The 143,731-nt window shown below is 37.9% G+C and overlaps 9 protein-coding genes and 1 long non-coding RNA gene across 11 annotated transcripts in view; 5 read left to right on the top strand and 5 right to left on the bottom strand.

The window, feature by feature from the left end:
- Positions 1 to 16,864, bottom strand: part of LOC115433086 (uncharacterized) — a 20,340-nt gene extending 3,476 nt beyond the window's left edge. Inside the window, exons 1-2 of the long non-coding RNA XR_003937304.1 lie at positions 16,772 to 16,864; positions 5,342 to 5,347 (exon numbers count right to left, since the gene is read on the bottom strand). This is a non-coding gene — a long non-coding RNA (uncharacterized LOC115433086). The remainder of the gene's footprint in view (positions 1 to 5,341; positions 5,348 to 16,771) is intronic.
- LOC115433070 (deoxycytidine kinase) lies at positions 1,569 to 6,607 on the top strand. Its single transcript, XM_030154277.1, has 8 exons — positions 1,569 to 1,762; positions 2,904 to 3,022; positions 3,592 to 3,675; positions 3,763 to 3,872; positions 4,554 to 4,701; positions 4,842 to 4,957; positions 5,036 to 5,135; positions 6,329 to 6,607. Exons 1-8 carry the CDS (start codon positions 1,678 to 1,680, stop codon positions 6,353 to 6,355), a joined length of 789 nt encoding a protein of 262 aa, XP_030010137.1. The 5' UTR covers positions 1,569 to 1,677; the 3' UTR covers positions 6,356 to 6,607.
- On the top strand, positions 11,519 to 35,232 carry oatx (organic anion transporter X). Its single transcript, XM_030154245.1, has 16 exons — positions 11,519 to 11,638; positions 11,963 to 12,154; positions 12,732 to 12,896; positions 17,055 to 17,128; positions 17,213 to 17,342; positions 20,407 to 20,510; positions 22,869 to 23,023; positions 23,187 to 23,355; positions 23,430 to 23,553; positions 23,628 to 23,743; positions 23,986 to 24,040; positions 30,155 to 30,314; positions 30,392 to 30,500; positions 31,783 to 31,861; positions 34,194 to 34,321; positions 34,818 to 35,232. Exons 2-16 carry the CDS (start codon positions 12,128 to 12,130, stop codon positions 34,981 to 34,983), a joined length of 1,761 nt encoding a protein of 586 aa, XP_030010105.1. The 5' UTR covers positions 11,519 to 11,638; positions 11,963 to 12,127; the 3' UTR covers positions 34,984 to 35,232.
- Positions 35,233 to 41,102: 5,870 nt separating this feature from the next.
- pwwp2a (PWWP domain containing 2A) lies at positions 41,103 to 47,706 on the bottom strand. The gene is made up of 2 exons (XM_030154239.1): positions 46,835 to 47,706; positions 41,103 to 45,600 (listed from the first exon to the last, which is right to left on the bottom strand). Exons 1-2 carry the CDS (start codon positions 47,683 to 47,685, stop codon positions 43,914 to 43,916), a joined length of 2,538 nt encoding a protein of 845 aa, XP_030010099.1. The 5' UTR covers positions 47,686 to 47,706; the 3' UTR covers positions 41,103 to 43,913.
- Positions 47,707 to 53,955: 6,249 nt separating this feature from the next.
- On the top strand, positions 53,956 to 67,670 carry slc23a1 (solute carrier family 23 member 1). The gene is made up of 14 exons (XM_030154612.1): positions 53,956 to 53,973; positions 55,598 to 55,771; positions 57,487 to 57,644; positions 57,727 to 57,815; positions 58,483 to 58,550; positions 59,157 to 59,338; positions 59,561 to 59,681; positions 62,690 to 62,846; positions 63,436 to 63,583; positions 63,660 to 63,765; positions 63,967 to 64,096; positions 64,383 to 64,526; positions 64,859 to 64,954; positions 66,849 to 67,670. The coding sequence occupies exons 1-14, from the start codon at positions 53,956 to 53,958 to the stop codon at positions 67,109 to 67,111; spliced, it is 1,854 nt and encodes a 617-aa protein (XP_030010472.1). The 3' UTR covers positions 67,112 to 67,670.
- A 252-nt stretch (positions 67,671 to 67,922) lies between these two features.
- Positions 67,923 to 77,985, bottom strand: LOC115433048 (mucin-5AC-like). The gene is made up of 6 exons (XM_030154240.1): positions 77,947 to 77,985; positions 76,821 to 76,952; positions 75,893 to 76,108; positions 73,157 to 73,584; positions 71,939 to 72,236; positions 67,923 to 71,649 (listed from the first exon to the last, which is right to left on the bottom strand). Exons 4-6 carry the CDS (start codon positions 73,535 to 73,537, stop codon positions 69,878 to 69,880), a joined length of 2,451 nt encoding a protein of 816 aa, XP_030010100.1. The 5' UTR covers positions 73,538 to 73,584; positions 75,893 to 76,108; positions 76,821 to 76,952; positions 77,947 to 77,985; the 3' UTR covers positions 67,923 to 69,877.
- Positions 77,986 to 78,015: 30 nt separating this feature from the next.
- Positions 78,016 to 84,616, top strand: mat2b (methionine adenosyltransferase 2 non-catalytic beta subunit methionine). Of its 2 annotated transcripts, none has more exons than XM_030154271.1 (7): positions 78,016 to 78,163; positions 80,948 to 81,142; positions 81,526 to 81,640; positions 82,249 to 82,401; positions 82,494 to 82,690; positions 83,215 to 83,328; positions 83,453 to 84,616. In XM_030154271.1, exons 1-7 carry the CDS (start codon positions 78,134 to 78,136, stop codon positions 83,624 to 83,626), a joined length of 978 nt encoding a protein of 325 aa, XP_030010131.1. In that variant the 5' UTR covers positions 78,016 to 78,133; the 3' UTR covers positions 83,627 to 84,616. The 2 variants fall into 2 exon arrangements, with proteins under 2 accessions (XP_030010131.1, XP_030010130.1); XM_030154270.1 differs by lacking the exon at positions 78,016 to 78,163 and adding an exon at positions 78,393 to 78,571.
- Positions 84,617 to 88,076: 3,460 nt separating this feature from the next.
- On the bottom strand, positions 88,077 to 97,734 carry LOC115433042 (protein NLRC3-like). The gene is made up of 12 exons (XM_030154233.1): positions 97,710 to 97,734; positions 97,501 to 97,592; positions 95,580 to 95,732; positions 94,168 to 94,290; positions 93,959 to 94,084; positions 92,489 to 92,558; positions 92,126 to 92,330; positions 90,249 to 92,037; positions 90,004 to 90,177; positions 89,586 to 89,756; positions 89,300 to 89,352; positions 88,077 to 88,772 (listed from the first exon to the last, which is right to left on the bottom strand). The coding sequence occupies exons 3-12, from the start codon at positions 95,726 to 95,728 to the stop codon at positions 88,222 to 88,224; spliced, it is 3,411 nt and encodes a 1,136-aa protein (XP_030010093.1). The 5' UTR covers positions 95,729 to 95,732; positions 97,501 to 97,592; positions 97,710 to 97,734; the 3' UTR covers positions 88,077 to 88,221.
- A 2,658-nt stretch (positions 97,735 to 100,392) lies between these two features.
- On the top strand, positions 100,393 to 125,143 carry rcc1l (RCC1 like). The gene is made up of 12 exons (XM_030154259.1): positions 100,393 to 100,566; positions 102,390 to 102,675; positions 102,828 to 102,957; positions 104,416 to 104,544; positions 106,900 to 106,966; positions 108,224 to 108,275; positions 108,469 to 108,553; positions 109,751 to 109,932; positions 114,623 to 114,710; positions 116,601 to 116,774; positions 122,277 to 122,362; positions 122,842 to 125,143. The coding sequence occupies exons 2-12, from the start codon at positions 102,391 to 102,393 to the stop codon at positions 122,917 to 122,919; spliced, it is 1,356 nt and encodes a 451-aa protein (XP_030010119.1). The 5' UTR covers positions 100,393 to 100,566; position 102,390; the 3' UTR covers positions 122,920 to 125,143.
- A 10,198-nt stretch (positions 125,144 to 135,341) lies between these two features.
- Positions 135,342 to 143,731, bottom strand: part of castor2 (cytosolic arginine sensor for mTORC1 subunit 2) — a 45,844-nt gene continuing 37,454 nt past the window's right edge. Inside the window, exons 7-10 of the mRNA XM_030154272.1 lie at positions 143,290 to 143,372; positions 142,463 to 142,557; positions 136,463 to 140,185; positions 135,342 to 136,096 (exon numbers count right to left, since the gene is read on the bottom strand). Coding sequence (XP_030010132.1) covers positions 140,123 to 140,185; positions 142,463 to 142,557; positions 143,290 to 143,372 — 241 coding nt within the window. The 3' untranslated portion in view covers positions 135,342 to 136,096; positions 136,463 to 140,122. The remainder of the gene's footprint in view (positions 136,097 to 136,462; positions 140,186 to 142,462; positions 142,558 to 143,289; positions 143,373 to 143,731) is intronic.

Below are 143,731 nucleotides of genomic sequence, written 5' to 3'. Positions count from 1 at the left end.
GTTCTAAATGTTGCATAGGTCTGTTTTTGTTATCAGCAGCTTCAGAATTAATACACTCATCTGAAGCACAGATATGTGTGATATGTTTAAATGTAGAAAATTCAAAGAAATAAGAAATATGCAACAAATCCCTAATTACATTGTGTTTTATCCAGTGCTTGTTGTGCCCATTTTGATGATACATTTTTGAATTTGTAATGATGTCCTGGACAAACATAGCTAATAATATATTTGTTGATTTGGTCATCTCTTTAGAATAGTCAGTGTAGTCAATCTAAAGTAAACAGAAGTAGTAAATAGAAATCAATACGTTTATTGTGTTGTGTATATTTTCTGTTGTTGTCATGCTTCCTTTGTGTTTTGTTGATTTGGAATATATGTTGTTCATTTTGTATATTTTTATTATTTTGGCTTTAATGTCTTTAAAAATACTCTAAAGATTAAAGGGGTATATTTTTAAGGATTATTTTCCCAGTGTAGTGTATGTGAATGTTTTCTTGTTTTTCATTGTCTTTTTTTGTCCATTTTCTCTTATGTCAGTGCTTCTTATTTTCTTGACACACTGTTGTTCATTTTATGCACTTTTGTTTTGGATTAAAGGGTTATTTTGTTTAACCTATAACCTATAAAGATCCAGGGCTATTTTTGTTGCAGTTCCCAAATTAATTTCCCTCTCTCTTAAACCTTTCTTACTTGATTTATCACCACTTATTATAATATTATCCTCTGTATTTTGCATTATTTTCAATGTAAATCATGCATTTTCCTGTATTTAATTTATTGATCATGTAGATGTTCATAAAAGCTTACATTAAAGTTGAGGGTTGTCATATCCAAAACAGACAAATGTGAAGAATAAGTGACTTTTTCAGTAAAATCTATCAGTAACTGAAGACAAAACAAGTGTGTCCTTCCACTGTCATTGATCCAACTCCACTCCTTACTGGTGAATCAATGTTATAGAAGATGACAGTGTTTCCACGTTCACTAAGGAGCCTCTGAACGTCCAAATGGGTCATATGTGATAACCATGAAAAGATGACAAACTGCATTTTACCTCAATTATTTACATGTAGTCATAGGATTAGTGGATCAACAGGTATTAAACATTTTACATTAGTAGATAGTTTTGGTCGCCAGTGGCTGATTGGGTCTTTATGGGTTAAAAAACGTTTTATTCTATTTATTTATTTTTTTGTTCACTTTCTATTATGTATTTTTGTTGTTTGCATTTCCCTCCCTTATTATATATGTTGTTCATTTTGGTTTTGTTTTTTGTAAAATATTTTATAATTCATAGGGATAAAGAACTATATACATTTAAAACAACAGAGGTGGTTGCAGCTGCAGAAATAACACAAAATCGTGAACACAATACAACACACTGGAAAGTGAAGGCTTTAAGATAATAAAATCAGAGTCAGAGTGAGACATCTTTGTTCTAGTAAACACAGCCAGAGTGAGACCTCTTCCCTGTGAACATCGTACGTTCCATTTAGCCCCGCCTACATGACCCTACGTATCTGTCCGCGCGCGCTGTTTGATTTCAGAAGCTGCCTGCGCTCCGCCGGGTTTGGTCGCGTGAAAGAAACAACTAAAAAAAATAGATTTAAAAATAATAATAATAATAATAAATTAAATCACCACTCCAAATTCTAAACGCACCAAGGACTAAACATGGCGACTCCACCGAAGAGGTTATGCCGCGTCCCCGTCTCCTGTTCCCGAAAACACAAGAAGATCTCCATAGAGGGAAACATCGGTGAGTTCCGAAATGAGCCGAACCGAGCCGCTTTGTTTTCCCTGTTAAACTTATCTAATCATGTTAAATTGGTGACCCATTTAAAGTGTCTGATATTCGTTTAAAGTGTCAGATAAGTGGACAAATAGGCTCCATCCCGCTTGGTCCCGCCTTCACTGAGACCACTGGCGCCAAAACTAAACCAGTTATCTAGTTAAGTTTGTTTAAATGTAGTGTATCAGTGATCAATAACATGGTTGATTATGATGTACATTATTGATTTAAGTGATTTGGGTTTTCTTACATTATTAAACAGGTGGACCGAATACTGACAGTTTTACTACGTTAAAAGAACACGGTGTACAAATACTGTTAGAATACTAGTACTGTGTTCAGACTACTGCAGTAAAGGTATCACTACTGCAGTATGATCGATCAGATTGATTAGGATTTTCAGAGAAAGGCCTAGTTGTAGTCAGATGTTTCTTACAATTTAAGTACACAGTGTACAAATTTTGTAAATAGTCTAAACTGATGTCCAGGACCATGGTTATTCTTCAAGTAGGTCGAGTATTAATGACAAACTTTTTTAAATTATAGCTCTTGTCTCAGATTTATTATAAATTATATTCTTTGCTGCCCTGTTAAAGAAGACCTCACTGACAGAGAGATTCTTCATTATGGATTTGTGTCGACACTTTTTGTTGTAGGTCATAGTAAATTCTTTTGATTGGAAAGTTATTTTCATTGTGGACTAATGTTTAGTTTCTTTTTGTTCTGCAGCAGTGTGTTGGGTAGATTCTTCTCATTCTGGATTCATATCTAGAATCTTTCATTCCAGATTAATGTGCAGATTATTTTGCTTCCAGATTTATGTTTAGATGCTTTTAGTTCCAGATTATTTTAAGATTCTTGTTCTGGGTCAACAAACAAATCAGGTCAAGACCCTGATGAAGGCTCCTTGCCAAAATGCATTTGTCTATATTTAGAGTGTAATATACTTCTTCTATAAGACAAGTGCTGCTGGAATTATTGACCTGTAGTAATTTCTTCTGGTTCACCATGTACCTTGGAAGTAGGTGAAGTTGTCCCAGAACTTTTTATTTAGATTTACTTCAGTGTATAGATCAAACACATGATTTGTATGTGTTCTGTCTTTCAGCTGCTGGAAAGTCAACGTTTGTGCGTCTGCTTCAGAAGGCATCAGAGGAATGGGAGGTGATTCCAGAGCCGATCGGGAAATGGTGCAATGTTCAGAACGAGAGTGATGACATTTACCAGGTGAGCTTTACAAATTTAAATTAGAATATATTGGTTGTAAAAATAAAAGTGAGGATATTTAAATTACCTGTATTTCATGGCAGACATTATGAACACAACATATTTCATGTTGTCTTTGGTCAGCTTCTTTTCATTTGTAAATATAGATCCATTTGTCACATTTATGTTGCAACGCTTTTGAGATACAGTAGGGAAGTTCATGGCTAGAATGAGATAAAGAATAATTAAGTAACAATGTGATTTAAAACAGATCATTATAATTAGATTTGGTACAAATTGCCATCCAGGAAAGGACTACTTTTTTGAGGGTAAAAGGTTTCAAGTGTGTCACAAACGCATGAGGAAATAATGTGTTTGTTAAATGTTGATAAATCTAGCACTGAGAAGGATGTTTTCAGTAATGAGATACAGGAAATGAAATATTACTTTTTGTTGTTTAGTTTCTGTGGAAGCTAAACATTCACACAGCTTTTAGGGCTGAACTATTTTCAAAGTATGTTAAAGTTTATTGTGGATTTTACACATGAACTGAAAATTGGCTAATGCTGTAATATCATGTGTTTATACAGGATCTGAGTTCATCTCAGAAGAGCGGAGGAAACCTGTTGCAGATGTTGTATGACAAACCGAGTCGTTGGTCCTACACTTTCCAGGTAAAACTTCTGACTGCATCCGCCTGGACACCGCACACCTGACAAGTCTCCCCAGCACTAATGCCTGTTCACCTGTCTGTTTGTCAGAGTTACGCGTGTCTCAGCAGAGTTCGTTCTCAGCTTCAATCTCCGTCAGGTAAACTACAGGAGGCAGAACATCCAGTTCAATTCTACGAACGTTCTGTCTACTCAGACAGGTAAATTCACCTTTTACTTGGTTACTGTTACACTAAGTGGAATCATGAAGATGGTGTTCAACGTTGATTATGAACATGTTTACTTAAAAAACACAGAGCTGCCACCAGGTGACAGCAGTCACAAACAGGATAAGATCAGCTACATGTCTATGACACAAGGGACAAGTTTTACACAAATAGGAGGAAATTTAAACATAATGCATACTAAAAACAACAAAGCTGCTCCAGCCAAAGCCAGAAAGGAAAAGTGACAACAAACTGAATGTACGAGTTAATATACCATTAAGATATGTGTGCATCTGACTGATTCTTTTCATTCATAACTGTTCAGTTCTAACGCTGTGTAAAGCCATTTGAGTCTTTATCCCCCCCCCCCAATGTTTACTTTATTTTTTGCACACTGAGGTCCTTGGGATCTTCTAGTTTTTTTTAATCTTATATCCTCAATGCTGCAGGTCAGGTCTGAAGGGTAGGTTATCATGGAGATTTATTTCCATTCAAAGTAAAACGCCATCATATCAGAAACTTGGTCTTAATGTGGGTGATCTCACTAACCTCTCAGTCCTGCTTTATAAAACTGGACCCAGGTGCAGTGTTTGATCTAGTAGGTGTTCATGTCTGACTGTTGAACACACCCGACCCAGGTGAGTTGCAGTAACCGTATGTACTATGTGTGTACAGGTATGTGTTTGCATCCAACCTGTTTGAGTGTGGGAACCTGACGGAGACGGAGTGGAGCGTCTATCAGGACTGGCACACCTGGTTACTGAACCAGTTTGAATCTGACATTGCCCTTGACGCCATCATCTACCTGAGAGCACAGCCACAGGTATTACACACCTGTGCTCACATACACACTGTGTTCAAGGTTGGAGAACATTTGGGCAGTGTTTATACAACATTTCCAGTGATTATCCAAACGTTCTCTGAACTCACTCTCCTAAAATGTTCTGTGTTTGTGTTTTCTAGCGTTGTATGCAGCGACTACTCCATCGCGGTCGGGAGGAGGAGCAGGGCATTCCTCTGGAGTATCTCGAACAGCTTCACTTCAAACATGAGTCCTGGCTTTTCAACAGGAATCTCAGGTGAGAACACCACTGAGCATACTCAGAACAGCTTCAGGGTACAGGGTACAAGTATTCACATACAAGGTGTGTGTGCAGGTTGGACTTTGATTACTTGAATGACCTTCCTATCCTCATCCTGGATGTTGACGACGACTTCAAGAACGACAGAATAAAACAGGAAGAGATCATTGACAAGGTGAGTTTTATCAATGTTCTATTTACTTGAAATAAGTTTTACTGTTTACAGAGGTTTAGATGTATCAAAAGACAAATTCTACATTAGCGGAGTGTTCTTACTGTATTTGTATTTGTATATGTATTCATATTGGAGTTTACTTAAACGGGTTGTATGTAAGATTGATATTCCAAAGTTTCAGGGGGAAGTCATGAACCAGAACACACTGAGGCCTAAAACCACCAATGAACCAACACCATGTATCCATAGACCGTATTAGTCACCGAATGAAGTATAGAGCTCATTGTTTACACACATCTGTATTATGATGTCATTTTTTTCTTCAAAACAAAAACTCATAGCTGGTTATTTTCATAGTTGGTAAAAATAACGCTATCTAGTAATCTTCACATGCTACATCTGCTGATAGTTTACATTATAGCTCTGTTAGCTTAGCTCTGATTTTAGCCTGAAAACAGCCACAGTAAAACCTCAGCCGAGCAGATACTAAAAAAAAAAGTAGTACCAGATTCCAGGCTCTTTTATGTAATCAAAACACAAAAAGGTTGCGTCAAGCCGGTACCATGTAGTGGAAATGTGGCATAAAAGTTGTTTCTTATTGGTTCTCTTCTCATCCCATGTTGGTGTGAATAAATTCAGTTCATATCTGTACAATCCAATACTTTGTCATCTTTGGAAGTACTTAGGAACTTTATCTTAATCATTAATGATCATTTTAATCATTTTTAAACATTATAGAATAGAAATACTACACATAACCCCTTTAAATCTTTTTTCCTCCCTGTATTTTAACACAAATAGCTGTACTTTCTACTCCTTAGGTATTGAAAACACTGTTATTACTTGTTGGAGTTGAAATATCCATTATTTTTATTTTACATCATTGTCGCCATAATATCGTGACTAATTTCAGTTTAAATAGATAAAACACAAAGAAAAGTCAACCACTTGGTGAATTCATCAGTGAAGATGCAACTGACACAAACATTGTAATAGACAAAACAAGACAAATAATGGAATATATGATTAAATGCCATAAAAGACAGAATGAGACGTTCACTGTAAAAGACTCAGAGGCCTTAAAGATGATACGGCTTCATCTTCTAATGTTTGACATATAAGAGTAAAGGAGTTAAAGGTTTACTTCAAGTTCATCGGACCTCAGATCTGTTTTTTTTTCTTGTGTGTTTCAGGTCAAAGAGTTTCTCACCACGCTTTAAAACTGAACAATCACAGCATGTGACGCAGCCAGTGGAGCCTCTGATTGGCCGGCACTTTGTAAATGTTTTTAAAGTATTTGAATTTTTTTCTGTTTTTAAAACAGAATATTACTTAAACACAGTTTTTTCTTTTGTCATTTGTATATTTTTTGTATGCTGTTACAATTTACCCAAGCAGCTCATTGAGTTAGTGAAGGTGTTGTGTGTATATTTTCTGTCACTGATTAAATGAACTGGTTTATTTTAATCTGATCTGAGTCACTTATTTCAAGGAAGGTTTGGGGTATTTGACACATTAATGTTGTGCATTTTTTCTGCTTCTTTTTCCCATAGCTCATCTTACTGCTTTAATGTAAAATCTGAAAATCTAAGTTCTTCAGCCTCATAGTGACTCAGCGGTGGCCGGATGTGCTGACCACTGACCTCTCAGACTCAGTCCGTGAATAAATGTCTTACCTGAACATTTTCAGGTAAATGATCATCGGACGGTTCAGAGTTCACCAGAAACACGGACAACATGCTTTACATAGTGTGTGTGTGTGTTTCCTTACTAGTAATGTGTCTCAGATCCATGTTTTACGCGTTTTAAAGCCATGCTTGTGTTATGTGAACCTTAAACCTGCTGAGTCATTTATTGGTTTAATCACAGTCGGACAATTTCAAGCTGAGAATGAACTCGGCAAGCAGAGACCAATCAAAACAAACAGTCGCCTTGTCAGAAACTAAATGGAGCAAAAAGACACATTACACTATATGTAATGAGCCATAAATATATGAATTACAATTACATGAAGTCACATCACATTACAGCAGCTTTTTTAATTGTGCTCCTTCTGGTATTTACGGTATCCAGTTTTTGTTTATCACATGATTGTGGTATTTTTGTTTTAGTTTTTTAACTTGGGCATTACCTACAGACATTAGATGCAGAGAATGCATATCTTTTAGTCATCCAGTCGACTTTACCCAACAACACAAGTTTAAAGACTAAAAGTTACAATGAACAAACAAATCTAGAAGTTAGGTTGACAAATTAATAATGCGTTGGATGTTTTTTAACAAAAATGTAATATTCAGCAGTTTGCGTTTTTGTTTGATGCCTATCTTTTCTACAACCATGACTTATGTCTTAGGACATGGTTGTTTATGAAATGATAAGCTACTCACAGCATCAGGGTTGAAGTTATTGCAGGTGAAACATTAATAAGTGCAGTAAATATTCAGTGGAAGGATTGAAACCAGTGGTGTCAAACATATAGCCATCAGGGCCAAAAAAGACCCCCCAAAGTGTTCAATCTGGCCCAGTGGATGAATTTGCAAGGTGAAAAAACTACACAGGACACCGACACTAAGTACTGTCACAGAGTCTTGACAAGTTATTTTGATCATAAAGATAAATGCTGTATTTTTCAGTTCCAGATGCCTGTTACTAAATGTTTTGTGTCATTCGTTATGTCACACAATGGTTACGTGATGTCCGGAGTTACTATAATTTTTCACGATGATCTTGTGTTGATTAAGAAGAGTCCGACCGCTGTGTAAAGTCAACATCCACAACAAACATTCAACTGGTATATGAAAGAAAAAATAGGAGAAGGAAACTGCAGACATTCTAGAAGATGACGTCCCCGAGTTCATGCATATGGAGGGAGTTTTCCTGCAAAAAGTTGGTGCATTTTCTCTTTTCATTTCAAAACCAAAGATGATAAGTAAAGAGTTAATCTGACATCAGAGGGGAAATCATCATACAATGGAGATCATTCAGATCTTTTGGAAATGTGTAAAAATATTTACGCAGAATTTTAACTGTGTCTCAAAGTGACAGTTCTATCTATACGTCCCATTTAACCTAATAAATCAGCAGATATATCTCTTCAAATCCAGAGAAAATGTTATTTTTTTACATTGCTGTCCCCACAATTTCCACTAACCCTACATAAAACATATTTCAACATGCTCAGAAGAGTCTCCTCTCCCTGATGATTAAAAGATTTCAGGTACGTTCTGCAACACAGGAGCCTCTGATTGACAGCTATCATAAACCAGATCTCTGTCAGAATTATCCTCGTTGATATAATGAAGAACCACCTGCTAAACCAAAGCAAACCATGAATCTATGACAAAGATGCTGTTGCAGGGAGAAATATGCAACCAATACATTCAGGATATCACTGAAAATGTCTGATTTCTTCTTGAGGAACAGTCACATCCAGGAGTCAGTTTGAGTCTCAGAATATGCAAAAATACAAGCTTTAATTTAAACTGAATTACCTTTAACTGATGAATTGTGTGGATTAATCAAATAAATATTAATTATCAACATGAATCACATAAAGTCACAATAGCAGATCTGAAGTTCATGGTGTGAAACTGGAATTGGTCACAATTTAGATCATGACTAAAGATTTACTGACAAAATGAGGTGAATTTTGATTCTAACAAGTTATCTATTGTTTTTTTTTTATATGACTTTAACCCTTTGTGGTTCACTTGTACAAATACTCTAAAATTGAACATTTCAACCTCAGTGTGTTATTGGGGGACATAACAAGACTATTACTTTTGAGAAAGTTTTCAAAAAATTATATTGTTATGTAAAAAATCAAGGTTAATGAAGTTACCAAATGTGGTTCCTTATCTGTAAGTGGCAAAAAAAAAAAAATCCAAAAAGTAAATACAAAAAATACAAGAAAACACATGTAAGGTTTTATTTTTTTTTATCTAACCTTTATTTATCCAGGCAAGAGATTAAGAACAGATTCTTATTACCTCCACCAGGAGGTATTGTGATCGCTTTGCTTTGTGTGTTTGCATGCGTGTGTGCATGTTTGTTTATTAGCAAGATAACTCAAAATGTTATGGAGGGATTTTCATAAAATTTTCGGGGAATGTTGATACTGGCACAAGGAAGAAATGATTACATTTTGGAGGTGATGGGGGTGGGGGGGCCATGGGGGCCCACTGATCTGCCTTGCCGGAGGTCCGCACTCTCTGAGTGCTTTCCTTGTTTACAAATGCAGCCTGCTAGGAACATGTATTTTAGAACATTAGTACATTGTTTTCAGAACATTAGACCAACATAAGTGCTGGTCCAGACCCCTGTCCACATCCACATTCTCCCTTTGAACATCATTCCTTACATTAGTACCATTACTTCATGGTACCTAACAAAGCAGGTACACTCACTGTTCATGCAGAGGTGGACCTTACAGACCCTGTAGACCACATTGGATCTGAGACTGTTGCCTCACTGTCCTCACTGGAACTGTTAATGTTACTGTTTTGTAATGTATCTGGAAATTACCAAAAATAGTCACTTTGCCCAATGAAGGGTTAATAATGAAAATGAATGATGAATTTAGCATCAGACCATTGACTGCATGTAAGTGGTCACCTGTTGGCTTCTAAAATGCTGTCATTTGGTTGTCACCACATTGATTTTTTGGAAGCAGCATTGACCATATTTGGACAGAAGGGGTGAAATTATGGGAATCTGAGGGGTCAGAGTTGAGCTACTGGTAAACAGTTATTTACTGATTCTATAAAACTGTAATTTCATCAAACATCGTCATTTTATATTCTTGGTAATGCATTCTGTTGACCACAACTACATTGGAGCAGTCTATCTGGAAAGTGTGTTTTCTTAAATAAATATAAAGTCAGTGAACTAAACCTGTCGTGTATTTACAGATAGACCAGATCACTCTTTAGAGCACAGGTGTCAAACATGCGGCCTGGGGGCCAAATCTGACCCGCCAAAGGATCCAATCTGGCCCGTAGGATGAATTTGTGAAATACAAAAATTACACTGAAGATATTAACATCTGAGGATGTCAAAATCATTTTAATTCAGGTTCCACATACAGACCAATTAGATATCAAGTGGGTCAGACCAGTAAAATACTATCATATTAAACTTAGAAATAATGAAAACAGCAAATTTTATCTTTGTTTTAGTGTAAAAAAAGTAAAATTACATGAAAATGTTTATATTAAAAACTGTTATTTTACAGAAAAATGTGAAAAACCTGAAATGTCTTAAGATAAGTAAATGCAATTTTACCAATATTCTGCTTGTTATTAAATGTTTTGTATATTTGTAATTGTAATGTAAGTTGTAATGCACATGTGTAAATGATAAACTGATAATCTGAGTATATAATAATAATAATAGTGCTAAAATTGCACTTGTTTTTCTTAAGATGTTTCCAGTTGTTCATGTTATTCAGATTTTTGGAGATGTTAACATTATTATACTTTAATTTTACTTTTTTCCACTGTTATTGTTTTACTGGTCCAGCCCACTTGAGATCATATTGGGCTGAATGTGGCCCCTGAACTAAAATGAGTTTGACACCCCTGCTTTAGAGGATTCATATAAAACAGATGAGACTGGGATGAGTCCCAGAGAAAAAATTATTGAATGAGTAAATGTAGTCAGAAGTTCATTGTATGTCTATGGGAGCCACAGCAACTTCTTGAACAAACGGTCGAGTTTGAAGCCCCTTAGAAAAAAACAAATTGTTATATCCTCCTGAGACCCAGGAAAGTGAAAGTTTTAGCTTTTTTATATTAAACAATTGTCTTGATTGCAAACTGCATAATGCAAAAAAATTTTCAGATACATTTTTAAAATTATTTTTATTTATTTATGTATTTTTAATGGAATGTCCTTTGCAATGGACAGCATTTTTTAAGTAAAACTGTGAAACTTTTGTCCCCTACAGAGGACAAAAATTCATTGCTGGGTCTCAGGAGGATATGACAGTGACTGAATCAACTGCTTGCTATAAAAATGAATTTAATCATCTGCAGTTGATTCTCAGCAAATATTTGAATCTTGTGACACTCAAAATGTTTTGTGTGATAATTGCATAATTGTTCCACATTTTATCCTGAACTTATTCATGATTCCTTCACAATAAGTGTATCTTTTACCTGTAACAGGGGGTTAAAATATGATGTTAATTTATAAGTCATAAATTATTGTTTAAATATATTGTGTCTTAATGACTTGCATCTTGATTTTTCTATTTGTTTGAATCAGTTGAAGTTTTCCACTGTCAACCAGAGACCCAACATTAACGTTCAACCATTAACAGAAAAACAATTCATAGTAAAACCAAGACTAACAAATGCAGAGAGAGAGAGAGAGCAAGAGAGAGAGGGAAAGAGGGAGAGAGAGTTATGTCTGAAGGTCTCTCGTCCGCTGCACAGACAGAGGTTAGTCTTTTCTCTGTCAGACGTCGTCTGTTCATCTGTTTGTCCATCTGTCTGGACACGGTAAGTACATTTTCAATAATTTACACAGAAAATCCTCTTTTCTTTACTTTTCTTACATTTTTCCTTGTGTATTTTCAGCTTCAGTCTCATTAATCCTTTAAGACGTCTCACCAGACTCCATAGAAATAGTTCACCTTTTTAGAGTTCAGTGTAAAATCACAGTTGTACAGTCATTATTCTGTAATCACAGAAATATTGCAGGGTCAGTTCTGACATAATCAAACCTGACCCTTTTAGACAAGTTGAGATGAGTTTTAAACAGAGTTCAGAGGAGAAAATGTTTGCGATGTTAATCAGTTTTTGTTTTTGTTCTCAATCTGACAGAACTGACCATCTGATCCAGAAAAATCCCTACTGTATTTATAGTTTTCCTTAGTTAATGAACACTCAGATGATGCTGAAGGAGAAGAAACATGAATAAACTGCTTTAAAAATATATTCATCAATACAATAAATTGTAAGAGTTTCAATTGAAAATCAGACGCAGCAATGGGATTCGCTGACCTTCTCAACGAGGTGAGTTAAAACATCTGTCCTGTGTTGTTTTAACTGAGTCATGTGACCATATATAAGATGCATAGATGTTAGTACTATGGTTGTTAAAACTCACATGTAAAAACACAATGAAATAAACAGATGATTGTGGTTTCTGTGGATGAGAAGATCTATTATAATATTTATATTTCTTAACCAATTTTGAGACTTTTTTTTTTACGTCTATCATAAAGCCTTGAGCGTTAGCATGACAGCAATCACCTCAATACATGTCTTTGATCATTTTCCTCTTCTAAAGTCCACATCATTTAAATCATTTCATGTTGTTACCTCATGTACTTCATCCTTGTCTTCTTACACATTTTGCATCTTTGTGCTGTTCCTGTCTTGTTACATCTTGTACATGACTTTTGCTGTTTCCTCTTGTTTTTTGCAACACTTTCATATTTGTATGTCTTTTACGTTGTTATCGTCTTGTTGTATCTTTTACATTGTCATTGTCTTATTGCACAGGTGTGTTCAGTTGAGTCTTAACACGCCTGTGTAGTCTTTCCAGGTGTCTAACATCTATTTTGTGGTTTCTTGATGCTGTGGTGAGGTGGGCGGGTTCGGACGGTACCAGTGGCTCCATGTGACTCTGATCAGTTTTCCTGGTTTGTTGATGGCCAGTCAGAACCTGCTCAACAACTTCGTCTCAGGAATCCCCGACCACCACTGCAGGCTGCCGACCAATCACAGCATCTATAACCTGTCGCTCAGCCAGGTGACATGTCTGCTCGTCTGTCTGTCTAAACCTCCATGTTTTGCCTTCTAATTACCTGTTAAAGTGGTTACCCACTAACTTTTTGGGTAAAAGGCAGTTATATTGGACATGTGTAATTAAAGCCTACATTTGGACAAACTATGAACATTAACCATCCACCATCCAAAGGCTTGCACTGATAGGTTAATTGGTTGATCTAAATTGCCCACAGGTGTGAATGTGAGAGTGATTGGTTGTTTGTCTTTATATGTCGGTCCTGCAATGAACTGGTGACCAGGGTGTACCCCACCTTCACCCAGTGGTGTGGTGGTCCCTGGAGAAGTGGGTATACCCTCAATTTTTGCCTTTTTTTTTTAAGTAATCCAGAAAAATGCCTTATTTTAGAAACAGTGACATGTAAGACTATTCTATTTAGTTTACCCAAAAATCCATCACTAGTATTTGCTCACTGTTATAAAATTATCATGACTTGATCAGGAGCAGTTTGTAGGTATTATTGGTCACACAAGCAACTGCATGAATGTAAATATATTCAACGTGAGGCAAACATAGGATAACATTAGTCTTTCATAACGTTAGCCTTTCATAATGTTAGCCTACTCACACAGTTTAACTATTGTTGACAGAATGTCTCCTCTAAATGTGCAGTCATATGATCAGTAGTTTAACAGTGACTCATTCTGAAACCACCTTAAAACTTACCTCACAATTATCTATTCCATGAAAGTAGGTTCTCTCGATATGTGCCACTCATTTAAAAGACGTTTATTCTGCCTTTCTCGTTCACATTTCCAATAATCGCATATCTTTCAACGAGACGTGCAGTGATCTGTCAATCAACTAGGGTGGCACTGGCACCTGAGGTGTCCAATCAGGTTCCAGAGGTGGCCAGCACTACTTAGCAATATTTTCCTCGGCATTACCCGCCCTACTCTGCCTCTGATTGGCTCATCAGTCCTCATGCCTCAAGTTAACCAATCTAATCAGTGAAGGTGCAGAGTACTAGCCAATTAGAGGCAGAGTAGGGCAGGTCATGGCTTCACCATCCTATGGGAAAACATGGGCAATATGGCACACACATACTACTGAATGGTGCGCATTGGGGGGATTTAGAAGTGGGTATACGCAATGCTGATGGAAAAATAAGTAGGTATACGCTGTATAACTCCGTATACCCTGGACTACATCACTGCCTTCACCCATAAGTAGCTGGGATAGGCTCCAGCGACCCTAGAGAGGATAAAGCCGGTTCAGATAATAAATGAATGAATGAATGAATAAACATTAACTTACATATCTAAAGGAACCTCCAGAATGCTAGATTTGTAGTCTGGTCAGTTTATTGCAGCCACACTTTGAAAAAGGATCAGACAAATGTCTAGGTTTACATGCATACTGTTCTTCTGGGTTCAGCTGGACTAGTTTTGCTCTTGAGACACAAAACATTTTCAAAAGAGCAAAACTAGTTGAACCCAGAAGAATTACCAAGAAGAACAATGACCTGGGCAGCTGAGATCTTACACTGACAACATGCCTACAGACTACATGACTACGACTTAAAGCTGTGAAAGTATCTCTGTTGTGTTGTTTTGTCAGCTGAGGCATGGACCCCCATGGCCCACCGTAACACCAACACTGATTATCTCTGTGGCTCTTGATTCCTGTGGCTCTTGGCAGAATCACAGCTTTTAGTACAGTTTCCTCACAGCTGGTCTAAAACAGTCAACAGTCATGCATCTGTGTCTGGATCTATTGCTCCGTGTCTATTGCGTTAACTGTTCAGGGATGACTATCATTTTTAACATAGTACCTCCATTTGCAGACCCTCCATAGTATTTGGACAGGGTCAGATAAGACCTGTTCCCTGGTTATTCTGACATATGTCACAGATAAAACGTCTGCAGTTGATTCCACATGTTGAATTTGCATTTGATGGCTGTTCACTGGAATTATCAATATTCTATCCAAAGATTTGAACAATTTGATTTATTATTCAAAACAAACGATCCACTGGTGAGCAACACCAAAATACCTGGAAGACCATCGGAGACGACTAGAATGGATGATCACAGAATTCTGTTGTTGGTTTAGAAAAAAACGTTTCCTAACGTCCAATGAGGGCAACACAGTGGTGCATTGGATAGCACTCGTGCCTCACAGCAAGAAGGTCCTGGGTTCAGTTCCAACACCAGTCGACGGGGGGGTTAGGATCTTTCTGTGTGGCGTTTGCATGTTCTCCCTGTGTCAGTGTGGGTTCTCTCCGGGTACTCCGGCTTCCTCCCACCATCCAAAGACATGCACTGATAGGTTAATTGGTTAATCTAAATTGCCCATAAGTGTGAATGTGAGAGTGATTGTTTGTCTCTATATGTCAACCCTGTGATGAACTGGCGAAATGTCCAGGGTGTACCCCGCCTTCGCCCGTAAGTACCTGGGATAGGCTCCAGCGATCCCCGTGACCCTAGTGAGGACAAAGCAGGTTCAGAAAATGAATGAATGAATGAACATCCAATGAAGTATAGAACATACCTTAGGATCATTATCAAAGTTTTCCATCAAGAAACACTTTCAAGAATGTAAACTACTGGGGGTTAAGAACAAGATACAAACCACTGGTAACAACAGCAGAAAGGACAGAGAAGAATCTGACAGAAAACATCTAAAAGAGCCTGCCCAGTTCTGGAAAAAAGATTCTCTGGACACATGAAACCAAAATGAGCTTGTGCTGTCAGTACGATGAGAGAAAAGTCTAGAGAAGGAAAGGAACAGCTCATGATCCAGATCGAGCCATGTCATGGGTCCAGCATGGTGGATCAGAGTCATGACATATGTCTTTAGTGGAACTGGGTCTCTAGTGTTTAATGATGTGATGCTGATAGAAGGAGCAGGATGGATACTGAAATATACAGGACTGTCCTCTCTGCTCAGATTTAGACAAGTGCTGCACAATGATGGGATGGTGCTTTGCTTTGCTGATGAATAATGAACCAAAACATACTGAAAAACTAACACAAGAGTTTTAGAAGGTGAACAAATGGGATGGTCTTCAACGGTCTTGTCAGTCGCTTGAGTTCAACCCAATAGAGCAGGGGTGTCCAAATCTGATCCTCGAGGGCATGTTTTAAATATGTGCCTCTTCCATCACACCTGGGGGCCATTACATCATTATCAGGCTTCTGCAGAGCTTGATGCTGAGCTGATCATTAATTGATCAGGTGTGCTGGAAGAGAGAAATATCTAAAACATGCAGGATACTGGCCCTGGAGGACCGGGTATGTTTTCTTTACTGAAGACAAAAGTGTGGGCGGAAAGACCAACAAACAATCAGCAACTGATGGTGGCTGCAGTAAAAGCCTGAAAAAGCATCTTCAGCAGGAAACTCAATGTTCAGTGATGTCCATGGGTTACAGACTTCATCCAAGTATTCTCATATTTACCTTAGTTTGTCCAATTACATTTAAGCCTCTAAAGTGGAAGGACTATGTTTAAAATGCTTATGATTGCTAAATTTTTAATACAATATTATTGTTGAACCCCTTTAATTTAAGCGAATGTCCATACTTCAATCACATCTTGATTGCTTTACTTCAAATCCACTGTGGGGGTGAATAGAAGCAAAATTACTAAAACACAAATAGCCCTCCTTTGCATCATTGTCATCTTCTTGAAAAACAACTCGGATTGCACTCATTTTAATTTCATTTTTATGTTATGAAAACCAGCCTACATACATTTTTTCCAGCTTTCACTCAGGACAAAAAAACTGCTGTGTTCATTTTTGATATTGACTGTTGTAAACATACAAGGGAGAATCAAAAAGTTCTCAGACAAATGTCAAAGACTGTGTCAAACACAGATTCCAAAAGTGTTTAGACTCAAATGGAGCTAATGTAGAAAAATAATTTTGCTATTTTGATATATAAACTTTTTATTACGTTTGTCTGAGAACATTTTGACTCTCCCTCATACTTAACATGATAACATTTTTGGCTGTGTCATCCAAAGACAATCAGGCCAGAATGACAAAAAATTAACTTGGTATTTTTACAGAGAGGCGAAGTTAAAGCGTACGTGTGTACGTCTTTTTGGGTCCAGCCTCTAGTGGCCATGAGTGGGATTACACTTTAAGAGTAAATTATAAAATGTTCTTCTTTTCAGGTGGATGAGAGGCAGCTGCTCAGGGTATTCATCCCTCTGGACTCTTCAGGAAATAGATTTGATCGATGTAGGAGGTACTTGACTTCAATTTGGTTGTGATGCTTTACACTGTGCAAGTCTGTGTGACATCACTTCCTGTTCACCTGTCATCTGCTCAGGTATGTGGAGCCTCAGTGGCAACTGTTAGCAGCTAACAGTTCAGCTAATGTTAGCTTTGTGAAGACTGAGGAATGTGAAGATGGATGGACGTATGACCACACTGAGTTTGAAGCCACCACTGTGTCTGAGGTAAAGGGAGGGTGTGACCAGGTATTTGGTGTGTGTGACCAGGTATTTGGTGTGTGTGACCAGGTATTTGGTGTGTGTTCTACCTGTATGTCACCTGTACAGACCTGCTGATGAAGATGGTGGAACATTATCACCAAAAGGACCTGGTATTTTCTCAGAATGTGGTGATGACTAACAAATATATATATATATATATATATATATATATATATATATATATATATATATATATATACACATATACATATATATACACACATATATATATATACACACACACATATATATATATATACACACACATATATATATATACACACACACATATATATATATACACACACACATATATATATATACACACACATATATATATATATATACACACACACATACACACAGTGAGGCAAAAAAGTATTTCGTCAACCACTGATTTTGCAAGTTCTCCTGAGAGACAAAATGAGAAAAAAAAATCCAGGAAATGTAGGATTTCTAAAGAATTTGTAAATTATGGTGGAAAATAAGTATTTGGTCAATAACAAAAGTTCAGCTCAATACTTTGTAACATAACCTTTGTTGGCAATGACAGAGGTCAAGCGTTTCCTGTAAGTCATCACCAGGTTTGCACACATTGTAGCTGGTATTTTGGCCCATTCCTCCATGCAGATCTCCTCTAGAGCAGTGATGTTTTGGGGCTGTCGCTGGGCAACACAGACTTTCAATCTTGCTTGTTTGTGGATGACCAAATACTTATTTTCCACCATAATTTACAAATAAATTCTTTAAAAATCCTACAGTGTGATTTCCTGGATTTTTTTTCTTCTCATTTTGTCTCTCATAGTTGAAGTGCACCTCTGATGAAAATTACAGACCTCTCATCTTTCCAAGTAGGAGAACTTGCAAAACCAGTGGCTGACTAAATACTTTTTTGCCCCACTGTATATACATATATAGGTTTGTCAGAGCTGGGGAAGGAGTAAAAGCTCTTTTAAAAAAATAAATACTTGGCTGTTCTCTAGACCAGGGGTGTCAAACTAATTTTAGCTCAGGGGCCACATTCAGTCCAATATGGTTTGAAGTGGGTCAGACCAGTAAAATACTAACATAATGAGCCATAAATGATGTCAACTCCAAATTTGTATCTATGTTTTTGTAATGGGTACAACCGGAACCCAGATGCAGACCGACACAGAGGTACGAGTTTGAAAAGCCTTTACTGAAGCTTTGCAGTAGCAACAGGTGTTCAATATTACAGCTCAGTCTCAAACACAGTCTCAGAAAGCCGACAGGGGTAAGGCAAAGCGGGACGTCAGGGACAGGCAGATAACCCAGTAACAGGAGAGATCGTAGAATCCAGAGGGGCAGTGACAGAAGACAGGGTCTGAGATGGAAACAGGTCGAGTACCAGGCGGCAGATGAAGAGGCAGAACTAGGCAGACGGGTCAGGTAGGGGATCAGGCGACGGGTTGGCAGAGCAGGTCAGGGACGAACAGGATCAGGCAGGAACAACACTGGAATGTTTCACACAGAGTAGAAGACAACCTGGCAACAACAGACAGCAAAGCAGTGAATATATACCCCACCCCTAATGAGACGCAGCTGCGCTCACCAGGTGAGTCGAATCAGGATAATTAGGAGGTGTGTCAGGGTTAAAGGGTCAGAGAGAGAAAAAGGCAGAGAAAACAGACAGATATGACAGTTTTAGAATGAAAAAGTAAAATTACAGTATGAAAATGTTTACATCTACAAACTACAAAGAAACATAAGGGCAATTTTAACAATATTGTGCCTCAGTTTGTCATTTACTCATGTGCATTATAATTTAGAGATTACAGTGGATCTACCAAGGCACAAAATGTTCAGTAACAGGCGAAATGTTGTTAAAATGGCACCTCTCTTAATAAATTTCAGGTTGTTCATATTTATTCAGGTTATTCCCATTTTTTGTGAAAGGATAGTTCATAAATATAAATTTCATTTTCATAATGTGATTTAAATTTTTTATACTAAAGAAGAAAAAAACTTTTTTTTTATACTTAAACAAAGAGAAAACATATTTTTCATTATTTATAGGTTATTATGATAATATTTTACTGGTCTGATTCACTTCAGATTGTATTGTTCTGTATATGGCCCCTGAACTAAAATGACTTTGACGCTATTGACTTTCTCCAGCGCAATTTTTGCATTCAACAAATGTATCTAATGGGCAGTACTGGACCCTTTGGCAGACTGATTTTGACCTGTGGACCATGTTTTACACCCCTGCCCTAAATGAAAGTGATGACTCTGATAAAAATGAAGCACATTGGATGACATGACTTAGGAGTGTGTATTCATTTCAGTTATCTATTGTTATTTATCTCTAGAAGGTTTGACACAACAACCTGATATTTTACTTTGTTCCCATTATTATTATTATTGTCACTGTTTGTTTTCATTTTTAGCTTCAGTATTCAAACAGAATAAAATACAGAGGACTGGAGAAAAGTGAATTAAACAGTTTGATGGAAGCTGGGAGTTCTAAAATTATGCTTGTTCTATGAAAAATGGTACAACTAGTGGCATTAGCTCTCACAGACGACTAATGATTCTGGAATTTTTCAAAAGTATTAGTTGTAGAAAAAACTCCATCAGGTGTATTTGAGTGTAGTGAGATGAAGTTTGGCTTTGTGTTTGGTCTGAACTAGTCATTTTTATTTATTAAACAAAGCCTATAGTCATGGCTATAATTAGAAGTATGCAACCAATGTAATGCATAAACTAGCAGTATGACAGAGCAACACTGAAATCAACAAAGACTGGACATTTGACAAAATACATGAGACAGATCAGGAAACAGTCAGAAAGGTTAAGAAAACAAAAATAACAACCTAACATCAAGAAGTTAATGACATTTAAGTGCTAGGATATGATCAATGTTCACAGATTTACCTTTTTATTGACTTTCATCTTACATAAGCTACACTGTTGAACCAACACAGAGCTAAAAGCAGAGGAAATATAAGACTGAAACATACTGTTCTTTCTGTCTGTTTTCTCCTCTGTGTGTCTTCTGTCTCAGTGGGACCTGGTCTGCTCAATGCGACCCCTGAAGCAGATGATTCAGACCATCTATATGGGTGGAGTTTTAGCAGGAGCCATCGTCTATGGCGGTCTGTCAGACAGGTCAATGCTTTCTGTTAACATTTGTTTACTACATAAGTAATTATTATATTGCTATTACTCTGTGTGTTGTTACATATGTTTTATTCTTATTTACTCACTCTTTTTGATTCTTTATTGTTTTTATTATTTTTAACATTATCCACAATACCCATTATCCACATTTTCCTCCCCACTTTCTTAATACCATACAAACAGAGTGGTATAAAGGTGGTATGGACATACAGAAAACAGAGAGCTGAAGTCCCAGGCCTCCCTCACAGGTCTTACTTTGAAAAAAAAAAAATTGTATTAGAATCAAAGGCAAGAGACAAGTCATTTTTAGATCTAGCTTGTATTTTCCCATCATTTACACATGTGATATTTGTCAATTGAAAGCATAATTTCGCAAGTCAAGAAAGTCACAGTTTGATGGAAAATGATTGAACAATGACTGAAAATATGTAAATATAAAGACTATACACTCGAAAGCTCAAAGTTGCGGAAGACGTCTTTGGGCCTGGCCAAGCGAGTAATGGAGTGAGAAGGTACTGTGCTTGATTTAGCACCAACCATAATAGCTCAAATTGTGGGTCTAAGCAACTACTTCAATGTACCATTAAGGAATAATAATCAGATATTTAATAAAACATAAATCTATCATCACTGACAAAGTAACGGACTGAGGAAAAATATATAGCAGTTATTCAAGGTTCGGAAAAAATGCCAAAAAGCGTTGTTCCTCAAGGAAAGTGCAAATAATTAGCATACCACACTTTTCTTAATATATGAAAGTATATTATATCCAAAATGAAACTGATATCATTTTTATTTTAGTTTTAAAAGTCATTAATTCATGGTAACAGAGTGAGAATCCAAAAAAAATAATGGAGTAAGGTGTTCACTGTGATGTACCATAATAATAATCAAAGATACTGATAAAATTATCAGTCTTTGGCCACATATGTTTCATTGCTATATTTAATACACATCTTTCTGCTGTTTTTTTTTTTTAAATAAATAACATTCAAAATAATTATAGCATTTGATTGCCACGAAATATAAGATTAGACACAGGCATATATTTGGAACATATTTATTTACATATTGCTACTTACATTCTGAATTTATCCTGTATACATTCATTTACATCCTTTACTGTTCTTAATTTACACTGTATTCTCATATATGTTCTTGCATATCCAGTCGTAATTCATGTTCAAATTAAACTAGAAAAGCACTCGGAGAGCGCAGACCTCTGCCAAGGCAAATCAGCACCCCCAATCACCACCAAAACTGAATCATTTGTTCCTTGTGCCAGTATGAACATTTCCTGAAAATTTCATCAAATTCCTTCCATAACTTTTTGAGTTATCTTGCTAACAAACAGACAAACCCTGATGAAAATGTAACCTCCGCCAATAAACACAGTTTTAGAAACTAGAGATATACAGTCTACTCTCGTTAAACCGCCCGCCGTTATACCGCCATTTCCGCTTATCGCCATCCGCCAGCCCAGTTCCACGCACAAACAACACTTATACCATTGATTTCCCGACCGTTATACCGCCAGCGTCGCGGCGCGGCACCTCCGAGGTGCGGCTCCCAGTGTTGTCTTTTCCGTGGAAACCGGGTCGAAATGGCTCTTTGAGTGTTAAAGGTTGCCGATCCCTGCCTTACAACATAACAGAATCAAGATTTATTTAGAAACGCAATTAGAACGGGTTAACGGAGGCAGCATAGACATCATATAGTAAAGACATGCACATTATGGACGCAACCCGTTGTAACGCCATTTTCGCTATACCGCCAATTTGGCCGTGAACGGAAGTTGGCGGTATAACGAGAGTAGACTGTATGTCTTTCAGGCTGAGTAATCAAAAATATTATTTAAGAGAAAAAAAAAATCAAACCTGATGTTCACTTTTGCTTGGACAGACCCCTTTACAGCCTCAACATGACCAGGCTTTTGTGATTTTCACCTTTTTTAATACTTTTTCATCTCGCTACTGAAGAATAAGGTAAAATAGGTGAATGCAGCGGCCATTTTGGTGTTAGTTACATGTATCATATATGATGTGAGATGCAGCCCATTGAGCTGATTAACACAATACTATGTTTCTTTACTATATTTGCCTCAAACTGCCACTTTCTTGGTTTGTAAAATGATCTTTTAAAGTGACAGACATATGTGTAAATGGTGGCACAAGTGGAATTTGATTTTTTTTTAAAAATGGTCTTTTTGCCATTTACAGCTGTTCATATTTTTTCATAAGCTATGTCCCATTGGGTACATCGAAAGTGCTATTTTTCTGATTTTGTTTTAAAATGGAAAAAAAATGAACAAGTAATCGATGCGTATTTTGCTTCTCCATCTGTCAGGTTTGGGAGACGGACCGTCCTCATATGGTCTTATCTACAAGTGGCTGTGCTCGGCTGTAGCTGCGCCTTCTCTCCATCATACACCGTCTACTGCATTTTACGGTTCCTGTGTGGAATGGCGGTTTCTGGAGTGATCCTGAACGGAGTTTCACTGAGTACCTGTCCACCTGTTTGTCTGTTTGATGTGGCTTTTCATTTTTCTGCATCTTTTGTATTTTCTTTGGCTTGTTTCATCAACACTTGCAACACTTTGTGCGTCTTGTTTGTCTTTTTTCATCTGGTTGTTTTGTTTTTGTTTGACTAATCTCAATATTTCAGAGGTGGAGTGGATTCCAACCAAAACCAGAACCATAGTGGGCACGCTCACCTCGTTCTTCTTCACTTTCGGTCAGATGGTTCTGGCAGGGCTTGCCTATTGGCTGAGAAACTGGAGGACGCTGCACGTGGTGGTCTGTGCACCCCACTTTCTGTTCTTCGCCTACAGCTGGTCAGTTTGTGTACATGTTCTTGAAATTGTTAGGTGGAGTGTGGTTCCTATCTATCTGCTCTCTGATTGGTCAGGTGGTACTCAGAATCAGCTCGTTGGTTGGTTCTGAATGGGAAGTCTGAGGAGGCACTGAAGAATCTTCACCGAGTGGCACGAATCAACGGGAAACCAGAGATGGTTGATAAAATAACACTGGAGGTAACTTGTCTGTCATATAAATAAAGTGTTTGCTGTCCAATCACAGTCTGAGTTCAGTACCATGTGACCTGCAGGTCCTCCATTCGCACATGAACAAAGAGATCGAGTCAAGTCGCTCAACGTTCACAGCGTATGACCTGCTGAGGACCCGAGGGATGAGACGCATCTCCATCTGCCTCATCGCTGTCTGGTGAGAAACTTAGACAACAAACACAAGGCATAAAACATGAAAACAAGAAGGAAATGATGTAAACGACAAAGCATGACATAAAACATCTAAAAAAGACACAAGACTACAATTACCTAAAAGATGTAAGAAGATGCAAGAGGTGGGTGCCACCTGTTTACCTGCTTGGTTTCTTTCCTGTTTGCTCACCTGTCCACCCCCACACATGTCTGTCCACATGTCTAACTGTCTGTGTCCCCTTACAGGTTCTCCACCAGTTTTGCATACTATGGTTTGGCAATGGACCTGCAGAAGTTTGGGGTAAGAACTATTTACTTGATGACTGTTTTACTTCCCATGTAACTCACCTGATACCTTAGGCTCAGACAGGTTACCATAGTAATGACTATTTCCTAATATGGTGTGTGACTATTAGCAGGGATGAGGCTCCATGCACTGATGTACCTGAAGGCTTTGTTCTGTGTTTTCAGCACATAACTATTTTGTTGGGTCATCAGTGAAGTAAATAAATATCATTACTGTGATATGTGAAGGGGACATGATGTGTGGATTTTCGTAGTTAAAGTAGGAAAAGTGCAACAGTGATTTGTCAGTGGAAATGGACCGTCATATAGGCTTAAATGAACGGTGTTTAGTTGTTCATCGTGTGTTATTAGCTAACATTACTTTTCATTGTTACATATGTGTGTATTACACATATGAATATGTATTATATGTATTATACCAGTGGCGATTTCTCACAGACTGCCAGGGAAGCTCGGCTTCCCCAAAATTACGAAAATTAAATGGTTAAATATGTACAGTTGTGTTGACAATTCATTGACTACAAATGTGTTAGAACACGCTTGTCTCACAGATGAGTTCGTTCAGAATCAGCTTTATCACAAATCAACGGACTTGATGTTGTTCACTTCTCATACATTCCCGTTGTGCTGTTTTCTCATACGATCTCTGCTCAGTGCATTTGCCTGTAGACGCTCAGTGTCCACGCACTTCAATGGGACTGAGTGGAACAGTGTTTTTTTTTACATTGCTTCAAAACTGGACGGTAATTGGATAAATGCCACAATGTTGTCCCGCCCCTGGACACTCAGCGTCTCTGGGGGTGAATGGAGCTGTGGGCGGAGCTCGGTCGGGCTGGACACTGGGCTTCCACGTGCTGATTGGAGGATCAGTCGAAAGGCTGAATCCCATTTGATTGACAGCTTTTTTGAGATCTGCTCCTTCACTTGACAGAGTTCAGTTTAATACTGTCACGCATTCTGCAGTGAAATCGAGAGAGAAACCACTCTGAAATTACTTGTTCATTTCTTGCACTGTAAATAAAACACACTCATTGTACTTCCTTGTTTCAATTGAACATAATTTCAACATTTTCTTGTTTACTTGGTACGATAAGGTCACTGATCATTTTCTTAAAAAGAAATGGAAGGCCGAATTTATGTTTAAATAACTTGATTTTTTTTTTTTTTTTTTTTATGTAAGCCAACAATGAGCTTCCCCTCTCTGAAAGATGAGCAGCCGCCACTGTATTATACATATTCTAAAAATGTCCATCCATCTTCTTCCACTTCGTTGGGTCAGAGTCTCAGGTTCAGCAGCCTCACCAGAGAAGTCCAGATCTCCCTCTCTCCACCAGGTCTTTCAGTGTCCCCAAACCCTTCAGTTTGTCAGGGGTCTACCCAGGGGTCTCCTTCCCACTGGAAGGAGATGGGGATGTGCAGAAGTGGCCCTACTTTACCCTACTCCTCACCCCACCATATCCCCCCTAAGGAAGAGCTCAGACACCCTGCTGAAAAAACTCATTTCTAATATTTACATCTGTGATCTCTTCATTTAGTTTGTTTGGTTAAGAGTAAAACTTAAGGTTGATTGTGAAGACCCTTAGAAACAGAAGAAATCAAGATCAGCTGCTCACTGTCCCCTCCAAAAATAAATGATCAGTCAGTCTGGTTATGCAGCATATTGTCATTTATTTATTTATTCATTTATTTGAGTATACCCCCCCCCCCAAAAAAAAAAAACAAAAAAACAAGTAAATAAAAAAAGTAAAAAACAACATTAAAAAAGGAGCGGAATGAAGTACAACTTATATACTCCCGCCCCCTTACCCCTTACCCCATCTTTTTCTACTTATCACAAAGTCCAATGTTAGTTCCTCAAAGTACCTTAGCAAATCTTACGCATGTCAAAATAAATTCCAAACAATCCTGCACAATATGCAACAAATGTTATACATATCAAAAATAAACTCTGTCTATTTCATAACTGTATTTCATAACTACAGAGTCCATTAGGGGACTACGGAGCCCGTTAGGGGACATTGAGGAAAAAAAAAAATCTGGTCAAGTTTTGTGAGATCTCACAATACTTTTGCGAGATCTCGCAAACTTGTTTATATTAAGAGCAATGTTCTTCTGGGTCATCCATGCTCAGAATGAAAACAAAACAGACACGACAATAGAGCGGGAGAAGTTATTGAGTTTTATTTTGACCTTGGCTTAAAATACAAATATATTAAAACTGTGCTTGGCAGTAGACACAGGTTTGATGATAGTGAGAGACATCTAAAAAGATTCTTCAGAGGGAGAGGACTTTCCCACCGCAAAGCGTATTCGGATCTTGTGGTTAGGGGTGTGAGAAAATATCGCTTCTGCAATATAATGTGATATTTCATTTCACAATACTGTATCGATATTAAAAAGTGCTGTATAGATATTTTTAGGCATTCTTTCAAATGCAGATATTGTGGAGGTTAATTTTTTACTTTTTTGTTTTTCTTTTTTGTTTCTATTTTATTTATTATTATTTAACACTCATTTATTAAATAATGTTAGTTCCTTTGTTGGAATTGCACAAAAATAATGTTATAATGTTAGTTATGAACTAATAGAACATTTGAGCAGGATCTTAAACTGTAATGTCTGTAAAACATAATTTAAGTTTTAACACAGGAAAATTTAGTGATATAGCATTAGATCCTGTTCTGATCAAATAAAAATGTGTTTAGTATTTGTTCATATTTCTGGTGTAATTCAATTCTTTGAGGAAGTAATCATTTAAAAAAGAAACAAACAAAAAATTGCTTTTTTAACAGTATCATGATATATCATGATATATCATGATATATCGTATCGTGATCCTAGTATTGTGATTTGTATCGTATTGCCAGATTCTTACCAATACACACCCCTACTTGCAGTCCTGGTTGATTTCATTAAGAACCAAATGCAATACTCCGGACAGCTTCACAGGTATAAATGGATGTACGTGAAATACAGAGAATATGGACTACAGGTGAGGAAAGAGGATGTGAGATTGGCATTAAAGGAACTGTGCATCCATATATACCTGTGAAGCTGTCTGGAGTATTACATTTGGTTCTTAATGAAATCCAGAACCTCAAGATCTGAATATGCTTTGAGATGAGAAAGTCCTTGGCGCTGAAGAATCTTTTAGACGTCTCTCTCATCTAACCGTTCTTAAGTGATTTATCAGCATTTATTTATAATGTTATCCTCTGTATTTTGTATTTTATCAATATAAATAAGGTATTCTCCTGTATTTAATTCACTGATCATGTAGAGGTTCATAAAAGCTCAGATTAAAGTTGAGGGTTATTATAGTAAAACAGTAAAACTGAGAAAATGGCAGAAAAAGTGACTTTTTCAGTCAAATATATTGTAATAGCCCTGCAGTCGATGACACCAGAGACAGAGGACAGATCCACCAGTTTCAGGCTTTAATAATGGACTGAGCAGACAGGAACAAAAGTTGTTGTCACAGCCACAACTTACACAGCTAAACTTCTCAACCGAACAACAACACAGCCGTAAGTCTTTTCTTTTCTCCCACTCTCTCCTCACTCTCTTTGCACATGTGCACAAAAGGCCAAAGCACAGGAACAAAACAGTCACTGCATGAACACGAATACCCACGTAATGCAGAAACACAGAAACACTGTTAACATCCTTAACACGGGTTATCAGAATATCATTAACTGAACATAAACCCAGTGTGTCCAGCCACTGTTACTGATCCAACTCCATGGTTTTAGTGGTGAATCAATGTTGTAGAAGATGACGGTGTTTCCATGTTCACTGCAGAGCCTCTGAACGTCCAAATGGGTCATATCTGATGACCATGAAAAGATGAATAACTGCATTTTACACCAATTAGTTACATGTATTGATATGATTAGTGGCTTAACAGGTATTAAACTACAGAGCCCATTAGGGGACATTGAGATAAAAAATTTTTAAAAATCGGGTCAAGTTTCAGATCAAGATCTCACAAAACTGTTTATATTAAGAGCAATGTTCTTCCAGGTCATCTATGCTCAGAACAAAAACAAAACAGAAACGGCAATAGAGTGGGAGAAGTTTATTGAGTTATATTTTGACCTGGGTCTAAAATACAAATATATTAAAACTGTGCTTAGCGTAGTGAACATGGAAACACTGTCATCTTCTACATCATTGATTCACCACTAAACCCATGGAGTTGGATCAATGACAGTGGCTGGACACACTGGGTTTATGTTCAGTTAATGATATTCTGATAACCCGTGTTAAGGATGTTAACAGTGTTTCTGTGTTTCTGCATTACGTGGGTATTCGTGTTCATGCAGTGACTGTTTTGTTCCTGTGCTTTGGCCTTTTGTGCACATGTGCAAAGAGAGTGAGGAGAGAGTGGGAGAAAAGAAAAGAGTTATGGCTGTGTTGTTGTTCGGTTGAGAAGTTTAGCTGTGTAAGTTGTGGCTGTGACAACAACTTTTGTTCCTGTCTGCTCAGTCCATTATTAAAGCCTGAAACTGGTGGATCTGTCCTCTGTCTCTGGTGTCATCGACTGCAGGGCTATTACAATATATTTGACTGAAAAAGTCACTTTTTCTGCCATTTTCTCTGTTTTACTGTTTTACTATAATAACCTTCAACTTTAATCTGAGCTTTTATGAACCTCTACATGATCAGTGAATTAAATACAGGAGAATACCTTATTTATATTGATGAAATACAAAATACAGAGGATAACATTATAAATAAATGCTGATAAATCATGAATAGTTAGATGAGGGAGACATCTCAAAGATTCTTCAGCACCAAGGACTTTCTTGTTGCAAGGCATATTCAGATCTTGCGGTCCTGAATGATTTCATTCTCCGGACAGCTTCACAGGTATAGATGGATGCACAAGTCCTTTAATGCCAATCTCACATCCTCTTTCCTCACCTGTAGTCCACATTCTCTGTATTTCGCATATATCCATCTATAACTGTGAAGCTATCCGGAGTATTGCATTTGGTTCTTAATGAAATCAACCAGGACTGCAAGATCCAAATACGCTTTGCAATGAGAAAGTCCTTTCCCTCTGAAGAATCTTCTTAGATGTCTCTCACTAACATCGAACCCATGTCTAATGTTTGTGTTTAATATATTTGTATTTTAGGCTCAAAATAAAACTCAATAAACTTCTCCCATTCTATTGTTGTGTCTGTTTTGTTTTCCTTCTGAATATGGATGACCTGGAGGAACATTGCTCTTAATATAAACAGTTTTTCCAAGATCTCGCAAAACTTGACCTGATTTTTTTTTCTCAATGTCCCCTAATGGGCTCTGTACATAGCAGTGTTTGACATATCAAAATAACTACGTATAACATGTAACTGTCAGGTGTGTAGACCAGGTGAAATGGGTGCAATCATTTTCCATCTTTAGTCCGAGGTATTGGTCAGATTTTAAGACATTTTTTTAAAGCACTATTTGACATCTTCTTCTTGTGCTTGTCTGTTATAGGTTGGAGATTCTGTGACCTGATGATATATTTCTGTTTTTAGATGCTTGTGTTTCTCATACTCTAGTCTTTTATATTTTTTATATTTGTAGTGTTTGGGTGTTTTTTAGTTTATTTGGTTGTTTTTCTCTATCCTGTTGTGTGAAGGCCTTCTTGATACTGTAAAATGTAAAGATTATTTTTTCATTATCATATTTTTCAGGGGCTAGCCATGAAAACTCAAGTAGTAAAGAATTTTTGTATTTCATAGATCATGGTCGCGAGTGTAGCCAAATGACTCAATAATGGCATCTGGAGTATTTCATAAATTAAGAAGTTGAGCAAATGTAATTTGGTAGATGCATGTGTCGGGTCCAGATGCACAAAAAAGCCTCCTTGAGCCATATCTTAAAATCAATGCATCCCAGCATTTGGGTTTCAGCATGTAATTTTTGCCCCATTTTTTCCATTTCTAGTCATTTTATAGTGGATGCAATAAATTATATTCAATATCTTTGTACAAAATCTGAAATGATGCAAGACTTGAAGAATTATACATATGTGTTGTTAGTGTTCTTTTGTTCCCCATCTGATAAATGTTGTTCAGAATAAAGTCTGTCTCCTCTGTGGTTTTTCACCCAGGTGAGTATCTACGTGATGCAGCTCATCTTTGGGGCTGTTGATATTCCAGCTAAACTACTCGCTCTGGGCATGCTCAGTTTCCTGGGGAGACGAATTACTCAGGCCACCTGCCTCTTTCTGTCAGCCGTCATCATCTTTGCCAATATCTTTGTCCCCACAGGTAGCACACTAATTGAACACACAAACACACTAATCAACAAAGATTAAACACACACTAACAGCGCCCTCTGCTGTCAGAGATGCAGACCCTGAGAACCACACTGGCATGTCTTGGTAAAGCTTCGACCTCATCATCTTTCACCACTGTCTACCTGTACACTGGAGAGCTGTACCCAACAGTCATCAGGTGAGACACTGTAAACACTTTAACAAGGGCCTGTGTCATGAAGTAGAATGAAGGCATGATTTAGGTAACTTCTGCTTTGAGTTAGGTTTTCAACGTGTTTCAAACTTGGTGACATTTCTGACTAAAGGGGAATTCTGAATGAAAATAAGTAGCTGCTCTCTATACATGAAGTTTCTAGTCAGTTTCTTGATGAAGTCCATGAGAGAAAATATCTCTATGACCCTGACTTTGACTGTGTAAGAAAACATGTACTATCTTTGGAAATATCCAACTTCATCCAAAAAAAACTGGATTGATATCAAATCACACACAGAGTTCTTTGCTCCCTGTGATCATTCAGGTGTGATGTTACCTATGTATAATATCCTAAGATCTTCTGAAAATGTATGGGTAGTCTGTTGTGCCAAGAACATTTTTATTTTATTTCTAATCGCTCAAAAGCATGTTAGCACCTTGCCATTGCTCAGAATAAATATGTCATTTGCATCCGAATCAACTTACTTTGGAATTCTTGAAGTAGGTGATGAAGATGGCATGAGGATGCTTTCCAAATGTTGATGAGTTCCAACACTGTATTGATAACCTATGAATCTTTTGAAAATATGGTGCACATAACACACAGATGGATACTCTACCAATATGAGGGGATGTCTTGGTCATCCTCTCATTCCAGTCAGCTCCATCTGCTGCAGTAACGTCAGTGCTCATCTGAACATAATAACATAAGTTTAGGACCCAGATGGAGCTACTGAGCCATCTTTGTTAAGCCTTTTTAATAATTATGTTTTATTTTATTTCATTGTTCTAGATTTGGACCAAAGTCCACTAGTTGGCCTAAAAGCTTCGGTTTTCCTTTGTATATTAATATATTAACTTAGAACACAGACTGATTAAAGTGCTAAAACTTGTGAACATGCTGACCTGACCAGATCTGACAGAAAGCCTACAATACAAACCGGTTTACATTCGGTTTTTTATGCGATCTTTATTTACTCTCAGACTCTTTTACACTCCCAGGGTTACAACTGAAAGGATAAGATATAGTATAATAATAATACATATATGCAATAAACATTGTGTAGAGAGTAAGCTGCCATGGAGATTTATGTGGCAGGAAGAACACCACCCTCATGATACTGAAATCCTAGGGCTGAAACAGAACCCAGGTGAGCTGCACCTGGCTGTCATCATGTCAGATGCTGTATGCAGATGTACTCTATAGTGTAGAGCACCCACCTGAACAGGTGTGTTCACAGCAGTTTTGGTGTGTTTGTGTTTTCAGACAAACAGGAATGGGCTTTGTGTCAACTATGGCAAGAGTCGGCAGTATGGCAGCACCTGCTGTCCTCATCTTGGATGAGGTCTGTTACCTGTGTTCATCTATTTACTTGTCTGTCTGAATACTTGTCACATGTCAAATACGATTTACAAACCCAGGATGATTTTACCTGACATCTTTTATTTATTTATTTATTTATTTATTTATTTTTGAGTTTGTTTATTTGGAGTATTACCATTGATCAACTGGAGGCTGATGAGGGAATTATTTGGACATCCTTATGGTTAAACGTTACAGTCGTCCAGCATGAAAGTGACAAATTCATGGACTAGTTTTTCTGTGTTGCACTGGGACAGAATCTTCCTAATCTCTGCAGTGTCATAGAGATGAGGATAGGTGGATAGGTGATATGAATGAATGAATGAATGAATGAATGAATGAATGTTTTTGTTATTGTGTCTTGCATAAAGAACATGCCCAGCCCTTCCATGGGCTTATAAGACACCAAAAATACACACCAAAAATCAAACACCAGACAATAGGCACAATAGATATGAACAAAACAAAATACTGACCTATTTAAACAAACACATCTGCCGCTTTTTCCAGGCTTTACAAACAAATAATGCTAATTTGTATACATTAAAACTAAACAACCATTTCATCTTGTCATCATCAGTGCTCCAGAACATATCAGGATTTCACATACACTTATCATCAAACAAAGGGGCTCTCAGTTCATCATATAGAAGACAATACAAAAGAAAATGTGATTCATTTTCCACTTCCCCCAAATCACACAGTCCACAAAGTCTGTTTTCTGGGGTTTGGGTGAATCTCCCAGTTTCTAAAGCCAAGGGAAGGATTCCTGTTCGCAGTTGAGCAATTAGGGACCTTTGGTTCCTGGTCAAATTTGCGCTGACATAAAATTCTGTTTTATATGTGTTTTTTAGTTGAATGTACTGTATGTCCACAGCTTCAGTTTAGTCAGGATCCCATTCATCCATTTTTTTGTTAAAAGCAGACATTAGGTTAGCTCTGATCTTATTAATACTACATGAAAGATTGCCTTTGTGCTTCGTGGGAAACGTTTTTTCCTAAAATGCATAATTTGTGTTTTAGCTTGATTTATGGTAAGTCTCCATCTACAACACCAGTTTTGTATCACATTTAGCATTGTCTGTAAGTCCTCCTCTGTCTCAGCCAGCAGAGCAACATTATCTGCATAAAGCAGAATGCCCACAGTGACATTATCCATATGTACACCTAAGTTCAGATGTTTAATTTCAAGAGCCAAGTCATTAATGAATAAAGACAACAGGCTTGGGGATAGGACATCCCCTTGTTTTGCACCAGAAGGTATTGGGAACCACCCAGTCTGCAAATCAATCACTTGAACACAACCAACACAGACTTCGTACAGGGATTTTAGTGCTCTAAAGAATCTCCCATTAACCCCAGCTTGAAGAAGCTTCAAATACAGCAGGTCTCTATTTACCCAGTTAAAGGCCTTTTTTGAAGTCCACGAAACAAACAAAAGTGGATTTACTTTCCATTATTCTGGTCCTGAAAATTGTTGCCACAGTATAAATATGATCAATACATGCCCTATGCTTTCTAAATCCATTTTGCTCATCCACCAAACACTCCATTTTTTCAAAATAACTGGTCAATCAAGCATTTAAAATACTTGAGTAAATTTTGTAAACTGTGCTCAGAAGACTAATTCCTCTATAGTTGAGTGGTATTCTGGGATCATCCTTAGCTGATTTAGGAATGGGTTTGATTATGGATTTATACCACGTTGAGGGGACAATACCATATTCAAAACATTGATTGAATAAATAGAAAAGCACATTCAAGAGTTGTGGACATTTCAACACTTCATTCGGGATTTCTTCTATTCCCATTGCCTTTTTCAGTTTAGCTTTATGCAGAGCAACTTTTACTTCATCTAATATGATATTTGAATTCAGAAACATATTAAACGGAAAGTAAACATCCATTCTAAGTTCTAAGTCCTCCTTCAACTTGAGGGATACATCATAGAAGGTGGAATCAAAATTTGAAGACATTAATTCTACTGAAAGCAAATTAGAGAAATCCTGCTCCCATTTTTTAATAACCACTTCTTTTCTCCTTTCCACTGCCCCATTATCTAGGATTACTTCCAGTGGGATTTTATTAGCTCTTTGTGGACCTAATTTGTTTATTTCTTTCCAAAACATCTGAGGATTTTTTTGTTTGTAAATAATCAAGTTGGTATCAAGGTGATAAGTCCAAAATAACTCCCAGGTTCCCAACTGTTGTCCAGGTCCTGAAGTATGTTAAGAATTCATTCCTTAAAATTCAGTAACTTCAGTTTTATCTAAATCTTAGTGAAGGCTGTTACATAATTTACTCTGATTTCCCAGGTGCTGCCGGCACTGCCCAGTGTGGTGTACGGTGGGGCAGCGGTGTTGGCCAGTGGTTTCGCCTGCTTCCTGCCTGAGACACTGAATGTGCCATTGCCGGACACCATTGAGGATGTGGAGGAGAAATGGTAAGCTAACATTTGTGAGGTGTACTAAGTAGCAACAGTACGCTCTAGATTATGAGCAATAAATCTTCACTACACAAACTGTGATGCTAATATAGCTAAATATTGATGGTTACACATACTGCCATGTGGCTAACAACTAATGCTGATACTGTCACTAATGCTAATATATAACCTCTGATACTGGTGCAAATTCTAATACTCTTACTAATGCTAATATGTCTGACCTCACAGCTAATACTCATGACACTGCTAATATAGTTGACGCCTAATGCTTTATATTCATACTAATGCTAACATGGCTGACCCTTAACCTTTGCAGGTTGCGAAGAGGATCCAGACAACGGCGGCAGAAAGAGGGAATGCCCCTGAATGAGAACATGGGCTCCAGTGATGTGGCTAACCCATAATACTAATACTGGTTCTAATGCTAATAAAGCTAACCCCTAATGTTGCTACTGGTTCTAAAGCTAATGTGATTGACCCCTAACGTCTGCAGGTCAGGAGGAGGATCCACCCAACAGCAGGAGAAAGAGGGCGTGTCCTTGAAGGAGGGCATGGTCTCCAGTGATGAGCTGTTAATTGATGGGGGCGTGGTTTCAAAGGAAGGTGTGGTTTTGAAAGAGATGAAAGACGCTGAGAAGGCGGGACTCCACACTCTCTGATCAATCACACAATGTGACATAGGACAGCCTATGATGTGGTTGAAAAGCCTCGGCCAATAAGATGGTTCAGCCAATTAATTTACGAAAACATGAAGCTTAATCAAAGGGTTCTGTAAAATAACAATGGATGGGTTTTATTAGCTGTGTTGAGTTTTTCTGAATAGATGCACAGTTATCAATAACCATTACAAATCAAAATCCAGTTAGACTTCCATGTTAGTTCACCAATAAACTGTGATTGCACTCTGATGTCCGTGTCAATCTTTTACCAACTGGTTCAGACTGGTTTAACCCTTTCATGCACAGTGGTCACTCCAGTGGACAGCTGTTCTATTGTATATTCATGGGTTTTGTTGGTTTAGCTGCATATCAGCCAACACAGTGGACACTTGTGCATCATCCCATACAGTGCAATTCATACTGTTACTGTAACTATGCTGTTCTTGATAAACCTGATCTGCAGTCACATGTTTTAGTGTAAATCAACAAACAAAAGTTTTTTTTTTTTTTGTTTTTTTTTTTGCATATTATCTCCATGAAGTGAATAATAACTAATATTAGAGTATCTTAAAATGTGGGAAATTATCTGATAAGCAGCATAAAAATGTTTTTATTGCATAATTTTCCATATCGCTTTCTGATATTAAGCTTTAAATACATGTTTCTTTGCTTAAAAAATCTAAAGCATGGTGTCTGGCTGAGTGGACATTTTTGTAACTCCTTAAAAAAACAAAGAAACAAACAAACTGGATCGTATTGTTTTTTCATGCCTGAAGAGGAATAAAAACACTCAGGAAAAATATCTTGAGTAAGGTTCTCATAATTCATGCAAGAAAGGGTTAATAACTGGGATTGTGGTGGATGTGTGATGTTGGTGCAGTTTTAGATCAGGTTTATATGGTGTGTACCTGTCTGTGCGTGTCATATGCTGCTACTAAATGACTAATAAGCTACAGTGTACTCAATTCAGAAAAACATCAAACTAATTCACAAATGTGAGTTAAATAAATAAATACATAAGTAAGCACTCCACCAAAACCACTGAAACATTTTAACATACGTGGTTGAAATTATTCTGAAGTAATAAGAGGATCTCCCCAAAATATATGACATTACATTAATTTATCTTCACTGTTAACATTTTGTATTTGATTATCAGTTTATGAGTCAAAAAGAAATTCCAAATAACCAGTTTTCTGTGTTTGCTGCATGCTATTCCCTATCTCATCTCCTGTTAAGCGTTACATATTTCTCTTATGACCCTCATGTTGGGGTCGGTTATATAAAAGCTGTAGACGATGTTTCAACAACCCTCAGAGATCACATCAGATATAGTTTAATGAAACTGATGATTGTGTGTTTCCTGTTCTATTTAAAACAGATCAGAGTGCAGTGGTGGAAAAAAGTTTTTGGACACCCTTTTTAATTTTATACAATCTCAAATATTATCATGAAATATTTGCAGAAATTGTTTTGTCTGTGTGGGTTTCAAAATGTGTGGCCGCATTAGACAACCACAAACAAATGCAAAAGATTTTTATGTTTACTGCTAACGCAGTGTATGACTTTCATCACAATTTTTTTTCAAATTTGTAAAACCCAAGTGATAGCCTTGTAGCGGCTATTTGTCATCAAAATTAAATCAACTTAAAGGTGACTGAACTTAAGACTGTAACATAACTCAAATAACCACTGGATGCACCATGGGTTTGTGGTTTATGCAGTCAAAAACACAATGTCCATATCATAGATGTAGTTCAAGTGGTTTATTTTCAAGATTTTGCAGGCAAACAACAATTAAGGCCTTTTGTGCTATCTCTCCTGCTCATCTTGTCTGACTGTGTGTCTGGTAAAAAAACATAGGTCCACCCAGGTGCATGCTGGTCTATCTTTGTGCTCCCTCTTTATACCCAGGTGCCCACGGTCTAAACCAGTAAGAAAACACAAAACAAAAAGGTGCTAAATACCAAAGAATGAAAACGATAACCATAAAAATAAAAAATATATATATATTCTAAATATTAAACAATCAAAGAATAAACAATTAGCAAAAAAATACTAAGTTAGTAAACAAAAAAGGTAAATTAACTTTAAACAAAAAACTAAACCGACAAATAGCTCCTACAAGCCCAATTATCACTAATCCATTAGTCTTTCTGTGCTTACACACCTGAATCACTTCCCTCACGGTGAACAACTTTAAAGATGAGTGCTGCAGTTTGGAATACTTGTGTATTTTTGGTTAAGGAAGAGACTAGCAAAAATGTCAAGTTGATAGGACCAATATTTTGGGAGATATTAGTCATTTTGGAATACAATGGCCCCCCAATGGCCAATCATGTTGCTATGCCAGAAGCTGAAACTGAAGCACTGTGGTACTGTTTATCTTTCAAATGTTCGTTGTGGTCAGTTTCAGATGCTGCAGCTCTTTCATAATTCATAGTTTGAGTTCTTGTTTGTTCAGTATTAATTGTCAGCCTTGTAAATCCAAGCTGGACTGACTGTACATATCCTGACCAAGGAAAATAAAATTCTCACTTTGTGCAGTAATCTACACCTGGCTTTACTGCCTCCGTCCATAATAATATACATTATAAATATTAAATGTCATATAAAATTAATGTTTATTTGCAACGTAGTGTAGCAAACAATTACATGATCAAAAAGAAATTAATTATAGCAAAAAAATGTCTCAGTTTTGAATGTCTGGGGTCACCAGAAATTTGTGACGTCAAAATGGGGTCATGAGCCAAGAAAGGTTGGAAACCACTGCTGTAAGATGATAATTACTGATCACTTTAAGAGATGTTCTCAGCTCATGTTTGCAGACACCTGCTAAAACACAAGCTTCTGTTTTTAGAATTGCACCTTTTATCAAATTACATTTTTCAGTCTAATCAGAACATTTTTTATGTTCCACTTCTACTACCACTACTGCTACATTTTTGTCACTATTAAAAAAACAATTACTTAGTTCAGTAGCTTCAGTTGACAAAGACCAGATGAGCTGACCACTAATTAGTAACCCAATAAACAAGTCTTCAGAATAAACAGGATTTCACACATGCAACATTTTATTGCATTTATCATCTGTTTGTACAGAATATTACAATAATTCTTAGAATAATAGGATTTAAATTTCCTGTTTGTCCTCACATATTTTCACAAAGCAGAGAAGTAAAAAAAAAAAAAGCATAATCTGTCATCACAACCTTTAAAAAGCCCAGTTAAACCAGGTTCAGACCAGTTTAAATGATGTCACACCAGTTGAGACCAGTTTAAAGCAGGTTGAGACTGGTTTAATCTGGTTCAGGCTGGTTCTGACTGACTTTTGAGAAGCATCTTGTTATATTTTTGTTGAGAGGAACTCTTCCATGTTTTCTGTGAACTGGTCAGGGTCCTCTGCATTCATCTGCAGATAAACATGTGACACCTGTTTCCATGGAGACCAGAGTTCACCTGAACCATGTTGTGAGCTGATTGGCAGGTACTTTGTCATGAGCTGATTGGAGGACGCAAACTAAACTTCAAACATGTGACCTGATTGACCCTGGACACTGACCCCGGTAACCATGGAAACACTCTCTTTATAAATATAGACTCTTCATTATTGATTAAGTTCATGTCATTGATCATCAGTCGCTCCGGCTCCGCCCACAGTCTTTCAGCCAATGGCAGCACAGAGCTCATCAACAGCTGTGGAGAGAGAGACAGGTATGAGTCTGGTGATGTTAAAATAATATGAACACAAATGAAAACACTGTGTTTTACAAATGCTGGTGGTTGTGGGCTGTATTAACGCTGAGTGGATCATTACCACATGGTTATGCCACTGTTCTTCAACACTCAGGGTATGAAGCTCTAATGCTCTCTTCAACAGGATAGTGAATAAACACAGGAAACCTGAGAAAGTGTCATCATGCCACTGTCACCAAACAATCAACACATGACAAGGTGTTGGATAGTGAAAATCCACAGCACGTGACCATATTTTAAGATAAAACTATATGACTGATCAGGATTTTTTCTGACAGAGTTAAGAGGCAGCCACCTCTGTCCCACCTGACATCACTCAAATTCTGCTGCTGTAGTTCTATTAGAATGTGTGAAATCTCAAACAGATTCCATTCTGATTAAATGGATTGAGCTTCTTATCAGATCAGTGTCCATGTAAACAGTTGAACACTGACCAGAGTGATGACAACAGTACTGGGAATACTGCTCTCAAACAACCAGAAGAAAAAAGTAAAAAAATAGCTTCCTACCCAACACAAACATGATTTTAAACTCTTTAATCATTCTTCTGGTTTGATGGTTTACCTTAATTCATCTATAAGTTCTCCTGCAAACACCACTACATATAGAGCACTGCCATTTTGCAGTGTGAAATCGTAAGAACACAAACCTCATTAACTTCCAAACCCTGAGGTATGATTCTGCTTTAGTCTCTAAATGTGATGCATTTACTGTATTATGCCTTTACACAAACACAATTTCACTAGAACTACCATCAGTAATGGAATGTAATGCCATTTATTTCAGTGAAATGTGTACCTTTAAACCCACCTTTCTAGATAAGTGTGGTCTGGAGTTCTTTAAAACATTCTGTAGCCTACAGCCTGTAGAAACACCCTTAAAACCTCTCTTTTTGCTAATTTGAACTTATTTCACATTCATCTTTTGTTCCACTAATGCGGTTTTATTATTACCCCGGCCCTGAAGGGGAGGCCAGGGATATTGTTTTTGGTTCAATTTGTTTCTTTGTTTTGTTAACACTTTAGTAGTAAAACTATTGGTTGAATTCATACCAAATTGGGTTTATAGATTGCCAGTGACCCATAATAGATGTGATTACATTTTGGGAAAAGTAGGTCAAAGTTCAAATTCTTCATGAATTTTTAAAATCTTTATTTCCCCATTTACTTATAATAATACAATTTATCTATGCTGTCTATGTCCAACTCAATCCCATATATGACCTGTTTAAATGAAGATATGAGTTTACACCCCAAAAATGAAATTCTATTACTTCCAAAACTGTTGACTATTTAACTTATATTTCATGAGCTTTCTGGGTTTTTTCATGGCTGTGGAAACCCAGGACCTATATTCCTGATTTTACTCACTTGAATAAGTATTTATTTGATAAAGTAACAATAAATCTGTAAAGTAGAATGTTGAATGCAACAAGTATTATTTTCTTCAATCATATAATTATTATGACAAAAATATGCTATTTGTAAAAATCTTTAGCCACTTGAAGGTGTAGAACTCATGTTCAGGATGGAACCATCTGTGCCTCATTTGAGCCACAAAAAACCCTGGAACTTAAAGCAGCTTAATGTTGTTAAAGCTGGTGGTGAATCATAATGAACAAAATAAGTGCAATGGAAATTCAATGTCATTGATTTTCATCATCATTTGTGATTTTTTTATTGTAGTTTTTGTCACACATGAAACTGGAAGGAAAAAAGAGAAAATAATCAATAAACACCCAAGAAAATCAAAAAATGACTATTCAAAAACAAAGAAAATTAAAAAAAAAAAAAAAGAAAAAAAAAAGTGACAAAAACAAAAAACAATGAAAAATAACCTCATAGGTTTAATTGTATTTTTGTAATTTTTTTTTTTTTTTAACTTATTTTGTTCACTCTGATTTCATGAATGTAATGTTGACTATAATACCCATGAGCCTCAGCTGCTGTTGCCACTGAGAACAAGCCTCAAACTGTTTGTACAAAGTGTAATCTGTAGACTACGCTTGGTAAAAACTACTGGATTTCACTTTTTAGAAACAAGACCTGCTCCAATCAGATTTGACATTTTAAGACCTAAAAGTTCAGATTATTTTATTGTGACACTTAAACCCTTGTTAATTTTCCCACTCTGGTTATCAGAGCTGATTGTCTTCATTCTGTCAGATTTATTGAATGGTTCAGTTAAATTGTTTAAAAACTCAGTGACAGAATGAGAAACCAGCTCTGGAGACCCAGTTTACCAAACATCTGTTTGCAGGTGAGAAAATCTGTGAGGCTGCAGCCAGCGTGCCACTGAGCAAGGCGGCGCCATGACTCCCACATGAGCAGAAGAAGAAGAATGAAACCCAAATGACGACGAAGTCAAAGAGAAGTTTGAATGTTTATTTATAGATTTAAAACATCAGAAAAAAAGAACATACACAGGTCGACTGTTTCTGTTTCTGATCTGCAAACAGACGGTAAAGAGAGTCTGACAACCAACCATCATCATCATCATCATCATCATTTTCATCATGTCTAACAGTCAGTGAGTCCTACCTGTCCATCTGTTAAACTGAGGCTCAGGGTCTAAAACCAACGACAAACTGAGCCGAGCCCAGATGTCAGACGCATAAAACATCAGCTTCAGTCACATCGGCTCCTGGTGCTTTGTGGGTCTGACCCTGTTTGGGACCCTCAGCCACAGTTTGGACAACACTTAAAAGTTTCACAGTTTAAACAGAAACAAAGAATGAACAACAGGAACTAACACGATTGGTGCTGGACTGGAACAGTTGCAGGGGCACTCTGCTGTGATCGTACATTACTTGTTAATACCTAAATGTCAAACCGTTTCAGAGGAAAATGTTCTACTTTTTACTTCACTACATTTGTCTGAAAATTGTCATAAGAGCTGAAACACTGCACTATGCTTTGTTACAGATTAAACTGTATATATAAGTAGGACTGAAATACTTCGCTGACTGACTGAAAAAAAGTACAAACTATTTAGACAATGGCTTAAAATCATATAAAGTTTAAATATTTTTATACATGTCATCTATACTCCAGTATTTAACCCAACTATAACAAAATGTTCCGTCAGTAACATCTTGGAAAACTATTCTGGAAAGTCTTTTATGACTAATTCTTTCCTTACAAGTTTTTTTATCATAAAGTAACTTGCTTGATATTTGCAAGTACCCAAATGACAGCTGGCTAGTATGTGTATTAATGGGTCAATGTGAGAAGTTGCTGACTGCTGTAGGTTGTCACTGAGATGGTACTGATCACCAGAGTTTTGTTGCTCCCCAGATTTTGACCAATCAGAGCAGATCAGGTCTTTAATGTAAATATCCCAAATCAAATATCAATCTTTTAGCTCTTTCATGTGGGCTTTATATCATTTTTCATGTATAAATACTTAAATGCCATGTTCCCATCTTTGCAAATGTGTATATTTGCATAGTCACTTTGATATTTCAAGGTTTGTTGTGTTGTTTGAACATAGCAGCACATTGTGATGGAGCTCTGAGATTATTCTGTAGAGAAATCACTCTGCATTCAATCAGAGCAGTAAAATCACAAGTCAGAGGTCTGTCAACATATTAGGTTTTCTTTTAGCAGCAAAGCAGAGCAGACAAAACATTTAACAAGACATTCAGACGAGTCCACGACTAACCAGTACGTTCAGACTGGAAGGACATTAGGGACAACAGTGTTACTCAGAGTAACGGACATAATACAAGGTTAATGTCTGTGTGTTTGTACTGATTTATCAATCTGTAGTGTGTTTAAGTGAGATACTAATCAGCATGTATTTCAGTCTCAGGTCAGGGTAAATATATCGCAATTAACAGTATATTAGTAGTAGCAGCTAATGGACCGATCACAGCAGAAAATCGCTCCAACTGATCCAATAAAATTGCAACCATGTGACACATCGGCGAACAGTGTCACACGCGGTGCAGGTTTGTGACATCTTTGTGATTCGGCCAATCATAACAGGACCACAAGTCCCAACTTTTAATCCAAAAATCACTGGAGCCTACATTTCCCATGATGCAGTAGCGTTATTTTTCACATCATGAAAAGACACTGCAGTGTAGAAACGCTACTGCTGACACCTGAGAGTGTGACAGGTGTGAAGTCACACCCCCTTCCCAAACACTGACAGGTAACCCAGAGGCTCTGCCCACTGAAACACTGACAAGTAACCCAGAGGCTCCGCCCCCTCCTCCTTTTTGAACAGGAAACAGAAACACAAACTGTCCGTCTCAGTCCGAGGCCCCACCCCCTCTCTGTAACAGGTGACAGAGGCGTAGGGGCAGGTGAGTTTGACTGACCAGGTCACCCCGATACGTCCCACGCATTAAGACAATGTCCCACATTTAGATTTTAAAATTTACACATATGAACTAAACTTTCATAAAATGAACTGGAAAAATCTGAATGTTTCCATCCACTACCATTGTGGAATTACTGATTTCTTAATTCAGAGGGAAAACACTGTTGATACAACTTTTTCCACAACAGACATTTTGACTTGTTAAGGCAGATGTATTTGGAACAGTTTCAGGCCTTGAAACTGGTCATGTTTATTCACTGCAAGGCATCCTGGGACACAGGAACAGCGCCATCATTAAGGATATCAATACCTGTACTTTTTTTGCGAGCCAAACTGTCTGCTGTGAAAAAGGTTACGTTGCTCACTTTGTTGAATTAGTCCTTATTCAGTTCATTTTGACTCATTGTAAAATCCAGCACACTGTGTTTCACAACTTAAACTATAATGAGAATCAAATCCTCATTTCTACTGAACTTTTGTTATTCTTGTTATTTCAAGTGGCACGAGAAAAAAAATGCTTAGTTGTGTGACGTAGATCTGAGGAGACAAATTGTGAAGACTGGTAAGACCATTTGAGTCAATTTCAAGAAAATAAAGTTGTCAGTTTGCTAAGTGTGAATATTTTAGTTTCTTTCCTAAAAAAAACAATTGAGAAAAACAGACAGAACTGTTAAGCGCAGCCCTAGTATTTATCCTTTTTTTTGTTAGGTAAATAATAAGGTTGCTACTGTCAAATTAATTTTGTGTCCAACACAAATATCAAAATGAAAGACATTGCCCCATGCTAACACAGTGTGTCCCTCATATTTTGTGTTGGGACCTGGTCACCCTACAGGGAGGTGGTGCTACGTTTCAAACTGTGTGAGCAGTGCTCGGACCTCGGGTGTCAGCTGTTTGGCAGCGCTGGCAGCCTCTGCAATGGCACGGCGGTACGGCCCCTTCCTCTTCCTGTCAAACCGTGACTGGAAGCTCTCGAGGAACGGCGCAAGCTGAGCAAGTGGCAGGAAGGAGGTGGTGGGCGAGCCGAACCACGAGACGCGCGCTTCCTGACGCACCGCTAGCCCCGTGTCGCCACGCCGCGACACCGTGATGCCTAGCACACGGGCAGGCCACCACGGGAAGCCATAGATTTTAGCCCAGACAATGTCGCCAACACACACAGTGCGGCCATCCGGACAGCGGCACTTTGACACCGACTTTGAAAAAACAGAGGAGGAGGAGGAGGAAGACTTACGACGGCGCTTCAGGTCATTACCATCCTCATCCTCCTCCTCCTCAGGGGGGGGAGGGGGGGCAGAGCCGGGAGGAGGGAGGTCAAAGGTCTCTGTGGAGCCGCATTCTGAGGGGGCAGAGTCCAGGGAAGAAGAAGAAGAGGAGGAGGAGGAGGGAGGCTCCACCCCCCTTTCAGACTCCACCCCCTCCTCCTCAGCAGTGCGGGCTGTATCAGTCTCCATGGAAACAGAGGAGGGGGGTGTGTCTGAGGCAGGGGGTGTGTCTGTGGCCGGACAGGGATCGGGGCTTAAAGCAGGCCTGTGTTTGGGCGGGGAGGGGGCGGAGCAGGAGGAGGAGGGTGCAGGGCATGGCGCCGTGTCATCTGTACGGTACCTTTGAGGTTTGAGGCGCATTCTGGGTGGTAATGCCGTGCTCGGGCCGCCAGCAGCCATGGCAGCGCTCCGGTGCTGCAGCCGCCTCGTGAAGTGGACCTTCTGGTTGTGGTTCTGCAGGGCGGCAGCTCGAGTCACAGCCTTGGTGCTGTCCTGGTCCTGGCTCTGGCTGTGGTTCTGGTCTTTGGGCCGACGATGCGGCGGTGCAGAGCTCCTTGCCAGCTTGTTGAGCACTTGGCAAGCTTTGGAGCGATCTTTGGACAGAACCTTCTTAGAGTTCAGCTTCAGGTGCATGCGGCCAGCTGAGGATGGCGACGAGGACGAGGATGATGCCACACCCCTCAGGACGCGGCGTGTTGACGCTGATGATGACGATGAAGATGACACACGTATCCCTGATGCTGAACGGCGGTCTGTGGCGCTACGTGCTGGGCGGTCATCTGTTCGCAGCCGTTTCAGCTCGGCACACAACGGAACCTCAGGTGGCCGCCGCCGTCTGGATGCCTCCTCACCCCTCAGGTCCACAGGGCCCCGCCGCGCCTCCCGGTGCCCGGCCGACGATACCACACCTTTGCACTTGTCGCAGAGCACCTGGCGGGGGCGGAGTTTGATGGCGTTCATGATGGAGGTGGGCTCCTCGCAGCGGTAGCGGCGCTTTGGCCGCTTGATTTTACGCGGCGGCGGCTGAGGTAAGGCCTGATTGTAGGTGTCCCTGATGAACAGAGGAGGGGGATATGGTGCCCCCTCCTGGAACAGCGGTGGCGGTTTGGATCCCCAAGGGTGAGGAGGGGGCGGAGTCACTGTCACCTCCTCCTGTTTGATGGATGGGGCTTCACCGGCATCTGACGGCAACTGTAAAGATGTCTGAGGTCGGCTCCGGTCATCACGGCGAGGAAATACCGTAATGGGAATCCCGTATGGGCCGAATCTACCAAACACACAAATGCACACAAGAGGTGAGAACCTTAGAGACGCAGTATTTAACACCTGACATCTTGGACTCAAACTCGGGTATGATGAATTTCACACAACTGAGAAACATTCAACACTTTAAGAATAACTTAATCTGGATAATTTTCTGTCATAATCTATACAAATAGGTCAAAAGTTCTCAAAACACTACAAATATTCCACTATGAGTATAAGTATTGAAACACGCTACTTTTGTTTTAATTGCTGTGAAAATGCCTAAAAAGAAAATTCCAGATCAATGTTGCTCAATGAAAATTCCAAATTTATCCTTGTAATATATTTATTGTGAGCCTGTCTCTCTAATCACTTTCATACTTTTTTAAAAACCTAATAACACACACTGAATGCTCTTACAGTGTTTTATTTTACTAATATTACACAAACTTTGAGACTTGCATTTTTTCATATTCAACACATTCAAGCTGTTCAGCTTCTCAATTAAAACAATTACAAAACAACTCAAAGACTCATTGCAGATCCACACGTTCTATTAGTACCTTTCATAATAAAAGCCCTAAATCTCTCGACTGTGTCAATGAACAGTCACTCAGAATTTCACACAAGTAACTTAATAAAATAATTATATTAGTGATGAATATTGACATGTTATTTCATTGTCCTGAATCAGACACATTAATTGAATTAATTAATTATTTAATTAAATGTATGGCTACACTAACAGACGACCGATGTAATGACATGATGCTTGATACTAATTCCAGCTATGATACTTTTACTGTCTAAACTGTTTAGAGACCACTGAGTACTGAAAAACATCATGTATTGCTTGATTCAAAAAGTCAAAATCTATGGACTAAACCTTACCAGCGTCAGTGGAGCAGCTAAGACAACTTTTATACATCCATATTAAAGATGTTATGTATGCAAACAACGTCCAAGCCATGATATACACTTAACTTGTACTATTATGTGTCATATTCTACTAAAAAATTGAAAGTTAATTTTTAGAACTGGCACTGAAGCCAGAACGAATCAGTGTCAAACATGTCTGAACAATATCCAATTGTACATTTAAGTAATTTGTGTCTGTGTGTGTACTATCCAAACTGATTCTGGTAAGATAGAAAATGTTGAATAAAACCTCATCAGCTTACGTGAACACCTACATGAGCATCATAATAAATATCACATACTGGGTCACTAATCGGCCGGTTTGACATAAATGATACCTTTTGGACACGTCCATCAGAACACCTGAGAACACTTTCTCTCCCACCCGGAACGAAACCACCAGTGCGTCATCGATCACGTGGTCAAGGGAGACCCGGACCTCAGAGCCCGGGTTCAGGTTCAGGCTGATCATGTCCTGCATGGGTCCGGGCTCCGCTGCGGCCACACTGGATCTGTCCTCTGCTAGGAGCCTCCTCTTCGGGGACCGGCCGGGCGGAGAAGACTCCCGCAATTCATCGGACCCCGCACAGTCTCTACCGTAAGCCTGGTCCGGTTCCGGGACTGGACGGTCCGCGGTGCCGTCTTCCTCAACCGGTCCGGTCCGCAGCTCCGGCTGGACCAGCGCTGTATAGCCTCTGTCCCGACCCACGGTCTCGGCTCGGTCTGTCGTCACATTGGTGGTGGGTTCTGCCGGTTCTGCTAAGGAAAGCCCGGCCTCAGTAACGGGCGGGGGGTCCGGGACCGAGTGCAGGAACACGGCGGAGGGCTGCGGGTCTGCGGGGACGCTCCGGTACGCCGCCTGATCCGCCCCTCCGCCCGAGGAGAACCGTTCCGTGCCAACCCGGGATCCACTTCCCGAGTTCAGGTCGTCTCCTACGGAGCTTTCGGACGGAGCTTTTCCCGCCGCGGGCTCCAGCTCCGGCCTGACATGGCGGCGCTCCTCCCCGTCCGCTCCGTCCTCCGCCCGCGGCGCCACAGACTCCGCAGACGGTCCGTCGATGTCCAGCAGCGGCCCCGTGAGTCCCGGTCCGGCTGTGCCTGGTTCTGGCGGGCCCTCATCGTCGGTCGCCGCCGCCGTTGTTGTTGTCGGAACCGCCGCAGCTCCTGGCTCTGCAGCCACGGCCGCCATTTTCTTCCGCTGTGCTGCGGAGCAGCGCTTCGCCCCGCCCTCCCAGGCCGCGACCAGCTGCGCAGGCACGAGACGATTGGGTGAAGTGTGAGTCAGTCAGGAGAATAGCGGCGCAGCGTCGTCAATGATTGGTTAATTCAGTTAGCGTGTGAGGCGTTCGGCTGCCATTAGGGGGCGCTTATCATTTTAGAAACAAAAACATCATTAGACCAATCAACGTCTGATCAATAAAGATTAATAATCACAAACTAGCATCATTCGCTCAAATAGCAAAACATGAAAGCTGCCTTTGAGTAATAAAAAACACAGGCAAGAAAAACACAGGTACGACAAATACGTAAAAAAAAAAATGTGTGTGTGTGTGTATATATATATATATATATATATATATATATAAATGAAAAGCATATTTTTTTGTCTTTCATATACATGTATTTCAGTATATTCAGCATTTAGGTAATTTCACTTTTTCTGGGGTTAACATCTAATTGATCACCTGCTTTACATGGTTTGAAACACACTGTGATCAGTGTTTTGGCAGGAGGTAACACATATCTACCAGTATTTGTTCACCTTTGACATAATAACATTCCCTCAGAAAATCCCGCCTTACGTTTTTATAACCTCCCTCCAATTATTTTATTTAATGCATTAACAAACAAAATGACAGTTTCCTTCAACTCTGTGCTTTTTCTTTAAGTCCAAAGTATAAACCATAGTGGAGTCTTCACTATTTGAATGAGAGCTTTAGTGCAGACCAGTTCCCTGGCACCTGCTGATATCTCTACTTTTGAACTCTGACATGAAGTATCAAATTTTCTAAACTATATTGGGCACATTTTTTTTCCTAGTAAAACTTCATAGGATCAGTTTTCCAAAGTATAAATTAAAGCAGTAGTAGGCCTTAATAGTCAATCATAGGTTGAAAAATATCTTATCAGGTTGAGATTATCCTGTATCATGAAGCTGGTCCAGGATCTCTCTGTGGTTTTCAGTTTGACAAAACCAAGCTCACTTAGTCACCAGGGTTTCTGAATCTGGTTATGAGGAGTTCACATAAACAAAGTTGCAAACGTGTATCAGTCTAGATCCATATATTTCTCACAAGAATGACAAACAATAATTTTAAATAAACAAAGACTTTAAATAATATAAACACACTAAAAGCAACACAGCTGCTGCAACTTAAGAAAGAAAGAGATGACAAACTGTCCAGTATACAAATGTTTAAATTAATACTCTGATCAATATTACAACATTAAGGCACAAACACAAAAGACTTTCATTGTAGTTGGTTTTTTAGCTGTTTTTTTTTTTTTTTTTTTATATGCACAGTAAGGTTGGAGGAATCGTCTATAAGGATTAGTTGGTCAGTAGTGGTCACTAGGTGGTGCTTTTATATGTCTTCATTCACTGTATGGAAGAAAGGGTAAATTATCTTGGAGAGGTTTAGCCCAGTAAAAAATAAACCACCCTCATGATACTGGAAATCCTGCACTAAATTAGAAGTTCTAAGTCCATCTTGTTCACTGTAGCCCCTGGACTACAGTGAACAAAATGGACTTAGAACCACATGTGTTCGTCTGAATTACCAGGACCAGGGTTTCCAATAAAGCATGGTTTGGAGCCAATTATATGTAACTGAAGACACTAAAAGGAAATACTGGTGGCAGAAAAGAGACTGATTAAAAAAAAAAAAAAAGAATTAAATGCAAATGTGCAGATATCTACAAGAACAATACAGCTTCAGGTGTGAATTATTGTCCTTGTGTGACACATCTTATGAAATAAGATGCATAACGCATTAATTTTGCTGATCTGTTGTTGCTTATAGGACAATGTCTTAACCCTCCACTGGGTGGCAGTGTGGGCTACTGGTCACCAAACAAAAAACCCTCTTACATGTCAAAGACTAAGGCAGGGGTCACCAACCCTGGTCCTTGAGGGCTACTATCCGGCATGTTTTAGATGTTTCCCTCTTCCAGCACACTTGACGGTCATTATCAGTCTTCTGCAGAGCTTGATTATAGGCTGATCATTTGAATCAGGTGTGTTGGAAGAGGGATACATCTAAAACATGCAGGATAGTAGCCCTCGAGGACCAGGGTTGGTGACCCCTGCTGTAAGGTGTCATGGATAAACAAATGTTAAAGGGATTGAAATGAGGACACTGAAAGAGAAGATGAGAGTAAAGATGAATTCAGAGAGAAGCAACAAATGTTCACACATAGGTCTGTGATATTAGTGTTTTATTAATGACTTGTCACAGAAGACTCATGAATTACTATGAAAATTGCAAACTCCATTGTTTTCATGTAGAGCTGTGACACCCTCAGTGCAGGGTTTACTCCTTGTTTTCCTTCCTCCTTGGTGTCTTTGTTTTTCTCCTCCTAACAGGCAACCAGTGAAGTGGTTTGGTTTCTCCCGTGCTACCTGGCTGTGGGTGTGGCCACAGCATTTAAATCCCAGCAAAGGCAGAAGCTGGGCTCTCTCCCGGCCTCACTGCATCAGCACTATCTTCTCTTTTGTTTGTTCACCTTTTGTTTAGTTACACACACATTACACTACTGATAATGCTGACTACACATAGGATTTACTTTATTATTATTTGTTTTATACCTGATTCGTTCACTATTGATTAATAAATTATATTTATTTGCCAACACCTGTATCCTCCTGTGTTCATTTGTTTTGTCAAGGCTCTACAAGCCACTCTTGACAGAGGTGTGTCCAGTGATGAAAACAACAACAGTGCTTTTGGCTTTTATTATCAAATCGCTTTCTTTGACTCGGTTGTTTGTTAGTGGCACTCGTTTGATCTAGTCACTTTCAGAAGCTTTGGTCAAAGGCCCTGTGATGTTAGTTTTCCTCACCACGGGAGACCGACAGAGTGACTCACTACTCCCTCTAGTGGTCACCTAAACCTCATCGATGTTAGATTCAGTTCATATTTCTTTAATTCAGTACTTTGGCATCTTCAGCATAACTTCAGAGCTCTTTATTCCAAACACACCAATGACTGTTTTAGGTCATTTTATAATTTTATTTGTCCTGGGTTCGATTCCAACACTGGCTGACAGAGTTTGCATGTTGTCCGTGTGTTTGTGTGGGTTCTCTTCAGATATTCTGGCTTTCTCTCTCCAGCCAAAGACATGTGTTACTATGGCTTCGTTCAGACAGCAGGTCTTAAAGGTGGGGTTCAAGACCTTAGAAAAACTGTTCGAGCAAGCTACATTTTGAAAATACTCAGTTCAGAAGTCCAAACCCCTTTCTTCAGACATCCCCCTGAAGCCACGTCTCCAGAGTACTGGCATGCGCAGTGCTTGTTCCCGAGGGTTCATGAGCGCTGCGCAGCAACAATTAGTCGGCTCCGACTCCATCCCTGGCTCTGGCCCCGTACGGCCCTGGCTCAGGCTCCGACCCCAGCTCTGGCCTCATACCTCATTCAGTATCCTCCCACACCTCCGCTCTAACAGAACAGCTCCAATTCATACCTATCTGGCTAACGTTACATTTCCTAGTGATTTATGTTGGTTACAAAACAGTTTGCCAGTGAGCTTTCCATCCTAATATAGCTAATATAGCCAAGATCTGGCTCCAGCTTCGTTTCCTGAACAAGTGCTCCAAACCTCTGAGAACGCATGATTCATGCACGAAGAGGGGTATGCACAGAGGGAGGAGGGACAAATGGCAGTTGAATTTGATAGATATATCACCGTTCAATCATTTTGATTGGGCGCTCAAAATGACTGGATGGTGTTTTTTCAGTCCTGTCCGTTCCACAGGTGACAAATTTTTATTTTGGTGTTACAGCATTTAATTAATTGGTTGTAATCAGGGTGTGAAGGGGATTTTAAGCAATACCGTAAACAATGCTCCAGGAAAACATCTCGCACCCCACCTTTAATGCACAATTCGGATTTTTTGGTGAAATACAATTTTTTGTGAGCTCGTTCACATTACACATTAAATGCAACTTCTATCAGTTTTGAGTATGAACTGAATGTGACCCTGAAGTGACCCGCATGCGCAAAAGAGGTCCTGACCGAATTCATGACCACACAGGCCCACACTGTGTTTACGGAAGTAAATATGTTTTTCCCGTCCCTCCTCCTCCTGAGATCCAGAATTGTGATGTTTGTCACATTTCAGTGATGTAAAGGTTGGATAAATGCGATCTGGCTGTTCAGACTGAAGTCTCATTGCAAAATATCAAATACGGATCGGATTTAGGACACATTACAGAGTGGCCTGGGTCAGATTTAATAAAATCAGATTGGTGCTGTTCAAACTGTCTTTAACAGATCGGATACAGGTCACATATGGGCAAAAAAATCAGATTTGGGCCACATATGCCTGCAGTCTGAATGTAGCCTATGCTAATTGGTTAAGTTAAACTGCCCATAGGTGTGAATTGTGAGAGTGAATGGTTGTTTGTCCAGCACCCCAAGACCCTCTCCCTCCCCAAGATAAAATGGTTCTAAAGATGAATGAATTAACTACATACAGTACAGATATTTTAAGGAGCAAAGATGTGATCCATAAACAACACCAAAATGTGAAATACACATATTTCACGTAAAACTACTCATAATGGTGGTTCAAAGATGAAAAATGAAGTTAAAAAATGAAACAGACAACAAAGGAAGACTGGGTTTTAGGGAAAAAGCATCATAATGTTACAAATTCTGTTACTGACACTGAATACTGATTTGAAAATTGAAGTGAAATCAATTATCTTTATTTTCCTGTCAGTTTATTCGTTTTTTATTTTAATTTGAAGTTAGATTGGTTTGGTAAGTTTTGACACTATATTAAAAGGACATGAAGTTCGGTTTGCTTTGCACAGTAAGAGCTCATAGAAATGTCCATCAAATGTGACTTTTGACTTCTATACTTTGCACCTGTAATTCTTAACTTTTACTGCAGTAAAGAAGTTGAATCAGCCCTTGCTCTTCCACCATAGCCTGTGTTTACAATAGTATTTGTACATCTAATGGAGGAAAGTATGTGTGGACTTCTGCCACCTCTACTGATGATATTTTCTCACAGAGTCTCAAGTGGGTTTTCATAGTGAGAAGCTGTGAGGTGATAACAGCTGCCGAAGACATGTAAAGTAATAATTTGTTAGATGTGACAATAAATGATGCAAATTAGAATACAGACTGTACAATAGAGGATGTTTGAACTAGATGCAACAACACTAGTGTTGCTTGGAAACAGTTACTCTACAGAAAATACCAGATACTATGTAAAGTTCAAGGTCATCTTGAGCAGAACTTATCAGTTATCACGTGAACTGACATGATGTCCGAACACAATTAGACAACAGATAAGGGCGGCAAGGTGTGACAAAGGCTGTGTATGAACAGATGTATGAATCACAGAAAACCAAGTCACGTTTACTGGACCTTGATCATTGGTCACCTCAGATTAAGAACCGGTTATTGTTTTATTGAGTTGTTTTATTAGTCATGTAGAGGAAGACCTGACCATATCTGTTTTACCACCAGCTAAAGACACACAGTGCATAATGGGCTTGATTTATGTGACATTAATGTTACACATGCTCTTCATTGTCCAGTTGCTTGGTAACATTGCTCCACATGTTATCACTTAACTGTCTTTATCAGTTTGCATTATTTTTCATACAAACCGTGAGCAAACAAATCAGCAGGTTCCCAACGCTGTCACATGACCTCTGTTCAACACAACGTACAAAGTATGAAAGATCAGAAATATCTCTTAGTTTTCTTTTTTATCATATACGTTGCTGTCATTTTTATTCTTGTTTTCATTTCGGTTCATCTCATATTTCTCTTGTTTCATTTTGTATAAGTTGTTCTTCTTTAACGTTGTTTTCCTCTTGTCTCATTTTTGTTGCTATGTAATATTGTGTTCTATCTGAAATAACTGTTTAGAAATGTATTTAATATGCAAATTAACTGCATGAAAAATGCAGAGGTTTGTAAATACTTAGAATATTTGTTTATTTCCATTATTTAGTATTTAATGTAGGAGAGGCAGCACCTCCTAGAGGAACAGCAGTGTTTGTTGGTCTGTTATACTTAATCTATTAGTGATCATTGAGTGACTAATGTTAAAGCTGCAGTGAAGACGCACCTGATGAGGTGTGAATTCTGGGTCACATGGAGCTTGTGTTTCAGGTTAAAGTCCATTAAACACTGATTATTAACCTCTTTGTTCTGTGTTCATGTGTTTGTCTGCATTTGTTGTTGGTTTGTCCTTAGGTTCAGACTGAAGGTGACGATGGACCACAACCTAAAGGTAATCTCATGGCTGATTATTGATTATTGTGTTTGCTGAGTGTTTGATTGCTGTCAGAGGGCAGCTGGACAGGTGTGAGTGCTCTATTTACATACAAATGACAAGCTGCTGTCTTGTGGTATCCCAGCATGCATTTCACAGCAGACAGCAGAGTGTGGTCAGGAGGAACATCTGGATGATCCGCAAGCAAGTTAATTATCAAAACCAGCTCACTATGATTGGGTTTGCACTGTCTAGCTGAAGTTTAAGAAAATCAGCAAAACAAAACATGTCTCTGCTCATTTTTAGCTACAACTGCTGGTTGAATATTAAGGATAATTTCATCACTATCACATGTCAAACTATTCCAGTTTCATATAATAATATTTCATGTAATAATAAACTTCCTGAGCTGTTGATTGAGGAGCTTTGAATGATCTAGTCCAAAAAACCTAAAACTGGCTTTGACTTTCCCATGTAAACTGCTAAACAGTTTGAAAATATTATGAAATTTTGCAAAACTATGAATTAATGATACAGAGAAAGTATATGGAAATATTAATTAATTCATGAATAAATATAAATGACTGGTGGAGGCTGGTGAAATTAGTTTCTGGTGGGGCACAGCATCCATGTCAGTTTTCAGCTGCACTATAACCACATATCACCACTAGGATACGCCAAAGCACATGCACTACTATTTTAAAATATTAATTTACATTAAAATAAAAACACACAGTATGTTTTCAGTCATGTATTTTTATATGTTAATTTCACCAGTCTATCCTTCAAACATGCACATTTTTACATGATTCTATTGTTAAAGTCAGTCATGTCACTGACAAGTGTCTTCTCTACTGATAATATGGACAATGCATCTAGACCAGGGGTGAAGGTAGTACAGATAGATCACATGACATTAAAAATGAGAAAATCAACATAAAGGCTAAAACACATCAGTGTGAAGTGATCCTCTGGCTCCCACATGGTGAGCCAGTTGTGTTAACCACTCAGCTGTCCTGCCACTGACTTGAAGTTCACTAGCTTTAGTTTAGGACCTATTCAGTGATTCCATTTCTGAGAAGGGTCGTCAGTCTGTTCGGGATGTGATGATTAATATTCACTACATGTACTTCCAGTCTGCATGTTATTTTGTTTGTTTTTTTGTTTTAGTATAAATGTGAATAATTAAAAAAAAAAAAAAAGGTGGATAACTTAAGTCACAGTTTTTGACTTGAGACTTTTTTGACTCATAAGACTTTGACTTACAGCAGATGAGTTGAAAAGTCGACCTTCCCTGAAACATATTGAGCGGTCACATAATATAATTGTGTGATTTCTAATGCAGTGTATGTTACACAACAGAAAGCACCAACCAATCCAAATAAGAGATTCAGAAGGAATGAAGAATACACCAGACTATCAGAACACCAGACACCATTACTGATATCACTACTTTGATCAGTTTTGATGACAGAGGTGTTCAGATCAATGACCCACTGATTCTTCAGGTCACTGTGACATTTTCCCAGTATATTGTTTATGTTAATCATTACCTGTCTGTGCTTCTGTGTTTGGCTGTTTGTGAAGCTTCCATTTCATATTCTCTTTGTAACACCTGTGTCTGTCTTCTCTGTCCAACCAGAGCCTTGATTACTTGGAAGATGGGCAGAGTCACACAACAGACAAGGTCAGCCGACCAATGGCAGAGAGCAAAAAGAGTAAGCAGCTCACAGGAGGCCCGAGGGCGGAGACAGACATGATTTACACCATAGAAGATGTCCCATCGTGGTACCTGTGTGTTCTACTGGGGCTACAGGTAATGTTACGTCACTGAGCCTGTTCACCTGACCATAAAAATCCAATAACTGAGAGTAATCGGATAATTGTAATAATCAGATCTGATGTGATTATGCACACTTCAATGCAATAGTCAAAACACCCTGTTTTTAGATGTTTTAGTCCATTATTGGATTTCTTTCAGAGTATGTACATATGTACTAATGGTAGACTCCATGTTTCCATGTTTGACTATGTCACTTCCATTTTCTACAAGTTTTATTGTTTCTGCAAATGCAAGATGTAAAACAATGAAATAAATCCGATTAACCGGTATACATGGTTGTCAGGGAGAAATCCAGCTGTGTTAATCTGATTGGTTATAAAGCATATAGGATTATGCTGTTTACATGATCACTTGAATTATCTGATATCTCCAGAACTCAGATAATTATTGGAGTGTATATAAATGTGGTCATTGTCTCAGTACAACATAATATTGTTTTATTGTTCTATTGTATTTTGTCAATTTTGACTCGTTTTGTTTTTTGGTTTTTTTTGCATCTTTTTTTCCTTGTTTCATCTTTTATTTAGTTTTTACTTTTTCTGTTTATTTCCATATTTTCACTTTATTTTGTCTTCACAGTAAAAAAAAATACCGTATCAATATTTCAGAGTCAAGCTATTTTAACCTAGATGGAGTATTTATAGAGTACACCAGCTCTAACAGTAGAGTTAAAAGTCAGAGTAAAGTTCTGTACAGATGCAGTGTAAAATTTAACTCTACAGAGTGATGATTAGTGCCAGTCTGCCGCATTGCATTGTGGGTACTGGACATTCTACTCCTTGTGTTCTATGTGCAGGGGTTCAAGGGGGGGTTTGTGTTAGTGTTTAGTTAAGTTAATGTGTCTGTTTTACAACATTTATTGGCTTTTTTACCTCCTCCAGGAGGTATTGCGATCACTTTGCTTTGTGTGTTTGCATGCATGTTTGTTTGTTTGCAAGCGAGATAAGTCAAAAAGTTATGGACGGATTTTCATGAAATTTTCGGGAAATGTTGATAGTGGCACAAGGAAGAAATTATTATATAGATTGGTCTTGGCGGAGGTCTGCACTCTCTGAGTGCTTTTCTTGTTATGTTTTTTTTTTTTTTTTATAAATTTGACACCATTAGTCAAACCTGTTGGCAGAACAATGCCTTACCTGATTGTCTCAAAGAAGTTGTGATCATTGAGCAAACATGGAAGACTCTGCTGTTACAAAGGAAAGTTTTGTAATAGACTATTAAACATGTGATGAATTAACATAAACTCTTCATGACTTTACTTTGAAGGTTCTTACAATTCATCATTGTGTCAGTAATAGTATAAGGTGTGAATTGATGAAGAAAATAACACTGTAGAGAAATAAATATTAGTATAATATAGTCATTACTAAACTAAATCTGGAGTGAAAATAGCTCTATAAAGTGTAATCATATTACTACTAACAGTGTGAAGTCACCACAGTGTTAAATATTTTTACACATTTCACTGTTAATTTTGTCACTGGATTGAGTGGAAATAACTCTGAAAATTTGACACTGGCCATAGAGTAAATTTTACTCTAATTTTGAGTGGGACCAAATGTTACTTGAAATAGAGTTAAATTCAGCTCTCTAAGAGTTAAATTGACACTGTTTTTTTATTGTGTAGGTTGTTTGTTTTCATCTCATTTCATCTTTTATGTAATTTTCGTTTTGCGTTCTGTCCTCAGCACTATCTGACATGTTTCAGTGGGACGGTGGCAGTCCCATTCCTTCTGGCCGAAGCCATGTGTGTAGGTCGAGACCAGCACACCATCAGTCAGCTGATTGGTACCATCTTCACCACTGTGGGAATCACTACACTGATCCAGACCACCGTCGGGGTCAGGTGAGTCCTCACTTTCAGTCCGTGGGTGGGGCTATGCATTCATGATAGCTGTAGTGAACAAGTTTTGTGTATGTGTGTGCAGACTTCCTCTGTTTCAGGCAAGCGCTTTTGCTTTTCTGATTCCTGCTCAGGCCATTCTGAGTCTGGACCGATGGAAATGTCCCAGCGAAGGTCAGTCTGTGTTTGGCCCGTTCATTCAGCACGAATGACAAATAAACTACCACTTGATCTTGGTGTTTTATTTTGGTACAAGAACTGCTGATAGTTGACAGACATTTGTACAGAGGACTGATTCAGAGTTGAGTCATTTAGTTTGTCATCATTCAGCCTGTTGTTGTTCAGCGTGCCATCATTCAGCTAATTGTGGCTCAGTGTGTCGTCATACAGACTGTTATTATTTAGTGCATCATCATTCAAATGGTTGTTGAGCATGTCATTATTCAGCCTTTTGACATTCAGTTTACTGTTGTTTCTTTGTTTAGTGTGTCATAGTTCAGCCTCGTCTCATTCATTGTCTCATCATTGAGCCTGTTGTTTAGTATATCATCATTCAGTGTGTTATCATTGAGTCTGTCATCATTCAGCCTGTTGTTATTTAGTGTGCTGTCATTCAGTTTACTGTCATTCTGCGTCTCAGTGTCCAGTGTGTCATCATTCAGTCTAATGTCATTCAGCCTATGTCATTTGCTTTACTATTATTTAGCATGTTGTCATATAACTTGTTACCATTCAGTTTACTGTCATTCAGCCTGTTGTTGTTGTTGTTCAGCCTGACATTCAACATGTTGTGGGTCTATTTGCTTGTTTCATATTTTGTAATTGTGTTATTCCGCTGCAGAGGAGATTTATGGGAACTGGACTCTTCCACTCAACACCTCACACATCTGGCAGCCACGAATCAGAGAGGTACTTATTCTTTTTTTTTTTTTTTCCCACAATATTTTTTATTGGTATTCAAGTTTTATAATGAAAGGTAAACAAAGTAAATAATAATATATGTAAAGAACATGAATCAAAGCGACACAAACACCCATACACACATCCATTCACACCAGGTAGACTTGCACCAAATTTTATATATATATATATATATATATATATATATATATATATATATATATATATATATATATATATATTCTTATAAAAATGTACACATATACAGAAAAATTTAATAAAACACAGCAGTCACTTATTCATTATTATTATTGATATTATTAATAAGTTAAAATATTTTGTCATGTACCCCAGAAAGAATTAAACGATTGTCACAATTGTTAATTAAAAGTCAGGAAAAACAAGTAAGACAGAGAGACGTTCAACAGGATTACAGTACATGCAATCATATGAATAAAATACTGATAATTTACGTGGTTATACAAGTCATTTGTTTCCAAATGACAAGTTTTATTTTTTGGTTTCAAATTCATATTTTGTCAGTCTTTTATTTAGTTTTTCTTGTGAAACATATCTAATCCAATATTTGTCTGTGTATTGATCTGTTTGTTTCAGATCCAGGGGGCTATCATTGTGTCCAGTGTGGTGGAGCTGATCGTCGGTCTGTGTGGTTTACCTGGTTTGCTGCTGCGGTACATTGGTCCTTTGACTATCACTCCGACTGTCTCACTGATCGGTCTGTCTGTGTTCACCACTGCTGGAGATCGAGCCGGATCACACTGGGGCCTGTCAGCACTGTGAGAACCTTGTCCAGTTTACATCAGACGTAGTGGATTCTAAAGACTGTTCCATGTCATTGGCAAACATTTTGGTTTTTTTATGAAAGTGCCTTAATGATACTGTAAATGATTGGAAAAGTTTATCCTTGGAGCTGGAAGGATTTCATTGTACCAGTGTTAAAGGTGGCCTTGTTGGTGTTAATGTAACCTCCTTCTCTCTCTGTCCCTGTTTGTCTTCAGGTGTATTCTGCTCATATTACTGTTTGCTCAGTACCTGAGAGCGACATCACTTCCTATTCCTGTTTACAGCAGAACGAAAGGACTCACCTCTACCAGGGTCCAGATCTTCAAGATGTTTCCTGTCAGTATCAGTCCATAAAAATATTTTAACAATTGGCCAAAAGTGGTTAAAGTGTGAACATACCTGTCAGTATATTACAATTACATGTGATGTTTCTGGATTCATTTTTCTGCTGCAAATGGTATGAAGTAACTTGAGCTACTATATTAATTGTTAGAATCAGAATCAGAACTGCCTTCATTGTCATTTGACAGTGCAAAGTACATCAAACAACATTGAGTTTGATGATTAGGGACATCGGGCCGCTGCTCCTACTAGAGCGCTACCACAAACCCTTTTCTTCGAAAGAATTACAGTGAAGATAATGCAAGCACATACATCACATACATAAGACAAGACATTATAAACACAGTACACATGGTCACGTGATGGAACTTTTTCAGTGGATTTGGTTGTGGGAGGGGGACAAGAAGAGAAGAAGAATGTTGTGAGGCAGACAGAGATTGGGGGGGGGGGGGGGGGGGGGGGGGGGGTTAAATGCTTGTATGTGGTGAGTCCCTGAAAAATAAGAGACTCAGACTATCAGTTCATTCAGTCCTGAGTCTTGGCCTTGGAAGGATGTTTGGACTGCAAAGGAACAGATTAGACAAGAGTGGCCCCAACTGCTTTACCGGCTCCCAGGAGGAACAGAATTAAATGGGGAAAAATGATTTGATTTCTGCTTAATTTAGTTATAACTTAATTTTTGTTATAACTGGGCCTCAGCATTAACTCATCACTTCAGAGCAGGTAGACCTGCACAGTTCGTCCTTTTCCCTCAGTCCCGTGATTTGCCAGAGTGCATCCACGGTCTGTCCAGCGATGTAATCCAACTTTTGTGTGAGTCCACAGCTCGTCCAGCCTGGTCTCGCACGCAGTCGTCCGACTGCACCACCAACCGCTGTAATACCTTCATGTTTTCACTAACCACTCCAAAGTGCTCCTTAATTTCGATTGACAGCAGAGGGGTCTCTTTGTGTGCTGCTGTCTTTCCAACTTTGCGATAAACCAGGGCAACTCCAAGACCAATTAGAAGGTGTCCCGTTATCAAAAATCCAAATAGGTAAATATCCTCAAACTCCTCCACCGACAGAACCGACAGCCATACGACCTCCACTTGTTCCAAGTGTTGATCGCATACTGCAAGGGTTCTGTCAGGGCAGGCGGGCTCCCCTAGGCCCCTCTTCCTGGATGAAAAATCTTGTCAATTGTGCTGAGTGTCCAGTTGATCAATTCCATAATTTAGTTGTTTGGGAATACAGCAAGAAGGGGATCCAAAGACAAAATCAGACGAGACACAGAGGCAAAAGCAGGAGAAAAAAAAGAGGAAGGTAAGGACAGCTCAGAAACACGTCTGCTCTCGATAGAGGACAGGAAGAAGAAGAAAAAAAAAAGTTAATAGTTTAATCTCAAACAGTGCATTATTTAATCTAAGATCACCATATTGTTGTACCATTGCTGTCCTTAGGATCCAACTTCATGAGATTTCAAAGGGGCAGAACATAATATTTCTACTTTCAAATATTAACAATCACCCAAAATTATCAAAAAAGTGTTTAGAATAAAGAGACTGGATGGTATCTCAAAATCGCCAATGTACTAGGTTCTCAAGATATGAACTGAATCTATTCATACCCATGGTCCAACAGATTTATCTGACCACTAGAGGGAGTAGTGAGTGACTCTGCCGGTCTACCATGTTAAAGGGGTCATATTTTGCTAAACCCACTTCTATTAGTCTTTGGTTCATTTATTTGTACATTTGGACTCTAATAGTTCCAAAAATTTGAATTCAAACCCTCCAGGTGCTGCAAAACTATCTTTATATTCATTTTGGCAAAAACTGAGTGAATTTCTACAACCTGTTTTAATTCCTTCATAATTTGTTACGTCTATAACTAGTTACGTCACAACATTTGCACATATAAGGTCAAGACTTCCAACGAACATTTCTCCAAGTACGACATAATTGTTTGTCAGCAGCAGCGGTTGTAGTCCACGCTGAAAATATGATCAAACTTCAAGTCGATTACCTAAAATATTCAGTTGTTGTTGTATTAACGAACACAAGTGGTTGAACGGGACAGAGCAGCACAATCAACAATGCTGATGGTGGGGCGTGAAATAGTCATTTGCATTTAAAGGGCCAGCACCCAAAACGACTTTTCTCGTATCATTACTCAAATATAGGGGTGAAGATGGACCTGTGGAGTTGAATTAATGAAGAATTCAGACCCAAGCATAGCATTTACAGTTTATGTAGACCACAGGGAAATGTTTTAAAATGCATTAATTCCATTTAAAAAAGAAAAATATCGCTCCTTTAAGGTAAACTAATGCCACAGGGATTAAAGTGTCAGAAAGTGATGAGATGGGATGAGAACTGCCAAGAAACAATATTTAGAGTAAAAGAACATGACAAAGTGACAAAAGCTAGAAGCACTGTTGTCGTTTTCTCCACTGGACACAGCTCTAAATGAAAACAATGGAGTTTGATGATGAAATCTCAGAGTTTCTTCTACACAGGTAACTTTGATTATGAGTCTTATGAAGGTATAAAGTTATTATGTGATGTTATTATCTTTGCTAAGTTGGCTGTTTGTTGTTTCATGGTGCAGACTAAACTGTGACAGTTCTGATCTTGTCGATTCCAAACAGATCTTTAGTTCAGCTATTGACATTGCAAACTATAGGCTTGCAGTAAACGGAGGTGATTTGAGGTTTTTATTAAAACGATACTATAAAAACCCATTTACAGAATGTATTTGATTTGAGAGAATACATTTGTAACTCAATGCCTGAAGGTAACATTATATCACTCAGTTTATTACTAAATATGTAATATCATCACATCTGGACATGCATTATTTTTCACTGGACTAAAATCTAAAATGCTACTGCAACTGACAGACAAATGGGAGAATAGAAAGCTCAGTATTTACTTTACTGTGATGTACTGAGTAGAAATTAAAGTATCTCACTGACAGACTGAACAGTATCTGATTTAACAGGTGAGGTTTGTGTTTCAGATCATTCTTGCCATCTTACTCGTGTGGCTCGTCTGTTACATCCTCACTCTGACCAACCTGTTGCCTAGTGACCCCGATCGCTATGGACACAAGGCTCGGACCGATGCCCGAGGAGACATCATGGCTTCATCGCCGTGGTTCAGAATGCCCTATCCCTGTAAGATACCTGTTTCAATCAGTATTGATTTCTTTAATAATTTGTCTGATTTCTCTCATCATTTCTAATTAACTACAAGGTTATTGATTTTGTTTATTTCATTCACCCTTAAAATCAAATTCATTACTTATTCAGCATGGGTTGATGTTTTTTTCCATTTTGGTATATTTTTGTAAATTTTTTTCTGTTTCATTGTGGCAAATTTTTAACAAAAAAGAAAAAGTTGATTGAAAATGAGAAACAAAGATGTATAAAAGGACAGCAAAAAACAACCAAGAAAACTGTAAAAATAAATGAATGAAAATATAAAAAAAAAAAAAAAAAACATCTAAAGACAAACAAAAAAAAACAGCAAAAGTAATGAAAAACAAGAAGAAAACTATGAAAAATAATTCTGAACAATCTTTTCAAAAACTAACCAAAAAGGACAGACAAGCAACAAAAAGCCCCCCCACAAAAGAAAAGTACACACACAAAAAGTAATCAATTACAAAACAAGCCACTATTAAAACCCACCAAAATTGTAAATTATGAAAAAACAGGAGTTTGCTGCTTGTCTCAGACTGATTTCTGTTCTCCTTTCTGATAGGCCAGTGGGGGTTGCCCGTAGTAACAGTTGCTGGGGTTTTGGGGATGATGAGCGCGACACTGGCAGGCATTGTGGAGTCAATTGGGGATTATTACGCCTGTGCCCGTCTCTCTGGAGCCCCGCCCCCTCCGGTCCATGCCATCAACAGGTGAGACCCAACAGGAAGTGATGTCATATCGTCTGCAGGTGTTTGTGGATGTTGTTGACTCATTTGTTTATTTCAGGGGGATCTTCACTGAGGGCGTCTCTTGCATCATTGCTGGACTTTTAGGAACAGGAAATGGTTCAACCTCCTCTAGTCCAAATATAGGCGTCCTGGGCATTACCAAGGTAACGAATTATGTGATTTAAATGTGATGACACACTTTATAAACACAATTCATGTGGTAATACACCTACAAACACCTATTGTTTCAGGACGTTGCTTCATGTCACTGTAGATTCTCATTATCGACCTGTTCAGTATCTTTGGGTCATGTCCCATCAGGGTTAAAGGTCACCTGTGTTGTGTGTGTTTGACTGGCTGTTCAGGTGGGCAGCAGGCGGGTAGTGCAGTACGGAGCTGGCATCATGTTCGTGTTGGGATCTGTCGGGAAGTTCACGGCTCTGTTCGCCTCACTGCCTGATCCCATCCTAGGAGGAATGTTCTGCACGCTTTTTGGTGAGTCACATGACCAAATCACTGATCAAAATTGGCTGGGCCAACATTAAGTTTATTTTTAACAGTTATTGACTATGCTGAGTACATCAACAGGCTGTTCATGCAGCTGAACCGATAGCTATACTTACTGTCAGAAACAGTGCAGTGGCATCAATAATTAATTACATGTTTTGATGATCAAAAGTAGGCTCTGCTGGACTTGGTCTCATGGTCCATCTTTGTATTTTCAGGTATGAACAGGTGTGTTTATATGTTTAGATTTGATCAGGTGCGTTTATATTTTTAGGTATGATCACAGCTGTTGGTCTTTCAAACCTGCAGCTTGTTGATCTGAATTCTTCGAGAAATCTCTTTGTTCTTGGATTCTCAATGTTCTTTGGTTTGACTTTGCCGACATACCTGGATGCTCATCCCAACTCCATTAGCACAGGTAATCACACACTTGTCAAACCTTTTTCTAGAAAAACTGTGACATATTTTAAGTAGAATCAAAAATATGTGGTTTATGATTTTTGCTCAAACTTTTATTCAATTAAAAAAGGTATAAAGAAAAGATTTACTTATGTGAAACTTCTATGGAAATAAAGTTTATATAAAAGTATGCAATTTGTACATTTAGATGTAGGTTGCATAGCTTGGGGGGGGGGGGGGGGGGGGGTTGGTATATTTTTTATGTTTTTTGTCAAGTTTTTGTTGCTTTTTGTTAAAGATTTGTGTTGTTTTGGCATTCTTTGTGTTATAGTTTTGTCTGTATTTTTTCAGGTGTTCCAGAACTGGATCAGATCTTGACAGTTCTTCTCTCTACTGAAATGTTTGTTGGAGGTTTTCTGGCATTCTGCCTTGACAACACAATCCCAGGTAACAAACACTAACTCATAGCATTGTATTGTATTGTATTGTATTCTATTCTGTTCTATTGTATAGCACAATACATAAAAGTTACAAGTCTATGGAGTTGAGACAGTAAGATTTGTCTGAAAAAAGCATGAAAAAAAAAAAAGTCTTTGTTGATCTTTTATTTTCATTTATATATAATCAAACAATGTTGACTGGTGATTCTATAGCAGATCATTCATCTTGCACTGGACATCACGCAGCAGAAAATGTGATTTGTTTTTGCATTAAATTTCTGTTCTCATCTCATTTACAAACTCTGATCGATTTGAATAAAAGTTCAGGAAAACTTAATTTAAGTTTTATTCACATCTATCTGTGTTCATACTGCAAGATGAATTACTCCTGTAATTCAGCTTCTTAAAAAGAGCATGCAGTGACTGTGAATTCAGGTTGACTACAGTACTGCCTTTAACGCAGCTGCTGGTTTTAGGATGTAACTGTATTCTCATTAGCAAATATTTGCACTGAACTCAATACACTTAGTCATATGGAGACTCCCCATCACTGTATAAATGTAGAATAATGCACACACATCTGATATGTTATGTGATGTTAGAACTAAATGAAACAGCAGCTGTGACAGAAAAAGGCTTCATTTAAAACATGGGTGTGTTTGTTTGTTTCATCACCATGAGACGAGTTCATGTCAGTCGACACAACAACAGCTGAGCGAATGTCGACTCACTAACACAAGGGATGTTTATTATGTTACCGTGAACTTTAACAATCCCTGACCTCAAAGTAAACCTACCAATACTACAGTGTATAACATTTTATTATTTATGAGTAGAATGGCCATTTACTTATTCTGACAATTTAACCAACATTTATCTGAAGCTGCTGAGATAAATTATTTAATTAACCAACAGGAAATAAAATAATACAATGATTATATGTACATTTACAACAGAATTAAGTGAAGAATTTTAAACAATCATTTTTAACAAACAGAAACCCAAAGGAGACAACATCAGAAATATTATTTAGTGACTTTGAAATTTAAAAAAATAATCAGTTTTTGATCATATGTGACTAAAAATATAATCACAAATGAACTTAAGAAAATTCTGTTATCATTATTATTATTATTATTATTATTATTATTATTATTATTATTATTATTATTATTATTATTAGCCCTGTAAAGCCTGAACCATTAAATCACTGACAGAAAATTGCAGTTCTTTGAAACTGGAGCCTTTATTGGTCCTTCTGAACAACCTAATCATTTTTTTTTTTTTTCAAATATCAATTTCCTTATATGAGTTTCAATTTTGTATCATATTTGATACATCAGGTCTCAATGCTCAAATTTTATTATTTTTGAACAAACATAATATAACACAAACATGTCTAACAAATTGGTAATTCCTTTTCAAAATTGGCAAAGTTCTGCCTTCTTCCTCATTAATGACAATCTTGTTGTGTCAGGCCTCTGGTGAATGAATTCTTCCCCCCTGGTGGATTATCCATGTATTGCATGTATCTATTTGTACACATCAGGTTTTTCAAGAAAAAAATATCACACTGATCATCTAAAGGGCGTCAAAACTCATGTATCAAATATGATATGTTTGGTGTTAAATGGTTAAAGAAGGTGGTTAAGAGTTTTATCCATACACCAATAAATCAGTCAATGTGCCTGAAAAGGACCTTCAGCATCAGTGGAGCAGAAGAATGAACAACACAAAATAGAGGAAATACTCAAATAAAATACAAGTACTTCAAATTTGGATTGAAATACAATGAAAGTACAGTGTCAGGAAGTAGTGTGTCACGGAATTTTTTTGTTATGTTTGGAAATGTTTAATTTTTTTCTGTAGTTTTTAGAATTAAAAGTGTTTTGTGCTCTCAGGTTCCAAACTGGAGCGAGGGTTAATCCACTGGACATCTGAAGCATCCTCTTCCCTCTCCTCTTCCTCATCATATGATTTTCCTGTTGGGATGGGTGTGGTCAGGCGGATACGCTGGCTCCGACGGTTTCCCATAAGCCCCACCTTCAGAGGTTTCAAAGTGTCTAATGAGGAGCTGGTGGAAGAGGAGGAGGACGTACGAGGAAGACAAAAAGAGGAGGATGTACTGGAAGAAGAAGCAGTTGACATCAGTACGAAGGTATGATCAGGGCTTACCAGTGCATGTATAGACAAGGTGATCAGAAAAAGATGGGATGTCAAAACGTGTCTATAATCTGACAGAAGACCAACGGACCAAAGATACAGATGGACTGAGGGATTAATAAAACGATGGAATTTTAACTCTAGGCCAAAACTGTTCTGGAGAAAAATGTGAAAATGTAAACTTGATTATTGCAGCACTACCTAGGAGTCCGGTATGCCATGTGTTGGCATTTCCGTAGTGCAGCAATCTGTAACCAGTGTGCCAATTTTTGTGTCTAGTGGTACTATGGTTTATGTTTGTTTTTTTTTTTAAGCACAATTTAATAATGAATATTTTTTTTGCTTTTTGGGTCTGTGTTCCTGATACATGTGTCTGCCAAAGTCGGTACATTTAGGTCAATCCTCAAACCTCATGTGGGGCCTGAATTTCTTTAAATATTCTAGGAGGCACTATTGAGATATTTCCCACAGTCATAGAAGAAAGTGCTAAAATATTTTTTATTTGTTGTTCAGGCCTTCAAATGATCATTTTCAAAGAATAATTATAATCCTAACAGATACATTAAGGACTTAGGGCTAAATTATTATTATTATTATTATTATTATTATTATTATTATTATTGATAATAATAATAATAATAATAATAATAATAATAATAATAATAATAATAATAATAATTATGATGATGATGATGATGATGATGAGCTCAATACGGTCTCTGCAGTTTTACTAGGACTTTAAAATGTACATGTATATTTTTTTGTTCGTTTATTTGTTTATTTTGGTTTTGGTATTACTTTGAAAAACAAATGGAGACAAAATATTTTGCATCAGTGTTAAAATTGCAGCTGGATATGTCCTGGTGTGATTTTACATTACCAACAAAGAATAAAAGAAACAGTAAGTAATGAGAATAAGTAAAACTGAGAAATAAAACTTTATTTTTGCATGATTTTATCAAGGCAAAGTTTGAAGTAGCAGTTCTACATATAATTATCATTCTGATTGTCATTCAAGCATAAGAGGAAAAAAAAGAAACAAAAAAAAGCTCCAAATACTTTTGGATCTAAAAAAAAATTGTGAAAATGTGTAAAAAAAAAAAAAAAAAAAAATCTGCATGTGTTATATATCACTACATGTGCAAATAAACATCATCATTCCTTGACATAAAGTTGTAGATCCTGTAAATAAACAGGTGATGGACATTAAGGAGAGGCTTCATTTTCTGTCATATACAATTGAGTATCATCTGCATATTAAGAGACTTTAACTTCATGTGTAAATGGTGGCAATAAACTCATAATATTTGTACATACGTAATTTTATAGCATGAATCAAATGTTTCACTTGTTTTTTATTTGTGCAGTTGGTAAATAAAATACTATGTTCTTTCAAATCATTTTAAAATGAAGAGCAGACCAACATCAATAAACACTGTAATATCTAAAGTTTCGTGGCTGTAAAACTCAACTACACACATTTTTCAAAGGTGGTCCTCTATGCTCATTATCACTAGCTCTTGACATTCTTTTCTCATTTCATACACTTGTAAAGCAATAGCTAAACTCAGATGACCAGTTACATAAATACTGACCCCCATTTCAATACACATTTTTGAGCCATTCAGAGAATCGTGGGAAAAGATAAAGTACTTTATAAACTGGGAAGTTGACTTAAAGCTGTAGCTAAAGTTTACATGAGCTTACATGTGAACCATTATAAGCATGTCATATTCTGCAGATTGGAAAGAGAGGATGTAGTACATAATATAAATATAATATATAAGGTATATAGAGAGTGCATTAGGAACAGTGTAATGGTTGCAGTTGATTGTAACCTATATTTGTACCATATTCATGCTGAATGAAAATTGTTTATTTATTTACAAGGAAAAAAATGGCAAATAATTACAGAATTATTGGCATTTTAAAAATATAAATAAAATTAATTGTATTAAAACATTTTCGGTGTGCACAACACATCCACCCCACACCCATCAATCAAACTGAACCTTCTCCACCTGAGCTGCTTGAGGAACCTGCTGAAGCTCCTGTAGGTACATAAACCCCAATGCTAAAGTCCTCAGCAGGGACAGCATTCACTGTCTCCCCACTCTGCTTGTGAATGCACAGCTCAGATGGACTGGCCACATAATTAGGGTGCCCCAAACAAGATAGGCAAAACAAGTCTATTTCAGTGAGCTGATACAAGGATGCCCTTAATTCCTGAAAAGCTTTGCATAGGATCTAAAAAGCTAGGAGACCCTGCCTCAGGACCAACCAACCTGGAGAAGTAAAGTCCAGGATGATACAGTCCTGGGTTTGGGCCTTTTCCACTGAATTAACTCAGGTTTTGTTCAGGAGAAAAGAGAAAACATACAGTTTGCTATTGCAGCCTGAAACCACTCCAGGTTTTGAACCAGTTTGGGCACAAAGCTTTGACTGGTTCAGTGCTGGTTGTGTGAACATATTGGTTGGAAGCCCTTGATTGTATGATATGTAATTCAGGCATATTACAACATTCAGAGATTATTACTGAAACATTGCTAAAATATTTGTGTGGACAGTGATTGTTTTAAGGGTATTATTAGTGTGGCATCAAATACTGCATCGTTCCTGACAGAGTTCTGGGTCCTAACTTTTTTGTCCATGCTCCAAATCCCAGACAAGTGACAGCCATTAGAAATTATGAGGGACAAAATAGACAAAGGTACCTGTTAAACAGTCCAAGTGTAGTCACAAGTGGTCACGTCCTTCCCTGATGATGCTACGGTGCTGAAGGTGTGTAGTTCACTGCAGGCGTGTGCAGGATGAAGGGTAGACAGTGCGGGGCATACAATGAGGGCACAGCTAGTGCTGGTGGCACTGGCATCACTGACAGGAAGGTGGGGGCAGGGTTAGGTACTGACAGGAGGGCAGGGGTGGGGTTAGTCACTGGCAGGAAGGTGGGTGTGGGATTAGCACAGTGTACCTGCAGTACACTGGCGTTAGGGGCAGAGCTTAGAGGAGGGAGGAACACCTGGACATATTGGCCTGTTTCTGGATCAAGCAGCATCTTCCTCTGTGGCTGTGGGGGTGTGTCTATATAGAAGCACCGCCCACTATTCGGATCGACCATCATGTGACACGGTGTATGGCCAGGAACAGGAACAGCCATAGAAGATCCAAGGACATCAATAACGAAGTCTCCACCTCCTGGTGCAGGTAAGAAGGCAGGTACACCACAGAGAACCTGCTGAGTTGGTAGATGATCTGAACTGGTTTTAGTTTCTATTGGTACTGAATTAGCTCTGGTCTCTGGGGGTCCTGAAGGTCTTTCTAGAGGTGAACTGCATCTGATCAGACCTTTGTACCCATTCACCTGGCAGGAGGTGGGACCTGGTGAGCTCCGGCTGCACCTGAGGCTCCAGGTTCGGGGGGTTGACTGAGCAGAGAAGCCCAGAGAGGAGCTCTGTTCCTGGGCAGTGGGTGGTGGAGGGCGAGGACTGAAGGGAGGATCAGAGGGTCTTTCTGACTGACTGAGGGATGCAGCCACTTTGGCTACATATCCTCTAGAGGATGCTGGGGATTTGTTCTGACCTTTAACTTCAACAGCCTGCTGGTAGGTGGGAGGTGGGCTCACCTCTTGACCAATTACCTTAAAAGTTGTTGGCTTGTGAAGGCTGGTGGTGTCAGGTGGAGGCACTGAGTTCCTGAAGGACAGGCTGTAAGTGTTTTTAACCAGACTCCTCATGTCCCGCACCATGTGAACCGGGGCCTTACATGCACCACCAGCTTCGCCAAGAGCCTTAAATGAACCACCAACCACAGGTATGTTATTCTTCTGTAAGACTTGGTCCTCCTGACAGGTTTTTACAGCAGAAATGGATGTTTTTATGTCAGATTTAGAGGTGTTTCTGGAGGTTTTAACATTAGAGTTGGAGGTTTTACTGTCAGAGATTGGGGTTTTTACTTCAGAGGTGGAGGCCTTTCTATCTGAGGTGGAGGTTTTAATGTCAGAGATGGAGGTTTTTCTATCTGAGGTGGAAGTTTTAATGTCAGAGATGGAGGCCTTTCTGTCTGAGGTGGAGGTGTTAATGTCAGAGATGGAGGTTTTTCTATCTGAGGTGGACGTTTTAAGATCAGAGGTGGAATTTTTTCTATTTGAGGTGGAAGTTTTAATGTCCGAGATGGAGGTTTTTCTGTCCAAGGTGGGAGTTTTAATGTCCGAGATGGAGGTTTTTCTGTCCGAGGTGTATGTTTTAATGTCAGAGATGGAGCTTTTTCTGTCCGAGGTGGAGGTTTTAATGTCAGAGATGGAGCTTTTTCTGTCCGAGGTGGAGGTTTTAACATCAGAGGTGGAATTTTTTCTATCTGCGGCGTAGCATTTGGAGGTGTTGTGGTTCTCTGCACCAATGGAAGTACTCTGCTCCACCTGCATCTTCTTAGAGAGGATGTTCTTTATGATGCATGATGCCATCTTAGTTTTAGTTTCATCCAAGGAGATGGACTTCTGAAGTCGTCTTGGTGCACAGGTATGATCAATATTCTTTTGAATGCCTGAGAACAGAAAAAGAAGAAGGGCTGATGTGTGTTTTCATTATGGTCACATAATTACTGCAACCATGAACCTATGGAAAACACTGTGTCACTGTCTGGTACTGAACACCATTTTTTGCATATCTATCCACTGAGTTGTGTTTTTTTTTTAAAGATCTTTTTTATGTTAAAGTAAAGCTAAACATATTTTAGAGTTTCTGTTGATGTAAAAACATTTTACTATTACTTTTTTTAATGTTGTCTTTAAATATTCTACCATTTTTCTGTATTCTTATTCTATTGCTGTTACCTTGACTGGCTCCTGCAATCAGGCCCCTGTAGAACTGAGTCCGGTTGGGTCCGGGTTCAGGACTGGACGCAGCAATCAGGCCCTTGTAGACCCCATTGCCATAGACCTCACTGGGCATGCTGTGTTGTCGTAGCAGCAATTCGTGCCGGGGCCGAACTTCATTGGCACTGGCCTTCGCTGTCATATTGACCTGAACTGGTTGGACCTCCTGGTTCAGGTTCTCATCGGCAAGGCGTTTCTTCAGTTGGATCTGACGCTTTGGAACCATCCTCAGCCCCTCCCTCTCCTGACCTTTAGCCTATAAAATTAAATTAATGTGAAGCAATATTAACTATATTTAGTAACTTGTTCTTGCTCTGTTGGTCACTGTGTTATGCTAGTATGTACAATTATATTAATATGTAGACTCAACAGGTTAGGCACACCCACATAAAAGCTAATACAGTTTAACACTGAACAAAGTATTTATGATGGCACTTTAGTTAAAAGAAATAGAAGAGTTTTTTCTTTTTTTCCACAAATGTATGACTTTATATTCTCAGAGAACAGAAGCATTCTGTCTAGATATCTCTGAATATATGGAGCAAATGTTTCAGTAGACTAAATCTGAGCAGTTCAGAGAAGAACACAAACTGAGAAAGGCCCAGTGTTTCACCAGTAAAACCTGCCAGGTGGTTTACCAAGCGTGTTTTCATTCTGTTTGTGCATTAAAAACATGAAATGCAGAAAATAAGAAGAAAGTGCTTTGACAAAAATTTGAAACAACTCTATATGAGCAAAAGTCATACATTCAGAGGCCCAAGTTAAAACCACTAAATGGATCAAATTCTGGTTCAAGTGTGTCTTTTAAAAGTTGATAGGGTTAAACGTCTAACACAATGGTTGAACTGTGGAATGTTATGTTTATCCAAAACGCCCGATCCTCTTTTCTGCACAAAAACATGCCTGGGGGGCATGTTAAGCAAAGAGGAAAGTTACATTTTACCTTTGACTTTCTTAAATGATGATTAGAAGGGATTATTGTTGGATGATGTTATTGTAACTAATGCATGTATTAGCTCAGACAATTTATTATACTGGATATTACACTGGAACAATTTGAAACCAGGAAGCTGAACTCTTAATATGCACATAAATTTGCATTTTGTTTTGCAGCATCCCTGAAAACCACACATTTGCGTGTAGATCTGACTACTGACACTGAAACACACAACATACCTCCATATCCATAGCGATGTCGACACATTCAAAGCCACTCTCAGGGTCGGATTCATCGTCCTCAGATGGGTGGATGACAGAGGGAGAGAAGTGGAGGGACAGGTCCTCCTCAGACCAGTCGCTGATGCTCTCCTCGTCCTCCTCCACTTCTCCATCCTCCTGTCGGTCAGAACACACATCCAGGTAACCTCCTCCCTCTGGTTCACCTGTGCAGGTTAAGTCAGGTCCATCCACCTCTTTGGTCCCAGTAGGAACTAGTGAAGATAGTGGGGGGATATGAGTGGCGGAGGGATGATGTGGCAGCAGGTCGACTTCAGGACAGCGGTGAGCGCTGAGGAAGGACTCCTTCCCTCCTCCTCCTCCTCCTCCTCCTCCATCCATCTCACTGCTGGTTGTCTGATTTGTGTTTTTCAATCTGCTGGAAGAGACTTTTAGACAGAACAGTTTAGTTTTATGTATTTTTAGAACAGTAGGGATTTTATTTCAATATTTCAACCCAGATTCCTAGAAAAATTGCTGCTATTGTCCATTCTGCAAACTAGTGTATCGACACTTCTGAACCACAAATGCATTTTATATCACCATTCCAAGATATCACAATTCAACCCTCTGTAACTTTAATTATGTGCATTTTTATATGTATGTTTTTTAGACATTGGTATAAAAATAAAGACTTATTGCAGAAAACACCCATAAAGGTGAGAGGGCAATAGTTTAAGTGTATTACTTTTATTGTATTTGGGAGGCAGGTGAATAGTCTTCTTACCTGATAATGATTTTTAACTGAGTAAAATGATCCAAAGTATCTGAATGTGAGCCATAATTACAAATTATTTGAATTTTCTAAATGTTAATGAAAAAATGTTAGTTTTTCCTTTATCAGAGGTGGACCAGCCTTTGCCAAATGGAAGGACATAATGCTCACCTATATTCACTGTGGTAGCAAATCCAAAAATCTAAGCATTCACAGAAACAAATGACAGATCAGACAAATATTGATAGCTTATGCCATATCTTTGCAGCAGTACATGCACTCAGTTTGTGCTTTTATTGTTATTTCCAAGTGGCAAGTATCTTAAAGTTCCAATCACAAGTTGCAAACATTTAATAAGTGATCTGGTGGCCTATTGTTCCATTAAGTAGATCTCAGGTCATATAGAAGCTTTGATGTCTGCTGTATTGGTATTTTGTAAACATAAACACATTTAGATTTTGATGTGTACAACACACTCAAAAAATTCTGGGTCAGAGACATATCAGTAATTTTAGAACTGGCAAAATTTATCATTGCACTTTTCCAAGCGCAAATTTCTTGCTGCTTATAAGACTTCAGCTGTGGCAGCTGGCATTGTCTTACTGAAATAACCACAAACTTCTGGGAAAAGATGAGAAGTGAATGACAGCATGTGTCTCTCTAAAATGCATCCATGTCTGTGGTACTTCCACACATATGCAGGTCAGCCATGTGGTCACCAGTGCACCCCCAGACCATCACAGCTGCTTTTACACCGTTCACTGATTTCACAGTTTTGATGGACTGTTTCATCTTTGACATGTACAACACAGAATCTGTTTTTTCCTGAAAATAAGCAACAGTACATGTTTCTACTGTCTTTTGGTCCATCTGAGATGAGCTCATTGTTTCTACACAGATTTGATATGGAGCCTCATCCTTAGGTAGCCGACTTTTTTTTTAATATTCAGTTTCGATATCAATACTTCAAAAAGCTGTCTGTCTCATTCACTTATGTTGCTTGTCGCAATATTGTGACTTTCATACTTAAACGGGTAAGTTGTAATTGTTTGTAATTCCTCCTGAGCCCATCTGAACATATTCATTAAATGATTTTTTGATACGATGCTGCTTGAAGGTCAAAGGTCACACACATCCAATAACAGTTTCTGTCCTTTACACACTGACATGTAGTGGCTTCCCCAAATCTGTTCAATATATCATGTGCTGTAAATAAATAAAGGTGGAAATTCTTTGCAGAAATACTCTTTTTCAACTCACTGATAATTCTTTCATCCAGTTTAACACAAAGTGTTAAGTCATGACTCAGCCAAGATTATTGGAACCCTTATGTCTAGTCATGATCCTCTCATGTGTTACTACTGACCGGCTAACTGTGGAATCTGATAGAACACTGTTACTTGTATATTTGATCAACTTTTCAGTCTTGTTTTGTTTCTATCACAAAATTTCTTGTGTGTTGCCCACATCAAAATCTAAATGGATTTATTTATAGATAATGCAAAAAATAAATAAATACATACATAAAAGGGTAAGTGAAAACAATGTACTTTTAAGGACTCGAATTAACTAAAAAACCTCTGATTTTATTTTCATTGGTTTTTATAAAATGTTCACAATTGGGTTTTTCAGTTAAACTTCAGCACTAAGATGAAATTCCTTCAATTAAACAATGAAAAACAAAAGTGCAACTCAGTAATATTCCAGTAATATTTATTTTTATTTATTTTCACACTGAATTGAACTGACAACAAACACTGAGTACTAGTGGTAGAATAACTGTTATGAGGCTATTATCTGCTGAAAACCAATAGCTCAATCTATTTATCTTCTTGGCTATCTGATAAAAATAAATACTAATATTTGTAAAACTGTTAATAAAGGATCCAATATTCAGTCAATCCCTGGTGGTTATTTAGCTATAGATTGTTAATAAGTTGTTGTTATGTTTTGCAGTATTTGAACTTCAGAACATATCCTACCTCTGATGTTTCCACTGTGTGTTTTAATGTCCACACATGACAAACTGTCCTGGTTCTGGTCCTGAGCCTGGTCCCGGTTCGGGTCTTGTCAGCAGGGTTGAATTCAGGATGGTTTCAGTTTAAGAAAATATTTCACTGAGTTCCCCAGGGTTTAGTTGTGTGTTGCGATCGCTGACCAACATGTGTTTCAGGTTTCACTGGGGCGACCGACACAAACTGAAAACAGGAGAGAGAGAGAGAGAGCTGGTGTTGGAGACAAACTGCAGGTCCAGTTTGGTCGAGAGACATACACATAAACAGAGAGAGAGAGCCGGTGTCAGACTGCACAGGTCTATTTTTGGAGGTGATTGACAGACGAGCCTGCAGCGACCGCCCCCCTCCTTCCGACCCCCACTGACCCTACAAACATTATGTTTAATGTTCGTAAAGTGTTTGTTTTATTTTTGTAGGTAGTTAATGTAACATCGAGAAGCAGTTTAGCCTCATCTGTAACAGGATTACAAAACATTTAGAAGTTTTTGTCTTTTTTTGAGTTATAGTTCTTGTGGAGGTTTATTTCCATGCACTGAAGACATGATAACATTAACCCTTACATACCATTCCTACCTTCAAGGTACAGTAGCTTCCAACAGTATGTACATACTTTGGACTATAATTTTTAAGCAGCTGTATTTGAAGCACTGACCTAAGATAATTGAATAGAAGATATTCTTTGATTAACATGCACAAACCAAGCAAAGATAGTTAGGTTTTCTGAAAACAGTTGTCAGCGAACAGACATGGGAAAGTCATACAATCTGTTCCGAGTCACTGCTACATGTCAGAATCATGGTTTTATGACTGAGTTCACAGAGTTCACTTCTGCTCAGGGATGTTCTTCAGCTCTTCTGTGATGACCCCTCTGACATGCCTGATGTTGGACACCTACCTTGTGCTTCAGGCGGCACAAATCCTGGAAGGGGTTCAGATGAGGTGACATGCTATAGCCTAGGTTGTGACTTCAGAAAGGCAATGGTCGACTGGGAGCAGTGCGATAAGTCGCGGTCATGCTCAAATACAGCTATTTGATGAGACAGGATAAAAAAAACAGTTAAAAATGACTTCAAGGGCACACAGTTGATAAATGAAGGTAGTTTAACATCATCTATAACATCCAGCTCTATCCCCACACTTTATTAGCTTTTTTCCAGTTCAGGAAATACGTCTGGTTTGTACAGAGAACTTTGAAAACAGTAAACACAGATAGAGAAAAGGGGAGACTGAAGACTGATATAGATACCCATTTACAGGATGTTTTCATTAATTCATGGTATGCATGCGATTAATGCATATTAAGGACATGATAAGTTTAAATAAATGTATTAAAAAAAAACATGTACAATACAAAATTGTATGCTAGTGTCTGTTATCTCTATGTAAATTATGTAAAAGTAGTAAAGTGGTGGAAAGACATTTTTGGACACCTCATTCATTTATGATATATTGCATTAAAAATCACTTGAAAGTCACTGAACTCTGCCAAGTATTATTCGATTCTCCAAACCCACATGCTCCATTCTGCATGTGCTCTGTTCCATCAAGGTCAAAACTGGATGTTTGAGTAAGACAATGAAACATATTCAGGGCATGACATGTTGAAATTGTCAAGAATGTTGTTTTATTATTTCTTCTTTTCAACAATAAAGAAAAAAAATCATTTGCATTTGTTTGTCTGTCTGATGCAGCCACACCTTTTGAAATACACACACAAAACTATTTTTCTGCAAATGTCATAATACTCGAGACTGTGTAAAATATTAAGCATGTCTGAAAACATTTTTCCACTACTTTATGTAGAATTTAAGACATGATATGTGAAGCTCATTTTACAGAAAATATTAGTTAATTAGTTAATCTAGAGCTGGGCTATACAATTTTCATGTCAGTGGATAATAATTACCTTAATAAATGTTAAATTTTTAAGACTTTGTCAAAACTTAAAGGCTAGTTTTCGGGTTTGAATTAAAGTTGCAGAAAACAGACGTTTTTCATGAAAATGTTGGAGATGTCTTTACCTCCAGAGGCCTGAGGGGGCAGCATGGCGCTCACCCGAGTCCGAATACTAAACAACGAAGAAGAGACGTTTCCTGTCCTAATAAATTGCTGCTACACCCGCTAGGACTCTACTGATCTCTACCGTTTTCTAGTGTTTACTACTGGATTTCACCGGTGTGCTGTGGGTCTGTTCGGGTCCCGGATGAGATGCCTGGCTTCCAGCTCGCAGTTTCACAGGTAAATTGTGTTTTTTCGTCTTTTATTTCCTTCATCCCACGGTATTTTTCTATGTGTTCATAGCTCCGGTCATGTTAAATGCCACCGTTGGCTTAAACAATGTTAGGCATTATTATTTCACAGATTTTATTTCATATTTCAAGGGTTTCAGTTTCAGTTTTTGTCAGTTTTCAGTTTTATCTTCGTCTCGCGACAGTCTCGCGGGATTTGCGGCAAACAGCTGATTCGTGGGCGGAAGCGGAAGCGCAGCGGACAAACTACGCAGCAGCAGATTGAAGTGAAACGCAGAGGAAGCTCGATTCAGATAAATAATACATATTCTAATCGATCAGACAGGACAGAGACATGAACCGCGCAGGTGCAGAACTCAGGATTAACTTCAGTCCGGGCCGCGTGCAGCTGGTTCAGGTAAACACTCACGTGAGTGGAAACGGACCTAACTCTCTGGAGAACAGGTGGAGTCAGAGGAGTTTATAAGGCTGACTTCTGTGACAAAAATGCATAATTACTGCTGTTAACATCTAAAGTTGACTGAAAAATAGGATATAAAGACTATATTACCCAGCAGCCTCAGTTGCTTTTGCCATTGGCAGACGCTTCAAACTGCTTCTTCTGAAGAGGGATGTTACCATACGTTTTATTTATCTTAATGCTGTACTTTGAGTCTTTTACTTTGTCTCCTTTACAGCTCATTTATCCAAACCTGTGAGGGTTGTGCAGGGATGGGAGATGGTGACCAAACCTATATCATGATACGGCAATACAACATATAGGCTATTGCAATACTTTTTGTTCTGTGGACTGAGTAAAAATTCCTGTTGTAGCAAAAGAGGTATTTGATAAACGAATAATTAGCCTGTTATCAATAACGCACTTGCCTACATTCTGTGGAAAAATTGGTGTGTTAATAATCTTAAAGACTTTAGGCTGCAGGTTACGAACACGATGCAACTTAAAAAGAAAAGCGGCTCAGATATTTTGCAGACATAAATGAAAGATGGATGAAAATGTAGTCAACGATATTGGGGGAAAATATTATGCAGTGATATAAAAAGCAAATAACAGCTTACTTCTCGTGTGTTTTGCATGGTTTTAACTAACGAGTTACTAACAAACTACATTACCAGGTCATATTTGTGATAAACTACACAGTGCAGAGAGGCGGGGTCTTGAGCGGGAAAACACAACGCAACAACACACATAATTACATTTGGGTTTTCCTAATAAAATATATAAGTACCATCTGTGCAGACTCACAGTGGTGCCGCAGCTGTCCTCTCACACTGACAGCTTTGACTGTTTCTAACCTCATCACATTGTATTTCTGCAGTAAAGAGGTCATAACACAATCTGAAGTCTCGTTCATTTGTGACTTCACAGCAAAATGTATACATGAATCCCTGCTGGTTATCATTGCTTAACCAAATACAAGTGCTGAAGAATGGCTGTAAACTGACTTTAGAAAAATTGCTATTGTAGCAACCAATCCCATATAATGTGACTAACTTCTCTCTGTAAACTACACAGGCTGAATGTTTCTGTAAGAGGAACATGGCTGCAGGACAGAGTAAGAGAGTTAACTCTGATACCAGCAGCTTAAACAGATTATGTGCCAGTTTGTACTAGATCCTGGTGATACAGCCAATTATTACATCCTACAGAGAACCAGCTGTGTTACGTCAAATGGACTCAAGACATCCCTCAGCCTTCACGAACTGAGTCTGGGCTGTAGTCGTATCTTCCAAACCTGTGTGACTGTAACAGATCTGTCAGGCCCACAGAGCCAAGTTCTGCTGGTGCTCATCTGTAAAACATCCCTTCAGCAATGATTAATGTGACAAACTGATGATCATTAATTTTTTAAATTTACACTCTGCTAACATTTGAAGTGGTGCATTAACTGAAATAGTTTCAGCATAGACACAAACTTAAATGTGACTTCTATTCCTCAGTAGGTGAACAGTCTTCTGGACAATATCAGTTGATATGAAGTACCTATTTGAAAGGTGGAATAACATGGAGGATTACCAGAAGTAATTTTGATCACGATTTTGTGTCAGTAACATGTTCTCTGTGATTGGTTACAGCCCTATACTTGCATAAGATGACTGATGCAGAGTGACGAAGTAGTGTTGAGACACAAATAGGATAAGGTTACCAAGTTAATACAGTTTGTTACTGTTGACTGTGTGTTTGTTATAACCTTACATTTCACCCACTTGGTTCTATCAGCTGTGGATGAAGGATGGTTCTTGATGTGGTGTTGTCTGAGACATCAGAGATCATGGTGTCCAGCTTAGCTTTGAACCATTGCCATTTACGCCTGGAAATACACTCAGATTCCTAGAATCTTTGTACTCTGTTCTGCACCATGATATGGGAAATATTAAAATTTCTTCCTATCTTTGTTTTAATAACATTGTTTTTAAACTTTACCATAATTTCCCTTCCCAATTAGTGACCAACAGCAGATTCTTGGTCCATTTTTGCTCCTAAAGGGCTCATTAGACACTTCTTGGATACAACAAATTTCATTTACCACGTTAATTTATATTGCCAGTGAGGTGGAATGTAAATTTTTTAGGACTCTTAGATTTATTATGTAAATAAAAATGTAATCATAAGCTGTGTTGTACATTACATTAAATGTGACATTTGTGTACTTTACTTGCACCTCCTTTGTTTGAGAATAACTTTCTGACATGCCATTTTTTTACGGTGGCACACAACTGTCCCACCTTTCAGTTTTAGTCAAGATAACTGGCTCTGACCTTTTTATTCTAGGAGGAAGTCCTGAGCCCTGCTCTCAGGGTCCTGGTTACTGGGGCGACAGGTCTCCTGGGTCGAGCTGTGTGCAGAGAGTTTGAGAACAGTGGCTGGTTGGTCATTGGGACCGGATACAGGAGGGCTAGGCCCCGCCTCCTCCGCTGTGACCTGACAGATGAGGATGCCGTTAGAGGACTGGTACAGGAATATAAGGTAAAATCAATGACGCAAAATGCATAAAAACAACACAGAAATGCATAAAATAGAAGAGAGCATTACCGAGAACTGTTGAAGACTAGCACAGAGAATACAAGGTAAATAAAGTACATAAAAATACACAAAGCATGACAAAAATTACAAAAAAATACATGTGATTGACAAGGAAATGATGTCAAGAATGTATGGTAAAACAGGCATTTCTTGGCTGGTTTGGTGATGCATCTTCGTCCCTGTGAAGGGGAAAGGGTGATTTCTCTGTTAAATCTGAGACACAAGCCAGATAAGGAGAAGGCTGACTGATGGGGGAACGTTTCCTTTATGTTTCAATGTGTTTCAGCTTGTTATCTGAGATTCTCTGTATGATCCATGTATTTCAGCCTGATGTGATCGTTCATTGTGCAGCAGAGCGTCGTCCTGATGTGGTCGAGCGTCACACTGAAGCAGCTATCAATCTAAACGTGCATGCCACGGGCACACTTGCCAAGGAGGCTGGTGGGTGACCTCTGTCCTTTGGCTGTGCTCATGTTTTCTTGTGTTTTAGGTCTGTATGGACTCTGTGAGCTCCTGGTAGCTGCAGACATCAGACCCTAAACCAGGGATCAGCAACCCAGGTCCTAGAGAGCCACTATCCGGCATGTTTAGATGTATCCCTCTTCCAACACAGCTGATTCAAATGATAAACCTATCATTAAGCTCTGCAGAAGCCTGATAATGACCATCAGGTGTGCTGGAAGAGGGAAACATCTAAAACATGCAGGATAGTGGCTCTCTAGGACCAGAGTTGCTGACCCCTGCCCTAAACTCATCCTGGTTTTACACATAGGCTGTACTGCAGCACACAGAAAACATATTACAGTTTGATTGTATTATTATGACATGTGTAAACATACTGTCCAGCAGTTGTATTACTCCTGTACAGATTTTCGTCAGTGTGCTTTCTCAAATAATGCTCATTTTACTGTTGAATTTATCAAATCAAAGCAGAGATTTTAAGTGGCTCTTGTGTTTTTCTTTGAGGAAATATGAATTGGTGTATGCACTGCACAGTCTCAGTGTTGGTCTTACTGTTTTATTGTTTTATTTATTGTCATTATTTCCAGCTGCTTCTGGAGCCTTCTTCCTCTACATCAGCACTGACTATGTGTTTGATGGTAGAAACCCTCCATACGGTGAAGACGACAGTCCAAATCCTCTGAACGTGTATGGACGAAGTAAACTTGAAGGAGAGAGAGAGACACTCAGACACTGTCCAGGTATCTGTGTGTCTTTCTACCTGTCTGTCTGAACACTTGTGTGTCTACCTGTTTGTGTACCTCTGTCCTTACCTCTGTCCTTGCTTGTGCAGGTGCGGTGGTGCTGCGTGTGCCGGTCTTGTTCGGGGAGGTGGAATCAGTGACAGAGAGTGCAGTGACCGTACTGTGGCTGAAGGTCCAGGAGGGGGTGACAGAGAGCTGTACTCTGGATCACTGCCAGCAGAGGTTCCCCACCGACGCCAGAGATGTCGCAGTTGTGTGCAGAAAGCTGTGTGAGAGAGGGAGACAGGTGAGAGAGCAAGACTCTTGGACTGCTTTTCTCATTCTGGCAGTTTGTCTCACTCTCTGACTGCCTGCATGTCTCATTCCCTGACTGACTACCTCTCTAAAGGTATTACCTTCCCCACAAGAGCAGGGAAGTTTGATCTCTCCCCCGGGCTGTGAGAAAAGAATGGCGTCATTTTTTTTTTTCTCCCAACTTATTCTTGACACATCATCCAGGCAGAACATTTTTCTTTTGTGGTGTCCGACAAATATTGGTGATTGGTGAGAAATTTGAAGTGGATGTGGTTGATGTGGAAAAGTGGAGAACTTCCCAGGAGTTCTGCACTTGAGTTTCTCTGGAGGAAAGAAATGTCCTGAACACAGCTAAGTTCTTGCCAGTTTGAGAAAACAAACAAATTTCTCTGTTCTTGTAAAGTATGTACAGGCCTTTACTTTCGATTGCTTTTCTCAGTCACCAAGTGCCCTCCCCGTCTGCCCCTCTGACTGCCTGTCTATCCCTTACCTGTCTGTCTGTCTGTCTGTCTTCAGGACTCATCTATCAGAGGCGTGTTTCATTTCTCAGCTAAAGAACAGATGACTAAATATGAGATGGCTGTTGCAATCGCTCAGGCCTTCAACCTGCCATCCAACCATCTCATACCTGTACGTATATCTGATCAATAATCAATGTATATAAATAATTACATATATTCTTACAGAAAAATATGTTATCAATATTAATTATTGGTTGTGTTGTATTTATTGATCATCCTCTCTCCTCTCCCAGCTCACTGAGCAGCCAGCAGGTTCAGCTGTTCGTCCAGTCAACAGTCAGTTGAACTGCTCTCGCTTGGAGCTTTTGAACCTGAGCATCGATCCACGACCTTTCACCTCTGCAATCACAGACTGCCTGTGGCCATTCACACCTGACAAACGTTGGAGACAGACAGTGTTTCACTGAAACGTATCATAAAACACAAGGCTTTGCTTCTCCACACTATAGTCTAATACAGCATAATGTATTAATCAGATGTTGTGAATGGTTCCCAGTAAATCCACACATAAAATGAATCTGTAACAATTATTCAGTGTTCTATGGTGATCACATGAAGTCCTCTAGAAGCTGAACCTGATGTGAAACACGTGGTGAGACACAGGTTATTTAATTTTAGTAATTATTCACCCAGAAGGAATCTAAACTGTAGTAGAGTTTCACATGTTCTCCATATGAGCTAAACAGGATCATGTGTTTTTACATGAGAAGTGCATAGATTTGGAAACTGTTCATTGTATAATGTGTGAAGCCTGTGTAATTTCTAATGTACCCTATGTACTATGTAGCAAACACTTAACCATGTACTGTAGGTTTCACACATTACAGCTTTGAAATGTTCCAAAACTATAAGATTCTTGTGTATCATATGTGACTACTGCTTTTTGGCACAAGTGATATTCCTGCAGTTTTGTTGTAATGAAGGCCTGTGAGGTCATGTGATTGTGATATCGCACATGTTTGATGTTGAATGTTCTGATGAATGAATTCCTCGTTTTCACACTGGAGCTGAATGTGGTGTCGCAGCCCATTATCTGCTTTATGATTCCATCACATTCCTTAATTATGCACCACTAATTATTTGTTGACCAAAATTATTTTGTGTTCACAGAAATACATGTTAATTAGCAAACATCTTCAAATTTCATGGGTTGTAACTGAAGCATTTATGCTTAAAGTACAGCAGCAGGATTAAGTACAATATTACGACACCATTATTACAGCATCATGTTATTGTCATATTATAGTATGTTCAGTTCATGTATGTGGAGGATGTGTCTCCAGTTTGTAATAATGTGAACAAACCTCAAACTTATGATCCTGCTGTATGTGATGTCAGTTGATGTAAATTATGTTACGTTAGCTGTTGACATTAAATTTCTGAAATATGAAGACTGATCTGAGTCTTTATCTCTAGATTTGTTCAAACCAGCTGATCCCGACTAATTTAATTGTTTGATTTGGTATTTTGCGCTGCTTTCAATACTATTGTGCTGTATCTTTGAGTAATAGTTGAGTAACGGTTGAATGCACATTAATTGTCTTGCCTCAGAAAGCTTGCTGGCATCAATGGCCTGTCAACAAATGCGCAAGTATTACAGTTATACAGATTTTATGACAGTTGTTACAGACAATACCTTTTCTTGACTTTAGGGGGACCCTGTGAGCAAAAGATCTATGGTGTTGCTGTAACAATTTCCCCTGGAATACAGCACCAAAAACGCAAGCCATTCTCTTATTTACATTACCATATTTTTCTTTGACAAGCACAAGAAACTCTGGTTACCTCAGTTTGGCACTACATGAGTAGATCAGGCCAATCCTGATGCTGTAACATCAATTAGTGTGGTGAAAGAAAAGTTACAAGTGACAAAGGTTTTCATTCACAGAAGTTTTATTATGGATAACAAAACTGGAGTTACTGATCAGTTTAAGTACAGACAGAAAATCACACCACCTACACATTCCCTAGGTTGAAATATATAAATCAGATAACATTTATCAGTACAAAAACAATATTATGCATGATGAATATGATTAATGTCTTTCATGATTAAATGAATAAAAACACTCTATTATTAATATACTGCAAAGATCACCACACATATGGAAGTTGTTTGTCATGTATATGGCCCACCAAAAACCAAAATACTCAATTTGCTTGTTATAATATTTTCAGTTCAGTTTTCTCTATTTTCTCTTCTCTTCATTAGTGTTGTATTTTCAGCAATAATAAAAATGTGTTCATCCTGCATGGTGCACTGTGTACCCATCACATCTACTATACTAAATACTGAACTAAGTTAAGAGTCCACTGAATGAGTCCTATTTTCCTCGTTTTGGGAACTTTTCTAACCTTTTCTAACTTCTCTAACCTTCCACTAGAGATGAGAGCCAGAACAGCTCAGACAAACGCACTGTCCTCCAGTTTTATACTAGTTTGGAGTTTCGTCCCCTTTTAAACTGTTACAGATTATGAGTGGACCACCTCTCTGACTAAACTAGTGCGGAGTTACTACAAGAGTTAGACATTCATTTCTGTTGATGAGCATAAATAATTGCAGGTTAGCAACTGCCAGGTTTGATATGGAGAGACATTTGTTTCTTTATTCATTAATCAAAAGGAATGGATTTGCAACCAAAAAAGAGATTTGAGAGCAAAAGACAGTAAGTGGCAATAAAAAAGAGATTGTTTTGCTTATAAATCAGTCCTCTTTGCTTGCAACTTCAAAAGTTTTGCTTGTGAATTAAACTGCACTTAATGGGTGTGGCCTACACTAATGGGTGAGAGAAGAGTTTCTATTGGTGCACTGTAAGCCCGGACTTTGTATTTATTAAAACGCTTTAATTATAATGTACTTAAATGATCTAAGTTTTATTACATTACTATAAAATGATAAGTATATTCTACTAATTTGTAGACATTGTCAAAAGTATGAAAAAGTTTAGTCATGACCACACCTTTTAATCTCCACATTGCATTGTGGGTATTGGGCATGTTGTTGAAAATGCATTATTTTTATGTGCAGGGGTTCAGTGGGGTTGTGGTGTGTGTGTTAATTTTGACTTAATGTGTGTATGGCAATGTTTATAGGCCTTTTTGTTTTTGTATTTTTGTAGAGCTGCACCATGAGTCAGAGCCATAGACCAAACAATAGCTTTCCTGTTCATCACAGATTTGATAATGTTGAACGCAAATTTGTATGACCTCCTGAAGTTACGGTCTTCCTCTATTGGTAAATCATATTAAGCTAACTTCCATTCATGCTGTAATATGTCAAGTTGATGAATTATGCAAAGCAATACATATTGCAAAAAATTTCAATTAACACTAACTTGGAATTGAGTCCCATGAACTGATGATATTAAGTCTAATGATTATACAAAGCAATTGACATTGCAATAAATTTTAAGTTAAATTAACTTGGTGTTTAGTGTGTTGCACTTAAAATAGTAATTCTATTCAAATCAAGCATTTAAGTTTAATACACACAAGTTTTCATCACTCATTACTTACATTTTTTAAGGCAATTGGTTTCCTCAAATTTTTTTAAGTAAACTCCACTTATCCGGTCTTACAATGTGGGTTTGACCTGGCTCCAGCTACGGCTCCAGCTTCCATGTTAAACCCACTTCTCCGTTGTGTTATGTTACTGTGAGGTCAGTTGATAGTCTGTTGCTCTTTGAAAATGAAATGTGTCTCAAGTAATGAATTACACAAAATAGCGTCGGCTACAGCCTGTACATTCACAGCCTGTGCAGTCACAGTGATTTTCAAGCAAAAGTTTTTGACTCACAAGTAAAGAGGACTGATTTATAAGCAAAATTATCTTTTTTTTTATTGCTGCTTACTGTCTTTTGCTGTCAAATCTCGTTTTTAGTTGCAAATCTGTTTTTTAATTGCAAATCCATTCTTTTTGACTGATGAATAAAGAAACAAATGTCTCTCCATAGTTTTACTGTCATTTCACTGACCTGAGAGCAGCAGTAGATACAGTGAGATGATGAGTGTGACAAATCTGGCTGAGTTCTGACTCAAAAGCAGAGGCAGTCAGACATAAATGACTTCATTCATTTATTAATTTTCCAAAGCCCTTAATCTGCTTTGCCAGCTCATCACAGGACTAACATCCACACTAACAGGCGATTTAGATTCACCAGTTAACCTATTAACTCTTAAATGGGCAAATGACTATTTTTGGTAATTTCTACATACATTACAAGACAGTGACATCAACAGTTCCAGTGAGGACAGTGAGTCAACAATCTCAGGTCCAATGTGGTCTACAAGGTCTGTAAGGTCCACCTCTGCATGAACAATGAGTGTACCTGCTTTGTTATGTACCATGAAGTAATGGTACTAATGTAAGGAATGATGTTCAAAGGGAGAATGTGGATGTGGACAGGGGTCTGGATCAGCACTTATGTTGGTCTAATATTCTAAAAGTCATATTCTAATGTTCTAAAATACATGTTCCTTTCACCTTACACATGTTTTTTCTATTTGTTATATCTACTTCATGGATTTTTGATTTAATTTTTTATGCCATGTACGGATAAGGAACCAAATATGGTAACTTCATTGACCTTGATTTTTTACATAACAATAAAAATTTTGAAAAATGTCACAAAAGTAATAATTTCTTGTTCTGTCCCCCAACAACACACTAAGGTTGAGCACAGGACTAATATGGTCGTACTTCCTGGTTCTAGTCAGGACCCGAGCAGCAGCGTTCTGGATGGACTGCACCTATCTGACAGCTGGTTTAGAGAGTCCAGTGAGAAGGCCGTTACAGTAGTCTAACCTGCAAGAGATAAATGCAGGGATAAGTCTGTCTAAGTCTGGTTTAGACAGTAAACCTTTGATTCTAGCGATGTTTTTGAGATGGTAAAAGGCTGATGATGTAATTGATGTAATGTGACTGTTAAAGTTTAGGTCTGGGTCCATTATTACCCCTAGGTCAAACAGACTGAACTATGAGATGGGGATTGAGGATGTTTCTCTAAACAAGTGACGACTCACCCTCTCGACCACACAAACAGACAGAGGACTCAGAAAACACTCTAACCCCAGCATACAGAGGTTCAGTAAATGTGGTGTTGAAGGTATGGAGGTGGATCAGTGTGTTAGAGGAGACTAAGTAGAAGGACAGAGTGCCAGCAGGATAGTCCACATACACCGCTACTCTACCAGAGTGGGATGGGGGCAGAGGGAGGTATATTTCTTTGTTATCATGACGGACACAGTAACCATCCTCAGAACACTCAATGGTCCAGGACTGAGTGTTTAATCCAAACACACATTCTAAAGAGCGCCCTTTCCTTTTGATTCCTGTGTAAGTCACTGCTATCAAAACCCCTCCGTTCCTCTCAACCTCCCAGTAACAGCGACCAGTCAGGCTAGGTGTACACAGCAGCTGAGCCCAGTACTCAAATCTGTCCTCATGATCAGGATATGGCTGATATTCCTTCACATGCGTCACCTCCTTGTTGTTATCTGACAGTTTGAGTCTTCTCCATGCTGTGTTTGGATCCAGTGTGAGCTCACAGAAATCTGACAGACACAAAAAGTACTTGGTAAAATTCAGGTCTGACTTATGTACAGGAATGTGAATTTAAAAAATAATGTAATGTTATTAAAATGTACTCTTGACATGTATTTCATTGTAGACAGTACGAACACAACATATTTCATGTTTTGTCTGGCCACTGTCATTTAATTTCTAAGTATACATCCATTCCTCACAGTCAGACTCGCAACATATTGAATTTAGGGACAATAATGAGTTAAAATAAATAAATAAAAAGTGATTTGAACCATGTGAAAGAGGGGATTGTAATCATTATTTGGTACAAAAGTAGCATCTAGAAAAGGTCTTATCTTTTTGGGACAAAGATGGGCTGTGAATTACCAGTTTGTCAATATATACTGTATATCAGAATATTACTGAAAAGTTTGAAAAGAATGTTCCTCAAAAAAAACAATTTGGATATTTGACCCTCTACCTCTCCTTTATAACTGATAGAACCCCGGCCCAGTTTGAGGTTGTCTTTAATTAATCAAAAGAAAGTCCCACTTACACTTTCTCAGACCCAGGCCTGGTGTTAACCATTGGACTCCACCAAACTCCAACCTGATGAAATGAGCAGAGCAGCACGCAAACGTGGACATTATATCACTCTGGTCCGCTGAAGGTTTCCTGTTCAAAGTGACTAAATGGTTGTTTTTATTTGCTTATGGAATTTCTTTAGTTTTCAACATTGGCTGTGACTTCAGTAAAGGATCTGTATTGAGTTCTGACAGTGTTCCCTCCATTTCAACCTGTTCTATCACACATTAATGTGGCTGCAGAAACTCAGTCCATACCTGAGAGTGTCCAGGCTGCAGTGTGGATCCTCCAGTGCAGCAACCAGCTCTTGTCCTGAGTCTCCTGGATGGTTGTAGCTCAGGTCCAGTTCTTTAAGATGCGATGGGTTGGACCTCAAAGCAGAAGCTAAAGATGCACAGCCTTCCTCTGTGATCAGACAGCCTGAGAGTCTGCACATGCAACACATCACACACAACATCTGAAAATGTGAAATAAACAGGATGATAATTTGACCATGCGTGTATTTAACTCCAGTAGTTTGATTTCTCTGTGTCCATTTTCTGGGTTATTGATTCAGTTCAGGACAATGCCGGGGTAGAAATGATCAAAGACAACACTTCACCAGTTAGAATGATCCATTAAATGTAGAACAACATTTTAATGATCACTTGTTTCATTGTGTTGAGGAATTCTAACCTGATAGTCTCCAGTCTGCAGTCGGGACTCTTCAGTCCATCTGCCAGTAGCTTCACTCCTGAGTCTTGGAGGTCATTGTTACTCAAATCTAACTCTCTCAGACTAGAAGACTGGGAGCTGAGAACTGAGGACAGAGCTTCACAACTTTTCTCTGAAAGGTTACAGCCACTCAACCTGGAAAAAAAAACATATTGTAGCAGTATATTACACTGATATTCAATAAACCTCATTGTTTCTGTACTTACAGAGCTTTATTAGAGGCTTTGACCACTGGCAGCAGCCTCAGGACAGCCTCCTCTGTAGCACAGTACTTCTTCAGGTCAAACACCTTCAGGTCTTTCTCTGATGACAGTAAGATGAAGATCAGAGCTGACCACTGAGCAGGAGAGAGTTTCTGTTTAAAGAGATGTCCTGAACTCAGGAACAGTTGGATCTGATTCACCAGAGAATGATCATTCAGTTCATTCAGACAGTGGAACAGATTGATGCTTCTCTCAACAGACTGATTCTCCTCAATCTTCTTCTTGATGTACTCAATTATTTTCTGACTGGTCTCAGAGCTACTTCCTGTCTGTTTCAGCAGACCTCGTAGTAGATTCTGATTGGTTGACAGCGAGAGACCCAGGAGGAAGCGTAGAAACAAGTCCAGGTGTCCATTTGGACTCTCTAAGGCCTTGTCCACAGCAGTCTGGTAGAGCTGTGTCTCTGCAGATTCACATCTCTGAAGTGTTGTTTGTTCTTCTGACAACAGATTGACTCCAGTGGTGATGAAGGTCAGATGGACATAAAGAGCAGCCAGAAACTCCTGAACACTTAGATGGACAAAGCAGAACACTTTGTCCTGGTGCAGCCCTCTCTCCTCTATAAAGACCTCTGTGAACACGCCTGAGTACACTGAGGCTGCATTGATATTAATGCCACACTCTGTTAGGTCTGACTCATAGAAGATCAGGTTTCCTTTCTGCAGATGCTCAAATGCTAGTTTTCCCAGAGACTCAATCATCTTCCTGGTATCTGCACTCCAGTGTGGATCTGCCTCAGACTTTCCATCATACTTGATGTTTTTCACTTTGGCCTGAACAACAAGGAAGTGCACGTACATCTCAGTCAGGGTCTTGGGCAGCTCTCCTCCCTCTGTGGTCTTCAACACATCCTCTAGAACTGTAGCAGTGATCCAGCAAAAGACTGGGATGTGGCACATGATGTGGAGGCTTCGTGATGTCTTGATGTGGGAGATGATTGTGTTGGCCAGCTTCTCATCCTTGAATCTCTTCCTGAAGTACTCTTCTTTCTGTTCATCAGTGAACCCTCTGATCTCTGTCACCCTGTCAAAACACTCAGCAGGGATCTGATTGGCTGCTGCTGGCCGTGTTGTTATCCAGACGCGAGCAGAAGGAAGCAGATTCCCCCTGATGAGGTTTACGAGAAGCACATCCACTGTGGTAGACTCTGTAACATCAGTCAGGATCCGAGTGTTGTTGAACTCCAGAGGAGGTCGACACTCATCCAGACCATCAAAGATGAACACGACCTGGAAATTTTCAAAGTGGCAGATCCCTGCTTCTTTGGTTTCAGCGAAGAAGCGATGAACAAGTTCCACCAAGCTGAACTTTTTCTCTTTAAGCACATTCAGCTGTCTGAACGTGAATGGAAAGGTGAACAGTATGTTCTGGTTGGCTTTGCCTTCAGCCCAGTCTAGACTGAACTTCTGTGTTAAGACTGTTTTCCCAATGCCAGCTACTCCCTTTGCCAGCACTGCTCTGATTGGTGTATCTCTGTCTGGTGAGCCTTTAAAGATGTCCCTACATGTGATGGTTGTTTCTGGCCTGTCTGGCTTCCTGGACGCTGTTTCAATCTGTCTGACTTCATGTTCATTATTGACCTCTGCAGCCCCTCCCTCTGTGATGTAGAGCTCTGTGTAGATCTGATTCAGGAGGGTTTTGGGGTTTTCTGCTTTAGTGATGCCTTCAAACACACACTGAAACTTCTGCTGCAGGTTATGCTTCAGTTTATGCTGAGCTCCATAAACACTCCCTAAATGAAGGCAGCAAATAAAACCATCAGTATACAGCAAACAGAGGGACTTTTACTTCTCTGTTAAATCTGTACAGAATCATCTTACTGCTCTGCAGACGGTCAGCCAGCTCCTCCTGCTTCATCCTCCTCAGGAAGTTCAGTGTGATCTGCAGAAATGCCTCTCTGCTCTTCCTCTGCTCTTCATCTTTATCCTTCAGAGGGTCTAAGCATTCTGGGTAATCAGAACTCAGAACTTCACGGAATTTCTTTAATTCATTTGTGACAAAATTGATGATGGTCCTCTCCAGCAGCTAAAACAGAATACATTTTGAGTGTCACAAAGCAGCATTTTATAAACAAACATCAGATCCATGTTGCATGTACTTTCTGTCCACTGATGTAAAACATGTATCAGGAAGATGAATGTGAAATGTGAAAAAAAATGAGAAATGGATGAACAGGTACATACCTCAAATGTGGAGTCCAGGTGAGTATGTTGTTGATGATCACTGGGAACATCTGAGCTCTGCTGCTCCACTCTATGGACCAATGAGTTCACATTATTGCCTTGTCCACACTAATATGGGTATTTTTGCCAAATGGCTATTCTGGGTCTCTCATTCACAGAGTTTTTAAAAACAGAGATTTTCAAAACCATTCTGCAAAGTAAAAAAAAAAAAATGTAATTGTGGATCGTGTGTGTCTGGGCAAGGAAAATAAAGGCATCTGAAATGTTGGTGTCATCCCACCACATTTTACACATGCCTATTTTGATTTGTGCAATGAACATCTACATCTGAAATATTGAGCTGAAGCAGGCCCAACACTAAAGGCAGAAGAGAGTTTGGCGTGCAGAGGGTTCAAGAGGCAGTGGAGAAAAACCACCATGTAAATTTAGTGCAGTGGGCTTTCCTCCCAGACACAGTGGATGCAGTGGGACAAAACACTGGAATGCCCACTCTGGTGGAAAGAACTATGGGGAAACAACTAGGGAAAGCTGACCTTCCTTCTTTGTGCCGTGGCCAATCATTAACAAACTCCAAACAACCTGAAGACCTAGGGGAAGGAGAAGGACCCATCCTGCAAGCAGTGTGGAGGCCCCCTTAGTACTCTCAGTCACATTCTATCAGGATGCCCAAAGGCACTGGCTAACAGTCAATACAGGTGGAGCCATGATGGAGTCCTGACAGAGGCTGCCAAGTGGACTGATGTCCACAGAGTCAAACCCAACAACAATGATGCTCCTCTACCCAGTGGCATTGGTTTCTAGAGGGAAGGGAACAAGGCTCTGAGGGCAAGTAAAACTGTCAAGAACCTGCCATTAGATTTCGCAGCAGCATCTGATTGGGACACGTGTGTGGACCATAAGAGGAAGCTTTTGTTCCCAGAGAAAGTGGTAACAACCACTCTCCAACCAGACATGGTTCTTTTCTCCAGGAACTCAAAACACATCATGATAGTTGAGCTCACCGTTCCCTGGGAAGACAGGCTCAGACCAGGTGTACAGGTTAAGGGGCGAAACACCTGTGAACCTGAGATACTTGCTGAAGATGCAGAATGTGCCCGGTCTGCCCTACCACCATACCATGATGATGGTCCAACAATGCTGTATTTCAAGTTGCTCCTGCAGTCTCTGCATGTAGCAAAGCACTATCAATGTTTATCCCACTAGTGATACACCACAGCCTTTACGTCTGCTGTGTCCATTATTACCCACTGTGCCCACAGATTGAAGTCCACCAGAAACAATGTTCTGTGCATTTTTGTATGATGTAATGTGCACAGAGATGTTATATAAAATGATGGTCATGTGGGCACAATTGTTCAATTTTACATTGTGGTGTATGATGGTTGTTTTTCTTTTGTGTTTATTGTTTTAACAATGATTTCTGTATTAAGTTTTGGCCAGGTCTTTGTTGGAAAAGAGACTCAAACTCACCTCTGTCTTATCTTCTTCCTCACAGAACACTGATTTTTTGATGCAAAATGTAGTGGTGGTTCCATGGATATTTCACTTGTGAGGGACACACAGCTGGTTTCAGGTTCAGACTGGACGTACGACTCTCTGTGGACATGTTGCGGAGATCACATGGGATGAAATGTTTCCTGGCTCTGCTTACATAATAAAATGACCTGATGATGACTTACAGTGAATTATCTCCATTTCCAAAATGTATCCATTTGCCATCCATGGACCGGTCACTTTTAGCTAACATGTAGCTGGGCCCAGGTCCAGGTTGGGGTTCAGAGAACTCTGAGCTTTCATGGGTCCTGAAGGACAGAGAGGATCATATGAAGTTCATACAAAGCACAGTGAATGTTTTTCTGTCTTTTTCCTTTTTTTCCTTTCAATTTGTATTCTGTACTGAAACCATGTTTTTATATGTTTTATATGTATCTACATGAAAGATCAAAGATTTACAGTGTTACTTCAGTGGGATTTACAAAAAGACGGGTGCATCTAATGTGGTGTCATGTTTCAGAGAAATGATGGGCAAAAAGCTGATTCATACTGCTGTGCAAACAAAAGTAATAAGGGCATGCATGGAAAATGCCCTAAGGTATATAAAACTAGAAAAGCACTCGGAGAGCGCAGACCTCCACCAAGGCAGATCAGTGCCCCCCCAATCACCACCAAAATTTAATCATTTGTTCCTGGTGCCAGTATTAACATTTCCTGAAATTTTCATCCAAATCCATCCATGACTTTTTGAGTTATCTTGCACACGGACAGACAGACAGACAGACAAACCAACACCGGCAAAAACATAACCTCCTTGGCGGAGGTAAAAAACAACAACATTATCAAAAAAAAGAATTGAGAATGGTTTAAAATGTTCACTGTATGCAATATTTACCATGTATGTGTGTTTATAATACAATATGGCAATTTGGGATAAATAGGCCTTTTAGGAATAGTATGACCTGCTCATAAGCTGTACTGAGTGATAGAAAACCACTGAAGTGAAGCCACTCCCTCCCTCCTATTGGGGAAGGAGGGGAGAAAAAACCGAGGCTCACAAAATAAATGTTGTACTCAGTAAAGGAATCAGGCTGTGTGTGAAGGTCATATTTGGGGGATTCCCTCCTGTGTCAACAGAAATCTGCACCAAAATAACCATGATAGTTAAGGAAATGAGCATTTTCTATTAGTATATAAGGTATCGGTCTGAGCCATGTGGCTCAGAGTAATTCTGGTGTGTTCATGTCACTGTGAAATGCTCTTGTGTTTTTTGCCAACAATAAAACTCTTTTGCCTTGAATGTTGACTTCTCCTGGTAATTCAGTTGAAGGCCGATTAGAAGATTTTTTGTGAGCAGAGCAAAGTCCAGTCAAAGACTGAGGCCCCCATTTTGATTTAAGACGTCTTTTTTCACCACACTAATTGAATGAACCATCTGGTAACATGCAAGAGACACTTGAAGTAATTTGTGTTTATTTCATGCCCTTCATATACTCACACATCTATAGTCAAATGGACACAAAGTTTGTTTAAAACAGGTGTGAATAGAGATACTGTAGGTGGGATGTGACATGGAGAACAGAGATGGTTCCCTTACCTCTGAGCTTTGGGAGTGCTGTCAGGTCCCACTTCAGATTCAGGTCCTTTGAAGGGGCTGCCAGATCTACGTTCAGATCTGGGTGCTTTGAGGGAGCTGACTGTGGGTTTTAAGGGAGAACCCTCTTCGCTCTCCTCACACTGATCCATTCAGCTGAATCCACATCAGCACACACACAGAAGAAACATTGAAAACACAGTCAGACACAATATTAAATGGGTGACAAGCATCAGTTGTCAACCAGAGATTCAGAGGGCAAACATAAAACCAAACTCAGATTATTGGACAAAGATCTGCATCTTGCATCTCATATGTCCTATACAGACTTTGTCAGACTTCTTGGACCTCAGTAAAACCTGGAATTGAACTTTAAATATATATTAATATCCACTGAAGCTACAGAAAAACATTTACAAAACAATAAAACAGTTTAACATGTAGATGTAAACTTCAGTTAACATATTTCTTTCTTTAAAGGGGTCATATTCATATTTTGCTTTTTTAAAAGGAATTATGCATTTTAAAACATTTCCTTGTGGTCTACATAAATGGTAAATGCTATGCTTGGGTCTGAATTCTTCATTAATTAAAGTTTACAGGTCCATTAACCCTATTTCTGATTAATGACACGAGAAAGGTCATCTTGAGCGCTGGCCCTTTAAACGCAAGTGAGCTACTTCCCACCCCACCCCCTTTAGGTTGTTGACCGTGCTACTCTGTCCCGTTTCTCAGTACTTGGAGAAAGATTAGTTGGAAGTCTTGACCTTATATGTGCAAATGTTGTGATGTAACTAGTTATAGACGCAACAAATTAAGCAGGAATTAAATCGAGATACGCATGTTTCCTCTGCAACCATATGCTGAAATTGTGCCTTGTTATTTTTCCATGTAGTGAGATTTTAAGTATAAAGTAGCCTGTTGTGTTGTGTACTTTTGTCCATAAGACTTGAAAAAATATCCATTATAAATCCATTATAATTCCTGGAGAAAACAGGAGGCAAACAGAAAGAACACTGACTAGAGTTTTTGACTGCAGTTCTGTTTCATTTTTATACGTGAATTTTATTTAGATGTACATTTTTAAAGTTTAGGTTTTAACTCTTGTTTCTATTTCCATCAATGAAATAATTTTTCACCCCTGGTTGTTGTCTCAGTGAGTGATGAGGGTCAAGGACCCTGACACATGTTGATGTAACAGTAGATGGCATCCTGATGCTGGTGACGTGCAGCAAAGTAATGGAGAGGGACGGAACTGCAGACCTCCACAGCTTCTAAGAAGTCACATGACTTCCACAGCAGAAGCTGGTCCTTATCTTAGTTATATGCAACAATCTGCCAAGGACTTCACAGCACTGAGACCCTAAATCTCCAAATCAAAACAGATTTGTAGCAGTTAGAGAACAGTTCTCTGTCTTTTCTGAGGTTTTATTCAACATTCACATGATCAGATTCTAATAGATCTTGCTCTGAATGAACTGTTCATATTGTTTTATACACTTTAGATATTCTCTTCAGTCTATTCAGTTCTGTGTATTATTATCAAACAGTCGTCCTTGCATCTCTTAAAATAATTAAACTGTTAAGTGTGGTACAGCAGATGGTCCCTGAATGCAGAAGTATGCTTCTCTTAAGATTACAAGGTTTACCTTATGCAGTAAAGGCGTCATGAAAGTAGTACATGCTAGAGACAGTGGTGGAATTTCCTGTCTGACACTGGAGTCTGTTCTCCTATAAATGTCATGTATATGATAACAATGCTTCCACTCCCCAGTACGACGTACAGGAAGGTGTTTGCTGCTGAAGATAAACAGCAGGAAACCCTTTGTACCACAATGTTTGCTCATTCTCTGCCTGTTTTTTTTTTTTTTAGAGTTTAATAATAGCAGAAAATCAAGTTATAAGCAGAGCTACAACCACTGACCTTAGCGTGCGATTATACTGATGATCCTCAGTTCAGTCATAGTAAGATGGTGGATGTGAAGAGCGTACGTTTGGAGATTCCCACCCTGTTGTCTGATAAAGTTGATAAACTGTCAGGGAGTGGCAGGTTTCTGCTGTTTACATTAAAACATAAATAATGACCCTAACCAAGAACAGAGCCACTGAAGAGTCAAAGAAGTCAAACATTACCTTTATATGGAGACACAGAGCGACAACGAGCTGCCCTTCGTTTGAGAGGAAGATAAAGAACGTGGAGCCAGAGGAGGGGAGGGGTTATAATGAAACAGAAACAATGAACGAATGAACACGCTGCCAACACACTGTTTTTCTATAGTGTTACATTGTCAGACTAATTTTTATGAGATGAGAATGAAATGAGAATTAGTCTGGGTCTTCTCAGTCCATTGCTATGTCACTCATTCAGGCAGGTTTTGTGTGTTTTCTTTTGTGTTTCCAGAGTGTTAACAGCTCCGTTAGTCTCATATTATGACAGGTACCACATTATAAAATTTGCAGATGAGATTATTGTGGTCCTCGAGGGACTTTACTCACTGGTGCATGTCTGTCTTAAACACAGGTATGCTGAAAACAAAAGAGATGTGTATTGACTTTACGAACAATCACTGGGTTAACTCTCCTCTTCTAATAAACAGTCAGACTGTTCTGGTCTATCCTGGTACTGTGATCAACAGCAAACTGTGCTTTAGGCCCCAGGCTGATGCTGTAAGAAAGCACCTCATCATATATTTTTACTGCTAATGTTGCAGCTTTAACGTTGATACTTTTTTTGTGAAACTGTTTTATTCCTGTTTAATCAAATGTAAATTTTTGTTGTTGCCACCAGGATGTAAGTATATTGTACCACAATACATAATATCCCTGCTGCTATGGACTTTTTAAATGACAGTGTGTAATTTGGAATTTGTGTTGGTATTTTTTGTTGTTGGATTATTGCTGTTTAGTCTCTGATTTTAATATTTTTACCCTGCCCCTCTAGCAGCAAAACTATTTGTTGAATTCATACCGAACTGGGTTTATAGATTGCCAGTGACCCAGAAAAGATCTGGTAACATTTTGGGAACAGTAAGTCAAAGTTCACATTTTTGATGAATTTTTAAGATCTTTTTTTTCCCCCATTCATTTATGATGGGCAAAATTTCAAACGTATGTAGCAGCAAAACTTATTGGTTGAATTCATACCAAATTTGGTTTATAGATTGCCAGTGGCCCACAACAGAGGTGGTTACATTTTGGGAACTGTAGGTCAAAGTTAAATTTTTTTGAATGAATTTCTTAAATCTTTTTTTATCCCCATTTACTTGTAATTAGGCCTGTAACGGTACACAAAATTTTTGGTTTGGTACATTTTCGGTTTTGAAAGCCACAGTTTGTTTGTTTTTTTCAGTTCGGTACGGGAAGAAAGAAAACCCCTCAACATGTCTTTAATACATTTATGAATTTTTGAACATTCTTTGACCAATTTTTTGAGACAATAGAATATAAAAAAAACAGGAATAATATAATTCTGCTGCTATAAATCAAATAGAAAATAAAATATTACTAAATGTATTTTAAACATTAGTATTGCACTTTTCAAGGGAGTTTTGAACAAACAACAAAAATCTAATCACATTTCTGTCAGTTCACATTCTGCATTAAAATAACAAAAAAATTCCACATGAAGTGCAACATTAACAAGAGAGCAAACTGGTATTCTGTTTAAACAAACTGAAGAGCAACACTGACAAATAAATTAACCAAATTATAATTTTTTTTGAACAGATAAACTGTTTAGGCCACTTTGTATACTTGTGTGTGTGTGTGTGCGTGCAGGGTGCAATTTCTTTTTTTTTTTTTTTTTTGTCGGAGGCGGGGAGGGTTATACGTGGGGGTTCGGTCCATAACTAACGTAATAACTAACGCTGGCGTGAAACGAAAGTGAAACTTTACATCCTTTCAACTCCTTTACAACTTCCAACTCCCGGGTTCTATTCCTCTATTATACAGCGTGTGTGTGTGTGTGTGTGTGAGAGTGACAGAGAGTGAGAGAGAGAGAGAGAGATAGTGTCAATGTTTTAGAACTACTGTAGTTCCTAGAGGCCAAACAACGTCCGTCTTATCAGCGTCTCTTTCCTCATTGTTGTCTTTCACCTGAACCCCTACTGATCCCAAACAGGACTGTAATGATGGCGGAGGGTCTTCAGTCTCTTCCCTTCAGGTTGACATCATATTTATTGTTATTTTTTAACTTTATGGAAGCAGCTATTTCATATTTGGAGTCATTGTGCACTAGTTCCATATGTCCATGTGGAACTTGCGTGGATTTAAAGTTCCGCATCGAACGACGCCTTTTGTTCCTTTCTCTTTTTCTCAACATTCTGTGCTGTTTCCGTACAGTTGTGTACCGAACCAAACAGGTGTGTACTGAAACGATTCGGTTCGGTACGTGTACCGTTACAGGCCTACTTATAATGGGCGAAATTTCACATGTCTGTCACAGCAAAACTTGTGTTTGAATTTACACCAGATTGGGTTTGTAGATTACCAATGGCCCAGAACAGATGTCAGTCTATTTTGGGAAAAGTAGGTCAAAGTTCAAATTTTTCATGAATTTTTTAAAATGTTTTTTCTTCTCCCATTTACTTATAACTGGTGAAATTTCAAATGCGTATAGTATCCATACATTGTGGTAATTTTAAAAATTCAAGATCAAAACTTGAAATTTCAGTTTCAAATAAATTTTTTTCACATACAAAACTTGTGGCCTACAACAGCTCCATACATGAGCGTCCAGCTGTAGTTCCGCTCTCTGTACAGTAGGTGGCAGCAGACTTATTTCAATTTCATTAAGACGAAGAAGAAGAGCAGCGGAAGAGGCTTTTTTTTCCGGGGTGAAATTAGATTCACTGCTGGTTACAAACACGCGATAATGACATTGAAACATAGTGTTTTTATTTCAGCTTTTTCACGTCACTTTCTTTCCAGCCCAATATAGTTCTTCAGTGTCTGAAATATTACGTAAAATCCAAGCGGAAACGAGGCAAAGGTACGTTTAAACTGTCTGAAACTGGAGGAGGTGAAACCGCGTTGATATTAGCAATAATTTAACATTTCACAGAATAATCATAAGCAGTCCTTCGAATTTTAACCTAAAACTTTAGTTTAAACCAACAAATTCAAACTTTTCTTCAGATCGGCTTTGGTGAATTTTGCTGAATACTCCTACTGTAGATTATTTTAACCTATGAAAATTGATAAAAATTCTTACAGAAAACGCTAGCTAGTGACTGTTCGCTAGCTAATTGACTACAGTGGATCATTGGAGTTTGGTGTCAGTCTGGTCTGACTCCAGTCATCCTAATCCTCAGCCTTACTGCATTCAGTTGTTTTTCTAAAATAAATATTCACAGTGACGCAGACCTATTTATGTAAATGTACAACTACATCAATGTAAAAAAAGGTCATACATGAAAAAGTCAATGATTTTATATCCCCCAAATAAGAATTGGACCCATTTTTCAGTCACATAACTTCTGAACATTCTGACATTTAAATAAAAAAAAAAAATCCTGTCTCTCACTACATCAGAAATCTTGTCTGAAGAAGGTGAAAACAAGGAGTATAACAAAGCAAGTGACACTTGATAAGATCTTAGTTACCTCTAAAACTGTGGTATTTGTGTATCATATTTTTTGGACCTTTTTAATCTGCTTAAACACATCCATACAATGATGTAAAGCCTTCTGACCATCTCCACTTAAAAATGAAGTGTACCATTTGTGTCATGGGTGAAGCGTACAGTCCAACATCTTTATGAACAGAGCATTTCATCTGAAGTATAGATCAACAAAAATATGCACTGTCCTCATATCGTCAACAAAACAAACATTTTCAATATTTTTGCTTACAATCTCAAAAATTGTCAAGTCAGTGTTGTAGGATGTCACTGTTGTTTCTGCTTGAGGTGGAGCTATTTTGAACAACTTTACATCCAGGTCTATAAACAGGGATATCAGCTAAATCTAAAGAGTCTTCACATGATTAATGAGAGATGAACTGGAAAAAAGTTCCATATTTAAACATGCAAGATGAAAATGAAAGAAAACAACAAAACACTGACAAATGTAGTTTTATTTGACAGTCTCAGTAATATACAAAATTATCATAATTGTCATTATTGTTTTATCACTCACTTTATTACTTACTTTGATCTATATTAGAATTTACAGTAATATCGATTCATTTTCATTTATACACAATTGTCATGACTTCATAGACCGTCATTTAAAAATGTTACATGGAGAAAAAATGTTTCTCTAAACTGGTTTTTAAAAAAATAACAAAAATAGATACTATGATGATAAAACAAGCAGCTTAAGCACTATTACATATGAAATGAATCTAAAATAAATATATATTTGAATATATGTATTGCCACCTCAGTTACAACTTATGTTTTATTTATGTCATGCATTATAATAACTAAACACAGCCCTAAGCCACAATAAAACAGCAAATGTGGTTAAAAAAAAAAAAAAAAAACTTTAAATGTTACAAAAATAAGAAAAAATGTTCAAACTAAAATCTGAAAATGACAAAAAACTATAAAATATCTTTATTATGAAATTAGAGCCAGTTTTCAAAGTTTGTAAGTTAATGACGACAATGAAATTATGTCAGCAACTATGTTAACAGTTGCACATGTATGGTTTTGTGGATAATATTCTTATTAAAAAAAAAAGAATATCTATTATTTGTACTTTCAGTGTGACTCTGGTCCTAAATGCTGACATCCCTGAAACCCTGATGTCACTTACTGTACCCACTGTTCATTACTGCATTTTGTAACCCTGTTTTCCATCTCTGCAGGATGTCTTTGCCATGTGTGCGTCTTTGCACTCAACATGTGGCCAAAGGGCTTCAGGTCTGTGGTTACGCATCACTCAGTAAAGCCTCCAGGCCACAGGAAAAAAGTAACGATGGTCCAATTTTTCAGTATGTGGGCCAACACAGAAAGCCGAACCACAAAGTGTTTGTGTGGGGCTTTAGCTTCACTGGAGCATTGGGCATCCCCAGCTTTGTCATACCGGACAGTGGAAGAAAGAAGCCCCGCAAATACCAGCTCAATCCTTATCGCCTGGAGACCGCAGAGCAGGTAAAACTGTAAAAGACCTTGCACTTCACTAACCTGTATGCAAGGCATTATACAGCAAGTGCTTTGTGTTTATTGCTACATTTCCCTACATTTTCCAGTGACATGTTGAGATAATGTACATAAACTCAGTCTCTGCTTGTCTCCTGTTGCAGATTTCCTCTGCTGCCTGTGGTTACGGTTTCACACTCATCGCCTCCTCTACCAAAGATGTAACTAAATTATGGGGTATGGGCCTGAACAAGGACTCTCAGCTGGGCTTCCAGCGAACCCAACACAGCCGCCGTAAGAAAAAGTTAGCTATATCTGTGCCTTTAAAAGGGTTTTATGCAGTATTGATATTTGAACAGCAGGGGGAAGTTGCATACCAGAACACACTTACAACCAAAACCAGCAACAAATCAACATAACACTATGTATCCGCAGACTGTATCACTCACTGAAGAAAGTATAAATATAGTGTATTGTGTGTGTGTGTGTGTGTGTGTGTGTGTGTGTGTGTGTATGCATACGTGCGTGTGTGTACAGGGTGTCCCAAAAAATTTGACATCATTTCATCATCTTATAATTTGTTTAAAATTTCTTTGCTCTTTAATTTGTTTGCTCTTTAATTTGTTTGCTCTTTTTGCTCAGAAAACTGTAATTATATTTATTGCTCTGCTTTCAGGAATAGACATGCTGTTTACTGCAACAGAAAAGGCGTTCTGTGATTTGAAGTACGCCCAAACTCAGTCAAATGTGAATGCGCAATGTGAATTTGTTAGAAAATTTCATAAACAAGTGCCAACAGGAAAGCAGATTTGTGCGTGGCATAAGAAGTTTCAAGAGGAAGGCTGTTTGTGTCAGAAAAAAGGATTTGGGTTAGGGTCACTAGTGGCACGCACATTGAACATTTGTAATAACTTTGGAACATTATAAAATTACCATCCCCTAGAATTTTTCATTTGAAATTTGTAGAATAAAACATTTTATGTCCAAAATAAATCTTATTAAGTATCGTTTCTCCTGACCATGTAGTCACTCCATAATGGACATCTCAAATGATGTCAATTCTTTTGGGGCACCATGTATATATGTAGTAGCTCATTGGTTACACACATCTGCATTATGGTATCATCAAGTTTTCCTCTTCAAACAAAAACTCATTGCTGGTTACAACACTGTCATAAATTTCATTTGCTGTGTTAACTGATAGTTTTAACATAGCTCTGGTAGCTTAGCTTTGTTTTTAGACAGAAAATAGCTGCAGTCAAACCACAAATAACCCCAATTTTTTATTCAGTTTGTGTTGTCAATAGCTGAACTAAAGATCTGTTTGGAATCGTCCAAACAAGGCTGTAACTGTCACAGTTTAGTCTGAACCATGGATTAATAATAAACATAGCAATGTGACATAATAACTTTACACATTCATAAACCTCATAATCAAACATGGAGAAGAAACGCTGCCTTTTGATCATCAAATGCCATTTTTTTCATGTAGAGCTGGGTCCAGCGGTGAAAAGAACAGCAGTGCTTCTAGTTTTTAAATCACATTTACACTTTGCTTGACTCTAAAAGAGGTTGCCTGATGGTTCTCACTCTAATGATAATATTTTTTTTAAATATTTGAGAATAAAAATACTACATATAGACTCTGTAAAGATTTGAACATATTTGTCAACATCATATCAATACTGTTGAACATCTGACATTATGCAACATGTACTGTCCCTTCCTTATTTCTGTTCTATTCCTGTGCAGATCAGAGCTATGATTATGTGTTGGAACCCTCTCCTGTGGCTCTGCCTCTTGTCGAGCCTTTGCAGACCAGAGTGGTTCAGGTGGCTTGTGGTCGAGCACATTCCCTGGTTCTCACTGACAAAGAGGGAGGTAAGAGACACGCAGCCCACATTTAGCTGAGGTAAACATCATTCACCTTGGACACTAAACCCACATGAAACCTGTTCTAAATCATTGAGTAAAAAATGGAGCGATCATCACAGCTTGTGAAACGAGACCAAACACCTGGCATTGAGTTGTTATCGACCACCTGTCATACCGTGTTCTTTAAATCCTCTACCCTCCATTTTCACAAAATGGATGATTACTACGCAGGTGTTAAGTGTTTTCTAAAAGCCTGTTACGATTTTGTGGTTCAGTGAGGTAAATGGTATATAATGTTTTAACCCAGTTTACACTAGTGAGTTTTCATTTAATACATTGGATTCATGCCACTCTTGCAGTTCTCCTCAATGAATTATTCTCATTATACTATATACACTCTCCTTTATTTGCTTTTCTTTCAGCGGGGAGCATTAAATCAACTACAATTTAGAAAGTCGAGTTAGGCTGTAGATTTGCATATGGACATTAGGTACATGCTCCTTCCAGTATCTGAATGAATTATAAGCCCATTAGAAGGCTATGCACATACTCATAGAACTGAAGTTCAATCCAGTAACTACAGTTCTCATTTACTGTGGGTGTGTAGTAGCATACTGAACACATGCCTGTTTTATTGTCATCATGTCATTGTCTTGCCACCTGCAAAGAGAAAACAGACATTTTCTAGCTACAATTAATTATTTGCGAGTCATAAAATTGTATGGAGCTATGAGCAGTAAGGTTAGTGTTAGGATGTTTGCAAATATAATCAAAACATTTGACTATGATTTTATTTGGTCTCAATGTTGTATGGAAATTGACAAGGTTAGCTTCATAAGGAGAAGAGTGGATTGAAACAACCGTGATTCTTGTAAATAGTAACATTACAACTGCTCAGATGCATCAGGTAGAGTTTAAATTAGGGATGCACCGATTCCGATACCAGTATTGAGCATTGGCTCCGATACTTAGTGTGTGTACTTGTACTCGTAAAAGTAATCCGATACAACTGCACCGATACCACTTAGGGCCATGTGACATTCACAGTTCAGTGCAGCAGGTACACAGCAGTAGAGTAATGTGTGGGGAGTGTGGAGATTTTTCAAAATAAATGACAGTGATAAAAGTAACGCTGACTGCAAGTAACATTAAAGATACAGACGGATACGGACGGAGCGCTCTGTCCGTCCTCTGCGTACATTCCATCCGTTTTCCAGGTACTCGCGGATGCGTACCCAGACGGAGAATACCACTGGGAACCGTGGAGGTAGAGGATCTGTTCAAAGAGCGACTGTGTGAGTTAGTGAAAAACTACTGACAGATTTACGACAACTACCCAGAGCTGGGCCGGTTTCCGTCCTACTTATAATACTATGGAGGTACGGAGAGGTGCAGATCTCCGCCAGTGGAAGTGAAAATGAAACTTATCATTCATTTCTCTTTTCTCTACCTCCTGAAGCTTTGCTTTTAAACCTTACCAGCGAAAATGCTGCAACATTAGTATCCACATTAGTGTTGCCTCTGTCGTCTCCATGTTTGTTATTACTGACTTTCTTCTTCTCAAAAAACGTTGCTTTTCTTTGTGGTATTTGTCTAGTATGGTTAATTCAGAGCGGCGCCCCCTGGTGGATTAATTGAGAAACACTCATTCCAACACAATAAATGTCAGGGGCAGCACTTTGTCACAGTCAGACGAATGACAACGACAATAAAGCACAAAAGGAACTAAGAACTGGAATGGGATTATTAAGTACTCGTATTGATACTTGGTATCAGCAAGTACTCAAACATAAGTACTTGTACTTGGTCTGGAAAAAAGTGGTATCGGTGCATCTCTAGTTTAAATGATCAACAGTCTTATCAGGCTTTTCTCTCAACAATAAGTTAATGTGAAGCAAAAGTAGTAAAAATTGAACTGTGTTTTTTTGTCTCTCTAAGGTAACATTAGAACTTTACCCTTTACTACAGCCTGGGAATAAATGACGCACACTCCTGATTATTCTGACAAAATTAGCTTTTGAATTACACTATAAGAGATAAGAAAGTTCATATTGGTGCAGAGGCTTGAAACTTAATTGGTTTTGTCAGTGTGAACTTGCTTTTAAAAATGAGCAGCACTAGAAGGGAAAAGCTGGTCACAGTAAAAAATATTGCTGAAATTAGAGTTATATTTGCTACTTTCTGTAGAAGCGGGTTGAATGAATTGGGTGTTATATAATTCACCATGAAAATGAATGAAAATCATTTAGAAAGATTAAGAAATGCAGCTGTATTGCTGTATTTTTCATTTTAAGTACTGTGTATGTGAATGTGATGCATACAGACAGACTTTAACTTCATTCTCTTTATGTTTTCTTTCAGTTTTCAGTATGGGTAATAACGCCTATGGCCAGTGTGGAAGACGCATCATTGAAGATGAAGTCTACAGGTGTGTCACAGTTTACACACACAAACACAGTGCTGTTACTGCTTTTCAGTCTTAACCATTTTATAGCAGGTGGTTTTTTATCTAATAGTTAAACAGTTAAATCTTGATAACAATGGATATAAGTATCAATTTTCACACCTTTTTATAAAGTGTCTACTGGTTACAGATAAATTATACCAAGTATTTCTCAAGTTTGCTTTGAAACTCAGTGTGATAGCATTATATTGTTGTTATCTGACAGGAAACTTAACACTTAAAATACTTCACAATTAAACAAGACTTGTTTCCATTAAATATCTAGATTGTCATGGGTTATGTTGTCCCACTGGAGTATATAAGGCATTGAAAATATTTTTACACTCTGAGATATCTCATTGCATGTTGGAGTTCAGATCCTGGACCTGCAGCCAATGGACTTCCAGCAGTTCATCATTATTTCTTCAGCAGCAGCAACACATTACTCTAACTCTGCAAGTCATTGCAGATTAAACCTACATACTTCAGTGCAGACAGACTCTAAAGTGTTGCTGTAAATGGATTGAAATAAACTCCCTAGCCTAGCAGCCTGTGCTAACAACAGTAATGCTACAAACCAAGAGGTTACTCTAACGCTCTCTGTGAACTGTAATTGCACTAAAAATTTGTCCATCAGAAACAAATGTAAGCTGAGGAGGAACATTTTGACAGCAATATTAAATATTGGTATTGAAAATGACAAGTGTATACATGAAACTCTAAATTAAAACACACAATAGCTAAAATTTAATAAGTAAATGAAACACAACCTGCATCAGTGCTGTGTGGAAAATATTTTTCTATCACCTCAGGATATGTATGATTGTTGTGCACAGAGTTAATGAGAACGTAACATGTTCGCAGAAGAAGTGTCCAGAAATGGTGAATAAATCTAACACAAAAGTGGGATGGGACAAGATAACCTCTGCTTTTTCCTACTCCATTTTGGACATGAAGTGCTGTTAATGTGCTATATTGCACATTTTGTATGGCATTTTTGTTTGGTCTTGTCTCATTGCATACTGTATTCTGGAGTGTTTACAGTAATGATTTTGTTCTTTCTTGTGTTTGATATAATGTTTATCATCATCAAAATGACCAAAAAGTGAAACATAACTGTCTGTGAGGTATTTGGGTGCAGTTTTAGAAAGACGTTAAAGGAGGGAGAAGGATATGGCCTCATCTGGAGATACTGCCATCCTCAGATGATGTAGTGTTTATTTCTGTGTTTTGTTCCAACAGTGGCAGCCATATAATTCACAAGATAGACGGCTTCGGCAGCAGAGTCGTCCAGGTGAGTGCAGCGTTTTGTCCGAGTGCTCCTAACAGATGGGTTTGTGGTGTTGTGTCTCATTTTTCTCCTGTAGAACACTTAAGGGTGCACTTAAACCTACACCATGCCCAGCTGTTGGTGCATTAAAGTGTCTGTATTGCTACACTAGTCTCTGAACATTCCAAATCAGTTGAGTCCTCCTTTCTTCTTTCAGGTGGCTTGTGGGCAGGACCACAGTCTGTTCCTCACTGAGACGGGGCAGGTGTATGCATGTGGATGGGGTGCAGATGGACAGACAGGTTGGTGCTCTACACCCAGAAATGACACTCTTTGTATCCATCACACTTGAACTGAACACACACCTAACAGCTGTCAAGACAATTCTGAGCGTGATTTGGATGTGAAAACAGTTGGTCTGAGTGTGTCTCAGTCAGTAACTACATTTACATGCACACAGTATTCGGTCTGTATCCCTTATTCTAAAAAAAGACAGAATTCCTAATAAGCTGTGTACAAGGCTAACAAAAATGAATATTCCACTTATCTCTTATCGTTAATTTCCGGCGGACTCTGCCCTAAGGATTAACAAAGGTCTATCTAATCTAATCTTCCTGTTTATATGCATCCATGCATATGCATTAAAATAGTGTTTTCCAGTCATAGTAGATGTTGCAGTGTGAACTCAAGTCTACCACTTCTGCTCTTTCAAACACCTTTACCGCTTTATGTTAAAATGTATGAAAGTGTATGTGTCCATGGATATAGGTAAGATGTTATTATTTAATTTTCTATGCTACCAACTGTATTGCTCCTACAGACTTTTAGTTGCATAACCTGCAATGACAGAGTCCGACCCACCAACCCACTTAGATTCTTTTATAATATTTGCTCATATTGAACATTTTCTTATTCTTTTATTTTATTGTTTATTTGACAGGGACATATGCTGTCACACGTTAGCTAAGAGCTAATTTACATCTGCAGTCCCTGGTCCTGTTGATACCTTCTTTTACGGTATTAAAAAGTGTGTTTCTCATCTTGGCCAGAAATTTGGACTTCTATTTTGAAAATCCAACTCTACCAGAGAGGATCTTTGTCTGTTACCCCATGACATGTTTCATAGAATCCTCATAAAACATAAAACTCTATATTTTTATCAGAAAATATTCCTTTTACAAAAAGGTTTTTCCTAGAATATCCATTTGGATGTTATTTTTTCTTTTTATTCCTTTTTGGTATGATAGACCTTTTCACAGCTTTGTTTTGGTTGAAGAACTGGTGGAACATGACAGTTTTGGTCAGATTTGGATGTTAGTTGCCAGCATGTCTGTCTTTACAACTAAAATTAAACACTGAAAACAGGTGAAATAAATATGAGAAAAAAAAAAAAACATTTTCAAAAACTAAAGCAAAATGTAGTAGCCAATAAATCTTTTTCATAGAATCTTTTGTCTAAAACTCTTCAGTCCAAATAACTGCACTTCCTTTTCCTCTAGGTCTGGGGCACCACAATGTCAGCTCCCATCCAGTGGAGGTGGGAGGAGATCTGAGTGGAGTGGAGGTTCAGCAGATCAGTACGTATGGAGACTGTAGCCTGGCCGTTTGTCGAGATGGACATCTGTACGGCTGGGGTAACTCTGAGTACCTGCAGCTGGCTTCGGTCACACAGTCCACACAGGTGAGGAGAGAAAACAACCATCATGCTTTGGGCGCAAGTTGAGTCTTTATCAGATCATTTTCTCACATTCTAGGAAGAAATGAATCAAAACCTCATCATTATCTTTCACTGGACACTGTTTTAATAGCTTAACATGGTTTAATATACAAGAAGACTGAAAAACACAACAATACCTTCATAAGTGAGCATCCTTAGACAATCACAAACCTCCTAAACCAGGAGTGTCAAACTCATTTGAGTTCAGGGGCCACATTTAGCCCAAATCGAACTCAAGTGGGCTGGACCAATAAAATAATAACAGTGAAAAAAGTAAAATTATATTGTGATCAGGTTTACATCTACAAAATTTCCTTAAAAATCTAAATAACATGAACAACTTGAATTATCTTAAGAAAAACAAGTGCAATTTTAACAATATTATGCCTCGGTTTCTCAGTTTATCATTTACACGTGCGTTACAATTTGCATTACAATCACACAAAACATTTAGTAACAGGCAGAATATTGGTAAAATTGCATTTGCTTTTCTGGAGACATTTCCGTTTGTTTATATTTGTTCAGGTTATTCACATTTTTTATAAAAGTATAGTTTGGTAATGTAAACATTTTCATGTAATTTTACTTTTTTGCACCAAAAAACAAAGAGAAAATTGGGGTTGTCATTATTTATAGGTTATTATGATAATATTTTACTAGTCTGACCCACTGGAAATCTGATTGATCTGTATGTGTCTGTATGTGGATTGATTGTTAATATCTTCAGTGTAATTTTTGCATTTCACAAATTCATCCCGCGGGCTGGATTAAACCCTTTGGCGGGCCAGATTTGGCCCCCGGGCCGCATGTTTGACACCTGTGTCCTGAACCATATCTCTATAGACTCGTGACAATGCACTGAACAGTAACCATCAACTAAAAACATCAGTCATATAAAGCTTTTCATACTTACTTGTAGCAGGATGTGTAGAATATTCTAGAGACAGTATTATTTTCTTTTTAAGAATTGTATTATATAAATGATGTTAGTCAATAAGTTCTAGTTTTATGACAATACGATAATGACAAAAAGTAAACAAATACTGTAGTTCAGTGATATTTACCAGAATACTTTTTGCAGTAGGTTATGTAAACAATGACTCCACTTGGCCCAGAGGTATCGTAGTTAATGAACGTGGATTAAAATTGTAAGTAGCAGTGAAAAATTATTTAGTTAACTGATGTTTAAACAAAAACTACCTTTGTTTGAAAACTAAATAAAAAAACTCCAGTGAATCAGAATACAGCTGCTGATGAACAAAATGATACATTGTGGCCCATAATGTTGGAATAATTTGTATTGGTATTTATGCACATCAATAATCACTTTTGACCAGGTTCAATGATCACATACTGAGTCCCGGTTACACTTTATCTATCAAGAATAAATCACATTGTCTTAATCATTTCATGAGAAGAGGTGAAAATTATTTTATTCTACCTTTATGGGCAACAGTGTTAGGGATGCACTGATGCCAATACCTGTATTGGGTATCGGTCCGATACTGAGTGTGTGTATTTGTACTCATACTCGTAAAAGTACTCAGATACAACCACACCGATACAGCTTACGGCAGCGTGACATTCACAGTTAAGTGCAGCAGGTACGCAGTGGAGGAGTATTGTCAGCAGTGTGGACATTTTTCAAAATAAATGACGGTGACAAAAGTAACGCTGACTACAAGTAACATTAAAGACACAGATGGATACGGACGGAGCCTTCTGTCCGTCCTTTGCATATTCTATTCGTTTTCCAAGTGCTCGCGGATTTGTACCCAGACGGCGAATACCACCGGGAACCGTGGAAGTAGTGAATCTTCTGTAAGAGCAACTGTGTGAGTTAGTGAAAAACTACTGACATATTTATGACAACTACCCTCATCAATATCAACATTAGTATCCACATTAGTGTTACCTTCTCTGTCATCTCCATGTTTGTTATTACTGACTTTCTTCTTCCTCTCAAAAAACTATACTTTTCTTCATGGTATTTTTCCTGTATGGTTAATTAAGAGGGGCGCCCCCTGGTGGATTGATTGAGAAACACTCATTCCAACGCATTAAATGTCAGTTGCAGCACTTTGTTACAGTCAGACTAATGACATTGACAATAAAGCACATTTTCAAAAGTAACTAAGAACTGTAATGGTATTATTAAGTACTCATATCGGTACTTGGTATCGGCAAGTACTCAAATGTAAGTACTTGTACTCGGTCTGGAATAAAGTGGTATTGGTGCATCCCTAAACAGTGTATATAATAAAAACTAAAACTGTTCCCTAAAATAAACGAAAGCTTCATATCTACTAGTTGAAATGAAACTGAAAGGAAGTCAAAAACCAAACTGAAACACTAAATACTACACACTATACTTCTGTACCATACTACTCTAAGGCCTTTTATAGAACTGTGTCTCACTTCTTTAGCACAGGAACCCATGGTTTTCACCTCGCCATTAAGAGGAAAGTCCTCTGTCACTTATTTCGTGCTCTGTCAGGACTGATTTGCTCCTCAGAGGCATTTAATGAATTCAGACTGTGCTCCTTTGTGACTTCTCATGTAGCACCAGGGGTTAAAACATTAAACTCAGTGTGCTGCTGAATGCTTCTGACGGCTGCGTTTCCACTTGTCAGTCATCTGTCCAGACGACAAAGCTGTCTTTTCTTACCGGCTCAGTTCACAGCCGCCTCAAATCAAATACATTGAATATAATGGTTCTGACATGAGAGGTTAAGGTTCAACACGGAGAATCGTTGTACAAAAGACTCAGTGACTGGATGCTTCAGAAGAAAAAGTCCAAGATTAACAAAGGGAGGTTATTATCATTTAAGAACATAGCCTTGTCAAGTATAAAAAAAGCAGATGTATGATCTTTTTTGTTATTTCGTATGAAAGCAAATGGGACTCTATAAAAAAGGGCCTATTTTGTTGAGTTGGTTCATCTAGACCCTAGATGAATCAAATCTTGTGAAGTTCGACTTTTTTTCGCAGATAGACGCTGACTTGATGTAACCACAAACAGAATTACTCAGACTTTGCACTAAAGGCTTCTTGTTGTTTCCAGTGTAATTTTTCTGGTAAATGACACAAAGACACTGACTGATTTACATCTTTTAGAGTTGTCTATTGTTGGTACTAAGTGAATACATTAACAGTTTGGAGTTTTTATTACATAATACCTGCAACGTATCCTGTATTCCAAACAAAACACTTAAACTAACACTGAAACTAAGAAAAAGTTAATGAAATGTAAGCATTTTCAAGAAACACACTATATAGACAGAAATGTTGGGACACATCTACAGTTTGTGGACTTCTCATTCCTGTTGATTTGAAATGTTATCATGGTAAAACCTATTTGCATCAGTTATTGTCAATAATTACTATACAGTGCATCTGGAAAGAATTTACAGCGCTACACTTTTTTTTTTCGTGTGTTACAGCCCTAAAGCAAAGTAGATTCAATAAATTTTTTGCCTTAATTTTATGTACAATACCTCATAATGACAAAGTAAAAAAGTTTGTATGAAATTTTTGCAAATTTATTAAAAAAAAACAAAAAAACAATTATAACATGTACATAAGTATTCACAGTGCATAAAATTTACTACATTTGCTCAACCCTTGCTCCAAATAAAGCTCAGGTGTATCCTGTTTCCACTCATCATGCTGCAGATGTTTCCACAACTTGACTGGAGTCACCTGTGGTCAGTTCACTTGATTGGACATGATGTGGAAAGACACACATCTGTCTACGGAACGTCTGATAGTTGACGGTGCATGTCGGAGCACAAACCAAGGCATGAAGTCCAAGGAATAGTCTGTAGACCTCCCAGACAGGATTGTATTGAGGCACAGATCTGGGGAAGGGTTCAGAAACATTTCCCAATGAGAACAGTGGCCTCCATCAAGTTTGGAACCACAAGAACTTGTGGTAGAGCTGGACACCCAGGCCAATCTGAGCGATGGTGGTTGAAGAGCCTTGGTCAGGGAGGTGACCAAGAACCCGATGGTGACTTGAACGTCATTGAACATGTCTGCAGGGATCTGAAAATGGCTGCACCGACACTCTCCGTCCAACCTGATGGAGCTGGAGAGGTTCTGCAAAGCAGAATGGGACAAACTACCCAAAAATAGGTGTACCGAGCCTGTAGCGTCAGACTCCAACAGACTTGAAGCTGGAATTGTCATCAAAGTATTGAGCAAATGCTGTGAATATAATGTACATGTTATATTTTATTTCTAATACATTTGCAAAAGCTTCAAACAAACCTTTTTTCACTTTGTCATTAGGAGGTATTGTGTGTAGAATTCAGAGGTAAAAAAATTTATTGAATCTAATGTGGAATAAAGATGTAACACAATAAATTGTTTGAAATAAAGAGTGTAGCCCTGTGAATACTTTCCAGATGCAATGTAATTATAACACTTATCAGTATCATTTTGTAGTGAAGTCTCCTGTTGGCTATAAAACACCTGAATTTAATGTGTCCCAGTACTTTTGTCTATATAGTGTATGTTTGAACATAGGTTCTAAAGTAGAAAAGTAAACAGATTGAAAACAAAAATGAATCATCATAACCTCTGAATACACTGGGTCCATGTGTAGATTTAGTCACTGCCACTGAAGTGTTGTTTATGCTGTTTTTTTCAGATCAGCTCTCCTCATCGTCTTCCTCTAAAAGGCTGTGGGAAGGTGGTTCAGGCAGCATGTGGAGGTACACAGGTGGCCATTCTCAACGGTGAGTCCACAGTAAAAAATCTCTTAAAGAAGGAGATAAATGCATGTGTTGTATGTTAGCAACAAACAACAAAATAAAGACAGCTGTACTAATAAGTCAGTACACTGTGAAGACTGTGCTAAATTATCAGGTATGTTATGTATTTGTTTACTTTTGGTCAACTTCAGTCCCTTTTGGATTGGAAAAAACACCTAAAACGGAGAGCAGTGATTCATAAATACACTTTAACTTGTATTTTATTGTGGACAATTTGAAGCCAATTGGTCAAACTGGTCTCATTTTGTGTACTATACATCTTCTATAAATGTTGTTTTACTGAATCAGTTCCCCTTCTGTTTCTTATTGACATTGATTTTAAGTTGTGGTATTATACTTACATTCAGAGAATTCCTAAAATGCATGATTAATGACTTTTGTATAGTCTATGTTTTGAGGAGAATAATTGCTGCCAAATATTTTCTAATTGCTCTGGTAAATCTCAAATATAAAATATAAGTTGCACCACCTAAATAGGCAAGCAAAGCAACACCTTAAATAAGTTATTTTTAGTGTAGTGCTTTAATTTAAATGGTGTTTAAAAGTGATACAGACACATTTAAAGTAGCTGACTCCTGTCCTCAAATCACCAGCCAAAGCTTCTGCATTTCCATTTGTTTTGCTTCCTGCTGTTGTTGTCTTGTATGTGTACATATACGTTCAGGTTTTGAGTCAAACTTGGTTTTCTCTGCAACTGAAGGGCAATATAGAGAATAGAACACACACAATACATGCTATTCATTTCTTTGTAATATCTCAGCCTTGTAAACTATGTGAATCCTTTCTATCAGAAAGAGACGTTTTCCTTTTTCACCTCAAGATCACCTGCAGAAATGTGGGAAATGATGGTCTGATGATCTTTTACTCAGAAAAATGGACTCCTTTAGATTTCATCCTGCACTGACCTGCATTGTTAAGAGTCTTGTGTTGGTTCTGATTCTTGTCAGTAACACCAGTCTCTCTCTCCTGGTGTTTCAGTGATACGTGAGTTGTTATATAATCACTTTATTGTCATGATTTCAGAAACCCAAATAGTTTTGCATAATCATGATAATCATTAGTTGTATAAAAATACATGGATGAAACTAATAGATTGAGATAGAGGCACAGTTTTAATGTCATCTCATTGCCCCCCTTCATATCAAGGTGCTTCCATTAGTAACAGTCATTAGGATTCATTAAGACTAACATATTTGTCAGATCTGCCCTGTGTCCCATATGCAGATTTTTAAGCCGAAATGTTACATTTGTGTTTCTGTATTTCAATGACAATAAATGTCATTAGTCTTACTTGTATCCATATAACTAAACTATTTACAGACTCCAACTGTACTAATGACATAAAATGAACAGAAAATGACAAATTGCTAATCATCACTATTTGTATGAGAGTTAAAACTAATCCAAAATGTTGTTGTCGTGACACTCCTAGTAACGTCTCCAAAAATATTCCAAAAAATACAACATGGTCAAACAGCCTGGGGCTTTGATAGAACTGTAAATATAATCTGAAGTAGGATCAAGCTCCAGATTTTGATCCGAGAGTTAAAGAGTTAAAGCCAGTACAGAAATATTTATGTATTTTCTGACGTGGGAACAGAGCTTTGAAATGAAAAACAAAAGCTTAACGGCTTCAGATTTGGTGTCGCAGTGATTCCATTGTTGGCCTCTTGGTGGCGTCACAGACTCTAATACCTGTCTGTTACACAGACAGAGGGGAAATTGGCCTGTTTGTCAAAGTCTTTTCAGTTGTTGTAAGCGGATTGTCACCAACTGTCTGAGAAAATGTGTTGTGTATAATGAGAAGACAAAGCCGGAGCTGTCAGTACTAATTTGAGTGTGATCTCTCTTCAGACAGAGGAGAGGTGTTTGTGTGGGGATATGGCATTCTTGGAAAAGGTCCAAAGCTGTCAGAGTCCTCAACCCCTGAGATGATCCCCCCCACTCTGTTTGGACGCTCTGAGTTTAACCCTTCAGTCGCCGTCACCAGGATCCGCTGTGGCCTCAACCACTTCGCTGCAGTAACAGGTGAGCATGTCTGTCTGTGGGAACAAGCAAGTAAGATATACTATGGTGCAGAATTGACATTAAATTTAAAGCTTTATTCTCCTGAGTCTCTCTTTGGCTCAGAGGAGAAGAGATAAAACAACTCACAAGCATTAAAAACATCATCAAAGCACAGTTATTCAGTCTCATCTAATGTGAAGTGTTAGAAGTTGTACAGATGTCTGGGGGGACTTTTCACTGTTGACTCAAGCAATTCAGTTTATGAACAAAAGAGTTGTGCATTTCTTTTTTTTTAATTCAAGATAAATTGGCCCTTAAATGTCTCTAGATGATTAAGTAGCCCATAAAGTTTTTGCACAGTCTAAACTTAAAAATTGCTCTGTAAATAACTGAGTAGAAGGTTTTTATGAAATATAAGTATTGCCATATCTTCCACTGATACACATTTCTATTACTCTAGTATACAGGGTGTATCAGAAAAAAGTAGACTCAGAAAAAAACAACTAAAAACCAAAATGCAAGGACATTTTGAAAATCTGGTCATAGGTGTTTATTGACCATGTAATTCTCCCTTGATTGACACTAGTGTCCTGGGTCAGTTTTCATGCTTCAGTGAACAAGGCTATTTTGAATTATGCAAAATAAGTCTTTTGTGCATGGAAGTGTAAGGGTTAATATGAGATGTGTCACCATGGATGACAAGTTCCATTGGTCTTTTACTTGCACACATAAAACAGGAAAAAAATAATTACACGTTTACCCCCTACCATCGATACAAAGATTTGACACATTGGTGAGAAACTGAAAATTAAAAGCAAAATTTGCTCAGTGAGTCAAGGTTTGGGTTTTACACTTCTACACTCCTCTTTTACTTTGTTTTAATTGAGTATTATTTATGTTTTATTGATTATGTTTTAATTGTAATTGTGTTTTTAACCTGTCTCTTTTCCATTTCTGTAAAGCACTGTGAATTGCCCTGTGTTTGAACTGTGCTATACAAACAAATCTGCCTTGCCTTGCTTTGCCTTCAGGATTTTAATAGAAGGCACACACTTCTGTTAGTGGAAGGATTCCAGCAGGTTTAGTCTTCCGCATTGACCCTGTTCCTTTGCCACACAAATTTGTGCCCTCCTCAACATATCTGCGCAGTTATTGGTCTGTTTCTAACAAATGGAATTCCCAAGAGGGAACACCCAGATGATGCAATGAATTCCATATGGTGACTGAAATGTTGAAAATTTCAAATGGTCAGCTCAAAACAAGCTTAAAGAATCCGCACTAACAGCATTAACCCCTTGCATTTGGCATGATAGACTCAAACCTGTCATCAATGTGAAATCTTTGTATCAATGGTAGGGGGTTAAGATGTGATTATTTTTTTCCTGTTTTATGCATGCAAGTAAAACACCAATGGAACTTGTCATCCATGGCGACAGATCTAATATTAACCCTTACACTTCCATGCACAAAACACTTTTATTTTGCATAGTTCAAATAAGCCTTGCTCACTGAAGCATGAAAACTGACCCAGGACACTGGTGTCAATCAAGGGAGAATTACATAGTCAATAACACATATGACCAGATTTTCAAAATGTCTTCGCATTTTGGTTTTATGTTGTTTTTTTGGAGTCTACTTTTTTCTGATAAGATAAGACTTTATTGACCCCACCATGTGGAAATGTAACAGTTTACAGCAGCAATATGCAACACACCAATGTAAAAGAAAGGCAGGTAGAAATAAACGTTCTTAAAGTATAAAAATTTAAATATAAAATTTAAAGATATTTACATATTTACATAGTGATTGCACACATGCATGATGTGATATGGGGGTGGTGGAGGGTCACTGTGTAATATGGGGGTGGTACACCCTGTATACTAGATGATGAAAATCTGCTGTAATGGTAGCTGCATAAAAACAACACATCAGATCCTGTGTTGTAATTGATGTGACCCCATGTATAATGGCACATTCTAACATGAATAGACACATGGGGCCTCGTTTACAAATCCTCCTACGTCTGCATAAGAACTACTCATATTCATCACAAACAAATGCATAGTGTTTACATACTGTAGCTTAGTGCTAGAGTGTGTGATAAATTCCACACACTGTGTGGGCTTCTGTGCAGGAGGGGCTTATTTACATAAAGAAACACTTTAGCAAACACAAATCAGTCTATATGATGCACACTGTCTCCTTTAAAGGCCTCTTTGTTGTCAACGAAAAGCCATTACCAGTATTATAGTTACCATATGAGCAATGAAAACTGTAAGAGTGCAAAAGAAAGCATTATTATTATTTGATAGACTTACCCTTAGACAAAGTTAACAATAGGGTGTAGTTATATGTGTAAGACAATATAAACACCGGTTCACACTAATGCATTAGATGATAGTAATGCACCTTAATGTTAGATCACACCTGCTATAAAACGGAAAAAGAGGAAGTCTGTTCTGAGCTATTGCGGAAACATGGCAGTGCAACATGAAACCATAATAAACATTACATGCAATTTGTACACTTGGATCCTCCTAAATGCATGTGAATGTGTGAGCAAATGAATAATGGATCACTTGTACACATGTAAAGCGCTTTGGGTGCCTTGAAAACTGCTATAGAAATCCAATCCATTATTATTATTGTTAGCCTATTAAAATTATTCTTTTTATTATTAAACCCCCCGTGAAAAGGTCCAGTGTGTAATGTTTTGTCCCATCTAGCAGTGACGTGGGCAGTTGTAAAAAACTGAATGCCTCACCCTCCTCCAGTGCATGAATCCACTGCCTGTAAATGGACCTCATTACAGTGTTTGAGTTGTAGTTATGGTGATAAACTCTGGTCTACATTCAGATGTAGAACTGATTGGCATGTCATGAGAACATTTTTTAAAAATGAGATGAGGAAGTCTATGTACTAGTGTAGAAACTTAAGGATACAACATCATAGGGACTGTGGAGATCTGCAGGTGTAAAACAGTTTTTATTTTCAGGTGATTGTACATTATTATATTCATATCTGCAATTAGATCCTCTTAAATCTTTCACACTGAGGATATTTTTCTCTACATTGGAACTACAACAGAAACATTGTTTTCTTTTGTACAAACATTCACACAAATTTGTAGTCGTTTGAAGTAGACAGGGTTTTAAAAAAAGAACAAAAAAAAAAAAAACAAAAGAAAATATCTGTTTTGAAAAATGATTGTGTACAGGACATAAAAAGCCCAAAATGTGCACTAGCTGTAAGGAGAGAATTTAGCATTTTTTTCTGACCACCACTTCTGAGGGTGTGTAATTGAAGCTACAGCATCAGTTATTTTTCCCACCTGATGATTGGATGCCTCAGCCGATTAGTCATATTATACTTTATATCCTCATATGCAGTGAAGATGTTCTGGGGATTTGCTTCAGACACATTTTCCCTCATGATTACTGTCACCACTGTATTCCTTTTCTGGGTTTAACATTAGTCACTATACAGGTTAATTCTCCAGTCGGTGCCTCTGACCATGCTACCGATGAAGATCTGGAGTTGGTCCTCGAGCACCTTCAGTGGCAGCTCACTGCTACTAATTTGCTAAATGTTAATGCTAATTGCTAACGTTAGGTACTGCAGAGACCAAATTCCCCTAGGAGGATAATAAAGTGAGTTAACCTTTAGAGCTGGTATCCTTCTAGAACAGTCTGTGGAATCTGGTCAGATCATGTTTTGTCTTCATGCCTCCACACTGCCATCGCAGGTCAAAGCAAAACTTTTTCTTTGTAGAAATGAACCTTTTACACCTGCTGCCTAATCCATGATTGTTCAAAACACTGTTCTTCCCATGTTTGATGATGAAAGTACAATCCATAGACTCAAAGGAACACTTCAGAAGCTTCACACAGTCTATTTGTTAAGTTTTCTTCAAAACTGCTTCGGAGTTCTGCAGTTAAATGGCATTCTCTGCTTATTCATTGTTATATCTAATGGATCGCACTAATTTCAGAATAATCTGTTTTCTAAGTCAAATAATGGCAAACATTCTTTTTACTTAAGTAAATTCTATGCTTGTTCTTATTCTAATGCCAGTGGTTAGAGTTTGGTCAAACTTGGACTAATATTAATTTAATTTCCTGCCTGGTGCTGTAAAAGTTAAAATAACATAATTGCAATGATGTTGACTTTACTTGCCTCCTTTTTTCAGTGCATACATTGTTTATATAACCTACAACATGAGCTCCATTAACACAGAAACTACTAAATTAAGAAGTGTCACATCAGTCACATTAGATTTGTGATCTTCTCAGTTTTCTTATAATAAATGTATGAGTTCTTGGGTTGTAGTTTTGTCACACTGATGTTGACCTTTGGGCACTAAACTTTAATTAGTTCATCCTTGAATCCAAGTTGGAAAATTTCCTCAAGGTGTTCTTGACATATGGACCCAGAATAGAACAGACGGATGGAAATGGTAAAAACATGCCTCTGAACACAGCTGTCACCGGTGCAGAGACTGAAAAGATAGATTAGATTAGCATTTTGCAAATGTTAATGGAAAAATGTCTTTGTTTGTGTAGCATCCTCTGGCTTGAATTTACATCATAACGGACAAAAAATAACAGGAATAAGAAAAATCATTTAAGAAACCAATCAAATAAAAGGGAAGAAATTAACAAAAAGCAATATATAAACTATTATGAATGTATGTTTTGTTGTGAATCTTTGATGTGCTTCTTTTCTACCTTCAGCTGTTCCTGCATATGCATGGACAGAAGTTCCTCTAAATTTCACAGAGAAGAGATAAATAAATCATTTTCCATGTGTGGGGACAGTTGTATGCACACTAAACACACAGATCTACATTTGAAAAATGCGTCCGTTGATGGTTGAAGAATAACTGCACCCAGACTAATAAGCAGCGGTGGCTTTGCACCGTAGTACCACCTACATCACAGCCGGGTGTGATCACAAGATCAACAGATCACACCGACACTCAAGAGGCTTTTTCACATTTCATTCCTCAGAGGTCAAGAGGATTATGTTGTGTTTGCAGAGAACTACTTTTTACCACCTTCTTCACACTGGATGTTAAATTCTAGTTGTTTTTTTTTTATCTGGTGAGCAAGTAGCAGTACCTTTTTCCCTCTCAGGCTTCTTTTCAAGCAGCATAAAACTCAACCAGAGGACAGAACAACCTGTTTTAAGCCTCGAGCGCTCACTGCTGATCTGAAAGCTAATGGCTATATGTGCAGAAAAATGTTTGAAGGCGCCCAGATAGTCTATCAATATTCAAAAGTCTCCTCTGGTGGAGTTCAGCAGAGGACATGTGTTAGTCAAATCATACTGAAGATGGAATGAGGGGGAGTTTGTTCTTTGTAAATGTTGGTGGGTTTTTGCTGACAGTGTGATTGTGTGTTAGTGGTTTAAAGCTCAGCCTTCCTGACTCTTACAGTTTGTTCCACACCACAGCTGTCCTGTGTTGATCCTCAGCAGGCGCCCAGTCTCCCAGCATGCTCATGTCTGACTGTTTCATTGCAGATCGAGGCGAGCTCTTTGTCTGGGGGAAGAATGTGAGAGGTTGTTTGGGCATCGGCAAGAGAGATGACCAGTACTTCCCATGGCGAGTAAGACAACACTGATTCAATATTAGTCATGCAAACAACCAGCTCATGTTCCGTAGACAAAAACGTGCACTAGTTGTAACGGCTTTGACTTCTTTCCCTTTCAGTTTTAATACGTTTACTTTATTTGGTTCTTATCAGGGATATAAGTGTCTACTTTTCTTCCTCACATCCTGACTACACATATTCAGGCTTTTGCCAAATCACCAGATTAATCTGGCAGTGCAAGATGAAGGGTCGCTGATAGTGCAGCTGTTATTTTTACCTCCTCATGTTGGCGTCTGCATGATTTGGCATTAGACTGCAAAATAACAGACTGAAGGGGGACAAAGTCTTCAGTCTGTACACGTAGTTGAGTTAATAGCATTTTTTGTCAATGAGGTTTCTAAAACTGCATCTGAAGAGCCACTAAAAGTATTATTGGATGTTTTCTCACTTTGTGTTGCCTGCTGATCCATGTGTCGCTGGTCTGTTCCCGTCAGGTGACAGTACCGGGTCAGGTGGTGGATGTAGCGTGTGGTGTCGATCACATGGTGGCGCTGGTGAAGTCCCTCCTCTGAGCTCCTGTTTTCGTCAGCAGCAGATAAAAGGCTGCATGTTTGGCCGGGCCTCCCGCTGACCATCGGACGCCTCAGGGAGCCGATCAAGGATGCTCTGGAGTCTTGAAGCCAGCTGTTCTCTGCAGGAGAAGGACCCTAATGTCCCTTCATCCTGCAGTGACGTCAAGCCGCGACCAGAGCAGTGGATTCTCATTGTATCCTGCACGAAGGGCATGTGGGAGAGACATTAAAGACTATTCTGTTCCCTTTCATTTTCACTGCACTGAACAGTGGTTTTATCTGTTGTGCAGAATAATGCACATCATCACAAAATGAAACCTGCTCCATCTCTGACACCAATGTAAGATCAGTAGAAAAACAGACGTCTTATTAAACCTGAATTACACAGTTTTACATTGTATTCATTGTATTTACAGTGTAATTATCTCCTTCAGAGATTAAATGTGCAAAGTATTTCATACTTGGAATAGATGAGGTGGAAAATAAATGACAAACATGCTGGTTGGCAAATGTTTTCAAGCTATATGATAATAGTACAGTCTTACAAATACTGATTGGTTTATGTACATTACCACAATACGTTTATCAGTCTTAAACTAGAAGAAATGAAAAGTTAATGTACTCTAGTGTACAGTGTATTGGTATAAAAGTACAGACATTTATTTTAATACTCATTCTCTTATTGAGTCATAGAATTTCACATTTTGACCAAATACTGTATCTTGAAAACTATAGCCAACTAGCCTTTGACTAAATATTCTTTATTACCAACACACTTTAACTACACTTCAATACTACTGGAAGCATTTTGCTGATAGACCTAGAAGGGAAAAAATGTTAATACGCTAAAATACTGGCATTTTGTTGCTACTATTCGACATTTTTATAGCAATTTTCCTTTCAAAAAATTAAAAAGAACCAAACTCCTGCCTCTTATTGCTGATCCCTGTGGGACCTTATTTTAGGGGAAAAAAAAGGATTAGTCGAATTTTTGATCCTGTTTGAATTATGCCTCATTTATACATGTTTGTCAGTTTAAAAGATAATTTTAGAAGTCAAGGAAGTTGCAGTTTGTTATAAACTTGTAGAACCATCAAACTGAAAAGACATAAATATAAACACCCAGAAGTAGTGGAGGTGATGTTATCGTAACTGTCTACGATCTGTTCAGAGGATGTCTCGTACTGACCTTAACCTAATATTTTTTTCACCAAACTTAACAATTGGGGTAAAATGTGTCATGTGGCCAATTTGATGTTGGTGACATGATCTTTTAAACTGACATCATACAACATCACATATAAATGGTGACATTTCAAACCAGATTAAAAAATGACTTGTTTCTTTCCGTTGATGCTGTTCCTATTCTTTTCTGAAGTTTGGTCCCATGGGACACAGCGGTAGGGGCTGGATGTGGGCTCCCTTACATGGTGCTTTACAAACAAATCCACACTATCATAATATTGAGATAAAGATATTAATTGAGATGTGGTTGATTTTGAGTTTCTGCTGTAGATAAAGGCAGCAGCAAAATGTATGAACAGACTAAAAGAAAAAAAGTAGGTCTGATGTGTGCACTGTATTTGAACACCAGCAGCTCATGTATTTGGGGAGTTCAAGGTTAAATTACTGTTTTTGTTAAAATGAGTGGTACAACTATAGTCCCACATCAGAATTAGTGGTAGTGAAAACACGAATAATAGCACTTAATTAAACTGATTCTGATTTATTTATGCATGTAACATTACTTCTCTTCCACATCCGTACCCCTGTAGTAATACACCGACTGAAGACAAGTACCTCAGACAACCCCACTTTGAAGAATCCGAACAAGCCCTGATTTGCAAAACCAATCTACAAAAAAAAGGCAGGAACAGAAAAACAGTTATAGAATATGATAATTTGTGCTCAACAAATAGAGATGAAGAAGGCACTCTCCCAGAGAAACAGTCAGAGGAAGCAATTTTACAGAGCCTTAGTACTGAGTGTGTGGGTTCTGCATAGAAAAAGCTCATTAGAAGCAGCTGAAGTTTACAAAAAAATACAGCAGACAAATAGATTTTGCATTAGACGTTCTGACCTTTTCGAATGAATTCATCGGCAGCAGAAAAACAAAAACCACTCAGACAGCAACATCATGACCAACAACCCCAAAGGACTGATGTGTCGGACATCAAATTCTACATGTTTTAGAGTCATAATTTGGTTTCATTTGGGATTAGAAGAAAAAAGTTAAGACCACTTCTGCTCAAAGCGTCAGTTCAATAAGAATTCAATCTAGAGACTAGTTAAACAATTGTATTGGTATTTATTTTTAAGTTTTTCTGAATAAATATTTAAAATTTGGTAAAATACTAGAAGGTTGTTGCTATTATTTTACATTTTAACCCCCCCCCCCCAAAAAAAAAAAAAACATAAATGGCTGATCATGGGGGTGCTCCATGAAATCTTATTTGGAGAAAAAAAAACACAGTCAACAGTGAGAGACAATTCATTTTTTATCCTGTTTGATTTATGCAGGTCAGCTCAGTCATAATTTGTTGTAAAACTGTTGATCAGCTGTTTATTGTGTCAGTTCAATATGAGTTCAATCTAGAGCACAAGTGTCAAACATGCGGCCAGGGAGCCAAATCCGGCCCGCCAAAGGGTTTAGTCTGACCCTCTGAATGAATGTGTGAAATGCAAAAATTACACTAAGATATTAATCATTTTAGTTCAGTTTCCACATTCAGACCAATATGATCTAAAGTGGGTCGGATCAGTAAAACACTATGGCAATAACCTAGAAATACTCACAACTCCAGATTTTTCTCTTTGTAAATGTAAATATTTTCATGTATTTACACTAAAACAAAGTATAATTTCACAAAAACTGTGAATAACGTGAACAAATATGAACAACCGGAAATGTCTTAAGAGAAAAAGTGCATTTTTAACAATATTATGTCTGTAAATGATAAACTGAGGCATAATATTGTTAAAATTGCACTTATTTATTCAGTTCATGTTATTCACATGGTTTTGAAGGATAGTTTGTAGATGTAAACCTTTTCATAATGTAATCTTACTTTTTCCACGCTAAAACACAGAGGAAAGTTTGGAGTTGGCATTATATATATAATTATTATATTATTATTTTACTGGTTAGGCCCACTTTTATTAATTATATTAATATTTATTTTTAAGTTTTCTGAATAAATATTTAAAATTTGGTAAAATACTGGCAGGTTGTTGCTACTATTCTTCATTTTTATCCCCCCCACCCACAAAAAACAACAACAACAACATAGATGGCTGATTATGGTGGTGCTCCATGAGATCTTATTTGGAAAAAAAAAACAAACACATAGTCAACAGTGAGAGACAATTCATTTTTGATCCTATTTGATTTATGCAGGTCAAGTCAGTCACAATTTGTTGTAAAGCTGCTGATCAGCTGCTGATTGTGTCAGTTCAATATGAATTCAATCTAGTGACTACTTAGACAATTATATTGATATGTATTTCTGTTCTACATTTTTATACCCCCTCCCCCCCAAAAAAAACAAACAAAAAAAACCCAAACACATATATGGCTGATTATAGTTGTACTCCATGGGATCTTATTTTAGGAGGAAAAAAACCCAACAAAAAACAGAAACGATGAGAGACGGTTAATTTGCGATGCTGATTGAGTTATGCATCATTTCCACATCTGTTTTTCAGGTTAAAAGATCATTTTATATCTCAAAGTCACAAACTGTTGGTCAGCCCACTTCTGTAGATTAATGATATGATTATAAAGAGATGTATTTATTTTTGTTCATTTTTTTCTAAATAAATATTGACTCGAAGTGAAAGTTATTTCCTATTTTCTTTGTCAACTAAGGGTGTTTTTTTTTTAGTTACAGCTCTGCACTAGAACCACAACTAAGAAGCAACTCATCATGACAGTCTTGTCTTTTACTCTGTTAACAGCAGGTTAGAAAGGTTCCTTTCTTCCAAGGAAACAGTTCAGTTCAGACAACCGTGTTTTTCAACCCAAATGTACATTCCATTTGCAGCTTCCTCACATTTATCAACGATCAGTAAAGGAAACATTCAGAAACATATGGGCTATATAAAATCTTCAGTCAATAAAAATCACTAATAAAATTCAACAAATAAAAACATTAACTGAAATTCAACAAGTAAATCCTCTAAAAATAGTCAATTCCATCTCAAATGGGTGGGGTCTGTGTTTAAGAGCTTAATAGCAGAAGGATTAAAAGACTTTGTGGTGTTTTGTTTTGTGTCTGTGTACATTTTACCTGAAGGCATCGGTACAAACTCAGTCAACAGGATGTGATCTGATTGGTTCATGATTACTTTTGATTTCTTTGCTTGTTTCTTCCAGATTGTGCCCAGATTCCTCCGCCGATCATCATACAACTCAACGAATCTGAAGAGTACAAAACAAGTGTTAACCCCACAAACGTAATAAACCACAAACATAATTAAAATTTGCAGCTTTTAACGTAATAATCCCACAAATGTAATAACAGTCGCCTACCACAAACGTAATCCCTCATTTTCCCACAGTGTGCTCCTACCCTCTCCACTGTTATAATCATATCCACACATTTTATTTACATGGTTCAATCATAGGCTTCTATTATACTTAATTATTATTATATTATTATATTATTATACTATTATACATAGGCTTCTATTATACTTAATGAGAATAATATCCAGTTCATACTGAAGCTTTTATAATAAAAACTTTTACAACATTTTTGCCCATTCTGTTTTGTTCCTCCACTTGTATTTATAATTAAACACCTATTAATCTGCAATTAGCACCATGTGGTGGAACTGCAACATTTGATTTTTCTAAAAAGGCAAGTATCCAAAGGACAGGAATAAATGAAAAGAAAAAGAAAGATGAATGAATATTTATGCACGCATGACTTAAATGTATGTGATGTACTAATTTATTGTATTTATGGGAAGTTATTACAATTTTGGAAACTGAGGATTTTTACAGTCCCACAAACATAATACATTCCTGCAAAAGAAACAATTATTACGTTTGTGGGAAAGTTATTACATTTGTGGGATTATTACATTAAAAGCTGCAAATTTTTTATGACATTTGTGGGGTTAACAACTAGTCTTTAACATGAATGGCTTCATAATCAACTGCTTTGATGCTAATTTACTTCATTTTCAATGCATCGTTACCAGATCTCTGTCAGGAGGTAGTCGGTGGAAATAAAGCTGTGTCACCTCCGTATTGTGTGGTTTTCTCTCTCCATTGAGCTCCTCTATTTTGGGCTCATTCATCACTGTGACAGCCTCCAGGCCCTCAGAGAGTAAGGAAATGTATTTATGACAAAACTACTGAGTGAGCATAAAATATACGTGTGTTCAGTCTGCAGGGCATGGCGTGAAACTGCACAGCAAGAGGAAACATGATGATGGTTTAGGGCTCCAAGTTTTACGGCATACTATAGTATGACAACTGGAAAAATGACCCCAGGGTCCACTCCAATTACACCAAGGAACCACCTCAAACACTTAACATATATGAATGAACCTGTCCAAAACGAAGCCAGAAGCACTGATTAATGCTCTGTTAACCCATACACACCCAGTGCTACTCTGGTGGCGGCCCCTATTAGATTTTTCTTCCTCCTAAATGTAATCTTTCTGAAGTGATTCATTACCATTTACTGTATTATTATCCTGTTTTGCATTGTTTCAGTAAAAATCAGGTGTTTTTCTACATTTAAAACTGATCATGTAGATGTTCACAAAAGCTCAGATTCATGTTGAGAGTTAAATCAGAAACAGAGGCAACTGAAGAAAAGAGTGACTTTTTCAGCAAAGTCTATCATTAACTAAATATAAAACCAGTGTGTCCATCAACTGTCATCGATCCAACTTCATGGATTTTACTGGTGAATCAATGTTGTCGATGATGTTTTTACGTTCACTACAAAGTCTCTGAATGTCCAAATGGGTCATATCTGATGACCATGAAGAGATGACAAACTGCATTTTACACCAATTATTTACATGGATTGATATGATCAGTGGATCAACACGTATTAACCCATAAAGACCCAAACATCCACTGGTGACCAAAATCATTCACTGATATAAAATGTTTAATACCTGTTGATCCATTCATCCTATCAATACATGTAAAAAATATGACCCATTTGGACGTTCAGAGGCTCCATAGTTACCGTGGAAACACCGTCATCTTCTACAACATTGATTCACCAGTAAAACCCATGAATTTTGATCAGTGATAGTAGTTGGAGACATTTATTTGTGCACAGTTAATGATATATTTTGCAGAAAAAAAACTACATTTTTCCTCAGTTTTCTCTGTTTTGGATATAATAACCCCCAACTGAGCTTAAATGAACTTCTACATAATCAGTACATTAAATATAGGAAAATTTCTGATTTTCACTTAAAAATGCTAAATACAGAGTATAATATTAGAGTAAATGGTGATTAATTACTTAAGAAATGTTAAAAATAGAGGAAAAATGAATTTGGGAACTGACACAAAAATAGCACTGGGTCTTTATGAGTTAAACCAGACCTGGGCATTGTAAGGCCCAGGGGCCACATGCGGCCCGACAGCTGACCCTAACTGGCCCACATGAGGTCATTGGCAAATTAAAAGTCAATGCAAATATATATCATCATAATAGACGTAACCAATACAACGCCACTGCTTTTATTTTGAAGGATCTGCTAATTTACTGGGTTTTTTTTCCACACATACTTTCTCTACTTAACATAAGGCTTATGCACTGATTGGTTTGTTGGTCAGCTAACGGCCAAAAAAAAAAAAAAAGAGAGAAAGAAAGATTGATTCCAAATGCAGAGTTTTTAACAAGACATGGACTAAGTATTTCTTTACTGAAGTCGGAGTTAAAGAAAACAAAAAGGAACTGTGATATGCAAACAAAGAAAGTTGTATGCATTTATAGTTTTTCATGTTAAGTTAAAGTGGAACTGGTTTTGCACATTTTCCAAAGTCTTTTTGTGAATATTCATTAAATAGTTGTATTCTGTGCTCCACATTTTCATTTTATTATTGTATTGTTGCATTTACTGTTTTTGTATTATAGTAAAGTATATATATATATTTAGAGAGAGAGATATTAAGGGGAGCTGCAAGTGTATTGATCCGGCCCTTAACAACTGTCAAAGTTTCTCATGTGGCCCTATAGGAAACTTAATTGCCCATCCCTGGGTTAAACAGTTTATCACTATATACAGGGGTTGGACAAAATAATGGAAACACCTTAAAAAGTCAACAAAATATAATTTAATATGGTGTAGGTCCGCCTTTTGCGGCAATTACAGCCTCAATTCTCCGAGGTATTGATTCATACAACTTGTGAATTGTTTCCAAAGGAATTTTAAGCCATTCTTCAGTTAGAATACCCTCCAACTCTTTTAGAGACGATGGCGGTGGAAATCGACGTCTTACCTGAATCTCTAAAACTGACCATAAATGCTCAATAATGTTGAGGTCTGGGGACTGTGCCGGCCATACGAGATGCTCAACTTCATTAGAATGTTCCTCATGCCATTGTTTAACAATTCTAGCTGTATGGATTGGGGCATTATCATCTTGAGGTGAAGGTGTTTCCATTATTTTGTCCAACCCCTGTATATATATATATCACAGTATGACCAAAACTATGACTTGTAGGTAATTATGCTATGAGCCTAACAAGAGGTTTCTTTTTCCTTATGATTTACCTTAGTCTGAGATGATTTGTCCTCCAGGGATCTTGAATGCAGCATGAAATGGTGCTGTAGATGGTGGCTCATTGGTAGGGTTGTGAATGAGACCTTTGTCTGTTTTTTAACAAAACATGTATTAAAAAAAAAAAAAAAAACAGACAAAGTCTAAACCTCTGCAGAGTTTCATGAAGAAACCAAGGGGTCAGTGTTAGTTCAGGTTACAATTTACCTGAATGTCATCACCTGTGTTTCCCAACTGTGGGGGCGGGACCTAACAAATGAGTGTCAGAGGTGTTTTGATTGGGTGACGGAGGACTGTTTTTAACACATCAGCTTCAAATACATCCACCCACTGACAGGTCCCACTGGAATGAGATGATCAAAGTTTCCTGTCAGTGGTCAGAATGTTATGGCTGATCTGTGCATGTAGCAAGAACATGACATGTGAATTAATTTGTCTAATTAAAACAGAAGTGTTTTTTTTTCAGGAGTTTAGAAATACTGACCTCAGCAAAGCTATGTGAAGTGCACAGGAGAGGCCTCATTTGAAAAAAATGCAACAACAATGAAACAAAGTAAAAGACAAAAACATTGTATAAGACATAAAATGGTTAAATGGATGTGAAAATGCACACAAAAAAAGGAAAAATTACATAAAAATCAGTAAAATGTAGGTTTATGGCACTTTATTACCTAGTTTGTCAGTTTGCAGATCAGAAGAACCACATTTCCTTTTGTCTTAGTCTTAAGCTTGTGCATCACAGGCCTATAGTTGTATGTATTTTGTATGTTATGTCAATCTCTGAACTTGTTTTAGCTTTCACATTTAAAGGGATTTTGGTGAAAAAATATCAAAAATGTCTTATTTGTTAACTTAGAGGAGGATGAAAGAAGAAAACCATAACACGTCTTAATAGAAAACTACTCTCATCATAGGTGTTACATTTAGGAAAATACAACTTACTGAGCTTTGAGAACTTTAAACTTCTGAACTGTTTTATGTTAACAGCTGAAAATGGAGGTAAATATATCAGAATACTTTATAAGTTACATTTGTATTTTGTCATTTTCTATTAATGTTTTGTGTTTTTCTACTTGTACATGTTTCCTGCAAATGTAAATGAACAGTTTTGCTAAAATCCCTTTTTCATTCACCTTGTGCACATTTCCTTGTCCACATGAAGTGTTTACTAGCAAATAAAGATATATGACCTTCACATTGTGAGATTTGTTCTTGTAAAATTAATTCCAATGTACTACCCTCCTTTAGTCTGAAAACCCGACACACTTGTCATATCTGAGGATTAAAATACTCTCCAGTCATTTAAGGAGTGTTTGTTGTTTTTCACAATAAGGATGAGCTCAGACGTTTGGTTTCTGCTTCTCTTACGTCATGTCTCTGCAGATGTAAAGTGTCCCTGAAGGACTGATGTGATGTAATGAACACTGTCAGTCAAAGTTTGGACAATGTCACTACTGCTGTTTCTTCTTGGTGTGTTATTATAGGAACAGGATGGCATCTTTCACTTTGAGTTTGAAAACATTCACATCTAACAGAGAAGGTATGAGTCAACAGAGTGGAAACACTGAGAATCCACTGTTTCTGACTCCACTCATCCTGTACAATAATGAACTAAAGCGCAGGTGTCAAACACACGGCCCAGGGGCCAAAACCGGCCCACCCAAGGTTCCAATCCGGCACGCGGGATGAATTTGCCAAATGCAAGTTAGGGCATCGAACTCAAAAATAATATCATAATAATTGATAAATAATGACAACACCAAATTTTCTCTTTGATTTAGTGCAAAAAACATTAAATTATGAAAATGTTTACATTAACAAACTATCCTTTAACAATAAAATGTAAATAACTTGAAATGTCTAAAGAAAATTAAGTTCTATTTTAACAATTTTCTGCCTGTTACTAAATGTTTTGTGCATATATATAAATGATAAGTTGAGGCATAATATTGATAAAATTGTACTTGTATTTCTTAACAAATTTAATTTTTTTCAGGTTGTTCACATCCTTTTTGTTTGGATAGTTTGTAAAATGTAAATATTGGCATAATTGAATGACATTTTTTGCACTAAAACAATTTGGAGTTGTCATTGTTTATTGGCTATCATGGTATTATTGTACTGGTCCAGCCCATTTCAGATTAAATAGGGCTGAATGTGGCCCCTGGAAGAAAATGAGTTCGACACCCCTGAACTAAAGGATCGAAATTCTGCTCTATTTAAGTAGAAGTACCAAAGCAGCAGTGCAAAATACTCTTCTATACTTCTAAAAAAAATTAAGTAAGAGTACAGTTTTAACAGAAAAATGTTAAAAGTATTGAAGAAACTGCACTGGTTTGATGGTGGGACCAGTAAAACCTGTGTATTTTGACAAATGTAGTTCTAGCTTATTATGTTCAGTTAAATATACAGGGTGGGGAAGCAAAATTTACAATGAACATTTAGTTGTTTTTTCTCAGCAGGCACTACGTCAATTGTTTTGAAACCAAACATATACTGATGTCATAATCATACCTAACACTATTATCCATACCTTTTCAGAAACTTTTGCCCATATGAGTAATCAGGAAAGCAAACGTCAAAGAGTGTGTGATTTACTGAATGCACTCGTCACACCAAAGGAGATTTCAAAAATAGTTGGAGTGTCCATAAAGACTGTTTATAATGGAAAGAAGAGAATGACTATGAGCAAAACTATTAGGAGAAAGTCTGGAAGATACTATTAAAGAAGAATGGGAGAAGTTGTCACCCAAATATTTGAGGAACACTTGCGCAAGTTTCAGGAAGCGTGTGAAGACAGTTATTGAGAAAGAAGGAGGACACATAGAATAAAAACATTTTCTATTATGTACATTTTCTTGTGGCAAATAAATTCTCATGACTTTCAATAAACTAATTGGTCATACACTGTCTTTCAATCCCTGCCTCAAAATATTGTACATTTTGCTTCCCCACCCTGTATATTTTGTCAAAAAGTCACTTTTTCTCCAATTTTTTTCTTTTCTGATAAAATGACCTTTAAATGTATTTTGAGCTTTTATAATCTGTATCAGAGGTTCCCAAACTTTTAAACTTGCAACCCCCAAAATAATGGTGCCACAGACCGGCGCCCCCCCACTATCCCCCAAGTGACTGAAACATTAAAAAAACGTGCGTACAGGACTCACACACTAACAGGTGTATCCAAACATAAACATAACAACACAAAACAACAGAACAGCCCGACGACCATGATACAATTTAAATGATACTATGGCATATTTGCCCCATTGCATTGTGGGTACTAGACATTTTATACACTGTGTCCTGTTTTATGTGCAGGGGTTCAAGTTAATGTTTATTTAGATCACAGGTGTCAAACATGCGGCCCGAGGGCCAAATCTGATCCACCAAAGGGTCTACTCCAGCCCCTGGGATGAATCTGTGAAATGCAAAAATTACACTGAGGATATTAACAGTCAAGGATGTTAAAATAATTTTAGCTCAGCTCAATCTAAAGTGGATCAGACCAGTAAAACACTATCTTAATAACCTACAAATAATGAAAACTGTAAATTTTCCGTTTTAGTGTAAAAAAAAAGTCAAATTACACAAAAATGTTCACATTTACAGACTAGCCTTTTACACAAAATGTGAATAACCTGAACAAATATGAACCTGAAATCTCTTAAGAGAAGTATGTGGAATTTCACCAATATTCTGTCTTATTAAATGTTTTGTGTATTTGTAGATTCACTGTGATCTGTAAGTTATAATGCACAAGTATAAATGACAAACTGAGGCGTAATATTGTTGAAATTGCACTTATTTTTCTTAAGAATCTTCAGGTTGTTCATATTTGATCCTGTTATGTTCAAGTACAGTTCATAGATGTAAACATTTTCATTACGGAATTTTACTTTTTTTCACTCAAAAACAGAAAAAACTTTGGAGATGACATTATTTATCAGTTCCTATCCTATTATTTATATTATTTTACTGGTCCGGCCCACTTCATATCATATTAGGCTGAAAGTGGCCCCTGAACTAAAATGAGTTTGACATCCCTGATTTAGGTTAATGCGTCTATTTTACAACATTTATTGGCCTTTTTCTTTTTATTAATGTGACACCATTAGTCAAACCTGTCAGCCAAAACAATGTCTTCCCTGTTCCTCCATGTCAGGGTGTTGTCCATTCACTATTATTCTAACTTTTGCACTTAGAAAATAAAAGCATGCCCTGTGCACAGTAAGACCTACTCAGCAAAACTTCACACCTTCAATCTGTAAGTGCCACAATACTGTCGTTAATCTGTTGCAATCATCTCAGAGGTCACAAGAGGGTTCTGAAAATCATCTCACGACCCCCCCTTGGTGTCTCATGACTCCCCAGGGGTCCCGACCCCCACCTTGGGAACCCCTGATCTATACCGTCACTAAATTATATATAGGAAAAAGGCAAAATGCAGAGGATAATATTATAACAAATGGTGTTAAATCACTTAAAAAAAACGTTAACTGGAAAGAGAAAAATTAATTTAAAGGTCAAAAATACTTCTACTGTAGGTCTTTTCGGGTAAAACCAACTGTTACTCACAGTAGCTGAATTTACACGTCGGTAACACTGAAATATTTTTATGTCATAAAATCAGCCAATGTTGAGACATGAACACCAGTTTGGCAGAGAATGTCACCAGTTTATTGATTAAAGTACACATAGGGAGCAAATAACAGTGTGAGGACAATCCCCGTTGTAAGTAAAGACAGTAAAAATGAGAAAACTGAACAAGCAACAAGCTCAAAAAAAAAAAAAAAGCTTGTTTATTTTTTATTTTTTTCCCACACAAGAAGCTCAAAATGAAAAGCTTTTAAGTTCGTCTTTGAAATGGAATCAGAAGGAACAACGACTTTCTCATGTTTTTAACACTGATAAATACGGGGTAATCAAATCTGATCAGAAGAAAAGTTATTGTTAGGTGCAAGGTGTTGAGAGAAGAAAGAAAAAAGCAAAGTAAAACGTAGTCACTAAATATTTAAGACCAACAGAAATCTCCCCATCTGGACAGTATCTTTGAAAAGTAAATGGAGACAGAGAGGGAGGGCCCTGTTTTCACATCAGTACAGCAGGTCTGGGGGGTCGAACCTGCATTAAAGTGCAGACCGGGGCATGGGAGGGGGCTTCAAGACCTGAACGGACACCAGGGCTCGGAGGAGGGGGTGGGGTCTTCCTTCCCTGTGTGATCCTTAGCTTATGTATCGCACACTTACACTGGTTTTATACTTGTACGCTGTCAAAGTGGCTCAGTCGTTTATTTGACGCAAACATTGAATTTTTCATCAGATCTTGGAGCGGCTGCAAACTGTGAGCAACGTGGTCCATCAGACGCTGAAAGTGACACAACGATTGTTCATAACTCAGATTTACTTCTGTCTTATAGTCGCGGAAAAAATTATTAGACCACCCTTGTTTTCTTCAATTTCTTGTTCATTTTAATGCCTGGTACAACTAAAGGTACATTTGTTTGGACAAATATAATGATAACAACACAAATAGTTCATAAGAGTTTAATTTCAGAGCTGATATCTAGCCATCTTCCATGTTTTCTTGATAATAACCAAAATCACTTCAGTTCTTACATCAATAGCTATGGCATTGTACTGACAAAAACAGTGCTTTTAGGCATTCCATGTTTTCTTTTCTCTGTTTTAGTCACATGATCCACACAGGAGTTAGTACTTCATTGCATAACCATTGTTTTTGATGACTTTTGATGGTCTAATTATTTTTTTCCGTGACTGTATGTTATTAGTAGATGATGATTCCAACTTGTCACGTTTTGGCTAAATTTAGTAAAAACCATCTAGTAATGAACAGAACATTTTCCATTATACCATTTCTGTTTATTTTTTTGGAAGTAATGGTTTTATATTATCTGTACTTCTACTGGAATAAAGAGTTTGTGTAGGTACTTTTTGCTGTTCTGGCAACAAATTCAGCTTCACTATATGGGCAAAAATATTTGGACACATTGAATTCAGATGACAAATCTTAAAACATAAGATTATAATGTGATATAATTGTACTACAAGTTTTAATTTGGTTTTTAGGGTTTAATTTTGTTTACACTGTTACCCACAATCAGATTTTTTTTTAAATTTAATTTTACCCTGCACTGCAATTTTTAATCATTATAATTGTTTTATATAGTCTACAACATTTCAATCATAATCATTTTAAATCATAAGTTACCAGTTTTTCGACTCATTCAGGAAGAAAATCAAATCAAAGAAATCCTGACTTGATATTAATTATTGGCCACAACTCATAAACATTCTTATCACAATGTCAATTGAACACGAATGGGAAGTCCTACAGCTTTAGATGTGAGGTGTCCCCATATTTCTGGCCACAAAACGTATTTGTAAAATGTATCTGAAAGTTTTTGCAACTGTTGAAAAGTGACTAAAATGCTAAAATGCAAACTATATCCATAAACCATGAACCAGATCTAATATTCAGGGTTTTCAGACTACAGCATCAATGTTTTTTCATCCAATAGCAAAACAAATTAAAGATACATGACTTTTGGCTCTTTAGCTGCCACACCAGCCACAACGTTCCTGAACTGTACTTTAATATGATTTGACAGTTGCGTTAAACTTATTTCTGTTCCAACTAGTTTTTAATTAAAATATATATTAGTTAACAATCTTCTTAATTGATAAAAAACTGCATCAAACCCTCATGCACATGTTTTCCTTCTTTTGTAAACCCACAGAACACGGTCTGTCTGCTGTATTGCAGAAATACCAATAATTTACCAATAATTTACTGTGCTGTGCTTAAAAATGTCATCCCCTTGGATTTATCTTATCTTTGCAAATAAAATACGTACTAAACAAAGCGGCAATTACACATCATTTAACGACAAACCGACCTGTGTGAAGTAAGTTCACCTCACTGGTTTTCTTTAGGTCACTGATGAAGTAGGGGTGAATTCCATCACTTCAGAAGGCTGTACACGGGGATTATTTTCTTATTAACGTGTTAGAATTTACATATTTTAAAGATCAGACGAGGTGATGAACAAATGTTGATTCCTAAATCGTTCATATACTTCCCTCCACAATGACAATTAAATTAAGAAAGTGTCAGACATATTATCTTATGTAATGTTATGTTCATTACGAGCGGATATTAAAACACTAATCTCACCCAAAAAGGAAATTAAAAACCTGTCATTTATATCTTTTAATTTGGAGTACTGTTACAGCTTTAGTTTTGCACTTTTATTTCAGTTTCTTGTATAATTTTCTTTTTTATCTCTGCTGTTTATTTTATGTACTGTTCATGTGTTTCAAGCATTGAATTGTTATATTGTTATTTTAGGGCTGCAGAGTTCGGTTAATTACGATCTACTTTTTGTTTGTATTTTTCATTACTGTTTGCTATGTGAAGCACTTTGGTCTGCATGTGTGTGTGAAAGGTGCTATATAAAGCTATAAGAGGGGAGATTCTTTTTAATACTTATTTATCTTTTCAGCAAATATATAAACGGGATAAAAATGTGATAATGATTGCCCTTTAGAGCTGCTTCCATTCTCTTCATACATTCGGTCTGTAGGTTCAGCTGTGCTAACAAGCTATTGGCTAAAGCTAAAGTCATGCAAGTGGCTATATGTCGGGAAAAAAAGGAAAAAACATACATGAAAAGGGATAAAGCCCAATGTTTAAACTTTGCTTTTAATCCTAAAGAGTGAATAAAGTAAATAAAAAGGATGGTGGTTGTCATGCAGCGTTAACATGTAAATATTTAGAGGGTAGTGTCTCCATGTTAGTGTTAGCTCACGTGCTAATTAGCACTAGACATACAAAGTTATGGCTAATAAAAACATCTGGATTTAATACATTTTTGTCTCAGTTTAGTAAATGTAATTGCATAATCTGACATAACCTGACTGCACCATCAAATATATTAGTTTTATTTTATATCTTAGGGAATTATGGTTATTTTTTTGTCACGATAACCTCAAATGACCTTAACCGTCTCTTTTAGATGCTTGTTTTTACACTAAAACGTGATCAAATTTAATCCAGGATTTACTTAAATAATATAAATTGTATTGGTGCCATAGAGCTGCTTAATTTCATATGTTTAGATCTTGTTTTAACTCATAAATTCTGATTTGAATTCATATTAAGCTCTTTTTTTTTGGGGTCAAAAAAATCTATTTCACCTTAAAACAAAAACAGGGATTAACCCTAAAGCCAGAATTCACTCCAGAACCAAGACTATCTAAACAGAATTTAGTCCATCCTTTTACTGCTGAGAAATTTCCCACAAGCCTAAAGCTACGAACATCACTGAGACGTAAAGATCCTGGAAACCAGTTAAGTCTGTATCACTCATCATCTAGGGACCACAAATATCAATCTACTACAGCTGAAATACATTTATCTGCAAATCAAATAATCCAACCTACCCTGAGCCAGTCAAAACATGTGATAATATTTCAAACTAATAGAATCAGCGTGTTTGCAGATAAAAATGTCTGCTGAACGGACCACATTGCTCACAGTATGAATGCAGATGACTTGATCAGATCAAAACAGGTGTAATTCCTCATCAACCTCAGATCCACGTCATCCTTCACCAAACAAAGCATCACGAGACCTGTGAATTAAAGTCTGAGGGACTCATTAAGATCCTAGTAGTGATTAAAACATGTTCAATAGCTACAAAAAAAAAAAAAAAAAAAAAAAAATACACACCTTATTACTGAACCTGGAGGTCTGAAATCACTAACTGTCTCCAAAATTGTCTCCTAATATTGCACACATGTACAGTATTTTGACAAAGGCATCGGTTTAGGCATTCAAACATCTTGGCACTGAGAAATGACCTGTGGAAAAACAAAACTAAAAACGGAGAGCTTGATATATATCTATATATATATATTTCTTTCGGGTTTTTTTGTTGTTTTTTTTTTTTTTTTTTTTTTTTTTTTTTTTTTTTTTTTGCTTTTTTAGAGTACATTCGTCATCCTTGCATGAGAGGATTTATGTAACTAATACAGTATGGTGCTTTTATGAAGGGTCAGGGAGTGGGTAGAAGCAGCTTCAGAGAGGAAAAGAAACATAATTAATCTGGTAAACTAAACCAACAACTACCAGGGCAGGCAGTGGAGGCCAAGTGCCATAAAGGAAAGGAGGGAGGGGGGGGGGGGGGGGGGGGGGGAGGGGGGTACAGAAAATGACCGAGTAACAAAGGCATCCCTAACAAACACACCGTCACACTCCCCCGTTCTCCACCCACTCTTTGTGGTTACATCCCGTCCTCTCAGAGCCGATCCACAGTAGTCAGCTAATAAGCTCTTGGCACTTTTTGGACATGATAAACTTTTGAAGAAATGACTTTGTAAATGGTCGTTTTCATCATTTTTTCTTCTGCTTCCTTCACTGTGCTGTGCTCTCGGTTCTCAGAGCGCCGATCACACTTTGGATGTTTTCTTCAGGAACCTGGATAAAACACATGGGGAGAGGCATCAGATCTTCATCCATTAGTAAAGGACATATTTACCTCCGCCAAGGAACGATGGAGGTTATGTTTTCATCGGGGTTTGTCTGTCTGTTCATCTGTCTGTTAGCAAGATAACTCAAAAAGTTATGGATGGATTTGGATAAAATTTTCAGGAAATGTTGATACTGGCACAAGGAACAAATGATTAAAATGGTTACATTTTGGTGGTGATTGGGGGTACGGGGGGGCTGATCTGCCTTGGCGGAGGTCTGCACTCTCAGAGTGCTTTTCTAGTTAATTAAAGATTCAATATGCAACATTCGTGTGTGGTAATGCACTAAGGTGAGGTTTATTTTGGATTTTTTTCTGTTGTTTGTTGACATTATGTGAACAACTGCACTGGTTACCATCATCCAGGATGACAGGCTGCGCAATGACGTCTATGCTGAGGATGAGTAGTGTCACATACAGTATCCAAACCCAGACCAGATCTGTAGACAGGCCTGGAAGTCTCCACTATCGTTTTGGAATAGGGGTTGTTTGGCTAGTTCTTAGGCAGCGCTAACCACAGGATGCTAAGACAATGCACTGACATAACAGTTTCAGAAGAGAGGTTGTTTTACTGAAACATACTGATTAATATCCAGTTGTGGTATTAAAATGACTAAATCCCTGTTAAACAAAACACTACATAAAAAGACGTTGCTTTTCAAACACTATTTTCCGTATGTAGTAGCAGTTGAGAGCTTGTTCTTTCATGTAGTTAAAAACACTTTCAAAGTCATAACGTACGACTAGCGGAAGGAAGGTGAACATGAGATGGAAATATTCACCCTTATTCCAGCAGAGGACTTCCACTGAGCCAGACATGGGTAAAAATTGCCACAAAAATCCTCATGCTTTCTCCTTAATTTATCAGAATCTCTCTATTGCTCCTCTCTAGCAGCTCAAGTGTGCATTATTAGTTTACATTAATTTCCACAAAACTCTGAATCCTAGAACACTGACTCCACCTCAAATGTCATATTGACCTGTGTGCACATGTAAATTTAAGATATTGCTATTTTACATTTTTTACAACATGGCTTCTTGCTATAGTTCACAGACAGAAGTTAATAAAACGTGGTGGATGGGTTATGATTGGAGTGTTTTCACTTTCTTACAAAACAAAACAAAATTCTAAACAAACACAGAGGTACAGTCTACTCTCGTTAAACCGCCCGCCGTTATACCGCCATTTTCGCTCACCGCCGACCAAAACCATTGCACAAAAATCCCCAATGCATCATTCCATTAGCTACCGCCATTTCCGCCTATCGCCATCCGCCAGCCCAGTTCCATGCACAAACAACACTTATACCATTGATTTCCCGACCGTTATACCGCCAGCGTGATTGCCATCGAGTACACATAAATTTTAACAATGCACTGAAACAAACGCACCAGACGCTGATCGCGACAAGCTACGAGTAGGTCTACGGAACGGCCACCGTTCATTTATCGCAGAACACTCAGTAGGTCAGGATGTCGGGAAGAGGACGTGGGATTAAGCCAAAGCCTCAAGATGATGGGGTGTCATTTCCCGACACGGTATAATAATGCTTAAAATGTTTCCCCACTTTAAATGATCCCTTACAACATAAAAGAATCAAGATTTATTTAGAAATGCAATTAGAACGGGTTAACGGAGGCAGCATAGACATCATATAGTAAAGACATGCACATTATGGACGCAACCCATTGTAACGCCATTTTTCGCTATACCGCCAATTTGGCCGTGAACGGAAGTTGGCGGTATAACGAGAGTAGACTGTAGTAATATAACTAGAAAATGAGAAAATGCTCCCAGAATTCCATTAAGGTTCACTGAGGAGCGATTGGTCACAACTAAAAAAGATAATATTCAGTATATAAAATATGTGAAGAGGTTTATGTGAATTCATTTTTAAAATTCAAAATGTGTGAATAGATTGTTAACGATGCCTCATAGACTTGCTGTGACTGTCTTGGTGTGTTGATTTTTCTGTAGCACCTTGGGGTCAGTTTTTCAGTTTTTTTTTTTTTTTTGGTATGAAGTTCTTTAATTCCTTTTGGATGCTCCTCTACAGCAGCAGTCATGTGCAACATTGTACAATATCTACTGGTAACTAATGTCAACAAACAACCAGTTCCCAGCAAATCACATACTCCACCTTCAACTTCACATAACACCAGGATGCACTGATTTTACACTTTGAAACTTTAGAAAAAACATGATAAAGAGCGTCATCTCTCACCAGAGCGTGGTCAAACTTGAAGGTACTAATGTAATAAGCTGGAATGTCAGCTGTCGCAAGGGGTTCTGATATTTGAGCCACAATGCCACACTCATCTGCAAAAAAAAACAAATTCTTAAGTGAACATTCTGTAATTCACCCAGATTACTCAATTATAAGATTATATCTGATCATATGCGGTGGTGGAAGAAGTAGATAGATCCTTTACTTCAATAAAACCACTAACCACTATCAAAAACATGAATGTTCTGCAATTCAAATCCTACTTAAGTAAGAATATGCAAGGGTTATCATCAAAACAAGAAATATGAAAAATTTAAGTACATTCTGTGCAGTTTACAATTATGTTTTGGTGTTCATTTTACTGTTGCATTGATGTGTAATTTACATTTTACAGCTGTAAATCTTTAAAGTTGAGCTACTTTCAGCTACTTTATAAAATGTTAATAGTAGTAATGGTAGTTTATCAGCAGCAAACACTGTACAAAATGTTCTATGAGATTATGATAGGTTTGTAGCGTTGCTCTCCTGTAAGAATCATGTATCTGTAAAAACTCAACTTTTCATGAGGTCAGAAAAGCAGGCCTTTTGTTCAGTTTCATAACAAGGCAGTTCCTCATTAACCCAAGATGGATTTGAAAGTTTTAGATTAGGAAGATAAATTCATCCATTAAAGGAAACACTCATTTTTCAGTTTATCACAAATATTTGAAGTCAACTAATCTAGAGTTATGTGTTTTCACTGAATAAGAAAGGGATGAAAAAGTGTAAAACTAAAACATTTAATGGCTGTGGAATACATATAAATTAAAAAAGGTGATAATCACCAAATCCTAAAGGTTGTCCTCCAATGCGAACCATTTTCCAAAGCTCCCCAGATGCGCTGGTGAAGAGGACATTGTTTGGAAACCTAGAGGAAAATAGAAGACAGAGAAAGTCTGTGGATGTGTCTAGACTGTACATCTGTCACATTGCAGCATGTGTCAAGTAAATGAACTCAAACATGTCATGCTACACGTTTTTGCAGCTTGATGCAAAAGGAAGTAAAGAAATCTGTCAGGTAGGACATGATTTATTCCATCCTTGATCATTTTATCAAGCATCTAAAGCAGACTCGGCTCTGACTGGTAATAAAACATGAGCCAAGAATGAGCGAGGAAAACAGTGATAAGGAAAATCTGGTTTCAAAAAGAAGGAGTCATCGGTTTTATGGAAATATTTGGGCTACATAAAAAATGATGATGATTACAAACATGTACTGTATCAGTG

Source organism: Sphaeramia orbicularis, chromosome 14 (assembly GCF_902148855.1).
Source record: "Sphaeramia orbicularis chromosome 14, fSphaOr1.1, whole genome shotgun sequence".
In the NCBI taxonomy this organism is placed as follows: domain Eukaryota; kingdom Metazoa; phylum Chordata; class Actinopteri; order Kurtiformes; family Apogonidae; genus Sphaeramia; species Sphaeramia orbicularis.
Note: the sequence above shows the minus strand (reverse complement) of the source record. Positions and strands in the feature narration are given on the sequence as shown.

What these genes read in the sequence shown, in the direction of transcription:
- LOC115433042 (XM_030154233.1), bottom strand. Translation starts at nt 95,728, where the DNA reads ATGGATCAGTGTGAGGAGAGCGAAGAGGGTTCTCCCTTAAAACCCACA. An exon ending in ACCTGGACTCCACATTTGAG is followed by an intron (nt 92,331 to 92,488) that starts GTATGTACCTGT and finishes ATTCTGTTTTAG; the next exon opens with CTGCTGGAGAGGACCATCAT. An exon ending in TGCAGCCTGGACACTCTCAG is followed by an intron (nt 89,353 to 89,585) that starts GTATGGACTGAG and finishes TCATTTCATCAG; the next exon opens with GTTGGAGTTTGGTGGAGTCC.
- LOC115433070 (XM_030154277.1), top strand. Translation starts at nt 1,678, where the DNA reads ATGGCGACTCCACCGAAGAGGTTATGCCGCGTCCCCGTCTCCTGTTCC. An exon ending in AGAGTGATGACATTTACCAG is followed by an intron (nt 3,023 to 3,591) that starts GTGAGCTTTACA and finishes GTGTTTATACAG; the next exon opens with GATCTGAGTTCATCTCAGAA. An exon ending in CTTTTCAACAGGAATCTCAG is followed by an intron (nt 4,958 to 5,035) that starts GTGAGAACACCA and finishes GTGTGTGTGCAG; the next exon opens with GTTGGACTTTGATTACTTGA.
- pwwp2a (XM_030154239.1), bottom strand. Translation starts at nt 47,685, where the DNA reads ATGGCGGCCGTGGCTGCAGAGCCAGGAGCTGCGGCGGTTCCGACAACA. An exon ending in CTGATGGACGTGTCCAAAAG is followed by an intron (nt 45,601 to 46,834) that starts GTATCATTTATG and finishes TGTGTTTGGTAG; the next exon opens with ATTCGGCCCATACGGGATTC.
- rcc1l (XM_030154259.1), top strand. Translation starts at nt 102,391, where the DNA reads ATGTCTTTGCCATGTGTGCGTCTTTGCACTCAACATGTGGCCAAAGGG. An exon ending in TCTCACTGACAAAGAGGGAG is followed by an intron (nt 104,545 to 106,899) that starts GTAAGAGACACG and finishes GTTTTCTTTCAG; the next exon opens with TTTTCAGTATGGGTAATAAC. An exon ending in TCGGCAGCAGAGTCGTCCAG is followed by an intron (nt 108,276 to 108,468) that starts GTGAGTGCAGCG and finishes TTCTTCTTTCAG; the next exon opens with GTGGCTTGTGGGCAGGACCA.
- mat2b (XM_030154270.1), top strand. Translation starts at nt 78,509, where the DNA reads ATGAACCGCGCAGGTGCAGAACTCAGGATTAACTTCAGTCCGGGCCGC. An exon ending in GACACTCAGACACTGTCCAG is followed by an intron (nt 82,402 to 82,493) that starts GTATCTGTGTGT and finishes TTGCTTGTGCAG; the next exon opens with GTGCGGTGGTGCTGCGTGTG. An exon ending in CATCCAACCATCTCATACCT is followed by an intron (nt 83,329 to 83,452) that starts GTACGTATATCT and finishes CTCCTCTCCCAG; the next exon opens with CTCACTGAGCAGCCAGCAGG.
- slc23a1 (XM_030154612.1), top strand. An exon ending in AGATCTTCAAGATGTTTCCT is followed by an intron (nt 59,682 to 62,689) that starts GTCAGTATCAGT and finishes TTTGTGTTTCAG; the next exon opens with ATCATTCTTGCCATCTTACT. An exon ending in GTTCAGAATGCCCTATCCCT is followed by an intron (nt 62,847 to 63,435) that starts GTAAGATACCTG and finishes CCTTTCTGATAG; the next exon opens with GCCAGTGGGGGTTGCCCGTA.
- oatx (XM_030154245.1), top strand. Translation starts at nt 12,128, where the DNA reads ATGGGATTCGCTGACCTTCTCAACGAG. An exon ending in TTGATAAAATAACACTGGAG is followed by an intron (nt 23,554 to 23,627) that starts GTAACTTGTCTG and finishes TGTGACCTGCAG; the next exon opens with GTCCTCCATTCGCACATGAA. An exon ending in CTGTACCCAACAGTCATCAG is followed by an intron (nt 30,501 to 31,782) that starts GTGAGACACTGT and finishes TTGTGTTTTCAG; the next exon opens with ACAAACAGGAATGGGCTTTG.
- LOC115433048 (XM_030154240.1), bottom strand. Translation starts at nt 73,537, where the DNA reads ATGGATGGAGGAGGAGGAGGAGGAGGAGGAGGGAAGGAGTCCTTCCTC. An exon ending in ACATCGCTATGGATATGGAG is followed by an intron (nt 72,237 to 73,156) that starts GTATGTTGTGTG and finishes TTAATTTTATAG; the next exon opens with GCTAAAGGTCAGGAGAGGGA. An exon ending in GATTGCAGGAGCCAGTCAAG is followed by an intron (nt 71,650 to 71,938) that starts GTAACAGCAATA and finishes TTCTGTTCTCAG; the next exon opens with GCATTCAAAAGAATATTGAT.